Source organism: Chiloscyllium punctatum, chromosome 38, assembly GCF_047496795.1.
Source record: "Chiloscyllium punctatum isolate Juve2018m chromosome 38, sChiPun1.3, whole genome shotgun sequence".
In the NCBI taxonomy this organism is placed as follows: Eukaryota; Metazoa; Chordata; class Chondrichthyes; order Orectolobiformes; family Hemiscylliidae; genus Chiloscyllium; species Chiloscyllium punctatum.
The window spans coordinates 16864146-16968019 of record NC_092776.1 but is presented as its reverse complement, the minus strand read 5'-3'; the positions used below and the strand labels follow the sequence as shown (position 1 = coordinate 16968019).

At 42.6% G+C, this 103874-nt stretch overlaps 1 protein-coding gene across 2 annotated transcripts; it reads left to right on the top strand.

Annotated features, from left to right (window-relative positions):
* Window positions 1-11075: 11075 nt before the first annotated feature.
* Window positions 11076-101887, top strand: pcgf6 (polycomb group ring finger 6). 2 transcript variants are annotated; one of them, XM_072557295.1, is made up of 10 exons: window positions 11076-11268; window positions 20157-20253; window positions 21051-21147; window positions 21618-21673; window positions 22621-22680; window positions 25523-25655; window positions 44066-44093; window positions 50531-50633; window positions 66458-66540; window positions 101066-101887. In XM_072557295.1, exons 1-10 carry the CDS (start codon window positions 11092-11094, stop codon window positions 101111-101113), a joined length of 882 nt encoding a protein of 293 aa, XP_072413396.1. In that variant the 5' UTR covers window positions 11076-11091; the 3' UTR covers window positions 101114-101887. The 2 variants fall into 2 exon arrangements, with proteins under 2 accessions (XP_072413396.1, XP_072413395.1); XM_072557294.1 differs by having other exon boundaries at window positions 20154-20253.
* The last annotated feature ends 1987 nt before the right edge of the window (window positions 101888-103874 follow it).

Below are 103874 nucleotides of genomic sequence, written 5' to 3'. Positions count from 1 at the left end.
TTACACATTGTTAATGTACTTGGTCACATTTTTATTCTGTCTTAGGATATAGATGTGTTGCTGACAAGATCAGCATTCATCACCTGTCTCTAACTTTTTTGGAAAAAGTGATGGTAATCTGATTTCTTGAACTGTTCCTTCTGGTGTTATTAAGTATATCCATGTGTTATTAGAGTTGCAAGATTTGACCTAGCAACAACAAAGAAATGACAACATAGTTCCAGATCAGAACAGTGTGTGGCTTGAAGGGGAATTTGCAGCTGGCTGTGTTCCCATGTACTTGCTACCTTTGTCCTCCTAGCTGTAAGTGGTCACAGGTTTGGAAGTGCTGTTTATAACTTGTACACAGTAAGGCCTGCAGATGCTGAAAGCCAGAGTCATTAGATCTGAAGCTGGAAAAGCATATCATCTGGTCAGACAGCATCCGAGGAGCAGGAAAATTGACATTTTGGGCTGAAAACATTGACTTTCCTCTTCCTTGGTGCAGTTTATAAATTCTGGATGAGTGCGTCATGAAGGTAGTACCAATTGCTGCTACTGGGTGGCAGTGGTAGAGGGATGACTGTTTAGGGATGGGTCTGGGTGATGTTCAGCTTCTTGAGTGTTATGAGAACTGCACTCATCCAGAAAAATGGGAAGTATTCCATTACACTCTTGACTTGTGACTTTCAGATGATAGTCAGGCTTTGGAAATCAGGAGGTTAGTTACTGGTCTCAGAATTCTCAGTCTCTGATGTCTCATTGTTTTAAAATGTAATTGTAGCATGATCTAATAAAAATGGATTCATAAAATGGAGCAGCACAGTAGATGTACATTTGACCCATCAAATCTACAATGACACAATGTTGAGCAATCTGGTTAGTCCCACTTCCCTCGTCTTCAAAATATCACTACCGTTCTGTTCTCTGTTGAGTACTTATCCAATTGCCCTCATTGCATCAAAATTAATCAGCACATTTTTAATGGTCTACAATTCTGCAATATGTTATCATTTTGAAAATGAAACTGGAATATACCATTGGGCAGTGCTTTCGATTAGGTATATTTTGAAACCATTAGGTTTTCCTAAAGTGAACTAAGAACTGGCTAGACAACTAGCAACAACAACTTATATAAATATTAAATGTTATATTTTACATAATGAACTATCTCAAAAGTGCTTCACATGAATATTATAAAATAAAACATGATCCCAAGCCTGATAATGAGATATTTGTTTGAAGAGCTAGATTTTAATAAGTCTCTCAAGGCAGATAATGGGAGGGGGAGAAGGAGAAGGGATTAACTGTAAATCAACAAGATGTAAGAGCAGATGTAGGCCAGTTGCCCTATTGAGTCTACTCAGCTATTCAATGAGACCATGGTTGATCTGATATTCCTCAAATCCACTTTCCTTCTTTATCCTCATTACCTTTGATTCCTTTACTGATTAAAAATGTTTATCTTCCCCTTGAATATACTTAACAATCTAGGCTCAACTACACTCTGTGATAAAGAATTCCACGGATTGCAACCTATGAGAGAGAAAATAATCCTTGTCTCAAGTCTTAAATGGGTAACCTGTAACTGTGAGATTATTCCTTAAAGTCCTCGACTGCCCCACAAGAGGAAGCCCCCTCTCTGCACCTGCCCTGTTATGCCTCCTAACAAACTCTTCTCGTTCTTCTAAACTCCAATTTGTACAAGCCCAAACTCCTCAACATTTCCTCATGTGAACGTTCTCTGAACTGCCTACAATGCCAGTATATCTTTCCCAAGATAAGGGGACCAAAACTGATTGCAGTAATCCAGGTATGGTTTGACCAGTGCCTCGTAAAAAAATTAGCAAAACCTCCCCAATTTTCAACTCTGTCACAGATTATATCCCATCAGCCAAGCTTTGCCACTCACTTAACTGTCTATGTCCCTCTGTGGAGCCAATGTGTCATCCACACTACTTAGAATCACTACAGTGTCGAAACAGGCCCTTCGGCCCAATAAGTCCACACTGATTCTCTAAAAGGTAACCCATCCAGACCCATTCCCCTACCCTATTATCCTATACTTACTCCTGACTAATGCATCTAACCTACACATTTCTGAACACTATGGACAATTTAGCATCGCCAATTCACCTAACATGCATATCTTTGGATTGTGGGAGGAAACCCATGCAGACACAGGGAGAATGTGCAAACTTCACGTAGACAGTCACCCGAGGTTGAAATCGAACCCAAGTCCCTGGTGCCGTGAGGCAGCAGTGCTAACCACTGATCCACTGTGCTGCCCCTATTTATTGTTCCTTTGCAAACTTGGTTCAAGTACATTGAATTTCATTATTCAAATCATTAATCATTAATATGTGTTTAAGTAATTGTTGCCCTAGAAGTGATCTTTGATTAGGGAAAGAATTGGAGACAGGTAATTGAATGAATGATTATAATTGGGCATTCATAAGTGATCAGAATTGGAGAAGCACAGTAATCTCTAGGAATTGAAGGTTAAAGGAGTTCGGGGCAAGGTCATGGACAGATTTGAAAACAAGTATGAGAATTTTAAAATCAAGATTTTGCTTTTTAGGAGCCAATTTAGGTCAGAGAACACCGAGATGACAGGGGAATGGGAGTTAAAATACAATTTTTGAATTCCCCAAATTTGCAGAGGGTAGAATGTGGGTAATCAGCCAGGAATGTTTTGGAATAATCGAGTCCAGAGGTAACAAAGCCACCAACAAGGGAATCAGTAGCAGATGAGCTGAGGCAGAAGTGGAAACATTTAAAATGCTATAGTTTACAAGGTTGTCTTCGCAATGACACGTTGAAAGATTGTATTGGAGTCAAATATGGTAGAAAGGTTGTGAACAAATTGACTTAGTCTCTGCTGCCAGGGATGGACATGATGGAGTCAACAATTTAAGCATGGAGTTTGGGCAGGGATGGAACAAGATTACCTAAATGTAATTGGGGGAAATTTCTCCACATCTAGTACTGAATGTCACACATTAGGAATCTGATAATTTAGCACAAAACACATGAGAACCAACATCTGGAAAAATGCAATAGATTCTTAAAGTTTGCTAAACATAGGATTTCCAGGAGATTGCAATGTGGTTTACTTGACTCAAAGTTAAACTACTGACCCATATTTTCTCCAGAAAGACCATTTACCTTCAGCTTCAAATCAATGCACCTGCACTTCATTTGGCCCATATCGCTTTAAACCCTTTCTAGTCTTATACCCATCCAGATGCCTTTTAAATGTTGTAATTGTGCCAGCCTCTACCACTTCCTCTGGCAGCTCATTCCATACATGTACCACACTCTGCCTGAAAAAGTTGCCCCTTAGGTTCTTTTAAATCCTTTCCCTCTCCCCTTTAAAAGACAAATGGTAGTTATAGGGGATTCTATAACTAATGGGATAGATAGTATCTTTTGCAAGCCGGATTGGGAGTCCCACATGGTGTGTTGTCTGCCCAGTGCCAGGGTGCAGGACATCTCTGACCGACTTGAAAGGATATTGGAATGGGAGGATCCAGTTATTGTGGTCCACATTGGGACAAACAACATAGGCAAGGCTAGGATGGAGGACCTGTTTTAGGGATTATCAAGCACTGGGAATTAAATTAAGGAACAGGTCTTAGAGAGTCATAATCTCCCAATTATTGCCTGAGCCACATGCAAATTGGCTGAGGGATAAGAAAATTAGGGAAGTAAACATGTGGCTAAGAGAGTGTTCTAGCAAAAAGGATAAATAGGATGGTCACTAGGCATTTAAACTAGTGAATCGGTGTGGGGGGGGGGGAGGGAAAACAACAGGAAGTATAGTGGTAAATAAAAAAGTAAGCAGCAGGATAGCATATGTGCAACAGGGTTTGTCACAAAGTGGTCCTTTTTCTAAAAGCTGTTCCTTTTCTCAAGGATACTGTCATTGTTTTTTCTTCAGAAGGGTCATAAACCACTCCAGGCTCTAAAACTGCTGAGTTTGGTTCAGAGATAAAAGGTTATTGAGAGGCCATTCTGTTTATACATAAACAGGTGAGACTTTAGGCCAAAGCATTTATGTTTAGAAGTGATCTGTATAATGAAAGGGGAGTGTCCAGTCATGGAAACTGAAGTTAAGCTGAGCAGTTCAGTCCAGAAATAGTTAGGGAGTTCAGTTGTGGACTGTATGAAGAAAGGTTGCTAAACTCTATCCTTCTGCCCTTCTAACTTAACCTGTAAGCCTTAGTAAAAATGAAACAATGTTTAAGGGGTTTGCTTAATGGGATGTTGTGTATATTCGGAACAGCATAATTAAGTCTAGATTGGATAGACTGATAAGGGTTCTTTATTCTGTTGTGTTTCATTGTGTAATTTTGTGAATAAATTTTTGTCCGTTTTAAAATCTGGTAATCAACCTCGCTAACATACTCCAGGTAATTTTCACTGTACACTTACCGAAACAAATTGCAAAGTTATGGTCTGTGCTGCCTGCTTAAGACTTTTGAGTGGTCTGGCCTAGTCAATAACAGGTTTAAGTACAAGGCAGACTATAAAAGAAGTAAAAAGGAAGAATAACTCAGGAGGTATTATTAGAGATTTTGGAAATCCTGACGGTAAGAAAGCTAGCATAAGGGCACTTTATGTGAATGCTTGTAGCATTCGTAACAAGGTAGATGAGTTAACAGCACAAATCATCGCGAATGAATGTGATTTAGTAGCCATTATGGAGAATTGGTTACAGGATGATCATGACTAGGAGTTAAATATCCAGGGTTATCAGACTATTCGGAAGGACAGACAGGAAGGCGAGGGAAGTTGTGTAGCTCTGATAGTCAAGGATGACATCAGGGAGGTCCTGAGAGATGATTTGGTTCTATGGAGAATATTGTTGAATCCATTTGGGTGGAAATTAGAAATTCTAAGAAGAAAAAGTCACTGATAGGCATAGCCTATACATTAATAACAACACTTCGGGCCAGGCAATAAACAAAGAAATAACTAATGCCTGAAAAAATGGTATGGCAATTATCATGGGGGATTTTAATCTATATGTTGATTGGTCAAACTAGCAGTCACGGTAGTCTTGAGGAGGAGTTTGTTGACTGTATCCATGATGGTTCCACTACATACTGTTCAAGAAAACTAACAAGGCAACAAGCTATCCTAGATCTGGTCCTGTATAATGAGACAGGAATAAATAATCACCTCGATAGTTAGGGATCTTCTTGGAATGAGTGACCACAATATGGTTGAATTTAGAATATGGGTGGAGAGTGTGAAGATAAAATCCAATGCTAGGGTCCTGTGCTTAAACAAGGGAGACTACAATAGAATGAGGGAGGACTTGGCTAAAGTAGACTGGAAACAAAGATTTTATGGTGGGACAATTGACGAGCAGTGGAGGACTTTCAAAGCAATTTTTCAAAGTGTTCAGCAAAAGTATCTCCCAGTGAAAAGGAAAAACTGTAAGAAAAGGGGTAATCTGCCATGAGTGTCTCAGGAAATAAGGAAGGCCATCAAATTGAAAGAGAAAACAGACAAAGTGGCCAAGAACACATGAAACTAGAAGATTGGGAAAACTTTTAAAGGTCAACAGAAAGCCACAAAAAGAGCTACAAAGAAAAGTACGATAGAACATGAGGAAAAACTAGCGCAGAATATAAAGACAGATAGCAAATGTTTCTATAAAGATATAAAATGAAAAAAAGTGCCTAAAGAAAATGGTCCTTTAGAAGATGAGAAGGGATATGTCATTGTGGGATATGATGAAATGGCTGAGCATTGAACAGGTATTTTGTATTGGTTTTTACAGTGGAGAACACAAATAACATGCCAGTAAATGACAGAGACTAAGGTAAATGAGGACCTGGAAACAATAATTATTATGGAAGTAGTAGGGTTGGCAAGCTAAGGGAGCTAAGAATAGACAAATCTCATGGACCTGATGGAATGCATCCCAGGGTATGAAAAGAGATGGCAGGAGAAATTGCAAGTACACTGGTGGTAATTTTCCAGTAAATATGACGCCACTATTTAAAAAGGGTGGTAGACAAAAGATGGTGATATATAGACTGGTTAGCTTAACCTCTGTAGAGGGGAAGATGCTTGAGTCTGTCATTTAAAAAAAAAAGCAAGGCATCTTGCTAGAAATTGTCCTTTTGGGCAGACACAGCATGGGTTCATGAAGGGCGGGTCATGCTTAACAAATCTTTTGGAATTCTGTGAAGACATTACAAGCAAGACAGATAACGGGGACCCAGTGGATGTGATGTACCCAGATTTCCAAAAGGCCTTCGACAAGATGCTGCTCAAGATAAAGATGAATGGTGTTACGTGTAAAATATTAGCATGGGTAGAGGATTGGCTGACTAACAGGAAGCAAAGAGTGGGGATAAATGAGTGCCATTCTGGCTGGCAATCAGTAACTAGTGGTGTGCTTCAGGGATCAGTTTTGGGACCAAAATTATTCACAATTTATACAGATGATTTGGAGTTGGGGACGTGTTGTTTGTCAAAGTTTGCAGATGACACTAAGATGAGTGGCAGAAGAAAGTGTGCAGAGGACTGTGAAACGTTGCAGAAGAATATAGATACTTCAAGTGAGTGAGCAAAGGTCTGGCAGATGGAATACAATGTTATTAAAAGTAAAGTCATCCATTTTGGTATGAGAAACAGTAAAAAGGACTATTACTTGAATTGTAAAAAGTTGCAGCATGCTCCTATACAGAGGGACCAGGGTGCCCTTGTGCACGAACCACAGAGGGTTGGTCTGCAGGTGCAACAAACAATGAGGAAGGCAAATGGGATTTTCTCGTTCACTTGCTAAAGGGATTGAGTTTAAAAGCAGGGAGGTTATGTTGCAGCTGTACAGGGTGCTGGTGAGGCCACACCTAGAGTACTGCCTGCAGTTTATGTCTCCTTACTTGAGAAAGGACGAACTGGCACTGGAAGGTGTGCAGAGGAGGTTCACTGGCTTGATTCTGAGTTGAGGGGGTTGGCTTCTGAGGAGAGACTGAGTAGATTGGGATTATATTCATTGGAATTCAAAAGAATGGGGTGGGATCTTGTAGAAACATTTAAAATTATGAAGGGAGGAGAAAAGAGAGAAGTAGAGAGGATATTTCCACTGGCAGGTGAAACTAAGACAGGAGGGCATAGCCTCAAGATTAGAGGGAGGAGATTTAGGACTGAATTGAAAAGGAACTCAGTCACCCAAAGGGTTGTAAATCTGTGGAATTCCTTGCCCAGTGAAGTAATCAATGCTGCTTCAGTAAATGTTTTTAAAGCAAAGATAGTGTTTCTTTTATGAATAATAAAGGATTTAAGGGATATGGCGAAAGGGCAGGTAAGTGGAGCTGAGTCCACAAAAAGATCAGCCATGATCTTATTGAATGTGGAGCAAGCCCAAAGGGCCAGATGGCCTACTCCCGCTTCTAGTTTTTTTTTTGTTTAACCTATACCCTCTAGTTTCCCCACCCTGGGGAAAATACTTTGTCTATTTATCCTATCCATGCCCCTCATGATTTTATAAACTTCTATAAGGTCACCTCTCAGCCTCTGACATACCAGCGAAAATAGCCCCAGCCTATTCAACTTGTCCGATAGCTCAAGTTCTCTAATTCTGGCAACATACTTGTAAATAGTAGTCAAGATGGAAGCAGAGTAGGATGCTCCAGTCGGACGTCCTCCGTTTGCCAGTTCTTTTTTAATTTTTCTCCCCTTTTTGCAGTCTTTTTTTTTCCACCCGCCGCAAATTTTAACCAGAGAATGGAGTCAAGGGAGATGTGTTGCAACCAGAGACCAGATGGGAGTAGAGTGTTTGGGCCAAGTCCTGCAGCAGCAGCTGAGCAAGCGCGGGCTGATTTGCAGGCCAAGTCGAGTCGCAAGTCAAGTCCTGGAGCAGAGAGCACAGCAAGTATGGGCCGGAGCAAGAGCAGCAGCAGAATGCACGGGATGAGCCCTGAAGCAGGAGCAGATTGTGTGGGCTGAGTCCCAGAGCAGCAGTGGGGTGAGTCCTGGATGGAGACCAGTGCATGGAGAGTGTTGCCTCATGTGCTGAAGCCAATAGGCATGGAACCATGTTGAAAAAGGACTAGAATTTCTAGAAATTAAATACTTTATAGTTTTTATTATCATTCAGGACATTTTAAACTCTATTCCCATGTTTACCTATACTTTATTTTTAACTCAACATATAAAATATCTGTACCTTGGTACACTGTACTTAAGATGGCACCGAGGTGTGTATGTGACAACAACGACTATTCTATTCTAGTAAAAATCTTTACTGTACCATTTCAAGTCTCACAGTATCCTTTCCAAAGGATGGGGGAGCAGAATTATATGCAGTATTCCAAAAGTGGCTGAACCAATGTCCTGTACTGCCACAACATGACCTCCCAACTCCTCTACCACTCAATGCTGTGACTAATAAAGGCAAGCATTTGACAGAGATTTTTACAGCATTGAAAAATACCCTTTTGCCCATTGAATCACAGCTGTCATCAAACATTAATCTATTTAAATCTAATTTCCAAACAATTAGCACATAGCCTTGTACACTATGGCATTTCAAGTGCTCATGTAAATACTTCTTTAATGTCTTGAGAGTTCCTTTCTCTATTACTATTTTAGGCAGTGGGTTCTTCTGGGTGCAAAACGTATTCTTCAAAACTGCTATAAATCTCCAGCCCCTTACCCTTAAATCTGTACGCCATGGTTATTTGCTCTTTTACTAGGGGATAATGATTCTTCTTATCTATTCCCTTCATAAGACCGTAAGAAATAAGAACAGGAGCAGGCCATTCAACTCCTCGAGTTTGCTCAACCATTCAAAACAATCATGGCTGATTCAACATTCTTCACGTCCACATTCCTGCATTTTCCCCATAACCCTTAATTTCCTTACTGATCAAGAATCTATGCATCTATATCAGTCTTAAATATACACAATGACTTTGCTGTTCCCACAGGTCTCTGCAGCAAGGAGTCCAAAGACTCTCAAACCTCAGAAAAAAATTGTTTCTCATCTCATTCTTAAATTGATGCCCCTGCATTCTCAGAATAAGTGCCCTCTGGTCCTATATTCTTCCATGAGGAGTTGAGAGTGTGGTGCTGGAAGAGCACAGTAGGTCAGACAACATCCGAGGAGCAGGAAAATCAACATTTCAGGCAAAAGCACTTCATCAGGAATACACTTGAAGGGCTTTTGCCCAAAAGATCAATTTTCCTGCTCTTCGGATGCTGCCTGACCTGCTGTGCACTTCCAGCACCACACTCTCAACTTTAATCTCCAGCATCTGCAGTGCTCACTTTTGCCTCTTGCATGAGGAGAACCACCCTCTCAATATTTCCCCTGTCAAGCCCCTTAATCATAATGTCTCAAATTAGGTCACCTCTCATTCTTCTAAATTCCAATGAGTCCCAACCTTTTGAACCTTCGCACCAATCCCTCAGTATCAGGGATCCTGCAAGTGAGCCTTCTTTGAACTACCTCCAAATGAAATGATTTGGAGATGCCGGTGTTGGACTGGGGTGTACAAAGTTAAAAATCACACAACACCAGGTTATAGTCCAGCAGGTTTAATTGGAAGCACACTAGCTTTCGGAGCGTCGCTCCTTCATCAGGTGATTGTGGAGGACATAATTGTAAGGCACAGAATTTATAGTAAAAGTTTACAGGGTGATGTAACTGAAATTATACATTGAAAAATACCTTGATTGTCCGTTGACAACACACACACATACACATATACACAGACACTCACACACACCCTTACGGACGGACACACTCCCACATGCATCCTCTCAGAGACTTAGACCACTCTACATTCACGCACATGTATACACTCTCTCTCACAAACACTCACAACCCCCCCACCCCAGACACACTCCCACACACTCCCATACAGCCACTCAAAGACTTAAGACCCTCTACACTCACATATACACTCTCTCACACTCAACCCCCATCCCAGACAGACACTCACACACAGACACAAAGACCCACATTCATACATATACGTTTGTGGGGTGAATTTGTACTTGCAGTGTACATTGTACTTTGTTCAAAAACTGTATGAATTCATGTAAAACTCCATTATCTCACTTTTTAGATTAGAATCAATCTAAACATCATGGCATAGACAGAGAACACAGGGTGCTAGCACTGCTGCCTCACAGCGCCAGAGACCCGGGTTCATTTGCCTGCCTCAGGCGACTCTCTGTGTGGAGTTTGCACATTCTCCCTGTGTCTGCGTGGGTTTCCTCCGGGTGCTCCGGTTTCCTCCCACACTCCAAAGATGTGCAGGTTAGGTGAATTGGCCATGCTAAATTGCCCGTAGTGTTAGGTAAGGGGTAGATGTAGGGGTATGGGTGGGTTGCGCTTCGGCGGGTCGGTGTGGACTTGTTGGGCCGAAGGGCCTGTTTCCACACTAAGTAATCTAATCTAATAAAAAAAAACCTTCAACATATTGTCTGGCTAATACCCATTATTACAGTTAACCTGAAAATGCAACTTTTAAAAAAAAAGTTTTGTGATTTACACACGAAAGTGAAACTATCATGGTATTCGAACAGATGAAAGACTCAACAGACAATCAAGGTATTTTTCAATGTATAATTTCAGTTACATCACCCTAGAAACTTTTACTATAAATTATGTGCCTTACAATTGTGTCCTCCACAATCACCTGATGAAGGAGCGACGCTCCGAAAGTTCATGTGCTTCCAATTAAACCTGTTGGACTATACCTGGTGTTGTGTGATTTTTAACTTCGTCCAAATGAAACCACTTTGTACATGTTGTATTTCCCCCTCAGTCATCTCTTCTTTAAGGAAAATTAACCCAAGCTATCTTGTCTCTCTGCAGAACATAAATGTTTGGGGTTATTTTTGGGATCAATGTGTAAGGTAGCAACAGGATGCCTATATTCATGCACAAACGTGCCAGCAGGTGGTGCTGTCGTCCATAGGGATGCCGGGAATTGTAGTCTCTGACCAGCTGCACACACGGGCAGTACTATTCTACGTCGTAGGGGTTGCTGGGAGCTGTAGTCTGTCCGGCGCGATAGGACTACAACTCCAAGTAGGCAAGAGATTTGCGCAAGCGCACTTGCAGAGATCCTGCCCATGGTTGCCTATGCGGAGAAGGTAGCGCGCGGAGCGATGTCGAGATCTGATGAGGAAGAGATGGATTTCGGGGGATTCTCTCGATTTGACAGTCCAAGTAGCTCAGCCGGAAACAGTGAGCTAGAGTCCTGGCAGGAGGAGGATGAACCATCTGAGGGAGAAGTGGCACAAGATGAGGTAAAGTGAGCTCAAAAGCGGATGTGAGAGGGAGCGTGGTCGGCTAAGTCCCGGGAACCGAAGGAGCTGCCCGTGGACAGAATCAACAGGCGATTGAGCTCCGCTCAGCGTCTAGCGTTTCCCGCACTTTCCCACTATGGCTCTGTTTTGGTAAGAGCGCAGGGGCTGGCGGGACGCAGGAGGAGTTAGTGCAGTGCGCACGCGCAGGCCGCTCACGCATCCCTGCACGAGTACCCACAAGCAGCAGGTGGGTGGGGCCATGGTGAAGGGGGTGGGGCATAGAGAGAGCAGTCTTTGCATTGGCCTCTGAAAGCTTGTGATTTCAAATGCGACTACAACCAGGTGTCATGTGACCTCTGACTTATACTACCTCAACTAAGGAGCAAAGTTTCTCATTATCTATCCTGTCTGGACCCTAGAGAACTCTATACTTAATTAAATCTCTGTCAGCCTTCTCTGCTTTATGGGAAATAACTCCAGCCTGTCAACTCTCTCATCACAGCTCACTCAGTCCAGGCAGCAGTTCTGGAGATTCTCTTCTGTGCTTTGTCTAATGCAAACACATCCTTTTATATTGTATTATCCATAACTGCAGACAGTGACCTAAGGTTTTACACAGTTCCATAATAACCTCCTAGTTCTTGTATTTAGTGTCCTAACTAATAAAAGCAAGTACCCAGATGCCTTTTAAATCATCTTATCTACATGTCATTTTGACTGCAAGGATATATGGATGTACACACAATGTCTGTCTGATCCTCTGTAGTTCTGATTAGAGTAGTGCTGGAAAAGCACAGCAGGTCAGGCAGCATCCGAAAAGCAGGAAAATCGATGTTTCGGGCAAAAGTCCTTCATCAGGAATGAGGCTGGGAGCCTTGGGGGTGGAGAGATAAATGGAAAGGAGGTGGGCTGGGGGAAAGGTAGCTGAGAGTGCGATAAGTGGATGGAGGTGGGGGTAAAGGTGATAGGTCTGAGAGAAGGGTGGAGCAGATAAGGGGGAAGGAAGGCTCCCAGCCTCATTCCTGATGAAGGGCTTTTGCCCGAAACGTCAATTTTCCTGCTCCTTGGATGCTGTCTGACCTGTTGTGCTTTTCCAGCACTACTTTAATCTTGACTCTAATCTCCAGTAACTGCAGTACCCACTTTTGCCGAAATGATTTTAACCTTACTGTGAATCCTCTCCAAGGATGCCTACCTTGCAGAGGTTCTCCTCTTTCTACAAGGATCTCAGTGAGTGTCTCTCTCACTGTAACCCCCAGGTCATCTCCTCTGCCCTGAAGCTCTTCAGCAGCACATTCCTCATGACCTGTCTATCTTCCTTCCCACCTATCCGCTCCACCCTCCTCTCTGATCTATCACCTTTACTCCACCTCCATCCACCTATTGCACTCTCAGCTACCATCCCCCAGGCTCACCCGCTCACCCCCTCCCCCCCTCCCATTTATCTCTCCACCCTGAAGGTCCCCAGCCTCATTCCTGATGAAGGGCAAAACATTGATTTTCCTGCTCCTTGGATGCTACCTGACCTGCTGTGCTTTTCCAGCACTACTCCAATCTTGACTCTAATCTCCAGCATCTGAGGTACCAACTTTCACTTTCCTAGGGTTCTGCCATTCAATATTATTAGTCCAGCCAAAATGAATCACCTGATACTTTTGAAGATTAAATTCCATTTGCCAAAACAAAGTTTTTTGTTTTTATATTTCTGGTTTCAAGTCCTATGACTCTGTTTCGAGTGAAAATTATGTGATTTTAATATATTCAAGGCTTGCATAAAGATTTATAGCTTGGGTGCCAGTTGTTGTAGTGTGGGTATGTTAGCCGAGCTGGGATGTTGATTTGCAGACGTTTTCATCACTTGTCTAGGTAACATCTTCAGCGCTTTGGAACATCCTGTGAAGCACTGCTGTACTGTGTCTTCTAGAATTTACTTAGTTCCGTTCCTGCTGCTTCCGGTTGCCTGTCCCAGTCATTTGTTGTAGTGTCCAGTACATTGGGTCTAGGTCTATGTGTTTGTTGATGGAGTCTGTGGATGAGTGCCATGCTTCTAGAAACTCTCTGGCTGACCACAGTTTGGCTTGGAGGGGAAAGTGAGGACTGCAGATGCTGGAGATCAGAGCTGAAAATGTGTTGCTGGAAAAGCGCAGCAGGTCAGGCAGCATCCAAGGAGCAGGAGAATCGACATTTCGGGCATGAGCCCTTCTTCAGGAATGAGGAAAGTGTGTCCAGCAGGCTAAGATAAAAGGTAGGGAGGCGGGACTTGGGGGAGGGGCGTTGGAAATGCGATAGGTGGAAGGAGGTCAAGGTGAGGGTGATAGGCCGGAGAGGGGGTGGGGGCAGAGAGGTCAGGGAGAAGTTGGCAGGTTAGGAAGGCGGTGCTGAGTTTGAGGGATTTGACTGAGACAAGGTGGGGGGAGGGGAAATTAGGAAACTGGAAAATCCGAGTTCATCCCTTGTGGTTGGAGGGTTCCTAGGCGGAAGATGAGGCGCTCTTCCTCCAACCGTCGTGTTGCTATGCTCTGGCGATGGAGGAGTCCAAGGACCTGCATGTCCTTGGTGGAGTGGGAGGGGGAGTTGAAGTGTTAAGCCACAGGATGGTTGGGTTGGTTGGTCCGGGTGTCCCAGAGGTGTTCTCTGAAACGTTCCGCAAGTAGGCCTGTCTCCCCAATGTATAGGGGGCAACATCGGGTGCAGCGGATGCAGTAAACGATGTGTGTGGAGGTGCAGGTGAATTTGTGGCGGATATGGAAGGATCCCTTGGGGCCTTGGAGGGAAGTAAGGGGGGAGGTGTGGGCGCAAGTTTTGCATTTGCATTTCTTGCGGTTGCAGGGGAAGGTTGCCAGGAGTAGAGGTTGGGTTGGTGGGGGGTGTGGACCTGACGAGGGAGTCACGGAGGGAGTGGTCTTTTCGGAACGCTGATAGGGGAGGGGAGGGGAATATATCCCTGGTGATGGGGTCCGTTTGGAGGTGGCGGAAATGATGACGGATGATACGATGTATATGGATGTATATGGAGGTTTGTCGGGTGGTAGGTGAGGACAAGTGGGGTTCTGTCCTGGTGGCAATTGGAGGGGCAGGGCTCAAGGGCGGAGGAGCGGGAAGTGGAGGAGATGCGGTGGAGGGCATCGACGATCACGTCTGGGGAGATATTGCGGTCTTTGAAGAAGGAGGCCATCTGGGTTGTACGGTATTGGAACTGGTCCTCCTGGGAGCAGATGCGGCGGAGACGAAGGAATTGGGAATATGGGATGGCATTTTTACAGGGGGGCATGGTGGGAAGAGGTTAGTCTAGGTAGCTGTGGGAGTCGGTCGGTTTATAGTAAATGTCCGTATTGATTCGGTCCTCCTCCTACTGCCCTCTTGACCATGACCCTACCTCCCACCCACCAAACCATCATCTCCCAGACCATCCATAACCTCATCACCTCAGGGGATCTCCCATCCACCGCCTCCAACCTCATAGTCCCACAACCCCGCACCGCCCGTTTCTACCTCCTGCCCAAAATCACAACCTGACAGCCCCGGCCGACCCATTGTCTCAGCCTGCTCCTGCCCCACCGAACTCATCTCTGCATACCTCGACACAATCCTGTCCCCCTTAGTCCAAGAACTCCCCACCTACGTTCGGGACACCACCCACACCTTCCACCTCTTCCATGATTTTCGCTTCCCCGGTCCCCAACGCCTTATCTTCACCATGGACCTCCATTCCCCATCACGAAGGATTCAAAGCCCTCCGCTTCTTCCTTTACTGCCGTACCAACCAGTACCCTTCCACTGACACTCTCCTTCGACTGACTGAACTGGTCCTCACCCTGAACAACTTCTCTTTCCAATTCTCCTACTTCCTCCAAACCAAAGGAGTAGCCATGTGCACCCGCATGGGCCCCAGCTATGCCTGCCTCTTCGTAGGATATGTGGAACAGTCCATCTTCCGCAGCTACACTGGCACCACCCACCACCTTTTCCTCCACTACATCGATGACTGTATCGGCATTGCAGTCTGACCAATAAAGGAAAGCATACCAAACGCCTTCTTCACTGCCCTATCTACCAGTGACTCCACTTTCAAGGAGCTATGAACCTGAATTCCAAGTTCTCTTTGTTCAACGGAAAAAATTTCTGGTTGTAAGAGCTGCTCCTTTTTTGAGGTACTTAAGGCGTTGGAGGTGATTTCCTCGAATTCCAGGAGCAGCAATTACTGTTTCATATGCTGTTGCATTGTTTTGGAACTTTGGAAAAAAAAGTCAAAACACCAGCAATTTTAAAAGGGAGGAGTACAGACAAAGGAAGTACATGGTGAGGTCAGTGCAGGGGAGACAGAGAGAAAGAAACTGACACCACTGTGAACCTGCACAGTTACTACCTTTGCTGTTTGAATTTATGTATCGTTGGACTTGGGAGTCTGTCCATGTGACATGGGAAAATTAACAAACAGTGAAATTCACAACTGATTTTGGAGGAACTGTTTGGGCGAAGTCATAGAACAGGAACAGATAAGTGAATTGTTTTAAGTGTGGCCTACAGAAAGTCTGCAGTAGTGAGTAAAGTGGGTTCTTTCTTGATTATATGTTTTTTGAAATATGTCTCTAGATTAAACTTAAAATATAAGCCATAATTATTAATTTAACCTGGGGCCGTGTTTTGTAGAGGAATAAGACGGTGTTATTTTCTGGTGTTATTGTGAAGGAGCAAAATTGGCCTTTAGTACAGTGATATGCGCTTCTTGTCAGATGTGGGAGTTTATGGAGGGTTTACGGGTTACTGCTGAGTATAACTGCAATAAATGCTATTGGTTGTGAATCCTATCAGATCGAATGGATCGGTTGGAGAGTCAGAGGCAATGAGGAATTTGCAACAGCAACGGTATGTGATGGATGGCAGTTATAGGAAGAGGGAAAGTCTCAGATACAGTCACATAGATGGGTTAACTCCAAGAAAGGTAAGAGAGGTAGGCAGCTAGTGCAGGAGTCTTCTGTGGCTATCCCATTTCAAACAAGTATGCTGTTTTGGAAAATGATCGATTCACAGGGGAACATAGCACGAACAGCCAAGTTTCTGGTATTGAGACTGGCTCTAATGCAATGAGGGGTATGTCGGGTTCGAATAGATCCATTGTGTTAGGGGATTCTCTACTCCGAGGTACAGACAGACGTTTCTGTGGCCTGCAGCAAAAAATCAGAATGGTGTGTTGCTTCTCTGGTGCCAAGATCAAGGATGTCTCAGAGAGGGTACAGAATGTTCTCAAGGAGGAGAGGGGCCGGCAAGAGGTCATTGTCCACATTGGAACCAACGACATAGGAAGGGAAAAGATTGAGATTCTGAAAGGAGATTACAGAGAGTTAGGCAGGAATTTTTAAAGGAGGTCCTCGAGAGTAGTAATATCTGGATTACTCCTGGTGCTATGTGCTAGTCAGGGCAGGAATAGGAGGATAGAGCAGATGAATGCATGGCTGAGGAGCTGGTGTATGGGAGAAGGATTCACATTTTTGGATCATTGGAATCTCTCTTCTGGGGAAGAAGCGACCTGTACAAGAAGGACGGATTGCACCTAAATTGAAAGGGGACTAATATACTGGCAGCGAGATTTGCTAGAGCTGCTGGGGAGGACTTAAACTAGTAAGGTGGGGGGGTGGGGGGTGGTGGTTGGTAGGACCCAGGGAGATATTGAGGAAAGAGATCAATCTGAGACTGGTACATTTGAGAACAAAAGCGAGTTAAACAGTCAGGGCAGGCAGGGACAAGGTAGGGCTAATAAGTTAAACTGCATTTATTTCAATGCAAGGGGCTTAACAGGGAAGGCAGATGAACTCAGGGCATGGTTCAGAACATGGGACTAGGATATCATAGGAATTACAGAAACATGGCTCAGGGGTGGGCAGGACTGGCAACTTAATGTTCCAGGATAGAAATGCTACACAAAGGATAGATAGGGAGGCAAGAGAGGAGGGGGAATGGCGTTTTTGATAAGGGATAGCATTACAGCTGTACTGAGGGAGGCGTTGTTGCTTAATGTTCACTTTTAGAGTTAAAGAATAAATTGATATTATTTTCTTTAGCTAGTGAAATGTGGGAGTTCTCTGTCACTAATATTTTAACAGATTACGAGGAGAGGTGAGCTTTTCTAGGTGTTTGGTTTAATTAGCAGAAGATTTTATCGCTATATCATAACAATTGCGTCAATGTAGTTTTCTGCCATTCACATTTAGAATTCCAAAGTGACTACATTGCATTTTTAATAATGGCAGGAAGACAAAGAAAAGTGAACATTCTTGAAATAAATCTCTATATAATTGGATGCTTCATCTAAGTACAGAGGAATCTCAATTATCCGAATGAGATGGACGGGCACTATTTCATTCAGATAATTGATTATTGGAGTTTTATGTGAAGTCTGCTCCGGGGTAAGTCTCCAAATATCTCTCTCTCTCTCTCACTCACTCACTCACTCACTCACTCACTCACTCACTCACACTCTCTCTCTCTCTCACACACACACACACACACACACACTGGGGAAGGAGGGTTTAGGGTATACCCCTGTGTAGAACTGCAGGGAAACTGTGTGGACAGAGAGGGGGCGCGTGGAGATCGGCCATTTAGAGACAGTGCCTGGACTGTCCAAGACTGTTCTTGGCAGCATTTCAGTGAGCCGAATTCATTTTTAATCATTGTACCTGTAAATAAAAGACACAATCAGGATTGAAACAGCTCTTTGATGTAATGTTTCTATTGGGACCTTGAGATCTCCTTCAGATAATTGAGACTCAGATAATCGTGGTTCCTCTGTATTACTAAATGACATATTTTGGAGAATCTGATGCAGCTACGCATTTGTGATAACATCAGCAAGATTTCCTAGCAACTTGAACAGCTGGAAGTGAGAGCAGGTTTACTAGAAAAATTCAGGTGGTCTGCCTAAACAAGGGGTAAATGTCTCAATTCATGGTGCAATTTCAGTGTTCTCAAGGCTTCTAGTGCTGGGAATAGGTGCAGTCATATAGCACTCTTAATGTAATAAACTGCCTAACAGTGGAATACTGAGGCATCTGATTTGCATTTAAACGTGGAGACCAAAAATAATATTTTCAAATTTCCTGCTGGCACAAAACCAAGTGGGAATGTGAGTTTTAAGGAGGATACAAAGAAGCTTTGAGGGGATTTAAGCAAGCTCAGAAAATGGTTCAGAACATGGCAATGAAATTTAATGTGGAAGATGTAAATATATAATAGATGAGATTACACTGTATGAAATAGGAGCAGAATTAGGCCATTTGGCTGAGCAAGTCTGCTCTGCCATTTGAACATGGCTGATATGTTTCTGAACTCTATTTTCCTGTCTTCTTGCAACCCTTGAGCACCTCAAGAACCTATCTATCTCCATCTTAACTATGCTCAAAGACTTAGCCTCCACAACCTTTTGCAGCAATGAGTTCCACAATGTCACCGTCCTCTGACTGAAGAAATTCCTCCTCATCTCAGTTCTAAAGGGTTTCCCCTTCACTCTGAGGCTGCTGTGCCCCCCCAGGTACTAATCTCTCCTCCTAGTGGAAACATCTTCCTCACATCCACTATGTCAAGTCGTCTCAGTATCCTGTAAGTTTCAATTGGATTCCCCTTCATCCTTCTAAATTCTATTGTATGCAGACCCAGAGTCCTCAACCTCTCCCCTTAGGATAAGCCTTTGATTCTTCGTGTCGTTCTTGTAAACCTCCTCTGGACACCATCCAATACCAGCACATCTTTCCTTAGATACAGGAACTAAAACTGCTCACAATATTCCAAATGCAGACTGACCAGAGCATTATACAGCCTCAGCAGTACATCTGTGCTGTTGTTTTCTAGCCCTCTTGAAATGAATGCCAACATTGCATTTGCCTTCCTAACTACCTACTGAACTGGTGCATTAACTTTAAGAGAATCCTAAACCAGGACTCATAAGTCCCTTTGTGCTTCAGATTTCCAATACCTTTCCCCATTGAGAAAATAATCTATGCCCGTTTTCTTCCTACCAAAATGTATAACCTCATACTTTGCTAAAATTCACACGATGCCAGGTTATAGTCCAACGGGTTTATTTGAAAACACTAGCTTTTGGGGCACTGCTGCTTCATCAGATGCTAGTGAGAGAGAAAGCCCTTAGACATAGAATTTATAAGGAAAAGATCAAAGATGCATAAAAAGTTCCTTCTCACATTTCTTCTGCATCTCTTGCCCAAAATCATAAATCTGTAGTCACTAGTCATTCTATAATCAGCTATGAGAAGAGATTTTAGTATTTATTTTGTGCCTATCGTATCCATATGCATCTATCAAAATTTCCTTCATCTCCTTCCAAGGAGATTATCTCCAACCTTTCTAACTTAACCTCTTAACTAAACCATCCCGTCATCCCTGGAACCATCCTTCCTGAAGTGTCATGCCCAGAACTGGACACAAGCTGGGTCCTGAGTAGAACTCTAACAAGATTCAGAATGACACAAGGCAAAAGTAGATAGATTTTCAGCCTCTCAAGGACTCCATGGGTATGGACATTTATGTACATTTTAAAAATTAACAAGTTTATGTAAAGCAGCTTACACTACAATAAATGACTACCTTATGTAGCCTTACTGTGTCACCTCTAGTTTTCTGTTTCCTTTTCTTCTGATTAAACTGGTGAGCTTGGTAAGAATGAAAGTGATACATTTCTAGATTTTAAAGACAGCACTGGGGGTAGAAGATCAATCATAAACTTCTTGAATGGTGGAGTGGGCATGACAGGCTGATTAGACTACTGCTGTTCCTAATTCCTATGTCAAGCAACAGATGTTCTGGGCAGATGTATTATAATGACAGATCCCTTTACCAGTGAAAAGTACTGAAAGGACCTGATCTCTTTCCAGCAGAGTATTTGTCTTGCTGATGTGAATCCATATATTCTGTGTCCTGTCTGTGGAGGCTACTTTATTGATGCAACCACCATCACAGAATGTTTGCACACATGTAAGTATAATTGCATGAGACAAATGGTCACTTAACAATCACTGATTGTTTTACCTGTTTTTGTGCTTCTAATAATGTGCAACATAAAACTGCTTTGTTGGATAGTATCATTGTTCAAATACATACTAAAACACTTTCCTAGAGTGATTATATTGTGCAGTTACTATAGGTAGTGCAGCAATGAATTACCAAAACACTGCAAGATCACAGATAGGAACAGGAAGAGGCCTTTTAGTCTCACAAGCCTATTCTGTTATTCAGTTCAATCATAATTGATCTGTACCTCAATTCATTTCCCTACTGTTACTCCACATACCTTGACCTTTACCCAACAACAATCTATCTCAAACAAGAAAATAACAAAAAAAAAACAAAAGATCTTCAGATGCTGGAAATCATAAACAAAAGCAGAAATTGCTGGGAAAACTGTGGAGAGAAAGCAAAGTTAACGTTTCAGGTCCAGCCAACTTTCTTCAGAAATAATTGGTCTCCATTTAAATGGTCCGACTGATCCTCAGAATCCATACCTTTTGGAGGAGGGAGATCCAAATTTTCACTCCCCTGACTTCACTTCGGAATGATTCATCTCTGTATTGATTCCCCTTCTATGGTAATAGTTTGTTATCTCACCTGTAGAATTCAGGGTTACTGACAAGAACAGTTTTCACAATTTAGAAACTGCAATGGAAGTGCTCAATGTTTCTGACAGTATCTGTCACTGACTTGATTGTTTGACTATCAGAATCTTTTCAGTGCATCCTGTTTCATTGTGAAATTTCTTCCTTCTGTTTCTGCAGTCTGTAAGAGCTGTATTGTGAAACATTTTGAGCACAGCAACCGCTGTCCGAAATGCAACATTGTTGTCCATCAGACACAACCGTTGTATAACATAAGGTGAGCAGGGGGAGAGGCAGGGAGCAGGAAAAGGAATATAAACTTAACCAATGTAATCCAAACTAATCATGTAACCCTTTTAGCCTCCGTATTGATCGAGTGATTTTACCTATTTAATGACCAGTCTGATTTTCGTTATACTGTGATTGAGGCTGTTGATATGTAAAGCATTCATTCCTCTCCTTTCTATTCCAGCTGCTTTAAATAAAGGCCAACATTTTATTTTATTTTCAAATAAATTTTTATAACTTTGTACCAGCTTTTAACAATTCAGTACTTGATCATTCAAAGCCTTTAAAGATTCCTATAGCTCCTAGATTCTCGCCAATAAGAAAGTAATGCGATTTAACTTTGAAATCTAGAGTGGATGAACTCACACATTCTAGCATTAAACAAACTGTTACAGTTTTACACACTTAATCCTTTTTGATTAATGTGTGAATTCTTTTTATTTTCTTTAATTTCTTCAGACTGGACAGAAAACTACAAGATATCGTTTACAAGCTCGTGCCCAACTTAGAAAGCAGTAAGTGATGGTAATCACACTAAATAAGTTTTCAAGCACATTAGCATGTTATTCCCTGAAAGTCAGCAGAATGAATGTTACCAGCCACTTTACTGAGTTCATATGGATGCAACAGTTTCCCAGTTCAGCAAGTTTGCTGCATATTCAAAACAGAAATATCCTGACTCAACAGTAAAAATGCTTGCTAGTATCTAGTGAGGTTCACAGGTGCCTGACCAGAACAAAGAAACAGGAAAACTCTACATTGCTCCCACACAATGTCACATCAGGCTTGGATGTAATTAACACTGGGTTTTAATCCTCACTACCCCCATCTAGATGAAATGGACAAAAAAGGCAATAAGGATATAAGAAATAGGGGCAGATGGAGGCCATTTGGCTCCTCTAAACCACACCACCTTTTAATAAATCATGGCCAATCTGATTGTGATCTTATTTCTCATTCCTGCTTGTCTAGCCCCAATAACTTTGCAGTCCCTTGCAGATAAAAAAAAGTCGTATATATTCAGTGAGTGTGACTCCACAGTTTGCTGGGGGAGAAAAAGAGTTCCAAATTTCAACTCTGAGAGAAAAATTTCTCTTCACATCAGTCTTAAATGGGAGATCTCTTATTTTTAAACTGTGCCGCCTTAACTGTGTATTCCATTACGAGGAGAAACATACTCTTGGCATTCACCCTGTCAGGCTGCCTCAGAATCTTATATATTTCAGTAAGATGATGATCTGTCATTCTTCTAAATTTAGTTATATGTTCCTGTTGGGTGTGATGAACATTGTGAGTTAACCCTCTATTTTCTAGTCAGAGCTTTTAACCTATAATCTTCACTCTTATAATTTGAATCGGATTGTTCACCTTACCAGTCACTGGAAGGGTTTAGTTACTTAAAAGTTAAATTCTCTCATTCCTATATTTTGTTGCTGAGTAATGTGAACTTCTTTGTACTCAGATGAAAATAAGCGACTTCATGATTTCTACCGAGAGAGAGGGCTTGCGGTTCCCAGACCAGGTGAGTTCTCAAGATTATGATTCAGGTGCTAAGTTTTTATTCAATGGCTTCTGGAGTGGAACTTTTGTACTGTGTTCTGTGTGTGGCATCTGCTGAATCAGGGTCATTGTTGAGTGAAATGACAACTCCAGAACTGAACCACTAAATATGGAGTGCGACCTGTTTGCTGATGGATACATATCTCATGTTGAAGTGATTCATTATTTCAGAGCCCGGGTAACTTTCACCTAGTCCTAGTTCTCTGTCTTTCATCTGCATAGACACTGAGTACATCAAAAGAAACCTGAAGCTTTCACTGTCTGTGTTTTATGAGCGTTGCAGGCCATGAATATGAAAGGCAAGAGAGTTGCACCTGACAATATAGTAAATCTTCTACAATTGCATTTGTGCCTCCTGATCTATAGTCCAAACTGAGAACTCTCATCCGACTTTGCTTTGCACTGAAATTAGTTCTTGTTATTTTCACAGGCCTTAATTAACCACATTAAGAGGCAATGGCCTCATGGTATTATCGCTGGATTGTTAATCTAGAGACCCAGATAATGTTCTGGGGACCCATGTTCGAATTCTGCCATGGCCGATTGTGGAATTTGAATTCAATATAAAAAAATTAGGAAATCTAGAATTAAGAGACTAATGATGACCAGGAATCCCCTGTCAATTGCCAGAAAATTCCATCTAGATCACTGATGTCCTTTAGGGAAGGAAACTGCCATCCTAACCTGGTCTGACCTACATGTGACTCCAGAGCACAACAATGTAGTTGACTGTTAACTGTCCTCTGGGCAATTAGGGATGGGCAATAAATGCTGCCTAGCCAGCGACGCCCTCATCCTGTGAATGAATATAAAAGAAAATAGCTGTTGCTGTGAGCAGGAACAGTCTTTCTCTTGATTCCTGAAATGTTAACTAATTTGTCTTTTTGTGAATAATAATTCTCCAAAGGATAACAACCCACAATGGAATTATTACAGGATGGAATATGTGCAGTTTGAGGAGTCAGCTCCATTTTCGGAGGCCACTTCACACTGATTGAAAATTAAGAGGTGTGTTATCACAGGGAATGCTATGAACAGGGTTTCATTCCTCCAGAACAGGTGCAACTGCACATGTGCAGATGGACCTCAATGGCCACTTTTGCATTGGCAATAAACACTTTATTTTTGACTTTCAAATTTCTCAGCTGTTTGGGCTGGGGTTGGTACTATGAAAGGTGTAGCCTCTGCACCTTGCTGTGTAATAGAGTTTCTAGAGCCCTCAAAGACTGAGCTCCTTTGGGACTCAAATTTGTCGTCTTTTCCAAATGGTGATAGTGATGAAATCTATTCAGAAATTAGTGGCTGCATCTGATTTTCAGTAGTAACTGATATTTGTAAATCTGGTGTGCTTCAAACAATGCCCTAAGTAACAGTTCATACATCAACCCCATGAAGAAATATAATGCATTGCTTTTGTGATCATAGGTAAGATTTGGTGTTCAGCATGAATTTGAACACAACAGTATGTGTTTGCTTGGCAGTGGGGTACAGCTCTGTGCTGTGTCACCATGTTGACACTAATTAGTAAACAGACAAACCCAATTGATTTATGGATGTTGATGCTATGAAAGTGCCAGAATAACCATTGTGTGGTGAAGGGTTGAACCTGACCTCTCTGAATTTGAATGTTTACTGTAACAGGGAGGAAGATTTCCATGTTTGAATTTTAAAAAAAAGACAACCTTAAATTCTAGTTTATATTTCTTCTCCCAAGTCCATATTTGATTTTCACATGTTCCTCCTTCAGCCAGATGCTTGGAAGAATACTGTATCATTTCAATGAGGTAATGGAATCTCACCCAGTAATACATGGCTTTTGTGCCTCTCCTAAATTCTGTAACTGATGCTTTGGCCACATTTGGAGTAGGGAGTGTGGACAGGGGACCAGTATTGACCGAGTCATGTCTTCTCCATAACTTAGGACATTTTGCTCATGGTTGCCAATAAATATAAGTTTCTTTAATCATACTGACAATATTTCATTGGAGGATAAGCATCCACTTGATGTCCCCATTTAATTCCATTAATTTCCGTGTGACTGTGTCTTTCTGGATCGAGAATGCCTTTACCTAATTTCATTCTTATCTAACCAAACCTAACCAGAAGGTCTCTTGCATCAGCCTGTTTTCTTGCTTCTGCATTGGTACATTATTGTTCCCCAAAGATCAATCTTGGCCTCGACCTTAATGGTGCTCCACTGCAACATCATTGAAAAACTAATAACAATGCTGACGAGTCTCAGTTCCATCCTTACACCATCTATTTCATCATTTTTGTCTCATCTGCTGTCAACATGTGATCCTTGCCTTTGTTACCGCGAGACTTGACTTTTCCTATGTTCTCATGTTGATCTCTGCACCAGATCCTGTTCATTCACCACATTTTTGCTCACTGACATATGTTGGCCCCAGCCCAGCAGTGCCTCAATTTTAACATTCCCATCCAGGTTTTCAAATCTCTCCATTTTCTCACTCCTGCTATCTCTGTAATTTCTTCCAGCTCCACAACTCTCTGGGATATCGGCGCTTCTCTAATTCTGGTCTTTTGAACAGTTTTAATTGTTCTGTCATTGACAATCATCAGCTGCCTTGGCCCTAACCTCTTGAATTCCTCCTCTAAACCTAGTGATCATTTAGACATACGTCTTTGACGAAGCCTTTGGTCATCTGCTTAATATGTCCTTTTGCAGCTCAGTATTAAATTGTGTTTGAAAATCCTTCCTTTGGCTATACTTAAGGCAGGCTGTTTCTGCATATGAGCTACCTTTGACCATTGATGGTTTCTGTCATTCTGTGGCTATACAGTTATCCAGGTGCCTAGCAATGGTAAAGTGAGCCGTATCCAATCGCTGGATAAGAAGCTGGCATTACCCGTGGTTCCCCTGGATAGTCCATCATTGCCTCATCTCGAGATCTCATTGGTGCTCGAATTTATTGGGTAAGTAACATTAACTTGACTTGCAGACAGTAACCAGAGCTTCAAGTGACTCACGTGAAATTCCGTGTGACATTTTAAACCAAATATATAATTCAGGTCATTCAGTTCAGTGGCTAACATGTGGATACTAAGAGACAGCTGTACTGTCAGAGGATTAATACTGTTGATGGATGCAGTACTAATGGCATACTGTGCTGTTAGAGTGACTGTGTTTCAGTTGACGTGCTAATTTTGGTCTTGTCTAACCTCTCAGGTGAACATAAGCGAGCTGTGATACTGCATAAGACTATAAGACATAGGAGCAGAAGTAAGGCCATTCGGCCTGTCGAGTCCACTCCGCCATTCAATCATGGCTGATGTGCATTTCAACTTCACTTACCCGCATTCTCCCCATAGCGCTTAATTCCTTGTGATATCAAGAATTTATCAGTTTCTGCCTTGAAGACATTTAGCGTCCCAGCCTCCACTGCACTCTGCGGCAATGAATTCCATAGGCCCACCACTCTCTGGCTGAAGAAATGTCTCCGCATTTCTGTTCTGAATTTACCCCCTCTATTTCTAAGGCTGTGTCCACGGGTCCTAGTCTCCTCGCCTAACGGAAACAATTTCCTAGCGTCCACCCTTTCCAAGCCATGTATTGTCTTGTAAGTTTCTATTAGATCTCCCCTTAATCTTCTAAACTCCAATGAATACAATCCCAGGATCCTCAGCCGTTCCTCATATGTTAGACCTACCATTCCAGGGATCATTCGTGTGAATCTCCGCTGGACACGTTCCAGTGCCAGTCTGTCCTTCCTGAGGTGTGGGGACCAAAACTGGACACAGTACTCCAAATGGGGCCTAACCAGAGCTTTATAAAGTCTCAGTAGCACAGTGGAGCTTTTATATTCCAACCCTCTTGAGATAAATGACAACATTGCATTCGCTTTCTTAATCACGGACTCAACCTGCATGTTTACCCTTAGAGAATCCTCGACTGGCACTCCCAGATCCCTCTATACTTTGGCTTTACGAATTTTCTCACCGTTTAAAAAGTAGTCTGTGCTTGTATTCTTTTTTCCAAAGTGCAAGACCTCGCATTTGCTCACATTGAATTCCAACAGCCATTTCTTGGACCACTCTTCCAAACTGTCTAGATCCTTCTGCAGCCTCCCCACTTCCTCAGTACTACCTGCCTGTCCACCTAACTTTCTATCATCGGCAAACTTCACTAGAATGCCCCCAGTCCCTTCATCCAGATCATTAATATATATTTGAAGGACAGGATTTTGCAGTATGTTGGCCAAAATTGAGCTCTCTTTCAGTAGCAACAATATGAATGTCCCTGACATTATCACAAGGTGTTTTTGGACATTTTTGCACACAAATTAACTGGCACATTTCCACCAGTGACTACATTTTGAAAATACCTCATTGACTGTGAAGTACTTTGGAATATCCTGAAATCTTGAAAAGTTTTAGAAATTTATGTTGTGTTTCTTTTGTGGGATGTGGGTATTGATAGCATAACATTTCTGTTCTTGAACTGACTGCTTGTTAGGCCATTTTGGTGAGCATTTAAGAGTCAGCCACAGTGTTTAGGTCTGGAGTCACATAATGGCAGACTGGGTTAAGGGATTTCTTTCACGAAAGGACGTAAGTGAACCAAATGGTTTTTTTATGGGGCAGTTGAAGACAGTCTCCTAGTCACCATTGTTGATACATGCTGTGAATCTTTTATTACGGAGTCTAGGTTTAGCATTTGCGTGTGGAACCGATCATCATTTGAACTCGGGGGTGATTCAGCTTCTCTCATGTGATGGGACTGTTTGCAGTTCATTACACGCGCACACATGTGTAGCTGGTGAATCTTATGGCAAGGGTGGGCAAAAAGTCCTCCCAGGTTTTGGTATCGTCTGGGGTCAAAAATCTTCACACCATAAGCAAAGGGCACCCAGCCAACCATAGAGTCATGCAGCCTGGAAACAGACCTTTCAGTCCAAGTAGGCCATCCTGACCATGTTCCCAAATTAAACTTGGAGAAAGTGAGGACAGCAGATGCTGGAGATCAGAGTCGAGAGTGTGGCGCTGGAAAAGAATGACCTGCTGTGCTTTTCCAGCACCACACTCTCGACTCCCAAATTAAACTTGCCTGCATATGGCCCAAATCTCTCCAAACATTTCCTATTCATGTATTTATCCAAATGTGCTTTAAATGTTGCAACGGTACCTGCATTCACCACTTCCTCTGGCAGTTCATTCCACGCACAAACTACTCTATGAGTGAAAAAAAGTTGCCCCTCATGACCTTTTTAAAACTTGCTCCTCTCACTTTAAAAATAGTATTGAACTTTCCCACTCTAGGGAAAAGGCCCTTGCTAGTCACATTATGTGTCCATAATGATTTTTTAAAATCTCTATAAGGTCACCCCTCAAACTCCTACTCTGCTGAAAAGAAAGTCCCAGTCTTTCCAGCCAATCTTTTTAACTCAAACCCTCCATTCCCGGCAACATCCTGGCAAATCTTTTCCGAACTCTCCCAAGTTTAATAATATCCTTCCAGTGATAGGGCAACCAGAACTGCATAAATACTCCAGAAGAGGCCTCACCAACTTCCTGTACAACCTTCCTCCAGGCCAGGGGCATCACTGACTTCCTTAATTATACATTCAATATTCGAAATTCAGTCCACCCTTTCCCTGTAAGTCTGTCTCTCTTCTCAGGTTAGCTGCCTTTCTTGGTCTGAATTCTAGGCCTGTGCACCTTCTACTCCAACCCTCCTCCATCAGTCATCCTCCATGTGCCATGCAATTTAGACTACTGACACCTGAAATCATTCATAAAATGGCATTGACTATTCTGTAAAGAGGGTGATGGTGACATCATGTTAATCTCACTCAATTAGTAATTCAGAGGTTCAGATTAATGCTTTGTAGACAGGTTAAATACGACTGTGGCAATTGGAGAAACTTGAGTTCATTTAACTACATCAGTAATGGTGTCTGTGACAACTATCATTGATTGTCATAAAGAACCCATCTGGGTCATTAAAGTCTTTTCAGGAAGGAAATCTGCTATCCTTACCTGGTGAGACCTCGACATCCACAACAATGTTGTTGACTCTCAGTTGCCTTTTGAAATGGCCCAGCAAGTCAATTAGTTGAAGGGCTGGTAGGAATGGGCAAAAATTCTAGCTTTGCCAGTGATACCTACATCCCATGAAAGAATAAAAGAAGGCAGTGGCTACACATTCTCAAGTACAATAAGTCAACTGCGATGTGCCTTTTCAATGCAGTTGAATGTCAAAAGGCACATTTTGTTCACTTGCATTCAACTTATGAGGGCAACATTTCTGATATTTAGTCACCCCATCAGTGAATTTTACAGGAGATTTAGGGGTAATTTCACCTGCTCCTGCCTTGTGCTTACAGTATTGTATGATGCTGTGAAGTAAAACTCTCAGTACAACCTTCTTTAGCATCTCCACTAATTAATACCTAGAAACAAGACAGGGCATTTAAAAAAGTAGATACCAGAATATTCCTGCTTTATTTGTAGTAACGGACAACATTCCATTTAGATTTAATTTCAAATTGATATTAGGGAGAGTTTATTTTACTGGATTAGTGGTGCTGGAAGAGCGCAGCAGTTCAGGCAGCATCCAACGAGCAGCGAAATCAACGTTTCGGGCAAAAGCTCTTCATCAGGAATAAAGCTTTAAACGTTGATTTCGCTGCTCGTTGGATGCTGCCTGAACTGCTGCACTCTTCCAGCACCACTAATCCAGTATTTGGTTTTCAGCATCTGCAGTCATTGTTTTTACCTTACAGAGTTTATTTTATCCTGGGGCAAGGAACATTGAGAAGTGCTAGTAATCTAGGTTGTTCAAAATGCAGTTTGATGCTACATTGTGATAATGCAACAATCTGGAAGGGTTATGTGTACTAGGTCAAAATGGCCTTTTCTCCAACCTGGCACTGTCTAATATCTGATTTTAGACTTCCTTTAAAATTATATGTTAATGTCAGAATTTTATATTACATTGAGAGATTAGACAATATTGAGAAAATATTGTAGATATTTTCAAATGAACATGTGAGATATTATTATACACCTCTGAACCCAGGCCTCCTGGGTTCAAAGGTATGGACACTATTATTATACCATAAGAGTCCCTTAACAGCAATATTGTACATTGTAAATTCTTATTTGGCTCAACACTTGTCCTTTGGATGATTTTGAGAGTAGTATTGGGGTTGGTTCAAGAGGGAGTGGAGTCTAATCAGGACTCATGTTACCAGACTCCCTGATGCCTCAGCTTGTTCTTCTCAGGATAATAGTGTTCCTGATTGAGCCATATTGAGTGGCACTATTCATGTTACATTGTTGCAAGTGGATTTCCTGCTCCAAGACAAATAAATATCAGAAATTAGAAGCACGTTAAATGTTCCATAAAATCATGTGTCTTTTTTTATTCATTATAGCTCATGATCGTAATTCTTTCATCTGGATGTGCTAACTTTATCATGTCTTGATTATTTTGATGACTTTATTGTCATGCCTTGTTCAGATTTTGGGGTGCTGTTATACTTGGTGCCCACTGGGTGGCTGCAGAGACCACAGGCTTTGAGAGTTAGATATTTTTCTGGAAAACAGAAATGTGTTTGAACCCTTTGGGTGATGTTAATTACAGGATCATTATATGATTTTTTTTGCATGGTTGGCCTTTTCATTGCAGGTTTGTATCAGGATCCTGGTGCAAGACTTGTCTGAATGTCCTGACCTTATGCTAGTCACTACAGATGTTAGTTACACACTGTGTAGCCACAATACTGACTAAACTCTAGAATGATGCAAAATTATGAGCTACTGTCTATGTTGGAGTAATTGCTCCATTGTCACCATCAAGTTCTCATATCATGTGATTTGAGACTATTATTGCGTGCAACAATTGTAGCCAGGATTGGGGGTGAGGCTTTAGTTGTACCTGGGTTTGGGAGGGTGAGAATTTAGTTATACCTGGATGTGGAGGGGGGAGATGTTGGGGGCAGGTGGTGAGGGTTTAGTTGTTTTACTTCGGCACTAAAGGCGTGAGAGTTGTTTGTGTCTTGAACTCAATTTAACCAGCACTAACTATAGGTTTTGAGTGTTTGTCTATTGATAATTGCCTCGCTGCAATACTTTCACATTTGACAAAAACCAATCACCCTTAATCATGTTGAATATTTCCATCCTTGATATAGACATGTCTGTACTGTTCGCTGGCCAGCTTTTAAGTGCCTGGGGTGTACATGCTGCATGTTGTTCCATTGCACTGCCTGTACAGATCAATCAGTTTGCTCAGTGGTTCATGAACTGAATGTAGCAGCCAACTCCAAGGATATTCTACAGCAAGCCATCTGAGGCCAAGATTCAGACTCCAATCAGACTACATAGGGTAAGAGGAGAAGAAAGGAGAGCATGAAAGCTACTTATTCTCTGGATGTACACGTTGCTAGCAAGCTCAACATTTATTGTCTGCCCCTAATTGACGTGCGGCAGTCCATCTGATGTTCGTAAATTGATGCCACTATTAGGGAGACGGTTCCAGGAGTTGGTACAGTGTTGGAGAGATACGTGATTTAGGAGCAGGAGTAGGCCGTTCAGCCCTTTGGACCCGCTCCACCATTCCACAAGATTGTGGTTAGTCTGGTTGTGGTCTCAACTTCACTTTTTTTAAAAATTAACTTGTGGGATGTGCTTGCTGCTGGCTGGCCAGCATTTATTGCTCATCTAGTTACCCTTGAGAAGATAGTGGTGAGCTAACTTCTTGAACCGTTGCCATCCATGTGCAGTAGGTAGACCCCAATGCAGGAGTTTGACCAAGCGACACTGTTGGAGGCCAGAACAGACAACCTTCACCAAAATATAGTAAGGAGATAATTTATACTCTAACTTTTATATCTATTTAAAGGCAAGTGTGAGATACTGTGTTCCAGATGTGATTGGATTGGTCCACCACTAGGCTTGAAGCAAAACACAATTTCTTTTCTTACAGCACAATTAAAATATAGAAAAAAGAAGAATTGACATAACCTTAATTCTAAGGAAGTACTTAACAAGATAATATATGATATAATTACTAATCATCATCTATTCCAACATAGGAAGCATCCCACAAACACACCCTTAGCGAGGCAATTTAGCAAGATAGTTTTATTCTCATCTGTGTGAGCCTAAACCATTTCTGGAAACTCTTGTTGGTGAGTAGCAGGTAACCTTTGAGAAATTGTTATTGGAGCAGAGAGCATCAGAAGCTTCAACTTAGTAGTAAAAGGATTTAACATTGTAAGTTTTTTTTAGATTAGATTAGTTTCCCTACAGTATGGAAATAGACCCTTCAGCCTAACAAGTCCACACTGACTCTCTGAAGAGTAACCCACCTAGACCCATTCCCCTACCCTATACTTATCCCTAACTAACACACCTAATACTATGGGTAATTTAGCACGGCTAGTTCACCTGACTGCACATTTTGGATTGTGGGAGGAATCTGGAGCACCCAGAGGAAACACACACAGACAAGGGGAGAATGTGCAAACTCCACGCGGACAGTCACTTGAGGCGAGAATTGAACCCGGGTCCTTGGCGCTGTGAGGCAGCAGTGCTAGCCACTGAGCCACCATGGGGGTAAGACATGGCAGGAGAGCTCCAAATCGTAGTCTGCTCCTCTTGCTCGATCTGGAAAGCTGAGCACCTTTCCAGTGCCTAGGACCTTCATGTGTGTAAGAAATACCTCCAGCTGTAACTCCTGGAAGCCCGAGTTTCAGAGTTGGAGAGCATCTGAGGATACTGTGGAACACTCGCGAGGCGGAGAATGTCGTTGATAGCATGTATAGAGAGGTGGTCACATTGCAGACTCAGACCCCACAGGCAGGAATGGAATGGGTGACCACCAGGCAGAGCAGGGGGGCTGATCAGCGGTGCAAGAAACTTGTGTGGTTATTCCCCTGCAAAACAGAGATACCATTTTGGATACTGTTGAGGGTAATTGTCTCTGAGGGGATAACAGCAGCAGCCAAATTCATGGCACCATTATTGGTTCTGTTGTAGAGGGAGGGAGAAATAGGCATAGAAATGCTGTAGTGGGATTCAGTGGTCAGGGGAATAGATAGGCGTTTCTGTGCCAGCAAACGAGAGTCCAGGATGATGTGTTACTTTCCTGGTGATAGGATCATGGATGTCCACATATACAGTGTATTCAAAAAGAATGACTACCCAATGAGCACAAGCAGACAAAATGCGTCCAGAAACCCTAGCCACTCTCCCCTACATCATAGACATCTCAGAAATGACTGCTAGACTACTCAGACTCCTTGACATCATGGTAGCCCACAAACCCACCAACGCACTAAAACAGCAGCTAATGAACTTGAAAGAACCTATACAGACAACAGGCAAAACTAATGTCATTTACAAAATACCATGCAAGGACTGTAACAAACAGTACATTGGACAAACAGGCAGAAAACTAGCCACCAGGATACATGAACATCAACTAGCCACAAAACAACATGATCTTCTCTCACTAATATCCTGACATACAGATAAGGAAAGACACCACTTCAACTGGGACAACACATCCATCCTAGGGCAGAGACATGCACGAGAATTCCTAGACACATGCATTCCAACTGGAACTCTATCAACAAACACATTGAATTGGACCCCATTTACCACCACCTGAGGAAAAAAAGAGCAGGAAATGATGTCACCACCGGAAATGACATCACAACAGGAAATGGCATCACCAGCCCTAGGAAACCCAAACATATAAATAGAAATCAGGAAATACCAGCAGTGCTTTGTCCGGAGGCTCATTGAAGATGTTACCTAGTATGGTGATGAAACATCTGAAAATGAACCTTCCAGCTCAGCGAGCAAGCCTACATCCATTAGGTCTCTTTTATATCTTTCCCCTCTCACCCTAAATCTATGCACTCTAGTTCTGAACCTCCCCCCACCTCATAAAAAAGACCTTGTCTATTTATCCTATCCATGCCTCTCATGATTTTCTAAACCTCAAAGGGTCTCTCCTCAGCCTCTGATGCTCCAGGGAAAATAGCCCCAGCCTATTCTATCTTTCCCTGCAGCTCAAATCCTCCAACCCTGACAATATCCTTGTGAATTGTTTCTGAGCCCTTTCAAATTCAAGACATCCTGCTGATAGGAAGGAAACCAGAAGTGCAAAAGTGGCCCAACCAATGTCCTGTACAGCTGCAACATGACCTCCCAACTCCTATACTCAAGGCTCTGGCCAATGAAGGAAAGCATACCAAACACCTTCACTATCCTATCTACCTGCGACTCTAATTTCAAGGAACTATGAACCTGCACTCCAAGGTCTCTTTGTTCAGCAACACTCCCAGGACTTTACCATTACTCTGATTTGCTTTTCCAAAGTGCAGCAGCTCACATTTATCTAAATTAGACTCCAGCTGCCACTTCTCAGCCCATTGGCCCATCTACTCAAGGTCCCTTCTTCACTGTCCACTTCATCTCCAATTTTGGTGTCATCTGCAAACTTACTAACTATACCTCCTATGTTCGCATCCAAATCATTTATATAATTGATAAAAAGCAGTGCCTTGCGGCACACCACTGGTCACAGGCCTCCAGTCTGAAAAGCAACCCTCTACCACCACGCTCTGCCTTCTACCTTTAAGCCAGTTCTGTTTCCAAATGGCAAACCAGTCTCCCATGAGGAAGCTTGTGAAACGTCTCGCTGAAGTCCATATAGATCACATCTCCTGCTCTGCCCTCATCAATCCACTTTGTTACTTCTTCAAAGAACAGTTAGTGAGACATGATTTCCCACACACAAAGTCATGCTGACTATCCCTAATCAGTCCTTGCCTTTCCAAATACATGTACATCCTGTCCCTCAGGATTCCGTCCAACAACTTACCCACCACTGATGTCAGGCTTACCAGTCTATAGTTCCCTGGCTTTTCCATACCACCTTTATTAAATAGTGGCACCATGTTAGCCAACTTCCAATCTTGAGGCACCTCACCTGTAACTATTGGCGATATAAATATCTCAGCAGGGACCCAGCAATCACTTCCCTAGCTCCCCACAGAGTTCTAGGGTACACCTGATCAGTCCTGGGGATATGTCCACTTTTATACATTTAAAGACATCCAGCACCACCTCCTCTGTAATATGGACATTTTTTCAAGCTGTCACCATCTATTTCCCCACATTCTATATCTTCCATGTCCTTTTCCACAGTAAAGCTGATGCAAAATATTCATTTAGTATCTGCCCCAGTCCTACCTTGTTCTCTGTTTTGTTCCTGCCTGCCCTGACTGTTTGACTCACTTATTTTTCCAACTGTACCAGTCTCAGATTGATCTCTTTCTTCACTATCTCCCTGGGTCCCACCATCTCACCTTACTAGTTTAAATCCTCCCGAGCACCTCTAGCAAATCTCCCTGCCAAAATATTAGTCCCCTTCCAATTCAGGTGCAATCCATCCTTCTTATACAGTTCACTTCTACCCCAAAAGAGATTCCAATAATCCAAAAATATGAACCCTTCTCCCCTACATCAGTTCTTCAGACATGCATTCATCTGCATTATCCTCCTATTCCTACCCTCACTAGCTCGTAGCACTGGGAGTAATCAAGATACTACCATCCTGGAGGACCTCCTTTTTAAATTCCTACCTAACTTTCTATATGCTCTCTTTAGAATCTCATCCTTTTCCCTTCCTGTGTCGTTAATTCCAATATGTACAATGACCTCCTGCTGGGCCCTCTCCCCTTTGAGAGCATTCTGCACCCTCCCTGAGATATCTTTAATCCTGATACCAGGGAGGCAACACACCATTCTGATTTTTCTGCTGGCTGTAGAAACGTATGTCTGTGCCTCTGACTAGAGAGTCCCCAAACACAATCGATCGCTTGGAACCTGACGTAACCCTCATTACAGGAAGAAAGTAAGGACTGCAGATGCTGGAGGTCAGAGTTGAGAGTGTGGTGCTGGAAAAGCACAGCAGGTCGGGCAGTACCCAAGGAGCAGGAGAATCGATGTTTTGGGCATAAGCCCTTCATCAGGAATGAGGCTTGTGAGCCAAGGGGGTAGAGAGATATGCCATGTCAGACAGCAGTGTAGGCTTCTTTCTGGTTTGGATCACTTCCCATGTGGTCTCTGCCATTGTCTCCCTTCCTCCTTTTTAAAGTGCCATGTTTTGATTTTTTTTAACCAAAGTTCCAAAACAATGCAATAGGTTATGAAACAGTAACTACTGCTCCTAGAATTCAAGTAAATCAGCTGCAACACTGAAAATACCACAAAAAAGGAGCGGCTTTACAGTCACAAAGTATATGGATAGACAAGTTATGCTGCAGCTTTATAGAACTTCAGCTAGGCCACACTTGGAATATTGCATACGGTTCTGGTCACCACACTTCCAGAAGGATGTGGATACTTTGGTCAGGGTACAGAAAAGGTTTACCAGGATGTTGCCTGGTATGAGGGATTTTAGCTATGAAGAAAGGTTGGTTAGACTGGATTTGTTTTCACTGGAACACAGGAGGTTGAGGGACGACCAAATAGAAACTTTTAAGATTGTGAATGTCCTGCTCCTGAGACTGGTCGGCAGTGGCAATAAAAGTTATAGTGGAGTCAGGATTGATGTTCTTGGATGCAAGGTTTTTAGGAAATATAGGGAAGGAAATAAATAGAGTGGGGATAATAGTTTTGATTCATGATTTTTTACTGTACTAGGAAAAGAGAGTGTCCTTGAAGGTTTAAAGACAGTTTGGTTTGAGTTAATAAAAAATGAAGGAGCCTTTTAAAGCTGAGATAAATAAACACAGTGGATATTGCTTATATGGTCTGATATATTCCAGTGGGACGATTGAGAAGTGATAACATAAACCAAATGGGTGGCATGGTGGTTCAGTGGTTAGCACTGCTGCCTCACAGTGCAAGTGACCCAGGTTTGATTCCACTCTCAGGCAACTGTTGGTGACGAATTTTCACGTTCTCACTGTGTCTGCATGGGTTTCCTCTGGGTGCTCCAGTTTCCTTTCACAGTCAGTAGTTTGCACATTCTCCCCATGTCTGCATGGGTTTCCTCTGGGTGCTCCAGTTACCTCCCACAGTCCAAAGATGTGCAAGTTAGGTGGAGTGGCAATGCTAAATTGCCCATGGTGTCCAAGGATATGTAGGCTAGGTGGATGAGCCACAGATATGCAGGGTTACAGAGATAGGGTAGGGGGTTGCATCTGGGTGGGATGCTTTTCAGAGGGTCAGTATTGACTCAATGGGCTGAATGACCTGCTTCCACATTGTAGGGATTCTATGATTCTACGATAATCAATTTAACAGTTTCAAAAGGAATGCAAAAAGAGACCTGGAACATTTTGTGCATTACTGTTTAAAGGTTGCAGGACTGCTTAACAAAGCAGTTAATAACCAGACAGGCCTTTTTGTTGAGGAAAAAGGTAAATAATTCAGGAAATTATGCTGAAGCTATGTGATTCTGGAGTAATTATGTCCAATTCCTGACACCGCATTTTAGTAAGAAAGTGCAGGCTTTGGATGCCCAGGGTCCCACTGGGGTCACTCAGCTCCAGACCTAATTAAATCTTTTGTTTAATCAATGTACATTCAGTCTATCCACTCTGCACCAGCTCTTTCAAAGAGCAAGCCAGCCAATCCCACTATCCTGTGCTTTCCCATATCTCCATAACCATTTTTACATCTTCATATATTTGTTCAATTTTTGAAAATTTCCAACCTGCCAGACAGTGAACTCCAAACCCTAACTATTTAATTGGTTAAGAAAATGTTCTCATGTTGCCACTGATGCTTTTGCCAATTGCTTTAAATCTATGTTCACTGGCCATCAAATAGCCAATGGAAAGTTTCTTTTAACTTAATCCTATCTAAATCCTTCACAACTTTGAACCAGTTTTCAAATCTCCTTTGTATTTTTTGCTCTCTAGAATTACTTGAGCTTTATCAGCCTATTTTTATAGCTGCAATCCCCTTCTAGTAAACATAGAAGATAGGAGCAGGGATACCCATTCCACCCATAAACCTGCTCCGCCATTCAATAAGATCATGGCCGATCATTGAGCCCTGTTCCCACCCTCCCCCCATATCCATTGATACCTTTAGCCACAAGAGCTATCTTTACCCCCTACTTGAAAACACATAATGTTTTGGCCTTAACCACTTGCTGTGATATGAGTTCACAGGCCCACAACACTCTGGGTGAAAACATGTCAGACCTAAAAGGTTTACCCTTTATGCTTAAGCTAGGATCCTGGTTTTAGATTCCCCCACCATGGGGAACATCTTTCTAACCTGCCTAGTCCTGTTACAATGTTGCAGATTTCTATGAAATTCCCTTCTCATTCCCCTAAGCTCCAGTCAATACAATCCTGAATGACTTAATCTCTCATCATACATCAGTTCTGCAATCCCAGGAATCAATTTTGTAAACCTTAACTGCACTCCCTCAACCTTAACTGCAACTGTGTAGCTGGGACCATGATTAGTTCTGGAACATATGATGGTAGTGGTATGTTGGGATATTGTTGGAGCCCAGAAATGTGACTGTAACCAGCATGCCCATTTGTTCCTTAATGTCATGTGGAGTGAAACAAGTTGGCTGAAGGCTGTCATCTGTGATAGTAGAGATATCAGAAGTAAAGATATTTTTTCAATGTTTTTGGTGAGGAGGTGAGAAAGAGAGAAAGGAGATTTGTGCAATTGGTCAATTTGTGTTTGTTGGTCAGTATATAGTGTGGTGGTGAGAGAGGGTTTTGTGCTGAAGTTAGTGATCTCTGCAGTTTATAAGCCTAAAATGATGATTCTGCAGTACAGGTAGAATCACTAAGGAGATGGTGATATGATGGTAATATCACTGAACTAGTAATCCAGAGGCCCAGGCTAATGTCCTGGGAGACTTGGATTCTATTTCCACCATGGCAACTGGTGGAATTTAAATTCAATTAAGAAAAAAGATTTGAAAGCAGGTTTCAGTAATGTTGAACATGGGTATCAATTGTCACTGATTAAGCCAGGTTCACTAATGTCCTTCAGAGAAGGAAATCTAATGTCGTTACCTGGTTTGGCCTACATACAAGTCCAGGCCACAAAGCAACATAGTTGACTCTTAACTGCTTTCTGAAATAAACCAGCAAGCCACTTGGTTTGAGGACAATTAGGGATGGCAACAGAGAATAAAAATAAATATGATCAGGAGTAGGCCATTCAACTCATCAAGCCTTCTCCACCACTGTAGGTCATATACTTCATTAATATTTTCCTGCTTTTTCCACATATCCTTTTATGTCATTAATACCTATAAATTCACCTATCTTCCACTATCCTAAACACACTCAAATCACTGAGCTTCCACAGCCCTCTGGTGTAGAAAATTACAAAGATTCACTACCTTCTGCATGAAGAAATTCCTTCTCATCTAAATCCTAAATGGCTTGCTTCTCATATTGAGACTGTTTTAGACCACACTATCCCCCAGCCAGCTGAAATACCCCTTCTGCATCGACCTTTTCAATCCCTTTAAGAATTTTGAAGGTTTCACTGCAGTTACATCTCATTCTTCTAAATGCCAAAGAATACAGGCCCACTCTCCTCAATCTCTCTTCATAAAATAATCCTGCCATCCCAGGATTCAGTCTAGTGAATCTCTGTTGCATTCCCTCTAAGGAAAGCATATGGGTAAGGGACCAAAACTGTAAATAGTGCTCTACAGCTGCTGTCTGACCAAGGCTGTTAGAGCAAGACATCTTTATTTCTGTACTGAAATTATCTTTCATAGAAAACTAGACCAATCAAACCCCTGAGCCTCCTCTGCCATTCAATATGATCATGGAACTATGACTCTTTGGCTGATAAAAGCAAATACATCATTTGCCTTCCTAATTGCTTGTGGTCCCTACATGCTAGCATTCAGGTACATGGGAACCTAGATCCTTTTAGACACTTTCTTGTCTCCCTGTCTATCTTTTTCTTGTGTGATGATCTCACACTTTTCCCCATAATATTCTTTCTACAATTTTGTAGCTTACCCACTCAGTCTGTTCAAATCTCCCCAAAGACTCTTTGCATTACTCCTTACATCAGACATTCTCTTCTAGCTTTCAGTAATCAGAAATTTGGAAATATTACATTTGGTCCCCATATCCCAAGTAACAACATGGATTTTCTTAAATACAAATAATGTAGTTCTGCAAGTCACAACTTTTCATTGCCTGCAGTTTTTGTCAGGAGATGTGAAGCTCTTCAAGTACAAAATCCTTGCTGACACTGGATGATGCTGCAGGTTTAATGTTTAAAGTTGATTTGTGATTTAAGTGACTCAGTCCTACACAGCCTTCTGGGCGCAGCTGAGTCTAGTCTAATGTGCCACGGTTTGATACTGGCTCCTGTTTTTAAGGATTTTTAACTCAGCCCTCAGGCTGTAACTATTTATATTCTCTTCTGTTGAGAATTTGGAAGCTGTACCTTAGTTCTATTCGTCTTGTGTTCTTTTTGTATTTGGAATGTCACCAGTTAAGAACAGTATTCCAGATCGTTAGTGAATTTTTTTTCACTCCTAAATTTTTTTTCCCACCACCCATGAAAGTGGTAATTCGTCTGTGGACTCCAGCTCAATGTTATGTCTCCCATCTGTCAGCATATCCTGTTATTCCTTCCTCCCACATATGTTTATCCATGTTCTTGTTAAATGTATCTATATGTTCATCTTAACTACTTCTTAAAGTAGTGAGTCTCACCTTCTCACCACCCTCTGATAAATATGTTTCTCCTGAATTTCCTTTCAGATTAAATGATGAGAATTTTGCCTTTATGGTTTCTCTAGTTCTTACCTTGCCTGCAAGTGCAACATCTTTTGTGCACATACTCTTTAAAAACCCTTTTGTAATTAAAAAAAAACACTTCTGGTATCCTTCTGTCTTAAAAAGAGCAAAATACTGAGGATGCTGGAAAAATTAAATGTTCAATATGCCAGATGTCATCTGTGGAGTTTGAAACAGCGTTCATGTTTCAGTTCAGTGACCTTTCACCTGTCAATTCTGTCATTTTCCACTGATGATTTCCAATCGTTTCAGCATTATCTGCCTTTGCTGACATTCTAGAGTGGAAGACAAATTTTAAAATTATACTTTGATTCCAAATCATTTGTGTAAACAAAGAACAATAGTAGTCCAAGTGCCAATCCTAAATGCACTAACAGTCTCCTTATTGAAGAAAGGATATAAATGTGTAAGAAGTATGTTAGAAACTAGAGAGAGTTTACTCGACTCTTTCCTGGAATGGGCAGATTGTCTTGATGAGGAAAGGTTGGCTAGGCTAGGTTTGTATCTGCTGGAGTTTAGAAGAATAAGAGGCAACATGACTGAAACATATCAGTTCTTGAGGGATCTTGGCAGATGGATGTGGGAAAGTTATTTTTTCTTCATGGGAGAACTTAGAACTGGGGGGGGGTCACCATTTAATAATATGTTGCTTCCCATTTAAGACGAAAATAAGGAGAAATCTGTCTCAAAGAGCATCATGAGTCTCTAGAAGTCTCTCTCAAAAGGTGGTGAAAGCAGATTCTTTGAATATTTTAATGCAGAGGTAGGTAAATTTTTGATAAGTATGGAGGCAAAAGGTGATCAGGATAATCAAGAATGTGGAGTGATCAAACCAGCTAAGGTCTTATTGAAGTCTGAAGTAGGCTGAAGGGGCTGATAAAGGGCTTATGCCCGAAGCATCGATTCTCCTGCTCCTCGGATGCTGCTTGACCTGCTGTCACTCGACTCTTGATCTCCAGCATCTGCAGTCCTCACTGTGGCCTCTAGGGCCTGAGTGGCCTACTTCTGCTTCTAATTTGTAGGTTTGTATGGTAGCACACCACTTTCCACCAGTTGATAAATCTGAGTTTAACTCCTTACTATCTGTTTTGTAACCACCTTGTTACCCATTTTTCTACCTGTCTCTTCATTTCACATGTTATATGACCATTATCATGATTCTACATTGTAGTAGCCATTTATGTAAATTTTGTTTTCTGAATTGAGAAGCTAATAAAGGAATCTGTTGTTGGGACCAAATGGTAACTTAAATATTGAAAGACTCTTGAAAAAGATTGATTGATAAGACCATAACACATAGGAGTGGAAGTAAGGCCATTCGGCCCATTGAGTCCACTTCGCCATTCAATCATGGCTGATGGGCATTTCAACTCCACTTACCCCCATAGCCCTTAATTCCTTGTGACATCAAGAATTTATAAATCTCTGCCTTGAAGACATTTAGCGTCCCAGCCTCCACTGCACTCTGCGGCAATGAATTCCATAGGCCCACCACTCTCTGGCTGAAGAAATGTCTCAGCATTTCTGTTCTGAATTTACCCCCTCTAATTCTAAGGCTGTGTCCACGGGTCCTAGTCTCTCGCCTAACGGAAACAATTTCCTAGCGTCCACCCTTTCCAAGCCATGTATTGTCTTGTAAGTTTCTATTAGATCTCCCCTTAATCTTCTAAACTCCAATGAATACAATCCCAGGATCCTTAGCCGTTCCTCATATGTTAGACCTACCATTCCAGGGATCATCCGTGTGAATCTCCGCTGGACAGGCTCCAGTGCCAGTATGTCCTTCCTGTGGTGTGGGGACCAAAACTGGACACAGTACTCCAAATGGGGCCGAACCAGAGCTTTATAAAGTCTCAGTAGCACAATGGTGCTTTTATATTCCAACCCTCTTGAGATAAGTGACAACATTGCATTCGCTTTCTTAATCACGGACTCAACCTGCATGTTTACCTTTAGAGAATCCTCAACTAGCACTCCCAGATCCCTCTCCAAGAGGGTTGTATTGGGGTGGGGGTGTGTGTGCCGGGGTGTGGTTGGCACCTTTCAATGTAGACAAGTATAAAATCATTTCAGAAGCAATACAGTTGGTTCTGCTATAAAGCGTGTTTCTTCACTGCGAATTGGCTTTAATGTGTTTGAAGAATTTAGACCGCTATTTGTAGAATATGAACTTTCCTTACCTGTATTGCATATAAGACAATTCCAGCCCCATTAATTTAAAAGATGTGGCTATTGCATGATTATCTTATAACGCGATGTCACATGAGAACGGACCTATCATACTATATCAGAACCGACTGTACAAGGAATGGAAAAGTGCTTTAAGCAGTGAGATGGAGTAGTGGAGCAGATTGGTGTGCACATACTCAGACAATAAAGGGACAGCATAAATACATAGGGATAAAGTGTCAAACTGAATCAATGGTATTATAACTAAAGGAGTGGGCTGTAAATACTCAACAGTTCTATAGAGGAAGAAACTGAGTTAATGGGCAGACTTTTACAGGGGTGGCCTTGAGAGCATAACATCTCTAACCCCTCCATGGAGAGAAACTCAGTGGCTAGCAAATTGACTCAAAGACGCCTGCCCTGCAGCCATTGCACTGGGGAGAAAGTACTACCTTTTGGAGCTGCTGACCAATTGGTTGGTGGTAAAGGATGGGAAGGGACTTGCCACTTTAGTGAGGTCAGTGCAAGGGTATGTTTTAAAGTCTACTCAGACAAAGGAGAAGAAATTGGTGGACCTCATCTCTGCAGGGTAGGTACGAAGCTGGTGGTGAGGTTGAGGGGTCTGGCCATGATCTGCAAGAATCACCTTTGAAAATAGTATCTCCCCCAATTCCTACTATCGTTCTTTTGAAAAAAGGGAGGCTCATTCCGTACAACCCGCTGTCCATACCAATCAAATTATGGCATGGGCAGGATATTACTGAGGTCAATTAAATTTTTAACAAGCTCTGTTGACACTTAATTATTTATTCATACGTGCTGGGTAGGCTACTGACTTGCCCATGTTGGATGGGGAAGTGAGTAGATGAGTGTGATTAGACCGTGTGGCACCATCACTAATCTGATGCGACGGATGTTTTTTTTCTATTTTCTAACATTCAGTGGTCCTGTAACCTCAACTGTTAAAATAGGCAGCAATACTCTCAGCTTTAATGTCTTGGAGAAGATGCTGAACCTGCGATCAAAAGTATAAATAAGTGGTCATTAATGAATTCAAAAGGAAAATCCATTTGTCCTGTAATATCTGAGCCCTAAAAATTACAAAAAAATGGAAAGAAAATGCCACTGTAATTGAGCAGACAATCTGTTTACCAGTGATTCCTGCTTTGTCTCATCTGCTCTTTCACCCATTGCAGCTTTAGTGTTGAATGTTCAATTTGGTTTCTCAAAAAAAAACAGTCTGTAACTAATGAAGGGTCCCACCTGAAACCTGAGGCTGCTGTAAGTTTCTGGGATGTTTAGATTGAGCTGAGGTGAAGATACTAGTCTCATTTCTAGACCAACACAAGTTAATCATGCTGTTCTGTTTTGCAGAGCTGATCTTGGAGTTGGTGACTACAAGGTAAGTGTGTGGTAAACAAAACTACTCATTCAGAACTAAAGGGAAGGAGACGAAAAAAACAGTCAACTGTAGGTCAGACCTTAACATCTGTCATTGGGAAAATGTTCAATTCTGTTATAAACAATACAATAACAGTATTTAGAAATACATAATACAATCAAACAGAGTCAACCTGGCTTCCAAAAGGGGAAATCATTCCTGACAAATTTACTAGAATTCTTTCAGGAGATAACAAGCAGGCTTGATAAAGGGGGACGAGGTGTGATATATTTGCATTTCCATTCAGCCTTCGTGCATAAAACTGCTCAATAAGATAAGAGCCTATATTGTTTGGATAGTATATTAGCATGGATGGTAGATGAACTAAATGATGGAAATCAGAGGTGGAATGAAGGAGCAGTTTGAGGATAACATCCTGTTACAAGTGAGGTGCCACAGGGATCAGTACTGGGACCACAGTTATTTACAATGTATATTAATGACTTGGATAACAGAAGTGAATGTACTACTGGATGAGTGAGGACATTTTTTCTAACATTATTCTTTCTTCTCTTGCACATCACTTCAAATCTATGCCCTCTAATTCTTGTTTTCTTCATGTTAATTCTGGGTGTTAGAATACAAGTGATATTTATATTGTCTTCTAGTTCTTGTTCCTTTGATGAATGGGAACACATTCTCCCTGCATACACGATTCAGCCCAAACATGCTTTTGAAAACCTCCAACAAATCTCCTCTTAGCCTTCTTTTCTCAAAGGCGAACCACTCTGCTGCCTCACAGCACCAGAGACCCAGGTTCAATTCCTGCCTCAGGCAACTATGTGTATGGAGTTTGCACATTCTTCCTTTGTCTGCGTGGGTTTCCTCCGGGTGCTCTGGTTTCCTCCCACAGTCCAAAGATGTGCAGATTGGGTGAATTGGCCATGCTAAATTGCCCGTAGTGTTAGGTGCATTAGTCAGGGGTGAACGTAGGAGAATGCGTCTGGGTGGGTTACTCCTCAGAGGGTCAGTGTGGACTTGTTGGGCCGATGGGCCTGTTTCCACACTGTAGGGAATCTAATCTACTCTAACTTCTTCAATCTATCCTCATAACTGAAGTTTCTTATACTTAGAACCATTCTTATACATTGCCTCTGCACTCTCTCTAATGCACTCACATCTTTTCTATGATGTGCCCACAACTGTACAGAAGACAATATAGGTATCACTTCTATTCTAACACCCAGAATTAACATGAAGAAAACAAGGGTAACAGACTGTGTTCAAAGACTGCCACAGAGCAGATCAACTAGCAAATGCACTCAAGACAAATTCCAAGATTTGCCTGAGCAACTCCACCCCCTCCCCACCCCCCCCCCCCCTCCCAAATCCCCAGCCCCGACTTAAGTGAGTCAGTAGCTCATGAAATCTCATTAAACTTGTGAACACAAGGGATTACAATCACTCACTTTGGTGATCTGGTTTTAAACTGCCTCATAGGTGCTCCATCAAGAATTGCCTTGATGATTGCTTACATTCTGGTCAATCACCTTCCTTTCCTGGGACTGTGCTTACCTGGAATTTGGAAACTGCTCTCCAGCACATACCTATAGGCATAATTCAACTTTTTACCAACAAGTCAATTTATCAGTGTGCTCTAATCTTGCCCAGTGACCACAGCAGCTCCAAGTGCCCTTTCCTGAGTTCTATAGGTGCCTAAGGAGGCTCATGCAGCATGTCTCAATGACTGCCGCCCAGTGACCCTAACTTCGGTGGTCATGAAGTGCTTTGAAAGACTGGTCATGGCAATAATCAACTCCAGCCTTCCCACTCCTCTTGACCCACTCCAATTTGCCTTTCAGACCAACCGATCCATGTCAGATGCCATATCACTTGCCCTTCACTTGTCCCGAGAACATCTTGACACCAATAACAGCTATGTAAGAATCTTACTCATTGACCACAGTTCAGCCTTCAGCACTATTATCCCTCAAATCTGATTACTAAACTTAGTGATCTCAGACTGAGCCCCACTCTCTGCAACTGGATCCTCAGTTTCCTGACCACAGGCCACAATCAGTGAAGACTGGGGACAATATTTCATCCTCACTAACACTCAACACTGGAGCCCCCAAGGGTGCATACTCAGCCCCCTACTGTACTCACTGTAAACTCATGACTGCATCGCCAAATACCAACTAATGCCATTTACAAGTTTACTGATGACACCACCATAGTTGGTCGAATCTCAGATGACGACGAAACATACTACAGATGGGAGGTGGAAGGCCTGGAGAAATGGTGCACTCTGAACATCCTAGCTCTCAATGCCAGCAAAACTAAGGAACTCACTATTGACTTTCGGCGGGATGTTACTCATGCCCCCCTACACATTAACAGCACAGAGGTGGAACAAGTGGAGAGTGTCAAGCTCCTGGGAGTGGTCACTCCCAACAAGCTTTCTTGGACTCTTCATGCGAATGCACTGCTTACAAAGGCCCAACAATGTCTCTTCTTCCTCAGGCAGCTGAGGAAATTTGGCATGACGACAAATACCCTTGCCAAGGTATAGCCTTTATAGGTATGCCATCGAGAGCATTCTGTCTGGATGTATCACTACCTGGTATGTCAACTGTACCATTCAAGATTGGAGACGGTTACAGACAGTCACAAAGGCTAACCTCCCAACTATAGAATCCACCTATCTATTATTTACTTATCTATGCTACTTAACTCTGTGATCTGCCTGTATTGCTCGCAAGAAAAGCTTTTCACTGTGCCTTGGTACACATGACAATAAATTCAATTCAATTAATGGCAAGAACTGTCCACCTATTGTTGGGACTTCTTCCTGAATCCCAACAGACAGAACTACCTCGGTTTAATTCCCTACTCGGCAGTCCATCTAAATAACAGTGCAACTTAATATGGAGGAGAAAGTGAGGACTGCAGATGCTGGAGATCAGAATTGAGAGTGGGGTGCTGGAAGAGCACAGCAGGTCAGGCTGCATCCGAGGAGCAGGAGAATCGACGTTTCGGGCCTAAGATCTTCAGGGCTTCCTGATGACGTGCTTATGCCTGAAATGTCGATTCTCCTGCTCCTGGGATGCTGCCTGACCTGTGCTTTTCAAGCACCCCACTCTCAACTTAATATGTTTCTGTCTCACACCATGTCTTCAATCGACGTTTCGGGCAAAAGCCCTTCATCAGGAATAAAGGCAGTGAGCCTGAAGCGTGGAGAGATAAGCTAGAGGAGGGTGGGGGTGGGGAGAAAGTAGCATAGAGTACAATGGGTGATTGGGGGAGGGGATGGGGATTGGGGAGACTGGGCGCCTCCTAGCAGAGCGCTTTAGGAAACATCTCCGGGACACCCGCACCAATCAACCACACCGCCCCGTGGCCCAACATTTCAACTCCCCCTCCCATTCTGCCGAGGAAATGGAGGTCCTGGGCCTCCTTCACTGCCGCACCCTCACCATCAGACGCCTGGAGGAAGAACGCCTCATCTTCTGCCTCGGAACACTTCAACCCCAGGGCATCAATGTGGACTTCAACAGTTTCCTCATTTCCCCTTCCCCCACCTCACCCTAGTTCTAAACTTCCAGCTCAGTAACTGTCCCCATAACGTGTCCGGACTTGTCCTACCTGCCTATCTTCTTTTCCACCTATCCACTCCACCCACTCCTCCTTGACCTATCACCTTCATCCCCTCCCCACTCACCCATTGTACTCTATGCTACTTTCTCCCCACCCCCACCCTCCTCTAGCTTATCTCTCCATGCTTCAGGCTCACTGCCTTTATTCCTGATGAAGGGCTTTTGCCGGAAACGTCGATTTCGAAGCTACTTGGATGCTGCCTGAACTGCTGTGCTCTTCCAGCACCACTAATCCAGAATCTGGTTTCCAGCATCTGCAGTCATTGTTTTTACCATGTCTGCAATGTTTACCCCAACTGCTAGTATACTGTGGACTGCTCCGCAGTGATCCTTTAACTGTTTTGTGTATTCATGTTGAAAATTTTGCAACAAGGCCCATCCCAGTGTTCTTAAACAGGTTTGATGTACTGAGCAAGCAACCATTGAAACACTCAGTTCTCTGAATGTTTTAATTCACAGATTGCTGGATCTTACACAGATCAAATACAAGGTAAAAACAATGACTGCAGATGCTGAAAATCAAATACTGGATTAGTGGTGCTGGAAGAGCACAGCAGTTCAGGCAGCATCCAACGAGCAGCGAAATCAATGATGCTGCCTGAACTGCTGTGCTCTTCCAGCACCACTAATCCACAGATCAAATACAGACAACAAAAGGGGAATTTGTCACATAATGCAATTTGAAGTTCATATCACAGGGAGGGGTTTATGTCATAAAGATTGGGTTTTTATCATAAGATGCGAGTTTATACCTTGAATTAGGTTTTACATTGCAAGGCATAGGATTTATTTTGTGATTTGATGTTTATATAATAGATCAAATGTGAAAAGGGCATACAGTCTACATACAGCCACACAGTTAAATCTCCATTGTATAATTTTAGAACTGTCAGTATTATTAATTCAACAAAAATGATAGAATGTCAATTTAATCAGCATCACAATAGGGGAACACACTGCTCTTTGCAATCTGTCTATAAGGTTTGTTTGTGGTGTCGCACATCTGTACTTGCAGTCATGCCTGAAACAACCATTAGGTTATTAAAATCTGTTCTTGCAGTTCCTCCTTGCTATAATCCAGCTGCTGTCCTGTGAATCCCAAGAATTTCTGGGAGAAATAAAATATGAAAGCTGATCATGTGCTGATGACATTGCCCCTAAATCATGGACAAACTGGCGTATGTAGGTTCACTATCTCTCTCCCCCATTCTAGACTGACTCCTTACCCTACTGTAACATCCTCAAAGCTGGTGATTTTGCAATGACATTTTATTTTTATTCTTCTACTGTAATTGAGAGCAGGAGGGGAATAGAAAGATTAGATGTTGAAGTAGGTTCTCACTGTGCTGAAGTCTGTTTGAATTGAGAAATTATGTTCAAGAATCATTAAAACAACTGACCAGAAAAATTCATCAGTAACAAATTGAATCAGCGGCAAATCTGAACCCTGCAGAACTGCCTGCACCAATTTTAAAATGACACAAATGTACCGATATGCACAACAGCAATATTATTTTCATTATTTGGTTGTTTGCACTCTGTCTACTATCTAGGAATGAGGCTGAAAATCTGGCTGTGGGATTGAAATAGCTATAAAAAAGTATCAGCAATGTACAGAGATACTTCGGACTGTGAGGTTGGGGTGGGTGAAAGGAGTTTTCTTTAACTTTTCCTCTCATTATTCACTGATTTCTACCTCCCTCTTCTTTGCTGCTCACTGCTACTTCTATATAGTGACAAAGACACCAATTCTGCAATACTTCACAGAAGTGCTTTGCTAAAAACTGTTAAATTTTCAAACGAGCCCAAGGCTATGCATTTGTGCATTTATTTCCATTTGTGTTTAATTTTGTAACTTCTTTTTAGATTTATTCTAAAACTGCAGCAGATTAGGGTGTGTACTCTCATGGTTTCATGACTTGATTATTTATTCTTGTACGTGGGATGCATCTGGGGTTCACCAATCATTCTATAATACCAAAAAAAATGAACTTACAAATCCTTCAGCATGCTGACTAGTTATTATCCAGATGCTTTTCCTCAATGTAGAAACAGTGTGAAGGGGAGTGCTGATCACTGAGAATTCTGTCCTCCTCAGCTCCTGACGTAAAATGAAAGTATGGGGGGAATGAAATGCCTTGACAATACCACTCAATTATGATGCTGAAATCCACGTCCTGGTTCCTGTGTTAGATTTAATCCTTGAAGTTCATTTCCCATGGACTAATGGAATCTGTTCATTGAGGATATTGAAAGCTGAGTTAGACAAATTTTTATCCAGAAGGGAGTCAAGACTTATGGCGAATGGGTGGGGGCAGGGCAGGACAGGACAGTAAAATTTGAGTCCACGATTATATTATTATGACAGATTAGGCTGGAGGGACAGAAAGGTCTACTTCTCCTATTTCTTATATTCTATAATTCAATGTCTTTGTTATGTTTTGTAAGTATAATCAGATGCAAAATTTAACAATATGCTAGTGACATTTAATGGTAACACTATACATGAAGCATGTTGGATTTATGTGTTACACAAATCTAAAAGTAAGGGGTATATTGGGTGACTTTTGACTTAGCACTGTCCAAGACGAAGATACATTAATGTGCCTCAAGTGTACAGCAGGCTCTGTATGGAAGCTACTGCAGTTCTAGAGAGGATACATAATCCTAGTGATGAACAGTGTGTTAAGTATGAAATGAGGGCTTCTGGCATCTATTTATATACCAACAGAAGGTGGCTATTTTGCCTTTTAAATCTGTGCCTCCTTTAACTTCTAAGCTGATTACCTGTTTTTCATTCAGCCACTGCAAAAGAAATACATTCGTGTGTCAGAGGAGGCAACTATTCGACATGTTGAAAAGTTCATTAGAAAGAAGCTGGAATTGGACCCAGTCTGTCAGGTAGGTGTTGTGACCAACTTGGGAAAGTGCACTGATTCTCAAGCCCCACTACTCCTAGGTCACCCCAAAAGCAAATCCCCAATTTACCTGTCTGATGGAATAAAGTTAACAGAAAACACTGATCAGTTTCTTGTACTTCACAAGAATTACAATAATTACAATAAATAAAATTAAAAATCACACAACACCAGGTTATAGACCAACAGATTTATTTGGAAGCTTTAGCTTTCGGAGCACTGCATCTTCATAAAGTAGTTGTGGAGCAGGACCATAAGACACAGAATTTATAGCAAAAAGATGACGGTATCATGCAACTGAAATGATATGTTGAATAAACCTAGATTGTTGTTAAGTCTTTAATCATTAGAATGGGTTGCAGGTTTCGATTCATTAATATGTAAATCCCAGAACTTCTTTTCAGTCACATTCTCAATTTAACTTAAGGTTTATAAAAAAAGATGACATCTCAGCTCAGACAATGCGTTAAGGGTGTGAGTTTAGGGTCTATGTGTATCCCAATCTTCAGTCAGACTGGTTCTATATCCAAAGTGGAATTTACAAAATATTACATGGATTGTCTGCAGAGATTATGCATTTTTGAGCAAAATAGAATGTATCTGCAAATATAATTCTGCAAATTCAAATTCACCCCACAGACTTGTACATGTGTGCACATGCATGAGAGAGTGAGTGAGTGTAAGTGCACGTGAGAGAGCGTGTGTTTGCGTGTGTGCAATCTTGATAAAGTGTGTTTGTGTGTGAGTGTGATGGAGTATAGGCCTGTGAGAGGGTATGTGCGTGAATGTGAGTGTGGGGGGCTATATGTGTGTGTGTGTGTGTGTGTATGAGAGAGCGTGTGTATGAGTGTGAGTATCAGTATGTCAGTAGTCCGATGAGGGAAGGGGCCATATTGGACCTGGTGTTGGGAAATGAGCTAGGCCAGGTGGTAGAAGTTGCAGTGGGGGATTTGTTTCGGAATAGTGACCACAATTCTGTAAGTTTTAGAATACTCGTAGACAAAGGTGAGAGTGGTCCTAAGGGAAGAGTACTAAACTGGACCAAGGCTAATTATATCAAAATTTGGCAAGAGCTGGGAAATGTGGATTAGACATAGCTATTTGAAGGGAAGACCACAATTAATATGTGGGAGGCATTCAAAGATAGTGCAGGATAGGCATGTCCCTTTGAAAACAAGGGATAGGAAAGGCAAGATTCGTGAACTGTGGATGGCAGGAGAAATCGTGCGACTAGCCAAGGGAAATGTACATAAAGTCCAGGCAGCTAAGAACAAAACGGGCCTTGGTGGAATATCGGGAGAGTAGGACCAATCTTAAATGAGGAATCAAGCGGGCTAAAAGGGGTCTTGAAATAACTTTAGTGAACAGAATTAAGTAGAATCCCAAGGCCTTTTATTCATATATAAAAAGCAAGAGGGTAACTAGAGAAAGGGTTGGTCCACTAAAGGATAAGGAAGGAAGGTTGTGTGTCGAACCTGAGAAAATGGGTGAGATTCTTAATGATTACTTTGCATCAGTGTTCACTGAGGAGAGGGACATGATGAATGTTGAGATTAGAGATGGAAGTTTGTTTACTCTAGATCACATTGACATAAGGAGGGAAGATGTGTTGGGTAGGCTAAAGGATATTAAAGTGGACAAATCCCCAGGACTGGATGGGATCTATCCCGGGTTGCTGAGGGAGGCGAGAGAGGAAATAGCTGGGGCCCTGACAGATATCTTTGTAGCATGCTTAAATACAGGTGAGGTGCCAGAAGACTGAAGGGTTGCTCATGTTGTAGGGATATTTCAGGTAACTACAGAGCATTGAGCCTGACATCAGTGGTCGGAAAGTTGCTGGAGAAGGCACTGAGGGAGAAAATCTATTTATATTTGGAAAACAATGGGCTTATTAGTGTTAGGCAACATGGGTTTGTGCAGGGGAGATTGTGCCGTACCAGCTTAATGGAGGTCTTTCAGGAAGCAAACAAGTTGTTAGATGAAGGAAGGGCTGTAGATGTCATATACATGGACTTTAGCAAGGTGTTTGATAAGGTTCCCCATTGTAGATTAATGGAGAAAGTGAAGTCACATGGTGTGCAGGGTGTTCTAGCTAGGTGGATAAAGAACTGGTTGAGCAACAGGAGACAGAGAGTAGTAGTTGAAGGGAGTTTCTCGAAATGTAGAAACGTGACCAATGGTGTTCCACAGGGATCAGTACTGGGGCCACTGTTGTTTGTGATATACATAAATGGTCTGGAAGAGGGCACTGTTGGTATGATCAGCAAGTTTTCAGATGACACGAAGATTGATGGAGTAGCAAAAGCATAGGGAACTGTCAAAGAATACAGGAGAATATAGATAGACTGGAGAGTTGGGCGGAGAAGTGGCAGATGGAGTTCAGTCCAGACAAATGTGAGGTGATGCATTTGGTAAGTCTCTAATTCTAGAGCAAATTATACAGTAAACAGAAGATCCTTGAGAAAAGTTGATGAGCAGAGAGATCTGGGAGTCCTGGTCCACTGTACTCTGAAGGTTGCTGCACAGGTGGATAGAGAGATCAAGAAGGCATCTGGTATGCTTGCCTTCATCGGAGAGGGTATTGAGAATAAGAGCTGGCAGGTCATGTTAAAATTGTACACGACATTGGTTCGACCACATTTAGAATACTATGTACAATTTTGGTTGCCACATTACCAAAAGGATGTGGACGCTATGGAGAGGGTGCAGAGACAGTTTATGAGGCTGTTGCCTGGTATGGAAGGTGTGAGCTATGAAGAGAGGTTGAGTAGGTTAGGATTGTTTTCATTAGAAAAAAGGAGATTGAGGTCTACAAAATCATGAAGGGTATAGGCAAGGTAGATAGGGATAAGCTTTTTCCCAGGGTGAAGGATTCAATAACGAGAGGTCACGCTTTCAAAGTTAGAAGTGAAAAGTTTTAGGGGGGTACACGCTGCAAGTACTTTACACAGAGGGTGGTACGTGTCTGGAACACATTGCCAGCAGAGGTAGTAGAGGCAGGCATGGTGGATTCATTTAAGATGCATCTGTATAGATGTATGAGAAGGTTGGGAGCAGAGGAATACAGATTAGATTAGATTACTTACAGTGTGGAAACAGGCAGGTTTAGATGGTGGATTTGGATCGGCTCAGGTTTGGAGGGCCAAATGACCTGTTCCTGGGTGTAAATTTTCTTTATTCTTTGTTCTTTATATGGCTGAGGAGCTGGTGCAGGGGCGAAGAGTTCACATTTTTGGGTCATTGGAATCTCTTCTGGGATAGAAGTGAACTGTATAAGAAGGAGGTGCCTGCGTTGGACTGAGGTGGACAAAGTTAAAAATCACACAACAACACCAGGTTATAGTCCAACAGGTTTATTTGGAAGTACATCTTTCGGAGTGCTGCTGCTTCATCAGGTAGCTAGTGGGGCTGGATCATAGGACACAGAATTTGTAGTAAAAGATCAAAGTGTCATACAACTGATGTGATATATTGAACAAACTTAGAATGCTGTTAAGTCTTTAAGTTGAATGCATTTGCAGATACATTCTATCTTGTTTAGAACCATACAATTTGTAGGCAGTCAGTCCGTGTGACATTTTATAAATTCCTACTTTGGAAATAGAATCAGTCTGACTCAAGGTTGGGATGCAGATAGATTCTAACCTCATACCTTTAATGCAGTCTGAGCTGAGATCTGAGATGTCACTTTGTTTTTATAAAGTTTCAAGTTATCATGGGACTGTGACTTGAAAGAAGTTCAGGGATATACATACTAATCACTCAAAACCTTCATTCCCATGCTAAATGATTGAAGACTTAACAGCAATCTAGGTTTGTTCAATACATTGCATCAGTTGTATGACACTTTGATGTTTTACTATAAATTCTGTGTCCTATGATCCTACCCCACTGGCTACCTGACAAAGGGGCAGCGCTCCAAAGGCTTGTACTTCCAAATAAACCTGTTGGAATGTTCTTCTCGTGTCTGTGTGGGTTTTTCTGGGTGCTCCAGTTGCCTCCCACTGTCCAAAGATGTGCGGGTTGGGTGAATTGGGCATGCTAAATCGCCAATGGTATCCAGTGGGTATGTCGGTTAGGTGATATAACCATGAGAAAAAAAGGGTTATGGGGATGGGTCAGGGGGTGGGTCTGCGTGGGTGCTGTTTGGAGGGTCGGTGTGGACTTGATGGGCCGAATCGCCCTGTTCACCCATTAGGGATTCTATGATTCTATAATTCTATGTTTTTCGTCCAACTATAAAGAAGATACTGCTGTTTCTAGGACTGTGGAGTGATGTGAACCAAGGGTCTGTGAAGAACACCAGGCAAAAGTGATCATACCAAACGGATTAGATTAGTAATGAGTACAAGCAAGGGACAGTCTAAAGTAGAACTTCTAAACTGGAAATGAACTAACTTGAATTTGATGAAGAGGGATTTAGGCAAAGACTGATAGGGAAAAAGACTTAATGGAACATTGGATGATATGTACATAGAAGATATTTCAGATTTTTTTAGGTACACTCCATCAAGTGCAAAAAGATAGGAGAACTAAAACCAAGTCTCCTTGTTTCATGATTGAGTTGGGTAATATGATGAAACAAAAAGGGGGGGTTCATGTTACATGTTCAATTGATTTTGTCACTGAGGGGATAGATGTTGTATAATGCCCCAGTGCTGTTGTTCTGTTACTGTATGTTGCAGAGAGGAATCAGATGGTGTGTTTAACCCCAGTGCCATTTTTCTTAGTTATATTAAACCAAAGACAGAGGAGCAGCTCTGGAAAGCAATTGCATATAAAACCAAGCTATTCCAGTTTGCATTATTTCTTCTGTCACTAAAAATAAGACAGGTGGGTCCCTTATGAAGGTCTGAGAGGAAGAGAAGGCTGCCCAGGAGTTTGAATTTACTCCGGGTCCACGAGCTTCAGACAAAGAGACTACTTTTTAAAAGACCAATACAGAGAGTACACACTCCAGGAGATACTTGGCTTTGTTGTGATAGATCAACTAGGAGAAAGTGAGGACTGCAGATGCTCGCGATCAGAGTCAAAAAAGTGTGGCACTGGAAAATCGCAACCGGTCAGGCAGCATCTGAGGAGCAGGAGAGGGATTCCTGATGAAGAGCTTATGCTCGAAACGTCGACTCTGCTGCTCCTCGGATGCTGCTGACCGGCTGTGCTTTTCCAGTGCCACACTTTTTGACTTTGTTGTGATAGAGGCAATATTTATTTAGATGTTTCTCTTTCTCTATACTCTCATATTTTCTTCCATCTCTTTCCATTTATTTCAAACATTTTTACTTTAACTTTTTTTGATATTTTTCCATTCTCTTTCTCTAATTTCTTTTTTCTCTCCTTTTTGATACATCTCCATCTTTCTCCCATTATCTCTCTCTCTTCATGCCCTTTTACTTTTCTTTTTTCTTTCTTGTTCTGTCTCATTCTTTTTCTCCTTTTCTGTATATTTCTTTGCATTCTTGTCATTTTTTCCTCTGCCATTATTTTTCTGTTTATTTCTCCTTTTTTTCTTTCTCTCTCCTTTATCTTCTCTCTCTCATTTATTTTAATGTCTGTTTCCTCTCTCTCTCCCTCTATTATTTATAGACAAATTCTGTCCAATTCAGGAAGGTAGCCTCCCTCTCCTTGTTTCACATAATTCAGGAGCCACATCTATTCAGTAGCTCTCCACCTAATCTCCAGGTGCCATTTGCAGCCTCTCCAGTAAACATGTACTGGTTTATATAATTAGCTTTCGATCTTCCTCAGTGATTAAGTGCTGCCTCATCTGCAGGCTTGTGCTGCTTTGCAATTATTTACATAAATCACACATCTGAAGGTTACTCAAATGCTCAAGGGACTCCCGCATCTGCCAGTGTGGCGAAGATTTTTAAAAATGATCATTTAATACATAAAAAGATGCAAATTAACAGCATGTCAGACTGAGTCCTGAAGTATCCAGGTACTGAATGACAGTCCCTGCAGTGAAGACACGAAGGTAGATCATCCACAAAATGAACTGCAGTAACTCATTAAGATTTCTTCAACAGTATCTTCCAAACCTAAATTTGAACATACAAATTGGCAGAAGGAACAGGCTTCGTTCAGGTCAATAGAGATACCTGTTCTGCCAATCAGTATCTGATCTAATTATTTCACATGACCACCTACCCTGATAATATTACACCCCCTTGCTTACAAATATTAAACTGTGCCTCAAAAATAACTGCTCTGACTGCCTTTTAAGGAAGAGAGTTCCAAAGACTCAGGACCCTGAGGAACAAAAACTCCTTACTTTAGCTTAGGAATGGAAAGTTATTTCCTGATTAGTACCTTTGTGATTTTACTTTATGTGTATTTCATTACTCTGTGAAGTACTGTTTGCTGACCATAATGTTCCAGACAATGGTGAGCACAGAGCTGTTGCAGGGAGTTGCTGAATGTCAGATCAATGCATCTCTTTAAATTGCAAGACCCTGTCTCAGTGACCGATCTTTGAAGAGGCCATCTTCGATTGACAGTAACAAATGAGAGGGCCCCACTGACAGACTTTGAGACTGTTAGTCTGAGTGCACCCACTGCCCTTGATTGGGAGTTGGATGCTAGACAGGGCACAATGGAGTGCCTTAAAATAATAAAAACAGAGATGCCACAATAAACCAAGCTTTGTATAGTTTAACTTCGTTATCTAAACATCTAGAGCAAGCAAATGAAGCAGATGGTGGAAATCTGAACCAAAAACAGAAATTGATGGAGAACCTCAGCAGGTTTGGGAATATCTGTGGTGAGAAAGTAAAGTCAATGCTTTTTCAGAACTGCCTTAAAGCTACCAAAAGCTTCCTTAAAAATAAATTTGTTTTGAAATTAAACCCAATAATTGAGTGAAAGTAAAGCACGATGAGGATAGACAGTCCTGGGAAATGATCTGAAAGTTGTACAAAATAATTCACTACAATAGAGTCATAGAGGTGCGCAGCATGGAAACAGTCCATGCTGACCAAGTTTCCGAAACTTAACTACTCAAATTTGCCCGCGTTTGGTCCATATCCCTCTACTCCCACTCACTGAGGACGAACGATCAGTCCTCAGCAAAGGACTCCCTTCATCCCCTCCGTCCACGCATCAATGAATTTAATACACGCCGTGACATCGAACACTTCTTCTGTCGCCTCCACCTCCGAGCTTACTTTCACAATCAGGACTCCCGCCCACCTTCCGAGGACCCCTTTGCCCACCTCCAACACACTGCATCCACCTGGACACCCCGCGCTGGCCTATTACCTGCCCTCGACCTCTTCATTTCCAACTGCCGCCAGGACATTAATCGCCTCAACCTGTCTACCCCCTTCCCCCACTCCAACCTCTCACCCTCACAACGCGCAGCCCTCCAATCCCTCTGCTCTAATCCCAACCTCACCATTAAGCCAGCGGATAAAGGGGGCGCAGTGGTAGTCTGGCGCACTGACCTCTACACCGCTGAAGCCAAACGCCAACTCGAGGACACCTCTTCCTACTGCCCCCTCGACCATGACCCCACCCCCCATCATCAAACCATCATCTTCCAGACCATACAGAACCTCATCACCTCAGGAGATCTCCCACCCACAGCTTCCAACCTCATAGTCCGGGAACCCCACACTGCCCGGTCCTACCTCCTTCCCAAGATCCACAAGCCTGACCACCCTGGCTGACCCATTGTCTCAGCATGCTCCTGCCCCACTGAACGCATCTCTACCTACCTCGACACTGTCCTATCCCCCCAGTCCAGAAACCCCCCACATACATTCGAGACACCACCCACGCCCTCCACCTCCTCCAAGACTTACGTTTCCCCGTCCCCCAACGCCTCATCTTCACCATGGATATCCAATCCCTCTACACCTCCATCCGCCCTGACCAGGGCCTCCAAGCCCTCCGTTTTTCCTCTCCAGGCGTCCCCAACAGTACCCTTCCACCGACACTCTCATTCGTTTGGCCGAACTGGTCCTCACCCTTAACAATTTCTCCTTTGAATCCTCCCACTTCCTCCAGACCAAAGGGGTAGCCATGGGCACACGTATGGGCCCCAGCTATGCCTGTCTCTTTGTTGGCTATGTAGAACAGTTGATCTTCCGTAATTACACCGGCACCACTCCCCACCTCTTCCTCCGCTACATTGATGACTGCATTGGCGCCACCTCGTGCTCCCGCGAGGAGGTTGAGCAATTCATCAACTTCACCAACACATTCCACCCTGACCTTAAACTTACCTGGACCATCTCTAACACCTCCCTCCCCTTCCTGGACCTCTCCATCTCCATTAGTGACGACTGACTTGACACTGACATTTTTTACAAACCCACCGACTCCCACAGCTACCTGGATTACACCTCTTCCCACCCTACCTCTTGCAAAAATGCCATCCCGTATTCCCAATTTCTCCGTCTCCGCCGTATCTGCTCCCAGGAGGACCAGTTCCACCATAGAACACACCAGATGGCCTCCTTCTTTAGAGACCGCAATTTCCCTTCCCACATGGTTAAAGATGTTTTCCAACGTATCTCGTCCACATCCCGCACCTCTGCCCTCAGACCCCACCCCTCCAACCGTAACAAGGACAGGACGCCCCTGGTGCTCATCATCCACCCTACAAACCTTCGCATAAACCAAATCATCCGCCGACATTTCTGCCACCTCCAAAAAGACCTCACCACCAGGGATATATTTCTCTCCCCACCCCTTTCCGCCTTCCGCAAAGACCGTTCCCTCCGTGACTACCTGATCAGGTCCACACCCCCCTACGACCCACCCTCCCATTCTGGCACTTTCCCCTGCCACCACAGGAACTGTAAAACCTGTGCCCACACCTCCTCCCTCACCTCTATCCAAGGCCCTAAAGGAGCCTTCCACATCCATCAAAGTTTTACCTGCACATCCACTAATATCATTTATTGTATCCGTTGCTCCCGATGTGGTCTCCTCTACACTGGGGGACTGGGCGCCTCCTAGCAGAGCGCTTTAGGGAACATCTCCGAGATACCCACACCAATCAACCAAACCGCCCCGTGGCCCAACATTTCCACTCCCCCTCCCACACTGCCGAGGACATGGAGGTCCTGGGCCTCCTTCACCGCCGCTCCCTCACCACCAGACGCCTGGAGGAAGAACGCCTCATCTTCCGCCTCGGAACACTTCAACTCCAGGGCATCAATGTGGACTTCAACAGCTTCCTCATTTCCCCTTCCCCCACCTCATCCTAGTTTCAAACTTCCAGTTCAGCACTGTCCCCTTGACTTGTCCGGACTTGTCCGACCTGCCTATCTTCTTTTCCACCTATCCACTCCACCCTCCACTCCCTGACCTATCACCTTCATCTCCTCCCCCACTCACCCAATGTACTCTATGCTACTCTCTCCCCACCCCCACCCTCCTCTAGCTTATCTCTCCACGCTTCAGGCTCACTGCATTTATTCCTGATGAAGGGCTCTTGCCCGAAACGTCGATTTCGCTGCTTGTTGGATGCTGCCTGAACTGCTGTGCTCTTCCAGCACCACTAATCCAGAATTTGGTTTCCAGCATCTGCAATTATTGTTTTTACCCCATATCCCTCTAAACCTTTCCTATCCATGTACCTGACCAAATGTCTTTTAACTGTTGTGATGATTTAATTGTGTCCACTTCTACCACTTCCTCTGACAATTCATTCCATATATGCACCACCCACAGGTCCCTTTTAAATCATGCCCCTGTCACTTTAAACCTATGCCTTCTAGTTTTGGACTCCTACCCTGAGGAAAAAACCTTCGTTAACCACCTTATAATTTTGCCCCTCATAATTTTGTAAATCTCTATAAGATCATCCCTTAGACTCCTACACTCCAGGGAAAAAAGTCCCAGCCTATCCAACCTTTCCTCATGATTCAAATCTTCCAGTCTCGGTAACATCCTTGTAAATCTTTTTTGTATCCTTCCCTGTTTAATAACATCCTTCCTATGGCATGATGACCAGAATGCTGAGTTAAGACCATTTGACCCAACCCAAGTAACACTCACAATCCCTGTTGATAACCTGAATAGTTCTGATATTCCATTGATGTTTCCGGTCCACAAGTTTCTTCGTTGTGTAAAATGACATCAGTGTTAAGTTGCCTTTTCCTTTTTGAACTGTTTCCACATTCCTCTACTATTTAATTTTGAAATGCCCCAGGTATATCTTCCCAATTATTCTTCCAAATGCTACTAATATGCAACCAGTTTATTTCTTCAAGATTGGAAAGCCCAAGGTTTGCTGCAGACCAGTCCTTCGAATGAGGATCAGCCTTCTGTTTCCTCTTTGCAACATTTCCATACTGGTGTAATGATCGGAAAGAGCCAAAGTACTCACCATATCACCATGCGGCTTAGCGAAACATGTATGTTAACTGACTTCTACAGTGCTGTAGGTTATCTGTGCACCTTTAGAAAATTCTCCAAACCCAGTGGATAGAAAGGTGGTCACGGCAGAGCTCTCTCCAAAGCCAAAAATGCTTAGCGTAATGATGCTAAATCATTAGGGTCAGGATAGTGTGCCAAGTGCTTCTCCCTTTTTCTCTGTTCTCTATTAACCCTCCCCTTTAATTATGTGTGCTACTTACACCCCATTATGATTCATCCAATTGATTTACCAAAGCTTTAAAATGATTCCAGAATCTCATTGTTTATTCAATCAGATTTTCCACCAGAGCACTCTACTGAGAATTGCTGCCAGCTACAAATAGAACGGCTTCTACTGAACTTTGCAACTTTGTGGCTTTTTGGTGGGATTTTACCAAAAAAAATTGGAAACACAATGTTGACTGAAGATTGGAAGCAGCAACACAACTGTCACTGAAAGTCATCTGACAGGTTGTCTTTCAAGCTGACAATTCTGGGTTGCTTTTCTAAAGCCAGTCTTTTGGCTCTGGCTCACTTGCTGCTCACGGCAAAGACCTTTGTTGGTTCAATTGAATCCACGTGCCCCTAGCCAGTATTTGGCACTGTATCCAGTCCTCTCCCGGGCCATGTCAATCGTACAGCTCCACCAGGCAGAGACATGTGTTTTATTGTTCTTACATCAGGAGGATAGAGGAAACATCTCAGTGATGTCCTCAAAGCACCCCTCAAGGGGTCAGAAATCTCTGCTTACTGTGGGCCTGTAGCTCACCAAAATGCAGAAGGTCCATTTGAGAAAGCATTTCACATGTTGAGAGAACATTGGGAACATGTAGGGACAAATTGAGGTATCGATTGGAGTGCATAAGCTTCCAAATATTCCATTCACTCAACTCTTCAAGCAGTATCCCCAAAACGTGACAGAATCTGCAGATTGTGTACAAGACTTATCAGCCATGTCAGAGGTCATGGAATTGAATTGCAAATAAGCCAACCCCATTTGTGAGGGACTGCCCTGGTAGATATGACTGAACATGCAGTTTCAAATTGTGCCAGTGAAGTGATGTCCTTGGAAAAAGCAGAATTCAGGGCTGCAATCTGTGAATGCATTTTCCCAGTGGAATTCAGAACCGGGATAGCTTGATAGTGATGTACAGCACGGAAACAAGCCCTTCAGTCCAACTATCTATGCCGACCAGATAACCTCACCTAATCTAGTCCCATTTATCAGCACTTTGGCCATTTCCCTCTGAACCCCTTCTATTCATACACCCATCTAGATGCCTTTTAAATGTTGTAATTGTACCAGCCCCCTCCACTTCCTCTGGCAGCTCATTCCATACATGCACCACCCTCTGTCCCTTGGGTACCTTTTAAATCTTCCTTCTCTCACCCAAAACCTGTGCCCTCGAGTTCTTACTAACTAGTCTACTATGAGGAACCTTGTCAAAGTCCATATAAATCACGGTCACCATTCTGACTTCATCAATCCTCTTTTTACTTCTTCAAAAAACTCAATCAAGTTTGTGAGACATGATTTCCCACGCACAAAGCTATATTGTCTATCCCTAATCAATCCTTGCCTTTCCAAATGCATGTAAATCCTGTTCCTCAGGATTCCCTCCAACAACTTGCCCACCACTGATGTCAGGCTCACTGATCTATACTTCCCTGGCTTTTTCTTAGCACCTTTCTTAAATAGTGGCACCATGTTGAGAGTTATAGGTTAGCCAGAAAAGGGCTAAGAAGAGCCAGGAGGGACATGTGAAGTAGTTGGCGGATAGGTACAAGGAAAACCCTAAGGCCTTCTATAGGTACATCAGGAATAAAGTAATGACTAGAGTAAGATTAGGGCCAATCAAAGATATTAATGGAAAGTTGTGTGTGGAATCTGAGGGCATAGGGGAAGCGCTTAATGAATACTTTTCGTCAGTATTCACATTGGAAAAGGGCAATGTTAGTGAAAATATGGAGATAAAGGCTACAAGATTATACGGGATTGAAGTTGACAAAGAGGAGGTTTTAGCAATTTTGGAAGATCTAAAAATAGATAAGACCTTGGGGCTGAATGGGATTTATCCTCGGATTCTCTGGGAAGCTAGGGAGGAGATTGCAGAGCCTTTGACTTCATTCTTTATGTCGTCGTTGTCTACATGTGTAGTGCCAGAAGACCGGAAGATAGCAAATGTTGTTCCCTAGTTTAAGAAGGGAAGTCAAGACAACCCTGGTAATTATAGGCCAGTGAACCTTACTTCGGTTGTGGGTAAGGTGTTGGAAAAGGTTATAAGAGATAGATTTTATAATTATCTGGAAAGGAATAGTTTGATTAGGGACAGTCAACATGGTTTTGTGAATGGTAGGCCGTGTCTCACTAACATTATTGAGTTCTTCGAGAAGTTGACAAAACAGGTGGATGAAGGTAAAGCGGTTGATGTGGTGTTTCTGGACTTCAGTCAGGCGTTTGATAAGGTTCCACACGGTAAGCTATTGCACAAATTAAGGAGTTTCAGGATTGAAGCTGATTTAGTGGTTTGGATGAGAAATTGGCTAGCTGAAAGAAGACAGAGGGTGGTGGTTGATGAGAAATGTTCATCCTGGAACTCAGTTACCAGTGGTGTGCCGCAAGCATCTGTTTTGGGACCACTGCTGTTTGTCATTTTTATAAATGATCTGGATGTGGCGTAGAAGGATGGTTAGTAAATTTGTAAATGACACTAAGAGTTGTAGATAGTGCCAAAGGATGTTTTGGTTACAGAGGGACATAGATAAGATGCAGAGCTAGGCTGAGAAGTGGCAAATGGAGTTTAATGCAGCAAAGTGTGAGGTAGTTCACTTTGGAAGAAGTAACAGGAATGCAGAGTACTGGGCTAACGGTAAAATTCTTGGCAGTGTAGATGAACAGAGAGATCTCGGTGTCCAGGTGCACAAATCCCTGATAATTGCCACCCAGATTGATGGGGTTGTTAAGAAGGCATATGGAGTGTTGGTGTTTATTGATAGGTGGATTAAGTTTCGGAGCCACGATGTCATGCTTCAGCTGTACAAGACACTGGTAAGGCCACATTTTGGAGTATTGCCTGCAGTTCTGCATTTTAGGGAGGATGTGGAAGCTTTGGAAAGGGTTCAGAAAAGACTTACTACGATGTTGCCTGGTATGGAAGGAAGGTATTACAAGGAAAGGCTGAGGGAACTGAGGTTGTTTTCATTGGAGAGCAAGTGGTTGAGAGGTGACTTAATCAAAACGTATAAGATAATCAGAAGGTTAGATAGAGTGGACAGTAAGAGCTCTTTTCCTTGGATGGTAAAGGCTAAAATGAGGGGCCATTGCTTTAAATTGAGGAGTGATAGATTTAGGACAGATATCGGGGTAGTTTCTTTACTCAGTAGTAGGGGCGTGGAACGACCTGCCTGCAACCGTAGTAGACTCGCTGACGTTAAGGGCATTTCAATGGGCATTGGATATAAATATGGATAATAATGGAACGGTGAAGGTTAGATGGGCAACAGATTAATTTCACAAGTCGATGCAACATCGAGGGCTAAAGGCCCTGTATTGCCCTGTCATGTTCTACATTCTATATTCTATGTTAGCCAACCTCCCGCCTTCCAGTATCTCACCTGTGACTATCGATGATATAAATATCTCAGCAAGGGGCCCAGCAATCACTTGCCTGGCTTCCCAAGAGTTCTAGGATACACCTGATCAGATCCTGACAAGTTACCCACTTTTATGCGTTTTAAAACATCCAGTATCTCCTTCTCTGTAATGTGGACATTTTTCAAGATGTTACAATCTATTTCCATACATCCTGTATCTTCCATGTTCTTCACAGTAAACACAGATCCAAAATACTCATTTAGTATCTCTCCCATCTCCTGTGGTTCCACACATCGGCTGCCTTGCTGATATTTGAGGGGCACGATTCTCTCCCTAGTTACCCTTTAGTCCTTAATAAATTTATAAAATCATTTTGGATTTTCCTTAACCCTGTTTGCCAAAGCTATCTCATGTTACCTTTTTGCCCTCCTGATTTTCCTCTGAAGTATTCTCCTACTGCCTTTATACTCTTCTAAGGATTCACTCGATCTCTCTGTCTATGCCTGACATATGCTTCGTTCATTTTCTTCGTCAATTTTTCCAACCATCAGGCATTCCCTACATCTACCAGCTTTTCCTTTCACCCAAACAGGAACATACTGTCTCCAGACTCTTGTTATCTCATATTTGAAGGATTCCCATTTTTAAGCCGATCCTTTATCTACAAACCCCCAATCAACCTTTGAAAGCTTTTGCCTTATACCGTTAAAATTTACCTTCCTCCAATTTAAACTTTAACTTTTAGATCCAGTCTATCATTTTCCATCACTATTTTAAAATTAATAGAGTTATGGTCACTGGCCACAAAGTGCTCCCCCACTGACACCTCAGTCACCTGCCTTGCCTTATTTCCCAAGCGTAGGTCAAGTTTTGCCCCTTCTCCAGTAAGTATATCCATATACTGAATCACACACAAGAAAATTTTCTTGTACACATTTAACAAATTCCTCTCCATCTAAACCCTTCACACTATGGCAGTCCCAGTCTATGTTTGGCAAGTTAAAATCCCCTACCATAACCACCCTATTATTCTTACAGTTAACTGAGATCTCCTTACAAATTTGTTTCTCAATTTCCTGCTGACTATTTGGGAGTCTATAATACAATCCCAATAAGGTGATCATCCTTTCCTATTTCACAGTTCCACCCAAATAACTTCCCTGGATGTATTCCCAGGAATATCTTCCCTCAGTGCACAATGCTATCCCTTACCAAATACTACCTTGAATGAGCCTTTCAAAGAAATTTGAAGAGGAATACACATGTGATGTTTATAGAGAAGAAAAGATCAGCATCTGATTTGAGTTCCAAAAGCCATTACAAGATCTGGTCACAGTGTATGCAGGTAGTAATGGGTAGTCTGCAGTTCTGTAGATGAGCGAGTGGAGAACTGCTGATTTTGAGGAGGATCGGAGTGTATCTAGTTACCAGGGCATTACAGAGGATCGGGTGGGAGGAGAAGGGGGCTGAACAGGAAGAACTTATATTCTGTAGTAACATTTATATTAACTCTTCTGGGAGTGTTCTCTGCGCAGTGGGTTACACCAATGGGTTTTGGTGCGGGTGAAAAGTCCAATTGTTTTGCATGAAATGGTACAAAGGGTTAGTGGGTTGGAGGCACATGGTCACTGATTTTACTAGTGCAGTAATGGTGAGGTGACTTGTTTTGGTGGGCAGCTGCTGATTTGGGATGTTTATTCCTCTCATTTCCTCACTGTTGTTAAACTTTACTTCTGTGTAAAGTGCACCATTCCCTTGAATAGAAAGACACTACACCCCTCCAGGTTTACATTGAGTTAGTAAATGTTTAACCACGAGTCATCTTTTGTGTGATTTGACAGGTAGATATCATCTGCGGAAACAAGATCTTAGAACATCACCAGACCTTGAGGCACATTCGAAGCACTGTTACCCACAGCAGCATACGGGTTAGTGTTTGGCTCCTCTCTTCGCGGAATATCAAATGAAAGTCTGTGCAGTTGGGAGAAAATGTGAAAACGTGTCACGAGAAACAAATATGTGCGAATCAATCAGCAGGGATTTGGGATTTAACATTATTGGGGCCATGAGAAAAAATTGTATTAGGATTCACTGTAAAAAGAAAACAATGGAGAGGGTTTTATTGTATTATAACAGTAAGTAGAAAGTGGTTAGTTGTGAGTTAGTTCAATTAGTGTGAATGAGAAGAATATTGTACCCAATAACGAGAGCAGACCGGGAAGGAATTATAGTTGGTAGTGAGTGTACACAGGACCCGAGAATTACATAATTGGGAACACTGTGTGTATATGAGATGAGAACTGGCTTGAATTTGAGGTTCAACACAAAACAATAAATATTGTGTACGATTAATTCCTCAGCGTACATACAATGTAGCTCAAAGATAATTCCAACTTTGATTTTACTGTAGATAGATGGAAATGTTAGATAAATGGTAATAGTAAATTTAAGAGAAAAATAATAATTTCGTAAATGAGGGTCAGTGAATGGCAAGAAGAGGTAGAGGAATAAAACCTTAGAAAATGCCAGCAATCAATGTGAGATGTCACAAAAAGACAAAACTAAAGGCAGTGTGGTTGAATACACTTAGCATTCAGAACAAAGTAAATGAATTGAAGCACACGTTGTGGTAAATACTGTAAATATGATCTGATAGCCAATATGGCTGCAGAATGAAAATTACACAAGAACCAGGAGCAGGTATAGGCAATTCAGCCCTTTGAGCCTGCTCTGCTCTGCCATTCAATACAATCATGAGTATCTCACCTTGGCCTCAATGTAGCTAAAAGATATTTCCAACTTTGATTTTGCTGTACATGAGATGGAAATGTTAAGCAGATGGTAATAGTAAACATTAACAGTCCTGCCTGCTGCCAATAACCCTTCAACTTATTACTAATTAAAAATCTGTCTATCTCCTCCTTAAATGTATTCACTATCCTGGCATCCACTGTACTCTGGGATAGTGAATTCCACAGATTCATGACCCTTCAAGGGAAGCTTCCTCATCTTAAATTTAAACTTATAGTCACAGTGTAAAAGATTTGAGGAAATTGAATTTTTAAAATACATCTAGGGCAGTTTTTTAAGCCAGTATGTAGAAGGCCCTACAAGAAAGGGGACAGTCCTGGCCTTAGCTTTAGGTAGTGAAGTTGAGCAGTAGAGGAGCATTTTTCAAACAACGATCGTAACTCCATTAGATTCAAGATTGTTATGACAAGGGACAGGATGGACCTGAAATCAAACTGGGGGAGATTTGATTTTAGTAAGAGCAGATATGATTTAGCTGGGGTTGGGGGGGAGAGGGGAGTGGGGAGCAGATATTTCAGGCAAATCTGTCTCAGAATAGTGGAATGAATTCAAGACCAACATATCCTAATAAAGAAAAAGCCTGGGGCCGTCAAATGTTGTGAGCATTGGCTATCGAGGGACACAACATTGGATTAACAGGGCAGGTTCATAGCAGATACCGAGGGCTCAAAACAGTCCTCTGTATAGGAGTATAAAATGTACTAGAAGAAACTTAAAAAGATTAGGAGCTTAAAGGAGATATGAAAGCATCTGTTAGGCAAAATAAAATATTTTTTTCCAGGTACATTAAAAGTAAAAGGATGACAAGGAAAAGAGTAGGGCCATTAAGGACTACAGTAGTGATTAGTGCATGGAGCCAGAGGATGTAGATAGGGTTCCATATAAATACCTTGGTCGGTTTTCACTACTGAGGGCATTGGTAAGACCACAATTCCAAGACTGTGTGTAGTTTTAGTCTCCTTATTTAAGGAAGGATGGAAATGTGTTGGAGGCAATTCAAAGGCGGCCAGCTAGATTGATGACTGGAGTGAGTGAGTTTGTTCTGAAGAATTTGGCTACACTTGTTTTCATTGGAGTTTAGAAGATTGAGAAGTGATTTAATTGAGAAATCTTGACAACGTGGATGTGGAAAAGTTGTTTTCCCTAGTGGGTCAGTCCAAAATTAGAGTTCACTGTCTTAAAATTAGGGATTGCCCTTTTAGGACCTAGATGAGGAGCATTTTTTTTCTGTCACAGATGGGCAACTTTAGAATTTTGCTTTAGAAGGTAGTGCAGGCAAGGTCATTTAATACTTTTAATGAAAGTTAGATTCTAGTTAGGCAAGGGAGTCACAGACAGTAGACTTGATATCGAGTTCAATAACTTTAGGGCTTGAGCTCTCCCACGTCCTTACTCCAATCCTCACACACCAGGCTTTGTCATTATATAGTCTGCTATTACACATAACACGTTGTTAGCCATTAACAGTTCCCATTAACAACTGTTCACCAGCCTACATGATTGTTACCCATTCTTTTGTCTGTCCAAAAGTTCTTCTCTCTCTTTGGGCTCTATCTTTGGCGTATAAACTGTTATTTTCCTAGCTGCAGTAAGTTCTAAGGAAATGTCACTCAACCCGAAACATTAACTCTGATTTCTGTCCACAGATGCTGCCAGATCTGCTGAGATTTTCCAGAAACTTCTGTTTTTATTTCTGATTTTACAGCAACTGCAGTTCTTTTGGGTTTTCTTTTCTTGATCATAGTGTCCAGCACTGGTCAGAATGGGCAGAGGAGCATGGAACTTGGGAGCAGGAGTCAACTTACTTTCTATCTGTTTTGTCCATCCGTGCAGCTTTGTATTTCTCACTCATTCTTTCCCTGAAACTACAAGATCCTGCCTGGGGCTGAGCAGGTGCCTTGTCTCTGGCAGTTGTTTGAGTGCTAGCAGCCTGGGCCAGTTCTTCCTCAGACAACTTTGAGCTGTCGCAATGAAGTGCTCATGAAATTGTGTTCCCACACTCTCTCAGCCTAGCATCAGTATTTGAACTAGTGAGTGAGGTGCAGGAGGCAGCCTTGATAATATCTCCTCTGAGGACTCCGCACTGTGGTCCTTGAGGTTGAAAAGATAGGGAGCTGGATGTTTCACTGCAGTGGTGGTGGACATGCTGCCCAAATCTGCTGTACAAAAGGAGAAAGGACATCACAGTCTCCCAATCCTTAAGGAGAATCATGTGCCATCTTCCACTTCCCCGGCATGTTCACAATCTGCCCTCGACAGAGCAGAGCAGCTTTGGAATGCCAGTGCTTGTCCAGCTGCACAGCAGCCTTTCAAAGATGATGTGGGCATAGGGGGTTCCAGTCCTTTGGCCACAATCCAATGAGTGGTGAGTTCTTCGGGGAATAGCACGTGGTAATTTGGGGCTGGAATCTGATGTGCTAGGCAGTTCCTGTGGTAAGTTTGTTCAGGTACAGCAAGAGAGTTTGCTAGGCCATATGGTAGAAGTCTCACCAAAAAAACTCAACACTAGTCTCACTTGGCCAAATAAGGTAAGATTCAACCCAAAGTAATAATATCCAAATCATTTGATATTGTGATGTTGATCGAGGCATAAGTATTGACTGGAGCACTGGGATGAACTTCCTTGTTCTTCAAAATAGTGCCAGTAGATTTTAACTCGGCCAAAGAGGGTAGACTGGACATTAATGTTTCATCGACAAGATGTTATGTTTGATAGTGTAAGACTGCTTTAATGCTGTAATGAAACATCAGCCTCGATTTTAATGCTCAGGCCTCTGGAGTGGGATTTGGATCATAATCTCCTGATTCACAGGTGAGAATGCTATCCACTAAGCCACAGCTGACATCCCATTCAACGGTCAATAACTGACTGTGGTCAGGTCACCTTGTATTGTCAGATAATTAATTTACTCACTGTAACTAAAAGGCCCCTTTAGTGCCCTGCCAAAAATGTCTATAGTGCAATTTTACAAGGAAGGCAAGCTTGGAGCCACATTGGTATCTATTTCCCATTGGATAGCTATTGCACAACCAACTTTGAGGTTTCAACTAGTTGCTGCCAAGGAGAATTTCACTTGCTACAATTTGCTGCTCCTTTCTTCTCAAGAGATATTGTAAGTTTGATGGATATATTCTGAGTAGGCAGTGAATGTCATGCTGTAACTAAGTGAATGCTCCTGCTGTGTGACCTGTGACTGATCTCACCAAAGCTCAGCTGCACATGTGCAGTAACCAAGGAAACAGCCTCTTGAGGTATAAGGTCCTAATAAATTTAAAATGTATTTAATGTATTTTCCACTGATTAGTGAGCGGTCAGTGCTCTGCTGTGCCTGCATGATGGGTAGAGGCAATAGTCAGTTTACAGAATTAACTTTATGTTTATGTGTGGCTGTGACCTCTCGGTTTAAACTGAGAAATCATATATGCTGCTTATTTACACTGGAGCTATATTCTTATCAACATTATTCTTTAGACTATGCCACATAATTATGTACAGTTTTGTAAAGTCAGAATTCATCTTGATTGGAATTACAGAATAATAACATAAGATTTTAAGACATAGAAGTATAAGTCAGTCATTCAATCCATTGAGTCTGTTCCTCTATTTAATGAGTTTGTGGTTGATCTGATAATCATCAACTTCACTTTTCTGCCTTTTCTGCACAACCCTTGATTCCCTTACTGATTTTAAAAAAATCAATCTCAGCCTTGAATAAACTACTTAATGACCCAGCTTTGATAGCGCTCTGTGGTTAAGAATTTCATAGATTCACTACCTTCTGAGAGAAGAAATTCCTCTTCATCTCTGTCTTAAATGGGCCACTCTTCGCTCTGAGATTATAGAAACTAGACGCTAGGAGGAGGAGGAGGCTCTTCCACCCCTCGAGACTGCTCCACCATTTAATATATTTATGGCTGATTATTGAGCTCAGTACTCTCATCCCACCCTTACCGCCCCCCCACCAATATCCCTTGATCCCTTTATCCTTAAGAGCTATATCTATCTCCTTCTTGAATCTAACCATCAGTCCCAGTAGAATTTTATAGGTTCTATGAAATCCCCCTTTATTCTTCTAAACTCCAGTGAATACAATCCTAACCAACACAATCTGTCCTGTTATGTCAGTCCTGCCATCCTAGGAATCAATTTGTTAAACCTTTGTTGCACTATCTCTGTCTAAAGAACATTCTTCCTCAGATAAGGGGATCAAAACTGCACACAGTATTTCCTGATGTAGCCTCACCAATGCCATGTATAATTGCAGCAAAACATCTTTATTCCTTTTCTTGAATCCGCTTACTATAAAGGCCAGCATACTGTTCGCCCTCTTTACTGTCTACTGCACCTGTATGCTGACTTTCAGCAACTGGTGCACAAGGACACCCAGGTGTCATTGAACGTTCCCCTTTCTCAATGCCCACTGCTCCCAGACTCGACAATGAGGGGAAACAATCTTTCCACGTCTACTCGCCAAGTCCACTAAGAATCTCATTCTCTCTGAAATCCAATGAGTACAGGCCCAACCTTTTTAACCTTTCCGTATGACACTCCCTTCCTACCCTGGATCAGCCTGTTGAACCTTCTCTTGACTCCCTCCAAAGCCAATATATTTTTGCTTAGATAACACTCCTGCAATAAGCTATTTTGGACCATTGTGCCTGTGCCACTGTTTGAAAGGGCTATCTAATTATGTATATTGCCCTGTCCTTTCCCCACAGCCATGTACATTTTTCCTCTTTTTAGTATTGATAAAATTATATCCAACTCTCATTTGAATGGTAGTGTTAACTCTCTTTCCACTTCCAAGCAGCACAGTCCAAAACAGAAGAAGTTGCTGTAGAAAAAGAAAATTCCTTAATGTCACCCTCATTCTTTTGTGAATATCCTCCTGCCAGGAAGAACAGTTTTTCCTTATTTAGTCTATCAAAATAATTAATTATTCCAACTTCTTCAGCGTTTTCAGAGATTGTAGCCCCTTATCCCTGGTATCATCCATCAATGACTAGATCCAAGGGAAAATCTATCTTCTCTTAAAATTCAATGACTTTACCATTGTTGAATCCCCCACTATCAACAACCTGGGTGTGACCAGAAATTGAATTGGACCAGCTGTATAAATAATGTAGCTAGCTACAAAAGCAAGTCAGTGGCTGGGAATTCCGTGACAACTGATACACCTCCTACCTCCCTAAAGCTTGTCCACCAATTATACAAGTCAGAAGTGAGATGGAATACTCTCCACATCCCTGGGAGAGTGCAGGACAAAGCAGCCAGTTTGAGAGGTACCCTATCTATCATTCTAAACATTCTGTTCCTTCACACTGGTGCACAGTGGCAACAGTTTGTACATTCTGTAAGATCGCTGTGACAACTCGTGAACGTTCCTTTAACAGCACCTTCTAAACATGTGATTTCTACGAAGACAGGGGTAGCAGATTGCATGAGAGCTGTGAGTTCCCCTCCAAATCATACATCTTCCTGACATGGAACTACATCACCGTGCCTTCTTTATCGTTGGTTCAGAAACCTGGAACTCCTTACCTTAATAGCACTGTGGCTGTTCCTATACCAGACAAATTGCATCGCTTCAGTAATGCTGCTCACAACGACCTTCTCAAGGATAATTAGGGCTGTGCAATTAATGTTAACCCAGCCAGTGAAGCCCATGTCCCTAAAAAACAAAATTAAAAACCCCTTGAAGCATCTTGGATCATTCTGTTGCTTTCAAGGTGCTTTATAAATGCATGTCATTGGTGTTGTTGTAGTTCATACTAAGAGAAGGGTGACACTTAAAGGTAGCAACCTCTCCTTCAGATAATCAAAAGTTATTCCTTTTGCTCCTGTAGTAGCACTGGTGCAATGATTATTTGAATGCATCTGAAAAATCTGAAAGCTGTGTCAGCATTTCCCTGGAGTGCTAGTGCAATGATAAAATTAGTAAAATACTGCATACTCAGAGACAGGTGGGGTTTGTTGCAGGGGGAGGCGGAAGATAAATGAAGGGGGGGAAAAGACTGACTGCTCCCTGGAGGACACTGCTTTTGCAGCATTGCGGCAAGGTCAGAGTGTACTTAACTCATTTCATCACAGAGGAAAGGTGGGAGGAGCCTGTGTTTTGTATAGCTTCTCATCTTGTGTGATTAAAGCTCTTTCAGACAATGTTTGAATATATTTATACATAGGATATTGTTTAGAAGCTTATTGATGCAAACATAAAGCCTGAAGCCTGTCAGCAATCCCATCCTCACAATAAAATAATTATTGCTGGATATACTGGGGAAAGATCCTGTGTTCTAGGTCACTATTATAGGCAAAAAAAACTGTTTCACTCCACCATCTCAAAAGAACACTGGCTAATAACAATTCTGACCTTTTTCAAATCTCCATTTTATACCATTCATTAAGTGGAGGCCAGACCTTCAGCCATCTGGACCCTAAACTGTGGAATTCTCTCCCTAAAGTGCTTGACTTTTCCCTCCATTTTGTAATGCCTACCTCTTTAACTAAGCTCCTAATCACCTGTCCTAATATCTCCTTAAATGGCTTAAGTGTTGGACTTTGTCTGATTTATTTGCCTGTGAAGCACCTTGGAGCTTTACTAGAAACACAGGTTGTTATTATATAGTTGTTAACCTGAATGCCTGTTGAGGAGAGGCATCCAGGAGCATTGAATGTAAAAATAACAGACAGCGAGAGCTTCATTTTAAAATGGAACGTTACTTTCCATTTACAAATTTGTCACAAGCATTTCTTATTCTGATGTTGAAACATTACCGTGATTCATTTAGCGTGTAGTTTTCACCTGTTTCTCACACTTCTATTAACATTGTCGGCAAGGGGCTCCCCTAGAATCTCAAGGTAGGATGGCTGTGGGAGAAAAGGAGGAAATAAGAAGGCACATTTACATCATCATCACTTCCCCTCAAAGCTACATATAGTTAAAGTCAATTTTCAAATGTTTGCTGCCTATCAGTAGAGTTTAGACAATGCCATTTACCACTAACTATTTTCTGGTATAGACAGAACATTGTATATGGTCCAGTGAAGATCACCTCCACCCCTGTATTTTTCTATCAGCATTCTTCCTACAAGAGACATCATGTGTCTATAATATGTAAGCCATGGCAACATACCAATATGTAAATAATAATCTGCCCCCTGCGGTGGCCACACTTAGCTGATTTACTTCCATTTACTCCTTTCACTCCCTGGGGCCAGTGTCAAATTGTTCATGGTTATGACATGTTACTTGATTGCAAGCTAAGCTACTGATCCCTTCTCCATCACAAAGGCCACCGACGTTTAGTATTGTAATAAATAATTTCAACTGTACTTCAGCCCTTGGCAGACTCATTTATTTATGTGATTCCCTGACCAACCTCACTTTATACAAAACTCTGCTCCCCATTTCCTATGTGCAACCAAGTTTCATCACTCATTGCGCTGAGCTTGTTGACTTAGATAGATATATGCTCCCCAGTGCCTCAAATTTAAATACTCTTCCTCATTTAAACCTTTCATTGCTTTGTCCTTTCTTACCTTTATGATTTTTTAACAGCTTTGTAACCCTCATCTCTACATTCCTTCAATTCTGGCTTGTTTTACAACCTCAAATCATTAGCTCAAAATTGGCACCCATGTCTTCAGCCATCTAAGCTCTAAACTTGTTTCCCTAAACTTTTCCATCTCTCTATCTTCCTATTCAGCTTGGAGATTCCCCTCAAAAGCCATCTATCTTTACAAAGTGTTTGGTCATCATTTCTAATACTCTCACCCTTTACTTGGATCCGTTGATTTTAATCAAGTCTTTGCTTAAGATAATTATTCCACAATTATATAAATGGATGTTGACTTTCTGTGTGCTGTTCTGTGCCAGTATGCTAACGAAATTGAATTCATGTTCTCGTTTGTCCCTAGATGCTTCTGACAGTCACTTTCTGTCTCACTTACATCTGTGAGTCTCTCATGCATGCTTTCATACTAATACATACTCAGCTCCTGTCTTTTCATATGCCCACACACAGGCTTCCGAGAAAGGGAATTTATGTTAGCGAATATTTGGATATAGGATTTTATAACAGCTTTATATATAGTATTCAGATAGTGGAATTACATTGGCTGTACAGAAATGAGAATCGAACCTTCCATAAATTACACCAGCCCTGGAGACAGAAGAAGATTAGTCTCAACACATGACTGATTTCTTTTATGGCTTGTGGATTTATGTGTAGTTACACAGACAGAGCTGTTTTCATCAATATTTAATTTTCCACCTTAGAAAATACTGCAAGTATTTTGCTCAAATGAGTCATGACTGGAGCAGGAAAAATGAGATCTTGTCAGACTCCTTGTCTGACCAAGGGTAGCATCGCCAGACCTCATAACAAACTTTGTCCCTTTTACATTGCTGTTACCCCTGTCCCTGGCAACTGTTTCATGTTAAACCAGACTTAAAGAAATGAATTGTCAGCTTGAATAGAAATACATAACCTCATATCCATTTCAGAGACATGTTTGCAAGGTTATCAAGATTGGGAGCCTGAATATTCATAAATATTACATTCTGTAAGGACGAGGTGCTAGTGTTGGAATGGCTCTGTTAATTAAGGAATATATTAGTTCAGAAGAGCAAGATGTAAAATCAGTTGGGGTAAAGATAGCAAATATCAAAAATAAGAAGTTACTTGTGGGAGTAGCTTACAGGCCTCCAAACAGTAGCTACATTCAGTGAGAGTACACTGGTAGAAATAATGCAGAGATCTTCTAGTTTCCACTTAGTCAGAGAATTGATGAACTCCCAAAGATGAACAGCAGAACCACTTGGAAGTTCCTGCAGCAATTGCTCATAGTTGCCCAGAAGTTTAAGCATTTGATAGGCAAATCCCTGTTGACTTTGTGCTAATGTCTCACAATCATTTATAATAATTTGTTTTTAAAAGTCCAGGACTTGTTCCACAGTACTTGGTTGAAAACAATCCTTTTCCTATTTTAGTCCACAGATCAAAATAAAGTAAAATAACAAAATATGATTTTTGTAGTATTGGATTCATATCTCAATGAGTGTCACTCTGTGTGTAACCTAGACCCCAGTTTAACTCATTGTCTGTGTTAGGACCCCTACACTGGAAAGATTCAGTGTATGTATTTGGGACCATCGCTACAGTATGTTTATGTGCGACCTATACCCTAGTGGGGTACCCTGTGTATGGTGGAACTGTACCCAACTGAGAATCAGTGTGTATGGACCTGTATCCTAGTGAGAGTCAGTATGTAAAAACTGAAAGAATGGCAGATGCTGTAAATCAGAAACAAAAACAGAAGTTGCTGGAAAAGCTCAGCAGGTCTGGCAATATACGTGAAGAGAAATCAGAGTTAACATTTCGTGTCTGGTGACCCCTCCTCAGAACTCAGTCAGTATGTGTACGACCTGAACCCTCAGTGTGAATCAGTGTGTGTGGGACCCGTACTCCAGTGATAGTCAGTATATGTAGGACTCCCACCCCAGTGAGAGTCAGTGTGTCTGTGTGGAACCTGTACCCCAGTGACCATGAGTGCCCAAGATTTCTGTATTCCAGGATGGTGTTGATCTTCAGTGTGAACAGAAACTAACTTTCTGATAAATGTGTTGCCGCGGAACAAAAAATGCCAAAAAGCATATGTTTGGTTTTTAAGTGGCAAGTTCTCAATATGGGCTTGCATTAGGAGAAAATTGATCAGTGATTAAAGTACTCAACTGTCGTGGAGTCCACGGCTGAGTTCAGACGAACCTGACAATCTGAAATAAAAGCTCATTGAGTGCTTCACTGCCAACTCCTGCTGTTAGCAACATCCAGCTGGATTCAAAACCTTTCTGATCTTGTCACAAAGCCAAGGTGGATGTGGTATTTTACATGGCTATACTTATGCCAGGCCCATGTGGTGTATCTGTATCATTGAAGCTATTGAACTATAAAGGAAATACTGTTGGTTTTTGCAATGGAAGTAAACACAGCTTAACCTAATATTGGCCATGTTTTTATCTGAGGCAAACATGCCCACACTGGGTTAGTATGTTATACCCTGACAAAACATACTGGAACCTCGATTTCCATTTGCTATGGAAACTTCCACTCAAGTGGTACATTCACTCAATTTTGTTCTTTGGCCCTTAGTCTGCTCCCTGCTTAAACCTTGCACTGTCTCTGGATGTTTTCACTGTAATCAGTGACAGCACAAGCCCTCACCATTTTCTGATTTCATGCCATATATTATCCCCATATTCACAGTCACCTTATTGATCAATTCAGTGTCAGGGCACAATTACGTGAATCAATAATAAGTTCTGTTTTCCATCTGAGGCTTTATTTTGTTAAGATCTCATTAAGGAAAGACTCCTTCTGGAGAAAAATTGTACCCTAGAGAAAAAACAGACAGGGAACTGGCAGCAGCAGAAGAGTCACTCAGTGCCAATAGTGACAGTTCAGTGTAGATCACACCATAATTGCTGCTGACTTGCATCAGGAAAGGCTGATAGACCAGGCAGCTGCTAAACAATGATGAGCTTTGCGTTATTTTTCTCTCATATTGTCACTCCTAACTTCTGTCTCCGTTTCCAAAATTTCCTAAATACTGGAGATTCCCATTCGATTGAAAAATATATTCAAGAAAGAAGGGAGGAAGAAAGCAGAAGAATAAAAGTCAGTTTGGTTTAACATCAGTCTGAGGGAAATTGTTGGAACCTGGTATTAAAGAGACTATCATGAGGCATTTAAGAAATCAGTAGCGTCAACAAAGTTTTGTGAAGGGAACTCGTGCTTGACTAATTTATTTGAGGAAGTAACAAACCATACGGACAAAGTGGAACCTGGGGACATGACGTAATTAGATTTCCTGAAGCTCTTTGATAATGTGCCACATAAAAGGTTACTGCACAGCATAAAAGCTTGTGGCATATATTTTGGTATGGATTTGATAGCTAGCAGTAAACAGAAATTTAAGAAGAATTCATCAATTAGGTTTGCAAGATACAATGAGGAGGGTGCCACGGGGATCAATACTGATCCCACATCTATTTCCATTTTTTATCAATGGCTTGGATGAAGGGATCAAATATGCGGTTGCTAAATTTGCTGATGGCATAAAGATAGGTAGGAAAATAGAATGTCAAGAAGACATAAGGAAGCTGAAAAGAGATACAGATAGGTAAGTACGCAAAAATTTGGCGATTGGAATATTATGTGGGAAAATGCGAAATTCTCCATTTTGGCAGGAAGAATAGGAAAGCAGTATCTTATTTAAGTGGAGAGAGATTGAAGAACTCTGACTAATCTGATTGTCTCGATAGATGTATCACAAAAGGTTAATATGCAGGTAAAGAAAGTGATTAGATGAGTGAAAGGCAACCTCATTGAAACATATAAGATTATTAGTAGATATGACAAGTTGATGCTGAAAGGCTACTTCCCCTTGTTAGAAAGTCTAGAACGAGAGGGCATAATCTCAAAGTAAAACGTCATTTGTTTAATACAGAGATGAGAAGAATTGTTTTCTTTAAGGAGAGGGAATCCATGGAATTCATTAGAGCAGAGGGCTGTAGAGGCTAAGTAGTTAAATATATTCAGGGCTGAGGTATACAGTTTTTTTTAATTTGTGGGAATCGAGAATTAGGGAAAGGCAGAAAAGCGAAGTTGAGGATTAGCCATGATTTCATTGAACGGTGGAACACACTCAATGGGCCGAATGACCTATTTAGATTAGATTAGATTACTTACAGTGTGGAAACAGGCCCTTCGGCCCAACAAGTCCACACCGCCCCGCCGAAGCGTAACCCACCCATACCCCTACATCTACATTTACCCCTTACCTAACACTATGGGCAATTTAGCATGGCCAATTCACCTGGCCTGCACATCTTTTGGACTGTGGGAGGAAACCGGAGCACCCGGAGGAAACCCACGCAGACACGGGGAGAACGTGCAAACTCCACACAGTCAGTCGCCTGAGGCGGGAATTGAACCCGGGTCTCAGGCGCTGTGAGGCAGCAGTGCTAACCACTGCTCCTATATCTTACCTTCTTTCCTCTACTTCTCTTCCTCACTCTATGTATGTGTGTGTGTCTCTCTCTCTCTCTCTGTCTCTCTGACTGATTATTTTTCTTGATCTTTGGCTACTTAAATGTGCAAACTGGGTATTCCACTGAACTTTTGGTGGTGTTGTGACATGGAATTAAAATAGCTTTAAGGAAATGTTCAGATTCTTTCTCCATTCCTGTAATCCATTCACTTCTCAAGACAGTAACTGAGAGATAATTTTCAGGCTCTGAATACACAACTCACCGAGAGAAAAGATCAGAGGCCCTAGGAGCTAACAATGCAAGCTATGTAGCAATGTAAACTTATTTTCTTATTTAGCCAGGAGATTCGGTAAACTAATGTCACTATCTGATTTGTAAAACTTTACTGAATACTTTTAGATCATATTTGATATTTGCAATTCTGCAAAAGCTACATCTTGCAGAACGGTGTTGATCTGCTAAAACACGTATCTGACAGATACACAAACACATCTTATATGAACAAAACAATGAGAAAACCTCACAGGAGCTTTGTATTGTGTAGAACGGAGTGCCCGCCTCATAGAGACACAACTCATTTGAGACAGGTTGGGCATTATTTAGCAAGGACAAAGCTTAGAAACTTCATGCGAATGTACAAAAACAGAAGTCTAACCCTCCGAAAATATACAGCTTAGAATCAGTTTGCTGATGAACACACCAAAGTGGTCTGGCTATAATTCCCAACCCACCCACCCCTCCCCCAACCACCCTTGTAGTGTTTTGCTTACAGGCTCATAGTGTTTCAAGAATCCAATGTCTTCATGCTTTTCTTGATATCATATGGGGTGAATGGAATTGGCTGAAGAATGACTTTTGTTGGGAACCATCAGAGGAAGCTGAGATGGGGATCATCCTTTCAAAACTTCTGTCTAGAGCTGGTCAGCCTTGTCTTTTGCATTAACATGCTGGTCTCCTCAAACATAGTGGCACCTCCTCCTCTTTTAGTTAGTCACTTAATTATCCACCACCAATTCACAACTGGATGTGGCAGGACAGTTTACTATGGAATCGCTTCTGCTGCTTCTCCTGCTTGGCATGCAAATAGTCCTGTATTGTAGCTTCAGCAGGTTCACTCATCAGCCTTTGCGATGTTTGGTGATTCTACTGATATGCTGACACCTAAACTGCTTGTTAAACCAGATTGGTCCCTAGTTTGAGGATAAGGGAAGAGTGAGACATTTGTAATGGAATGCAATTCTTTTTACTTGTTCATCGGATGTGGGCATCGCTGGCTAGGTCAACGTTTATTACCCATCTTTAATTACCATGAAAATGTTGGTGGTGAGCCACCTTTTTGAGCAGTTGCAGACCTTGAGGGCTAGAAACACCCACAATGCTGTTAGGAAGGAAGTTACAGGGCTTTGATCCAGCTTCAGTGAAAGAACAGTCGTACATTTCCAAGTCGGGATGATCTGTGACTTGGAGGGTGTAGGAGTATGAAACTCCATGACCAGATACAAAGAATCAGGAGGTAGGCAGGATTCAGGCATGTAGCAAACTTTATTCCCATTCAAGCAATCACCTATTCATGCAGGAGAGGAACAAAATCTTCCCTGAATCTGGGCTTGAGGTGAGAAAGCAGTTGTTCCCTGAATCTTTGGCTCAGATCAGAATAGAGAGCAATGATCCTCTGACTTGTACAGAGTATTACAGTATTTTATATGTTTTGTGTTATAGTAATCACATACAACATGGTCACTGTGTCCATCCCTTATTCTATACATCCAATCCTGTCAAACACCTAATCAATGATGGGCTGCTATGGAGAGCCCCAGGTTCCCGTGATCTCATGGTGTTTAACAGACATTGTACTCTCCAGGCCTTGGGATCTTTCTATGCATCCTATTAATTCACATTCCAAAGTTACTGGTTATACTTCATCAGACATGTCCCAGACTTGCTTATCTCTAAGGACTGCTTGAATTCTGTTGCCCCTTGTACTCCTTTGCTATCTCTATCAAATTCTGTTACTCCTGTTATATTTTCTCTAATTATATGTAAAAGATACAAAAGATAGTTGGTTCGACCTGCTAGAAGATTAAAATTTTACTGCTACTTCTGCTGTTAGCACTCTTTTGCTAATGGGGAAGCTGGGACCTGTACAAGAAGGACGGGTTGCACCTGAACTGGAGGGGCACCCATATCCTGAGTTTTGCTCGAGCTCTTCGGGAGGGATTAAACTAGATTGGCAGCAGGGTGGGAACCTGAGCAACAGGTCAGAGGATGGAGTAGGTAGTGAAGAGCCAGATACAGCATGCAGAGAGTCTGTGAGGAGGAATAGGCATTTGATAGGGCAAAGGTGCAGTTAGTGTGATGGGTTGAAGTGTTTTTTTTAATGCACGGAGTATTAGGAATAACAGTGGCGAACTCAGAGCATGGATCAGTACTTGGAATTATGATGTTGTGGCCATTATAGAGACTTGGATGTCACAGGGACAGGAATTGTTGCTGGATGTTCCAGGGTTTAGATGTTTCAACAGGAATAGGGGAGGAGGTAAAAGAGGTGGAAGACTGGCATTGCTAATCAGGGATAGTCTCACAGCTGCACAAAGGGTGGTCGTCTAGGAGGGTTTGTCGACAGAGTCAGTCTGGGTGGAAGTCAGAAACAGGAAAGGAGCAGTCACTTTATTGGGAGTTTTCCACACAACCCCCCTCCCCCTCTAATAGCAACACAGGCATGGAGGAGAATATTTGGAGGCAGATTTTGAAAAGGTGCACAAGGAACAGGATTGTTGTCATGGGTGACTTTAACTTCCCTAACATTGATTGGAACCTCCTTACTTCAAATAGTTTAGATGGAGCAGTTTTTGTCATGTGTCAGGAAGGATTCCTGACTCAATATGCAGATAGGCCGACTAAAGGTGAGGCCATATTAGATTTGGTGCTTGGCAGCGAATCATGTCAGGTGTCAGAGCTCAGTGGGAGAACATTTCAGTGATAGTGATCACAACTCCTTGACCTTTACTATACTTATGGAGAGGGATAGGAGCAGAAAGTATGGGAAAGTATTTAATTGGGGGAGGCGAAATTACGGTGCTATTAAGCAGGAACTGTGGTGCCTAAAGTAGGAGCAGATGTTCTCAGAGAATTGCATGACAGAAATGTGGAGGTTGTTAGGAAGCATTTGCTGATAGTGCTGGACAGGTTGTCCCACTGAGGCAAGGAAGCGATGGTAGGTTGAAGAGGGATGGGGAACATCTAGTCAAGAGGAAGAAGGAAGTTTACTTAAGGTTGAGGAGGTAAGGGTGAAACAGAGCTTTAGAGGGTTATAAGGTAGCCAAGAAAGAGCTGAAGAATGGACTTAGGAGAGCTGGAAGGGGCCTTAAAAAGCTTAAGCGGGTAGGATTAAGGAAAATCCTAAGGCATTCTACACTTATGTGTGGAACAAGAGGATGTTGTGGTTGTGTTCGCCGAGCTGGGAATTGGTGTTGCAGGCATTTCGTCCCCTGTCTAGGTGACATCCTCAGTGCTTGGGAGCCTCCTGTGAAGCGCTTCTGTGATCTTTCCTCCGGCATTTGTAGTGGTTTGAATCTGCCGTTTCCGGTTGTCAGTTCCAGCTGTCTGCTGCAGTGGTTGGTATATTGGGTCCAGGTCGATGTGCTTATACCGACCACTGCAGCGGACAGCTGGAACTGACAACCGGAAACGGCAGATTCAAACCACTATAAATGCCAGAGGAAAGATCACAGAAGCCCTTCACAGGAGGCTCCCAAGCACTGAGGATGTGACCTAGACAGGGGACGAAATGCCTGCAACACAAATTCCCAACTCGGCGAACACAACCACAACAACGAGCACCCGAGCTACAAATCTTCTCACAAACTTTGAACAAGAGGATGGCCAGAGTGAGAGTAGGGCCAATCAGGGATAGTAGAGGGAACTTGCTCCTGGAGTCAGAAGAAGTAGGGGAGGTCCTCTATAAATATTTTGCTTCAGTATTCACTACTGAGAGGGACCTTGACATTTCTGAGGATAGCATGAAACAGACTGATATGCTAGAATAAGTTGATGTTAGGAAGGAGGATGTGCTGAAAAGTTTGAAAATCATAAGGATAGATAAATCCCCTGGGCCAGACAGGATATATCCTAGGTTACTACAGAAAGCGAGAAGAGATTGCTGCGCTTTTTTTTTTGTAAATATATTTATTAGCAATTTTTTTTAACTTTACAAACATATAAAATTATTGAAAAATACAATCAATAACAAATATCAGTATAATAAAAAGAAAAAAAACACAAAACTACTGTCTACTGACTACTAACCTACCCTATAATACAAAACAAACCTTAACACTGTGCAAAGTGACACCAAAAGAAGAAAGAAAAGCAAAAAAAAACATAAAATACAGAACAGCTATGCTTGGCACAAAACTCCCAAACAAAGGAACTGGAGCATTGTATATACACCTGTATTAACTCAGGAGATCCCCTCCAGGGCCCAGAGCTTGACAAATCTAACCATCCTGGTTAAACAAATGCCCTAGTTAAGATAACTGACAAATCTATATCCAAATAACTCAATAGGGCTGCCATGTCTTATAAAAATGGTCTGTTGTGTGGTGCACCATGTTTGTAAAAAAGTCCAAGGGAATGTGCACCATAATTATTTTCTGCCATCCCAGCAAGGCTGGTGGGTTCTCAGACACCCAATTCATGAGAATATTCTTCTGTGCACAGTATACAAGAATGTTAAATAGTTTCTTCCCATGCCCATCTAAAGATGGTAAGTTTGGTAGACCTGAGAGGAGAGATATCGGGTCTACTTTGACTTCAGTCCTCAATACCCTCCCTATCTCTCCTGTCACAGCGTTCCAATTAACACGATGGCAATAGGTAAGAGTACATTCTCTTAGTTTACATTTGGGGCACACTGAAGATGCCCCTTTTTTAAACTTCGCCAGACAATCTGGTGTCAGATGAGCCCTGTGCAGAAATTTAACTACGTAGCGCATGTCTTATTGCAGATTAAGGTCTTTCGAATATTCTCCCATATGTTCTCCCATGTTTCAGAAGAGATCTCCACTCCTAGCTCTTGCTCCCAGACCTCACATAACCGGTTAATATCCTACCAGGCCCTGCCACCCAGCAGGCAATAGAGGGCACTAATCGAAAGGGTGCTTGTGGAACGTAGCAACAACCTCTCTGTATTGGGCTTATAGGGTTTAGTGAGAAGCGAAGTCTTCTTTTGGATGAAATCCCTAACCTGAAAAAAAATGGAAAAGATCTCTGCTAAGCAGCCCGAATTTGCGGCTCAGTTGCTCAAAAGACATCATAACCTCCCCCTCAAACAAGTCTCCCAAACTAGAAACTCCTCTCGCTGCCCATAGTTTGAACCCTGAATCCATCATCCCTGCCTGAACCCTGGCATGCCAACTATAGGTGTATGTGGCCAAGTCGTGGATAAACAACCCTCACTCTGACACATCGCCCTCCATGCCTTGACTGTACTAATGACAATGGGGTTTCGGCAATAGTCTATAACTGTCCTCATCTTATCCATGAACAACAGGTTAATAAGAGGGTATTTTGCCTGGGAGGCCTCAATATCCAGCCATATTGAGTTTGGATCGTTACCTACCCAATCACAGACAAAGGACAGCAGGGAACTCAATTGACACTTCCAGATGTCTGGGAAATCAACTCCTCCCCCTCCTTGAGGCAACTGCAATTTAGTAAGTTTGATGAGGGGCCGCTCACGATGCCAGACAAAGGAACCAAACCACCCATAAGCTTCACAGCGTTGACCTGGGAAACATTATAGGGAGCATACGTATGGGATAAAGCAAACGAGGAAGAACATTTGTCTAAATGAGAGATATTCGGCCCAGCCATGAAATTGGAAGAACGTCCCATCCCTAGAGATCTCGCCTAATATTGTCGAGCAAGTGAGCAAAGTTAGTCCGAAATAACAGGTCAAACTTGGGGGTAATAAAAATGCCTAGGTATCGGAACCCTGCCTGTGACCACTTCAAAGGGAACTTAGGACCACCTTCAACTTCTGGCACATCCTTAAGGTTCCCCAAAGGCATAGCCTCCGATTTAGCGAAGTTAATCTTGTATCCTGAAATAGCCCCAAATGAATTGATACATTGTATCAAATGGGGTACGGAGGTAAAAACAAAAGGACGTCATCCACATACAGTGTAATCTTGTGTGCCCTCGATCCCACTTCCGGAGCGGCTATGTGGATGTTCTGACGAATGGCCTCTGCCAACATAAACAACAACAGTGAGAGGGGGCAGCCTTGCCGACTACCCCTACCAATCCTAAAATTACCAGACTTCACCCCATTGGTGATGACCGCGGCCAGAGGGTGGTGATATAAAACCACCACCACCGAGCAAAGACTCCACCAAACCCAAACTGTTCTAGGACATAAAAAAGATACGGCCATTCCAGCTGGTCAAATGCTTTCTCTATATCTAAGGAAATCACCAACCCCTGAATCGATCGTTGCTGACAAACTTGGACCTTATTCAGTAACCTTCTAATATTATTAGAGGACCTAAGGCCCCTTATAAAGCCTGTCTGGTCCTCTTTAATAATATGGAGTAACACCCTTTTCAATCTCAGTATCAGGATCTTGGACAGAATCTTGAAATCTGAATTTAATAGTGGAATGGGCCTGTATGAGGAACAGTCCTCAGGAACCTTCCCTTTCTTAAGAATTAAGGAAATATTAGCTTCTCTCAAAGATGATGGTAGGCATTCATGCATATAGGAGTGATTGTACATCTCCAACATCGGCTCTGACAGAATCCCTATAAACTCCTTATAAAACTCACCCGGGAGAGTATCTTGGCCAGGCGCTTTCCCACTCTGAAGTTGCCTAGCTGCCTCCTGTATTTCCTGAACTGTCAAGGGGGCATTAAGGAGAGAGGCCTGTTCGAAAGTTACTCCTGGGAGGTCCAAGTTCTTTAAAAAGATCTCCATTTTAGCCCTCTTGTCCTCACAACCTTCAGACCGATACAATTCGGAGTAAAAGCTCCGAAAAGCCTCATTAATCTTTTTAGCATCATATGTAAGGACCCAGTCACTGTCTCTGATTGCACACTTTTTGGATTGGGGAGCACACTTTTTCCTAGTCAGTATGCTAAATACTTCCCTGGCCTATCCCCATTTTCGAATAGCCTTTGTCTAGCAAAAGCAAGTTCTTTCTTTGCATTTTATGTCAGTATTGAATTCAAGGCAGCCCAGAGAGCCATGATCCGCTGTAGCTTAGTCACCAAAGGCCGCACAAAATGTGCCGCCTCCGCAGCTTTCAACCACATCTCAAGTATTCGCTGCTGTTCCTCCTTTTGTTATTTCTGGCTAGCTGAATAGGAAATAGCTAATCCTGGAGCAAAGGCCTTAGCAGTCTCCCATAGCATAGATGGACTACTAGCCGTGCCTGAGTTGATAGTCGAGAATTCCTGAAACTCCTTCAAAACGTATTCCACAAATTTGGAATCCTTAAGGAGAAGAGGGTCCAAATGCCTGTGCCACAAACCTAGACCTTCATTCTTGGCCTTAACCTCCAAATATACTGCCACATGATCAGAGATAGCTATATTCCCAGTTTTACAACCCATAATCGAATCCAGAAGGGCCGAGGGAGCCAGAAAGAGGTCAATCCTCGTGTGACATTTATGTGGGTTTGAAAAAAAGGTGAAGTCCCTGCTGGTAAGGTGAAGACATCTACAAATATCCACCAACCCAACTCCTCGCATAAGTCAACCACCTGCTTGGACTGCGAAGAAATAGTTGGGGGCCCACAAGGCATCCTGTCCACTGTCAGATCCAAAAGACAATTAAAATCCCCCCCCCCATAATAATGTGCCATGTTCCAAAAGCACTCAACTTAGAGAAAGCACTAATCAAAAAGTTGAGGGGATGCGCTGGAGGACAGTAGACGTTTAAAATGCCAAATTCCTCCCCATGTATCAGGGCTTTGCGTATCACAAACCGTCCCTGCTCATCTTTCACCTGTTATAATAATGTAAACGGAAGAATTTTCTGGATAAGTATCACCACTCCCCTACTTTTAGTAGTAAAGGATATAAAGAATACCTGGTCAAAACCCCCCTGTCGTAATTTCATCAAGATGGGTTTCCTGCAACAAAGTGACATCAACCCTTTCCCTCTTAAGACTAGAAAGCCCTTTTTCCTTTTAACAGGCAAATGGCTTCCCATAATGTTCCAGGTGCACCATTTAATAAGACACTTAGCCATACCCCTCGAAGGGAGAACCCTGCTTACAAAGCACCAAGCATAAGTATACAAAGACTCATAGAGTCGAAGAACTATATATATAAAAACTACTCTATCGTAACTATAAGCAACTATTACTACCAAAAAACTACAAAGAAAACCAACTATAAAACCTTGAATGGAAGCCTCTTCCCCCTGCCCATATGGGGCACTCATCCTACCCATCCCCTCCTTCACTGCTCTTTCAAACCCGGACTGTCCCCAGCCTTAGGCCAGAAAAAAAAACAAGGAGATGATCCTTCAATCAACAGAAAAAAGACAAAGTCAGGATGAGCACTCCACCCATCCCTGGCTTCATCTCACCCCTACTTGTGACTAAAAGAGAAACAGAACAAAAAAAAAGGGGAGAGACAACAAAGAACATCCACAAAATTTTCCATCAGAAAATCCAGTTATGAAAAAAAAGGAACAAGTTATTCCAAGGTCTTTCCCCCCCCCTTTCCAAAAAGGAAATTATTAGGGAGAAAGAAAGGAATTTAAAAAAGGAAGGGAAAATATGGGGAAAGGTAGAAAAGAGAACAACCATTAACTGTATTCTTCAGGCCAATCCATCTATTTTTAAAGTGTGTACAAAGTTTTTAGCTTTATCCACTGAGTCAAATTTATAAACTGAGTCCTCGTGACTGAAATGGAGCACTGCAGGGTATCTCATGAAGTACTGGACGCCCAGGTTCCTCAGTCTCTTTTTAACTTCATCAAAGGACTTCCTCTTTCGGATTACAGCTGCAGAGAAATCCTGGAAAAACATGATTTTTGACCCCTTGTGCAGTAGTGCTCGTGGATCTTTTCCCAGTGATCTGGAAGCTTTGATGACTTTTTACCTGTCCTTATATGAGTGGAAGTGCACTAGGACCGAGTGTGAGTGCTGCACCGGCCCTGACCTGTGCACTGTAACCCGATAAGCCCTTTCGATCTGCAGCCTGCTGGACTCGATGTGAAGGCCCAAAATCTTCAGCAGCCAGCTTTCAAAGAAGCTGACTGGCTGCTCACCTTCCTCAACTTCAGGGAGCCCGACAATTCGGAGATTTATCCTCCGACCTCCATTTTCGAGATCGTCAATATGGCCTCACAAGGCCCGCACCTCTCACTCCAGCACCTGGATCCGACTGGATGAGGACTCCATCACAGCTTCCGAGGCCTTAGTTCGACCCTCCACCTCCTCCAGCCTCTCTGCAAGGCCCTGGATCTCCTGCTCATGCTTTTGCAGTGTGGATGCAATAGGTTGGACCTGGGCCCGAATCTCCCCCTGGATCTCCTCAATTGCAGCCCCAACTTTCAAAGTCTCTCCATTGCTGCAATTCACAGCAAATTCACAAGCCTTATTTGATTCTTTTGAGGATGTGACAAAATACATTGATGAAGATAGCGCAGTGGATATGGTGAACATGGATTTTGGCAAGGCATTTGATAAGGTTTCCCATGGTAGGCTCATTCAGAAAGTAAGCAGGCATGGGATACAGGGAAATCTGGCTGTCTAGATAGAAGACAGAGGGTGGTGGTAGATGGAAAGTATTCAGCTTGAAGCTCGGTGACTACTTGTATTCCGCAGGGATCAATTTTGGGACCTTGGTCTTTGTGATTTTTATAAATGACTTGGATGAGGAAGTGGAAGGGTGGGTTAGTAAGTTTGCTGATGCCATGAAGGTTGGTGGAGTTGTGGATAGTGTGGAGGGCTGTTGTAAGTTGCAATGGAACATTGACAGGATGCAGAACTGGGCTGATAAAGTGGAAGGTGGAGTTCAACCTGGAAAAGTATGAAGTGATTCACTTTAGAAGGTCAAATTTGAATGCAGAATACAGGGTTAAAGACAGGATTCTTGGCAGTGTGGAGGATCAGAGGGATCTTGTGGTCCATGTCCACACATCCCTCAAAGTTGCCACCCAAGTTGATAGGCCTGTTAAGAAGTATATTGTGCGTTGGCTTTCTTTAGCAGGGGGGTTGAGTTTACGAGCTGCGAGGTTATGCTGCAACTCTGTAGAGCCCTGGTTAGACCACACTTGGAATATTGTGTTCAGTTCTGGTCACCTCATTATAGGAAAGATGTATAAGCTTTAGAAAGGATGCAGAGGAGTCTTACCAGGATGCTGTCTGGACTGAAGGGCAAGACTTATGAAGAAGGGTTGAAGGAGTGAGGGCACTTCTCATTGGAGCGAAGAAAGATGAGAGGTGACTTGATTGAGGTGTACAAGATGTTGAGAGGCATAAATAGAGTGGATAGCCAGAGACTTTTTCTAAGAGGAGAATGTCTATCACGGAGGTGCATAATTTTAAGGTAATTGGAGCAAGGTTTAAGGGAGATGTCAGAGGTAAGTTCTTTACGCAGAGAGTGGTGGGTGCGTGGAATGCACTGCCAGTGGTGGTAGTAGAGGTAAAAACAATGACTGCAGATGCTGGAAACCAGATTCTGAATTAGTGGTGCTGGAAGAGCACAGCAGTTCAGGCAGCATCCAAGGAGCTTCGAAATCGACATTTTGGGCAAAAGCCCTTCATCAGGAATAAAGGCAGTGAGCCTGAAGCGTGGAGAGATAAGCTAGAGGAGGGTGGGGGTGCTGACATGCCCCCCACAGACCCCACTGTCACTTTCCCCACCCCCCAGAACCCCGAGGGGAACAGTACCCCTGCTCATGACTCCACCCCTATTCCCCCCACAATCACACCCACTCCAGTTACAGGTTCCGCCCCCACTCCTAGCTCTACACCCACACCAGATCCCAGCTCCCAGCCCTGCCGAGTTTTCACCATCCCCCCAGACCTCCCCCTCACTGAGGACGAACGATCAGTCCTCAGCAAAGGACTCGCCTTCATCCCCCTCCGTCCACGCATCAATGAATTTAATACATGCTGTGACGTCGAACAATTCTTTCGTCGCCTCCGCCTCCGAGCTTACTTTCACAATCAGGTTCCCGCCCACCTTCCGAGGACCCCTTCGCCCACCTCCAACACACTGCATCCACCTGGACACCCCGCGCTGGCCTATTACCTGCCCTCGACCTCTTCATTTCCAACTGCCGCCGGGACATTAATCGCCTCAACCTGTCTACCACCCTCCCCCACTCCAACCTCTTACCCTCACAACGCGCAGCCTTCCAATCCCTCTGCTCCAATCCCAACTTCACCATCAAGCCAGGGGATAAAGGGGGCGCAGTGGTAGTCTGGCGCACTGACCTCTACACCGCTGAAGCCAAACGTCAACTCGAGGACACCTCCTCCTACTGCCCCCTCGACCATGACCCCACCCCCCATCACCAAACCATCATCTCCCTGACCATACAGAACCTCATCACCTCAGGAGATCTCCCACCCACAGCTTCCAACCTCATAGTCCGGGAACCCCGCACTGCCCGGTTCTACCTCCTTCCCAAGACCCACAAGCCTGACTACCCTGGCCGACCCATTGTATCAGCATGCTCCTGCCCCACTGAACTCATCTCTACCTACCTCGACATTGACCTATCCACCCTGGTCCAGGAAGTCCCCTCATACGTTCGAGATACCACCCACGCCCTTCATCTCCTCCAAGACTTCCGTTTCCCTGGCCTCCAATGCCTCATCTTCACAGTGGATATCCAATCCCTCTACACCTCCATCCACCATGACCAGGGGCTTCAAGCCCTCCATTTTTTCCTCTCCAGACGTCCCCAACAGTACCCTTCCACCGACACTCTCATTCGTTTGGCCGAACTGGTCCTCACCCTTATCAATTTCTCCTTTGAATCCTCAAACTTCCTCCAGACCAAAGGGGTAGCCATGGGCACACGTATGGGCCCCAGCTATAACTGTCTCTTTGTTGGCTACGTAGAGCAGTTGATCTTCCGTAATTACACCGGCACCACTCCCCACCTCTTCCTCCGCTATTGATGACTGCATTGGCGCCACCTCGTGCTCCCGCGAGGAATTGAGCAATTCATCAACTTCACCAACACATTCCACCCTGACCTTAAATTTACCTGGACCATCTCTGACACCTCCCTCCTCTTCCTGGACCTCTCCATCTCCAGTAATGACGACCGACTTGACACTGACATTTTTTACAAACCCACCGACTCCCACAGCTACCTGGATTACACCTCTTCCTACTCTACCTCTTGCAAAAATGCCATCCCGTATTCCCAATTCCTCCGCCTCCGCCGTATCTGCTTCCAGGAGGACCAGTTCCACCACAGAACACACCCGATGGCCTCCTTCTTTAGAGACCGCAATTTCCCTTCCCACATGGTTAAAGATGCCCTCCAACGCATCTCATCCACATCCCACACCTCTGCCCTCAGACCCCACCCCTCCAACCGTAACAAGGACAGAACGCCCCTGGTCTCACCTTCCACCCTACCAACCTTCGCATAAACCAAATCATCCACCGACATTTCCGCCACCTCCAAACAGACCCCACCACCAGGAATATATTTCCCTCCCCACCCCTTTCCGCCTTCCGCAAAGACTGTTCCCTCCGTGACTACCTGGTCAGGTCCACGCCCCCCTACAACCCACCCTCCCATCCTGGCACTTTCCCCTGCCACCGCAGGAACTGTAAAACCTATGCCCACACCTCCTCCCTCATCTCTATCCAAGGCCCTAAAGGAGCCTTCCACATCCATCAAAGTTTTCCTTGCACATCCACTAATATCATTTATTGTATCCGTTGCTCCCGATGTGGTCTCCTCTACATTGGGGAGACTGGGCGCCTCCTAGCAGAGCACTTTAGGGAACATCTCCGGGACACCCGCACCAATCAACCACACCACCCCGTGGCCCAACATTTCAACTCCCCCTCCCACTCTGCCGAGGACATGGAGGTCCTGGGCCTCCTTTCAACTCCCCCTCCCACTCTGCCGAGGACATGGAGGTCCTGGGCCTCCTTCACCAACACATTCCACCCTGACCTTAAATTTACCTGGACCATCTCTGACACCTCCCTCCTCTTCCTGGACCTCTCCATCTCCAGTAATGACGACCGCTGCTCCCTCACCACCAGACGTCTGGAGGAAGAACGCCTCATCTTCCGCCTCGGAACACTTCAACCTCAGGGCATCAATGTGGACTTCAACAGTTTCCTCATTTCCCCTTCCCCCACCTCACCCTAGTTCCAAACTTCCAGCTCAGCACTGTCCCCATGAATTGTCCGAACTTGTCCTACCTGCCTATCTCCTTTTCCACCTATCCACTCCACCCTCTCCTCCCTGACCTATCACCTTCATCCCTTCCCCACTCACCTATTCTACTCTATGCTACTCTGGGGGGTGGGGAAAGTGACAGTGGGGTCTGTGGGGGACATGTCAGCACCCCCACCTTCCTCTAGCTTATCTCTCCACGCTTCAGGCTCACTGCCTTTATTCCTGATGAAGGGCTTTTGCCCAAAACGTCGATTTCGAAGCTCCTTGGATGCTGCCTGAACTACAGTGGTGGTAGTCGAGTCAGGTACATTAGGGACATTTAAGCGAATCTTGGATAGACTCATGGATGATAGTAAAAGGAAGATTATGCTGGTTAGTCTGATCTTAGTGTAGGATAAAAGGATGGCATGACATCAGGGGCCAAAGGGCCTGTACTGTGCTGTACTGTTCTATCTTCTATGAATTGTGAGCACTTTTTATTGTGAATAATTTTCAAAGTCACACCTGATTGCTACAAAATAACTTTAGCCGTTATTTTCACAGCTGCACGATGAGTTAGGCTGATTGTTTTATGGACTGAGATTTACACCTCTTGTTCTCACTGACGCTGTTCACCTAGTGGGACAACATCCTTTCATTAATAAGGCTGGAATCAATTACTTGTTGTAGTTTAATGAACTTGTTTGATCCTTCAAAGGTTTACAAGCCACAATCTCATTAATGCATTTGTGTTTGTCATTGCAAAAATTTTATCATCTTCAATGTTTGTTACAAATTTTCAAACTGTCTGCCCTTGAATATGCCCTGATCGAACTGTCTCTGCTTGCTATTTGTACAGGGCCTCCTGTTCACTTGGAGTAGCCCTGTTCAAAGGTACCATTGTGTTTCACTTAAATGCATTAGCAGGCATTTAATTCTGTTTTAGTTACTTCTTCTGCTATTTTGGGTCTTTCAAATATAAGCAGTCCTTACAGAGGGGAACTTGCAAGTGGTGGTGTTCCCATGCATCTGCTGTCCTTGTCCTCCTAAATTCAAAAACTCATGGGGTTTTCAATTCTGCTACTGCTGATGGCCGACTATACCTAATGGATGCTTGGATTGAGCTGCTAGATCAGTTCTGAATCTATCCAATTTAGCAAAATGAACAGTATTGTCAGTGTGAAGCTGGGAGTTTATCTCTACCAGGGCTATCCCGTGTTATTGTCTATTAATACTCTCATGGACAGATGCATCTGTCACTAGTAGATTGGCAACGGCGAGGTCACGTATGTTTTCTCTTTATGTTGGTTTACTCACCACCTGACACAAACCTGGTGTAACAGACACATGTTTCAGGGTTTGAGCAAATGGAATGGAAATATTTGACTCTCAAAGATCTTGGTCTTCATATCTGAACTGGTTTCTCAACTCGTTATTACCTGTACCTGTACCTGTATTTCCCTTTTTAATGAAATACACAAGTTCTTTGTAACTTTGTTTGTCTTGCTGCAATTATACAGGGCCTTAGTGAGACTACACCTAGCGTATTGTGAATAGTTATTGTCTCCTTATCTGAGAAAGAATGTTCTTGCTCTTGAGGGAGTATAGCCAAGGATTCCTGGGTTGGCAGAACTGATATGTGAGAAGAGGTTGAATCAGTTAGGATTATACTCTGAACTGGAGTTCAGACGGTTGGGGGAAGATCTTATAGAAATGCACTAAATGCAAGAATAAATGCAAGAAGGATATTCCTAAAAGCAGGAGAGTGCAGACCCAGGGGTCACAGCCTAATAACACGAGATAAACCATTTAGGACTGAGATGAGGAGAAATTTCTTCACCCAGAGAGTGGTCAGCCTGCAGAATTCGATACCAAAGAAAGTAGTCAAGGCCAAAACAGTGTATGATTTCAAAAGGAATTGGATATAGCACTTGGTGCTGAAGGGATTAAAGGATGTGGGAAAAAAGCTGGAACAGACTATCAAGTTGGAACATCAGCCATGACCATAATGAGTGATGGAGCAGCCTTGAAGAGCTGAATGACCTACTCCTGCTCCTATTTTCTATTTTTGCAGGCATTTTTCTTAAATTATCCTGTACAATTCTGAGTAGAGAACTGCTTGATGAAGGAATTAGTCATAGTCATAGAGATGTACAGCATGGAAACAGACCCTTCGGTCCAACCTGTCCATGCCAACCAGATATCCCAACCCAATCAAGTCCCACCTGCCAGCACCCGGCCCATATCCCTCCAAACCCTTCCTGTTTATATACCCATCCAAATGCCTTTTAAATGTTGCAATTGTACCAGCCTCCACCACTTCCTCTGGCAGCTTGTTCCATACATGTACCACCCTCTGCGTGAAAACGTTGCCCCTTAGGTCTCTTTTATATCTTTCCCCTCTCACCCTAAACCTATGCCCACTAGTTCTGGACTCCTTGACCCCAGGGAAAAGACTTTGCCTATTTACCCTATCCATGTCCCTCATAATTTTGTAAATCTCTATAAGGTCACCCCTCAGCCCCCAACGCTCCAGGGAAAACAGCCCTAGCCTGTTCAGCCTCTCCCTATAGCTCAAATCCGCCAACCCTGGCAACATCCTTGTAGATCTTTTCCGAACCCTTTTAAGTTTCACAACATCTTTCCCATAAGGAAGGAGACCAGAATTTCATGCAATATTCCAATATTAAGCAATGTCCTGTACAGCCGCAACATGACATCCCAACTCCTGTACTCAATACTCTGACCAATAAAGGAAAGCATACCAAATGCCTTCTTCACTATCCTCTCTACCCACGACTCCACTTTCGAGGAGCTATGAACCTGCACTCCAAGATCTCTTTGTTCGGAAAAACTCCCTTGGACCTTACCATTAAGTGTATAAGTCCTGCTAAGATATCCTTTCTCAAAACGCAGCACCTCATATTTATCTGAATTAAACTCCATCTGCCACTTCTCAGCCCATTGACCCATCTGATCAAGATCCTAATCTGAGGTAACCTTCGTCGCTGTCCACTACCCCTCCAATTATCTGCAAACTTAAATTAGATTAGATTACTTACAGTGTGGAAACAGGCCCTTCGGCCCAACAAGTCCACACCGACCCGCTGAAGCGTAACCCACCCAGACCCATTATCCTACTTTTGCCCCTTCACCTAACACTACGGGCAATTTAGCATTTTTGGATTGTGGGAGGAAACCGGAGCACCCGGAGGAAACATAGACACGGGGAGAATGTGCAAACTCCACAGGAATTGAACCCGGGTCTCTGGTGCTGTGAGGCAGCAGTGCTAACCACTGTGCCACCGTGCCGCTCACTTACTAGCTGTACCTCTTATGCTTGCATTCAGTTGTGTAGATATCACACCATCTCAACCCTTTTCCTGTATTAACTCCATGTCTGTTGTAATCAATAAGTAGATCATTCAAATATATTTTGTTACTGCTGCCATTTCTCTGATATGACTGCTAACGACTTCCTTTTCCATTTCAGTCCCATAATTTGCCAATTTGAAGACTAATATCCGTGACTAATGTAGCTTTGGAGTGCCAGTCGTACTAACTTTATCTGTTCCTGTTTTTGTCTATGGTAAACTTCCCTGCATAATATGCTCCCTGTTTAATTACTGTAATTCCTTCCTTCTCTCTCAAAATATATATTATTCCAATGTTTCTTTTACAAACCTGTCTTAATTGAAGATTTCTGTTAATGCCATTAAGTGGAAAATTTGTTGTAAATTCTAGTCAATGTCTGAACCCTGTGTTGTTTTACTGCATTTTAATCTTCTATTTTTTGCTATTTAACAATTTCCCTTTACTACTGTTTTAATACCTTTGCTTTATTATTTTTACCATGTATAATCCATATCTTCTTATTTTACCATATCCTGTTTTTCATGTTAGCTGGTCTTCTCTATAAGTATTATCCCCATTTATAGCTTCCATGTCTATTAGCTGATTCTGCTGCTTTTATTTTCACAGACCTCACATCCCTCTTATTTTTAATTATTTTCCCATATATCAGTTATATGTCAGATGTCTGAGGATTAGTTAGCTAGTTGGCTGATTTGAGATGCAGTGTGATGCCAACAGCATGGGTTCAGTTAAAATTACCATGAAGGAGTCTCCTTCTCAACCTCTCTCCTTGCCTATGGCGTAGTGACTATCAGGTTAAGCCACCACCACTTGTGGTGGTGAGAATAGATTGGAAGGAAGTTGTGAAACTGAAAAATGTTCAGAAAAGACTTACAAGGATGTTGCCAGGGTTGGAGGGTTTGAGCCATGGGGAGAGGCTGAATAGGCTGGGGCTGTTTTCCCTGGAGCGTCAGAGGCTGAGGGCTAACCTTATAGAGATATATGAAACCACAAGGGGCATGGATAGGGTAAATAGACAAGGTCTTTTCCCTGGGTGGGGCAGTCCAGAACTAGAGGGCATAGGTTTAAGGTGCGAGGGGAAAAGTTTAAAAGGGACCTAAGAGGCAACTTTTTCATGCAGAGGGTGGTGCATGTATGGAATGAGCTTCCTGAAAAAATGTTGGAGGCTGGTATAATTACAACATTTAAAAAGCATCTGGATGCTATATGAATGGAGGGAAATGGACTAAATCCTGGCAAATGGAACTAAGATTAATTTAGGATATCTGGTCAGCATGGACAAGTTGGACTGAAGGGTATGTACCCGTGCCTTACACCTCAATGACTGTATGACTATGGATGTAGGTTTGCTCGCTGAGCTGGAAGGTTCATTTCCAAACGTTTTGTTACCCTACTAGGTAACATCCTCAGTGGGCCTCAGGTGAAGCAATGCTGAAAATTCCTGCTTTCTATTTCAGCATTGCTTCGCCTGAGGCCCACTGAAGATGTTACCTAGTAGGGTAACGAAACGCCTGGAAATGAACCTTCCAGCTCAGCGAGCAAACCTACATCCAAAACCTCAACCTAAGCTACAAATCTTCTCAAAACTCGCTAACTGTATGACTATGTAATTTATCTTTGCAGAACAGGTGTCAGCCTCAACAAAATACAATCATTATTCTTGAAAGCACTCTTTTAGTCAATGGTTGGTATCTCAAAGCCTATGTCTTTCCCTACTCTAGCACATGTGGAAGTAATCCTAAAATTCCAGCATTAGAATTCTAGTGTAGAAACCTTTTTAAATCTCTTACACTTATCATGTAAGATTTCAGCCCTTTCTGTCCCACATTTTATTTATTCTTTCATAGATTGGGAGTCTCACAGGCAAGGCCAGTATTTGTTGTTCATACTTAATTATTCATTAATTAATAGTGATGAGCAGCCTTCTTAAACCATTGCTGTCTCTGTGATGTATGTATACCCACAATACTGTTAGACAGGGAGTTTCAGGATTTGGACTCAGTGTCAATGAAGGAATGTCAATATAGTTACAAGGCAGGATCATTTACAGCTTGGATAGTATTCCCGTTCAGGAGGAAGTGAGGACTGGAGATCAGAGTCAAGAGTGCGGTGCTGGAAAAGCACAGCAGGTCAGACAGCATCCAAGGAGCAGGAGAATTTACTTTTTGGGCATTAGCCCTTCATCAGGAATGGGATCCCATTCATCTGTTATCCTTGTACTTCTGGGTGGTGACACAGTTTTGGAACATGCTGTTGAAGGATAATTTACCAGTTGCTGTAGGGCATTTGTCGAAGGTACAAACTACTGCCACTGTGCATTAAGGGGAAGGAGATGAATGTGGTGCGAATTAAACAGTCCGCTGTGTCTTGGATGGCGTCACCCTTCCTGAATGTTGTTGGAACTGCAGTCATACTACACTCCTGACTTTTGCCCTGTAGTTAATGGAAAAGGATTGGAGAGTTATTTCCTGCAGAATTCCCAGTTTATGACCTGCTTGTGTAGCCACAATAGTTCCATGACTATCAAATTCTTGATCAATAGTAACCCTTAGGAGGTTGATAGTCGGGGGGGGGGGGGAGTGTTTAGTAATGGTAATGCCATTGAATGTCAGGAGGCAATGATTACATTCTTCTTGTTGGAGATGGCCATTGCTTAACACTAGGATGATATGAATGTTACTTGCCACTTGTCATCCCAAGCTTGAATATTGTGCATGTCTGGCTGCAATTGGAATTGGACTGCTTCAGTATTTGAGGAGTTGCATATTATGTTAAACTGAATATTATGCAAATAAGAACCACAATCACTGGTTGCTTTCCTTCCCCTTGCACAATGTTTACTTGATATTGTCCTGGGATGTAACAAAGCCTTTGGGATTTCTGGTCTGGACTATCATAGTATTAGCCTCACTAATTATTGAATCCTCTCTCCTTGCTGCAGTTCTGTCCGTCTCTGTCTCTATTGTGTCTCCTTTCTAACCATTTTTTTATTGGTTGAGGCCATTATTAATTGGCTCTGCTCAGAGTCCCAGTATTCCCCACAGGAATCTGGTGTTTGAGAGTGTCAGTTTCTCTCATTATCCTGTTCTAAATTTCCTCACCTTTGGATTGTCACCAATCCTTTCATTTCTTGCTTTCACTCTTCAGTGTGACTTCCACTTAAGATCACTACAGAATCTTCTCTAATGTTTAGTTAGATTGTTTCAATCAACCTCTTGTCTTCTCAGACTTTGAGCATGAGCTTGTGTAAAATAGTGTCATATTTACCTGATTTAACCCCTGATATTGGAAACTTCTACATTTTGCAGTGGATTAAAAACTATCCTTTCTTGTGCTAAGCTTTGGGAAGATGGAAATTCTGTTCTCTCACCACTAAAAACTACCTTTTCCTGGCAATTGTTGGAGGCTGAACCAGGCTGTTTGCACTGTCTGTGTATGTCTTAGAATCATAGAGATGTTCAACACGGAAGGGATTTAACCACAAGATGAACTTCCAGCTACATACCTGAGACATCATTGAAATTGCCATTTTCCACATCTCTAGCTTCACTCTGCCTCAGTCCATCGGTCAAGACTGAAACTCCCAATCATTATAACTAGACTTGATGATGCTAGTGCCCTTTGCTGATTTCCTGTATTCTGTGGTCATAACTTTTGAGGTTTTCTGGACTTGTGCTGCCCATGTCCCAAAGTGCACATCTCCTCTGTGTTCCTGACCTGCACTGAACATGGTTAAGCAACACCTCCAATTTTAAAATGTTCATCCTTCTTCTCAAATCTTTCCCTAGCTTTAAGCCTCCTACCTCTGAACTCTGCACCCACAATCCTCTGAAATCTCTGCAGTTCTCTAATCCTGAGAATCCCTGAATTTTTTTTCAACATCGATAGTGATGCCTTCAACTGCCATTTCCTTTGGCTCTGGAATTCCGTCCTTTCAACCTCATTTTCCTTCTTTAAAATACGTTCCTTACAACCTACCTCTTTAACCATTGGTCCTAATGTGGTTAGAAATTGGTCATTGTTCTTGTGAAGTGTATTAAATGCATTTATTAAGGTGAAGGCAATCTATAAATGCAAGTTGTTATCCAAGATATAGTTAACTTCTTTGTTCTAATTTATAGTTTATAGTAATCATTTGGAGACTCAACACATTCTTGCCCCTTTGTATCTTATTCTTCAATGTAAAGAGATATTAGGGCCAATGCCAAAAAACAACTTGATCAAGAAAGCAGGTTTTAAGGCACTCATTTTTAGAATTCCTTACTCCAGTTGCTCCCTGCTCATCCTAATGTGCCATCGAAATTGAGTAACACAGGTCTCTATGGTGTAGCAAATTAAGATATGAGGAAAAAGTCAAGAATGTGGTGCTGGAAAAGCACAGCAGGTCAGGCAGCATCCGAGGAGCAGGAGAGTCGATGTTTTGGGCATAAGCCCTGATGAAGGGCATATGCCCAAAACATCGATTTTCCTGCTCTTCGGATGCTGCCTGACCTGCTGTGCTTTTCCAGCACCATGCTTTTGGACTCTGATCTCCAACATCTGCAGTCCTGCCTTTCTCCTAGACTCTGTATTGTATATTGAGTGATGGCAATGCACAAACATAAATGATAGGCACTAATTGAGAATTTGTTTTAACTTTGTCTTTTACCAGTAGCACAGATAATATTTGCTCTGTTGATTGTAGATTTCTGTGAGGGGATTGTTTCTGGCTCGGGGCCGCAAGCTGATAGGATAAGCATCGTTTATAATATTGCTCATTCGCATTGCTATGGGGGAGGGGAAATCGGGACAAAGCCTTTTAATGGATAACCCTTTTGTCTTTACTATGTTTCAGGATGGTTTACTCATTCTACACTATGGACTCGTGCGATCTCAGAAATGATGGTGGATTCTCTCCCATTATCAAACAGTAATGTGACTGGTGTTGATTTGGCATCAAACATAATGGAAAGGAACACATGTTCTGTGGTCTACTTGGAATTTGCACTGATCAGCTCCAGAGTCACTGGGGTTAGAGTCTGCAGGGCCAGCTTTGAAAGGATGGCCGCTTGGGGATCACTACTGTAATTTGGCAAAACATTACATCCTGTTGGTTACCTTAATCTTATTCGCTGAGCCTTGTACTCCTGTTCATACTCTGCAGCTGTTTATGTGCCTGTAGTTTTGCATCCTGCTGAGCTTGCACTACTGTAGGTTACTTAAAATATTTGTATGTGACACCAATATTATCAGACAGCTTTTAACTGCACACAGTGTCATTGTTCATTGAAACGAGCTGTTATATTAGATCCTGACAATGACCACTACTAACTTAGAACCATAGTAATGTCACCTCTTGACCAACTGTGACACACTACTGCTGACCATTATAATGTCACATGTTATCACTGACTGCTGGGATGTTCTAGTATTGACCACTGTGATGTCATATCTTTTTACTGCCTGCTGTGATGTCACATCTGATACAGATTGGTGATAATGAGACTGCAGTAACACAAGTTATTTGCAGTGATTGGAGCTGATATCAACACTAGGGCCTTTTGCCTTTGTTTAGAGAACCTTGTGCATTTTTTGAACTGTTCAGAAAAGTTTTTAGATATTTTTCACCAGTTTGTTAAATCTTTTGCTGAATAATAAAATTGGAATGAAGTTGTTTACTATAAGAAAAATGAAAAAAATATATTTTTAAATGAAAGCTTTGATGTGTTCTGGTGTAATTAAGGATTTCACATATTGTTCCAGTTCTTAATGACCTGAACATTTCTTTTATGAAATGAATGCGCCAAGGTGCTTCACAGGAACATCACAAAGTGGAATTAGGGCAGATGACAAAAGCTACATCAAAGTGGGAGCAATGTCTTAAAAGAGCAAATTGATGGAGAATGCAGAGTGGTTGAGGGAGTGAATTTCAGATCTCAGCTTGGCAGTTGAAGGCATGAACACTGCCAAGAAGCAGTTAAAATCTGGTTCAGTGTTACCAAAGATTCCATCAAACACTACTAGGGCAGTTGCAGGACTATGTTGGATACAGGGTAAATTACTCTCTACATTGCCCTCCTGCTAAACACTGGCCGTGACAAAGCTTGGTGTACAGGTACAGACAGAGGAAACACTTCAAGAATGTCTTCAAAGCCTCCGTAAGACAGTGCTACATCCCCACTGACTCGAGGGAATCTTTAGCCCAAGAGTGTCCTAATTTGGAGGTGACACATCCATAAAGGAGATGACCATCTCCAACAAATCCAGATGAAAAGCAGAAGGAGCATGTTAAAACCATTCCTCCTGTGATAGAGGGTGTGGTTCCAGCGTTGGACTATTTTGTCACCTCACACCCACAATACCAGAGTGGAAACGAGTCATCCTTGATACTTGTGCACAAAATACAGAAAGCCAGCACAAAGGTGCAACAAATAATCAGAAAGGCTAATGCAATGTTGACCTTCATTTTAAAGGCATTGGAGTATAAGAGTAGGGAAGTCTTCCTGTATCTCCATTCCATTTAGAGTACATCTAGAGACCACATCTAGAGTAGTCTATGCAGTTTTGGTCCCTTTATTTAAGGCAAGTTATTAATTAATTGGAGGCTGTTCAGAGACATTCATTAGGATGATCCTTGTGTGCAGGGATTGTCTTAGGAGCAAAGACTAAACAGGCAGGGACTTTACTCAGTGGAGTTTTGAAGATTGAGAGCTGATCTCATTGAAACATATAGGATCCTTAAGAAGCTTGGCAGGTAAATGATGACGGGATGTTTCCCCTCATGGTAGAGTCTAGGACCAGAGAGCATGGTCTCAGAATAAAGGGGCACTAAGTTAAGACTGAGATGATGTGAAATTTCTTCTCTCAGAGGGTTGACAGCCTTTGGAACTTTACCACAGAAATCTGGAGAGTAAGAATCCTTGTGTATGTTTAAGGCAGAGGTAGATAGATTTTTGATCAAGGATTATGTGGAAAGGGGATGTGAGGAATGTCAATCCCCATGATCCTATTGAATAGCGGAGCAGGCTTGAGTAGCTGAATGGCCTGTTTATATTTCTTACGGGGTCTTGATCCCAAGGGATTGCCTGAGACGACAAGTAAGCAACATGATGGTAAAATCTCCCACTTATCTGCATTGGTGCGTCTGTACAAATGCACCAATTGTGATGAATAAGTTTGGTGACTTGCAAACACAAATAGCTGTGCAGGAATATGACGTGATGGAAATGGTGATTTAAAATGATGAATGATCAGATGCTTAATGTTCACGGACACAAAGTGCTGTGGTGAGGCAAAAGGAAGCTGGGCTGAAATTTGTGATTTGTGAAGACATTGCAATGTCATAAAAAGATGTCTTTTTAGGAGGCAAGAACAGAATCCATTTAATTCAAGTTGAACAGCAAGAAGGATAATACTATGCCACTAGGGGATTCATTAGGCATTCAAATAATGAAAGAGAGAGACAAATCTATGGGGAAGTCACAGAGGTTTGCAAGAACTATGGAATGGAGATATTGGGAGACCCCAATTGGAACAACTTCCTGAGAAAAATTGACCTAAGTAGGCATCCTTTGAATCAAAGAATGGGAGTCATGGTCATTCACTCAAGTATTTATTTTTGTGACAAGCTTCATTTGTTGAATGGCAATTACTACATTGAGGGT

Bases quoted from the DNA above. Each gene is read 5' to 3' on its own strand.
- pcgf6 (XM_072557294.1), top strand. From the start codon at position 11,092: ATGGTTGCCTATGCGGAGAAGGTAGCGCGCGGAGCGATGTCGAGATCT. The intron at 21,674-22,620 runs GTAAGTGATGGT...CTTTGTACTCAG, and splicing joins CGTGCCCAACTTAGAAAGCA to ATGAAAATAAGCGACTTCAT. The intron at 44,094-50,530 runs GTAAGTGTGTGG...TTTTTCATTCAG, and splicing joins TTGGAGTTGGTGACTACAAG to CCACTGCAAAAGAAATACAT.